This window comes from Eretmochelys imbricata, chromosome 10 (assembly GCF_965152235.1).
Source record: "Eretmochelys imbricata isolate rEreImb1 chromosome 10, rEreImb1.hap1, whole genome shotgun sequence".
In the NCBI taxonomy this organism is placed as follows: Eukaryota; Metazoa; Chordata; order Testudines; family Cheloniidae; genus Eretmochelys; species Eretmochelys imbricata.
In genome coordinates, this window is record NC_135581.1 from 77,517,179 (window position 1) to 77,661,357 (window position 144,179).

At 45.7% G+C, this 144,179-nt stretch overlaps 1 protein-coding gene across 2 annotated transcripts; it reads right to left on the reverse strand.

Annotated features, from left to right (window-relative positions):
• Positions 1-2,800: 2,800 nt before the first annotated feature.
• On the reverse strand, positions 2,801-121,386 carry PCSK6 (proprotein convertase subtilisin/kexin type 6). Of its 2 annotated transcripts, none has more exons than XM_077827977.1 (21): positions 121,225-121,386; positions 99,492-99,596; positions 82,669-82,779; positions 81,619-81,762; positions 79,434-79,510; positions 76,602-76,690; positions 65,387-65,559; positions 55,686-55,898; positions 49,963-50,063; positions 46,898-47,001; positions 41,506-41,623; positions 35,649-35,837; positions 31,380-31,516; positions 27,137-27,316; positions 19,248-19,350; positions 16,587-16,783; positions 13,240-13,327; positions 8,406-8,509; positions 5,904-6,033; positions 4,064-4,176; positions 2,801-2,898 (listed from the first exon to the last, which is right to left on the reverse strand). In XM_077827977.1, the coding sequence occupies exons 1-21, from the start codon at positions 121,384-121,386 to the stop codon at positions 2,801-2,803; spliced, it is 2,736 nt and encodes a 911-aa protein (XP_077684103.1). The 2 variants fall into 2 exon arrangements, with proteins under 2 accessions (XP_077684103.1, XP_077684102.1); XM_077827976.1 differs by having other exon boundaries at positions 2,801-2,928.
• Positions 121,387-144,179: the final 22,793 nt, after the last annotated feature.

Here is a 144,179-nt window from a genome sequence, read left to right on the forward strand (position 1 = left end):
ATTTACTTCAAAGCCTGCAGCCACATCGCCTTGTGCTGCAATCCCAACAGAGCTCACCAAGTAAGCAGGGCTGTCTGGGTTAGTGCCTGGCTGGGGAACTAAAGAACAGCCCGGTGCTGCAGGAAGTAGTGGTGGGCATTTGTTTCTCTCGAAATCAGTATTTAAACAATGCCCCAGCCTAGTTTTAGAGGGCACCACACTGCTGGAGAATACATCTTTCAGCATAAAAGCAAGGTCCTGAGCACCTGTGCTCATTAAAAATTTCCTAGAACTTGGGTAACTTTGTTTTGCCTACTTAAATTCTCCCGATGTGATAAGACGTTCTTCAGTTTCTGCCCTGACAGTCCTGTCCTTTTGCTATGTGTTGCTAGCTGCCATGCTATGTGTGGTTTGTATGCAGGTTTGCAAAGCAGTTTGGGAGCCTTCAGGATGAAAGGTGCTATGCGCAAATCATCTTTAGTAAGTACCTTGGATTTTTGCGTGATCTGAGCTTCCTCTGAAGGTACAAGCCATTGGTACTAGTTAATGAGAATGGGTGTGCCCCCTCTGCAGAAGAAATGCATCTCCAGCAGTAAGTACAGAATTCCTCCCCAGCAAAAAATCTCGACAACTGACTTTTGACCCTGATCCATCCAGCTTCTATGTCCAACAAAAGACTTCACAGAATCGTACTACACTTGATCTAACTCTGGCCTCAATGACCAAAATCTATTGACTTTGGCATCTTGGAAAGAGTACAGACTCACTCATCAGTGGATGTAAACAATTTATTAATTTAATGGTCAGTTCACAGAAGTTTCGCCTTTACGTGGTTGTTGATCCATTCAGTTTTATGAACAATGACATTTGGCCATCCCCTGTTCACCTGGCTGAGGTTTTATTGGACAGGCCCAGACAGGGTGAAAATAATTTGAATTAAAAAAAATTGATTCTTCCTGCTTCATAAAGAACTGATAAAATTTTTACTGTGAATTTCACTGGCAGAAGGTTTAACCTGTTAAAACTATTAACAATGAAAATCAGACCATGCAACATAAGAAACATCATCTACATATGTCTTATGAAAAGAACATCTTTGTAAGAAGTCTGGCAACAGAGGTCCCAGAGAAGGGGAAACACATGAATAAGACACAAAGGATCCCCCACTTCCCATAAAAATAACAATAATTAATAATCTGTGGAGAAAGACAGTATAAGTTATGACAAAAAAATCTCAGGACAACATAGCCAAATAAACTTTAAAACAAAACAACCACATGACATTCTATTTGGAGACAGAGTGAAGAGATTCTGATTTGTTTTAGAGAACTGAGCTGTATAGGGAAGGTGTTTCCTGACCGGATCATCGGCACAGGCCTGGGAAAAATGAGTGGGTGCTCTGCACCCATTGGCAGCCAAGCTCCCCGCCCCCGTCCCACTCCACCCCACCCCATCCCACCTCCTCTGCCTCTCCTGAGTGCCCCGTGTCTCCACTTATCTCCCAGTGCTTCCCGTCCAGCCTCCGCCAAAAGGCCTTTTGGCCACTCTGGGAGGGGGAGGGGAGGAGGCGGAGAAGATGCGGGGCCAGGGTGGGGATTTGGGGAAGGAGTTGGAATAGGGTCAGGGAGAGGGTGGAGTTGGGGCAGGGATTTGGGGGCAGGGGTTGGAATGGGGGCGGGGCAGGGTAGGGCCTCATGGAAGGGGTGGGCTCGGGGCAGGACCGGGGGCAGAGGGGGGTCGAGCACCCACCGACGGGAGCAGAAGTCAGCATCTATGGGCATTGGGATTTCTTAGAGAGAGGTGTTAAGCCCATTGCATTGTTGTCATAGAGAAGAGGCTTTGATGCAAAGTGCTGGAGGGTGAAAATATAGGAAAACCATCTCATTTAGTTAGGAGAGGAAGAACCTAACCTGTTTCAATGATCAGAATGGAGTTCATCAACAATTTAATCACTATTTCAGAAGAGAAATGGATTGAGTAAATAAGACTCCTGAGCCATGGGGATGGACCCTTATGTCTGGCTAGCCTCCCACTGAATCAATGGGGTTCTGTGTGGGGACATGAGTCTGCTTGCATGCAACAGCTGGCAGGTTGAGGGCCCCAATGGGCTAAATTCAAACATGGCATTAGCAGGTGCACTAGATTGTCCCTCTTACACCACCAACTCTGAATATGGTCCTCACGTCTCCAGTTATTGTCAAATTTATGGCCAGACAGAAACAGTTAACAACAGAAACCAACGAGTAACCTGAATACTTTGCTTTAGAGCTTTTATCCAGCGGATTATTCCATTCAGATTACACCATTCATCATTTTACATATGTAAAGAACAGAAAAACACTGTACTACTTTTATTTTTGTATCATGGATTTTTATCAGCCATGAGCTAGCATAAAAGAACAGAAAGTGTTTCACCATTAGTAGCTGCTTCTTCTCAGAGACACAGAAATCCTGGGTGCTTCCGAGTCCTGATCTCCTGCTATGCCCTTGGAATGGTTGAATCGGAAGGATTTTGACTAAGAAACAAGGTGAGGTGTCTTGATCACACATCAGTCCCCATTCATGAGAAGCATTTGAGAGTATTAATATTGCCATTTGTTTTGTATCTTTGGGGCCTTAATTACCAAGAATAAGATCCTACCTAGATTTAATGCTATTCATTATGTTGCTATAGAAACAAATTGACAGATAGTAAAGCTATCAAACTGATGTTAGGCAGCACCATGTAAACTCTCCCAAAGTTGAAAATAAACTTTTGTCCTAAAGGTTCGGCAAATTGGACTTGCAGGGTGGTGGAATTCCTGGATGCAGATACTGAACTTTATCCAGCCATGAGACATGTCTGACAGCATAACTGTACAAATAGCTTCATTTCACAGAGCTTCTTTGATTTCACAATCTCACAGAGACTCTTGAAAGCTGAGGGGCCACGTTCAGGACTAGGAGAATCTGAGAAAACAAATTAACATTTTAAATAAACAACCTCTCACAGGTAACAGGCAATGCAATTTGTTCCAGTGTTTGAGGAGAGAGCACTTTTGGGGGAGGTATCACCACCTGTTTGTAATAGAGAATGGAGACACTTTGTGATGAGTGGGCGAATTAGTTCAAGGATAAAATATAATGAAATGCAAACACGTGTGTCTATCTGAGCAATAAGCAAACATTTATCAGCCTTGCTGGGTAACCTGTGTTTCTATTGCAATCATTGTGGAAATACCACGATGGGAGAAATCATAGTGCTGTTTCAGGTCTGGAATTCTGTAACTTGATTTAAATTTGAGTAGGTCAATTGTACGTTCCATAAATATGAAATCCCAGCATCCAACATTCTCCCTGTTTCTGTTGTGAAGAGAGAATGAAGAATCAGGATCATTTTGTTGACTACAGCTAGGGGATTCTTGGGAATGTAGATAATTGGGAACGGTGCAGCTGAAGGATTTTTCCTTATGTCCCTATACATTTCTCTCATCTATTCTCTGGTTTGATTCCAAGACCAGTTCCACTTGAATTCTAGGAAGCTTTTTATTATTATTATCCGACAGCATTCTAGGCACCTTGCAGACCTATAGAAAGAGGAGGGTCCAGATCCTCTAAGATATTGAGATGCCTAACTTCCAGTGAAATCAATTGAGTCTAAGGATTTGGGCCCAGGTCCCTGTACAAAGAGTACTCAATCTATAGGCTCAATCGTCAGCTGCACCAGGGTGCATGGAGACCCGGGGGAGGGAAATGTATCTCTAAGCTGCCTTTCAGCCTTCCTGCATCCTGGGGCCAGTGTAAGTTAGAGCATCCCTGTGGTTGCACTAACTACTGCTAGCTGGAATAGTCCCCATGGGCTGTTCAACGGCTCTGAATAACCAGAGTACAGCATGCACTGGCCATGCCCTGACAGGACGCATTTACAGAGATGGGGGAGGAGGTAGGTGATGGAGAGCTGATTCTAATAACTTTATACCATTAGGGGAACCCCCAATGATAGGGGAATCCCCAGCTGCCCCTTTCGGGCAGCTTTAAGACACATCTGTGCAACTGCGGTATCAGCCTGGGGTCTATATTACATGTTTACACTCTCGTTACGTACCATCCATGCAGGTTACATTTGTGATGCAGGAGCTGATGCGCAGATTGAAACCTTCCTTACACTTGACGCAGTTATCCCTGGAGCCTTCACAGGCTGAGCAGTTATCATCACACCTGACAAAGAGACAAGTGCACAAATAATGTCTCTTGGCACCACAACCATTTGTGTAGAGATCCGACAGACCGTAGGGCAAATTCAGCCTCAGGGCACTGAAGAGATTGGATTTGAACCCACTTACATCTAGACTGAACCAGCCCCTTTCTCTCTGGAAAACTTGAGCCACGAGGGGCAGAACTTCTTACTGGACTGGAGACAGGACACAGGAGTCCAAATTTCACATTTGTTTCTGGTCCCAAGTTGCCATACTCTGATGGCCTAGGGGAACTGGGGTTGGGGGGTCCCAGCTATTTCCCTCCTCCTTCACCTTCTTAACAAAAAGATTAAAACAAAGCTAATTTTAATATTCACAGACAAAAAACATTATGCTGGAGAACACACATCAGGACTTTAAGGGTTAAAAACCTCACAGGAATGTTGTAATTACCTCAAGCCCATGACATTCAGATGTAAAACTTAAAAGAAACCCAGCCATGTTAAAGTACAGAAATGCAGTTAAGGGTTGTAACCAAGCTTAACTCTGCCCTGTAGAGATGCCATGATCAGTAACGCTTGTTTCGGGGACACTAGTCACATCCCCAGGGTTTCTAAATTAACGAGATGTACTCTCCAGTTTCACATTGTTTTTTGTCTGGGAATAGATAAGTGCAACATCTCTTCACTGAATCACTCTTTTACTCTGTTTTTTGAGGAAGAAAGGCAGCGTGGATCAACTACAGAGATTCAAGTGCTAAAGCGGAAGGTGATGATACAGAAAAAAAAGAAGCAAGGTCAGACATTTCTCCTTCTAAAGGAGACACGATTTACATGTGCCCATGAAACCTCCCAAAAGTATCAAACCCAGTCGGCAGGTTTCATCCTACCAGGAGAAATTAGAACATTTGGTTCTACTATTAAATAGTAACATTTATTCCTTACATATAATTAGGTGAAAATCAATGAGAGTTTCCACTTAAGTCAAGAAACTACTGTTTGAGAATGGACTAGAATCTGGTTTCTTACAGCACCTCTCCTGCACGAACCATCTCAGGGCTTTGCAAAGGAATGTGTTAAACACTGCTAGAGAACGGACTGTGAAGGCAAATGGAGCAGTTAGTTTATGCTCACTATACCTTCCAGCGCCAGCCCTTTTTTTCTGAATACCAGGGTTACCCTTTTCAAAGGGCACTAGAGAAGTACTAATTTTCACCCCAGCCCTAAGGGTTTAACATCTGCCTTGAAGGAGAGCGCAGCAACCCATGGCAGGGTCAGTGGTGCCTATGAGCCCCAGACTTGGTGTGGGTTTAGAACCCAGGGCCTCCTGGTCCTGAGGCAAGACCTACTATGATCATTTGTCATGTGTATTAGTGTAGCCCCTGGGAGCCCTAGTCATTGGCCAGGACCCCATTGGTGCCAGGCTCTGAACAAATGGAACAGACAGTCCCCAAGGAGTTTACTATCTAAGAATGCTCCACGCTGACACTTTTCACTAATCACCCATGTGAAAAATCAGCTCCAGTGAAGAATTTCCGAAAGCTCTGGGCTTCTTTGAACATTTTAGTCGGTCTAGTGAACAGCATCAAGTAGCCAGTTGTTTTCAGGGTTTTTATCTTCGTTCCCTGTGACACATGCTATCAGCAGCCCCACTCCGATTGCCGATGTATCCAATCAGCTATTAAGAATGGCTCCCTGTGCATTTCATGACGCTAACTTCAAAGGGAAAGGGCTCAAGAGGACACTGTACCTTGTGCAGACTTTATAAGGTAGACCTGGCACCGCCTCAGGGTAAAACCCCTGGCTGCAAGCAGGGACACATCGCCACTCGTGCAGGTGGAAATCTTTGGCACATTGTATGCATGCCTCTTTGCCTGGCCCTAGGGAGAACAAGGGAGACGTGAAATATTATCATCTGCTACAAAGACAATTACCGCATTGTGTTACGATGACTGTCGGACGGGAGCCAGGGACACTCAGGACTAGGATACATACTGCAGTCTGTTCTCTTCCAGAAGGCTGTGGCAGAATAAACAAGCTGCCTGAGACTATTGCTCCAGCTGGGCTCTGAATGGTTCCTCAGCTCATGCCCACATCCCAGGCCCAGCTAACCCAACAGCCTGGTGAGAAAGGACCTTCAAGAGATGCCGACAGGCATGGGTGTGCAGCAAAGTGTCACCGGACGTTTTTAGGAGCGCACACACACTGGCCAAGCCCTCAAGCGCCCACAACCTCCGATCTGTACTGACTTTCTGACAGAGTTTTTGATCCTGCTGTTAGATACCCCAGGCAGAGAGACTGAGACAAAGTACCAGCCCGGCATTGGCCCCTACACAGCCAGCCCTTCATACACATGGTTAACTTTCAGTTGGGAAGGCTTGAAGCCAGGAGAAGATGGCAGGAAAGGCAAGCAGGAAAATCTGTACTTAGGGAAGATCGCAAGGTTTGCAGTAACACCAGTAATACCAGTCTCTCCCTCTCTTCCTGCACCAGCATCCTCCTCTGGCTGCAGCCAGTTCCTGATGCTTTGAGGAAGGGAAAATCAATGTTCCACAACACACCTAAGCAAATGCTGTGTCCAGGAGGCAGCAAGGGGCGTCACCTCACCCTACTCCTCACAACCTCTTTGGGTTATGTCTATGCTGTTTTGTAAATTCAGGTCTATGGGTGTTTATGGAATGGGTGTTTCCAAGCCCGCACTTGAGCATCCACACTGCATCATAAACCTGGGTTTATGACTGCTGGGCCCAGGTCTCAGAGTTGTGGTGACATGTCCTACTGCACCATGCAGACCTTCTGACTGGGGTCTGCAGCTTGACCTGCGTCCACACTGCAGAAGGACAGGGCCTGGATTCAGGTTCTGACCCACCCCTCTAGCAGGGCCCAGGATCTGGATCCTGAGCATCTGGTGACCCGAGTCAGACTGATCGGTGTGCGGACGGAAGCGGAGCTTGGGCTCAAACCTGACACAGAGCCTGGGCTTAGTGTGCAGTGTAGACATAGATGGCTGGGCCAGGCTCCCAGGAAAGTCCTGCTCTTTTTTGTTGTGACCTCCCGGTGGTGCCATGTTGTAGTGCAGTCTCTATGCAGCCTCCTCCTCAGCGTTGCCAGCCTCTGCGGTTCTTTCCCAGTTTGGGCTACTTTTGAGTGGCCTCAGCAACCAAAAATCTTGAATCAGCAACAACGGGTGACTTTTTGGGGCAACAAGTTATCTTCTTGGGTAACTAGATACCCCAGACAGAGAGACAGAGACAAAGTACCAGTCTGGTGGTGTTCCCTACACACCAGCCCTTCGTGCACATGGAAAGGTTCAGAGCTATGAGAAGTTGACAGGAACATCAAGCCGGAAAATCTGCACTTTGGGAGATTTTACATAGAGCCCAGCTGCTCCCCCGTCCCTGTCTCTTTGCTGCCACCTGGTGGCCTTTCGAACAAGCAGCCTACAGACTGTAGGATGTACCCAACGGGGCAGGGAGCAGCCAACTGGGACGGGCTCGCAACCCAGAAGTGGCCCACGAGCGTGACTGGTGTCTGGTGCTACAGTGTTGCCGACCTCGGCCATTTCTTTTGACATGGCAAAAAAACGTGGGCTGTTTGAAGCAAATGGACATTCGGCGACGTTAGGGCTACTTTGCACATGCGCTCGCTCGGCAAACACTCGAGTTTTGAGGTTGCAGCGTTGCTCGGCTGACTCCCCTTCCGAGCTCCAGCCCTGCATCTCACTGCTACTTGCAGTGCTGGGGGTGGGGGAGGCATCTTCCACGCAGCGCCGCTTCCTTCATATCTCTGCTCCATCCTTCCCCCTGCTGAGAGCCTCTGTCTCTCGCTACCTTCCCCTCCCATGTAGGCACTCCACCCTCTCCCTTTTCCAGCGACAGCCCCGTGTCCAGCATTGGTCCTCCCTGCAGCAGCCTCACTCTGCTAGGCTGGGTGCAGGCCTGGCTTATAGAACGGTGGCAACAAATTCCTTCCAGATCCCTGCAGGTCAGCCAGTGCCCTGAAACCTGACTGTTGATTACCATTACTTTGGCCTTACCTCCTGCAAAACCACCAGCATTCTGAGCGTCTCTCTTTGAAGGCAAAGCTGCTTCAAAGCACCCCTTATGCTTTAAAGGGGCAAGGAGGACTGGAGTCCAGGAAACACAGATGCCGTTGCACCGCAGAGCGGAGGGCTCACGGCTTAGGCACGGAGGGCTGGGTTTAAGGCCGTTTGGAGGAACGGCTTGGGACCCCGTGCAGATGAAGAACGTACCAACACAGGTCTGGCAGCTCGTGTGGCACCTCTCACATTTCCGGGTCTCTTTGCTGAAATACATGCCCGGTTGACATTCCGGGAGACAGCCTGCTCCTAACGAGCTGTTGGAAAAGCAGGGGAGAAAGTTTTACCGAAACATACAAATACTCCCCCAAGCCCTAGTGATTTCACCATCGAGAGGTTTAATACAAGCCTCCGTGTAAGGACTGGGCAGCCTGGGACCCAACCCCCTCCTGCACTGAGGCAGCTTTGTACCCCCCTTCCCCAAAGCAAAGTGAACCCAGCAGATCCAGTCTCCCTAGGAATCCTTATGTGGCACAGAGCCATTGTAGTTGCCCCCACACCAGCCCCCCACTGCTCTGAAGCAGGGAACATGACCAGGGTTTTCCTGCACCCCTCTGTAATAGGCCCTCCTAGGGTAGCCTTCAGCCTACTTATGCCGAAAGATTGTCTTGCTGTAGAGTGGCCAGGATCAGAGGAGCGCAACTGTGGCCTATAGCTTAAAGCCCCCCCCGTACACTCCAACTTGCATTCCATGACTGCAGCCAAGGACTAGGCCCAGGAAGCCAGATTTTCTGTGCTGGCCAAGGTCTGCTCAGCACAGCAGAGAAGAGGGGTTGGTTTTCTGGTTCTATGACTGGCCCCAGAGGCTGCTCTAAGCTACACCAGCTGGCTTAAGAGACTGTCTGTCAGCTGGCCAGTCAAGTCTGGTTCACGGATACCAAGCTCAGGCCCCAATCACATCTTAGTGGGGGATGCCACAGGGATCCAATTGCTGGATTGGAATGTTAATAATTGATTTACAGCCCTTTTCAGGACATCACCCTAAACACACAATGTGAAGATTATTTTAATCTGTACTTCCCTGGCCCCTTCTTTCCCCCACCAAATATTGTGTTATTAGGATCAGCGTGATTTAGCGGATAGCACAATAGAGTAAGGATTGGAAAGGGTTTCTAGCCCAGCTTGGCCACTGACCTGTCGCATGACCCTGGGGCAGTCTTCAGGCTACTTATGCTTCACTTCAGCCCACCGGGCCTCTGCTTCCCTACCCTTTGTTTGTCTTCTTGTCTATTTATATTGTATGCTGTTCAGAGCAGAGCCTGCCTCTCGCTATGTGTTTGTGTACAGGGCCTAGCACAATGGGGCGCTGATCTCGGTGTGCTGCTGTAATACATGAATGCCCAAAACAATAATGAAGTTTAAAAACACGTGCAATACAATTGCACAGCACCACGACCTGCTGCCTTCTCTCCTAGCTGGGCAGAAGGCATCTGGAACTGAGCCAGCACTTGAAAAGACATTCAAGTCCTTCTAGGGACACTCCTTCCCCCCTCAAAAAAACCTCCTGCAGGATCTTTAATTAAATGTTCAAGAGGAAAGGGAGGGTTAAAAAAAAAAAAAAAAAAAAGAAAAAATGACATGGGCAGCTGGCCCAACTCTTCCAAAGGCCTGTAACACAGAACATGGTTAGATATTTGTAAGACAGAGAGATCATATCAAGGATTCTCTCTTTTAGAGGGTGTTTCTTCTTTACTACCAGGATGCCTGGCTTTTGAGGAACTAAGCTGTTTGTTTTTTATTCACTTAGTGAGCCACCGATTAGTGACTCATGCCAAAACAGCCAGCTCTTTGGGGCAGGGACTGTTTTTTTGTTCTGTGTCTGGACAGGCCTAGTGCAATGGGGTCCAGGTCCATGACTGAGGGTCCTGGCTGCTACAGTAATACAAATAAATCATGATTTTCTCAACATTGCTTGATTCTGAAGACTAGCAGGAATTCCCTTGCATTCGTGCAGCCTACATCCCAAGGGCCACATCGGGACTCCCGGCTCCTCACTGTGCTGAGCAGTTACACGCCTGAGCAGTCCCAGGGCACTGGCTGCTCGCTCATGTGAGTAGGAGGATCACAATCGGGCCTCGAACTTTGGAATGTATCTTCCAAGGATAAGGTGCCACAAGCCTTGCAGCTGCTCTCAGCTGAGCAGAACAGGGTCTTACCTACAAGGATGGATTGGATGGTGTTGTAGCATCCACAGTTACTACAGCTAGAACAGATTAAATCTCAACTTTATTACACTAGTATCTGGTGGCCATTATATGGACCCCAAAGCTACTGTGTTTTGAAACAGCACATGTGCACAGGATCTGGGTTCAGATCCTGCCAGCCACGTTCACAATATGTAGAAGACCAGCCCTTACTCTGCGATTACTCCTATTGGAATCAACAGGGCTGTGTGTGCAGTAGTCCATGGGAATAAGGGTGGTAGAATCTGGGATTTAGCTTTTCGTGTGTCCAGTGTATAAAGTGTGTTTTTAATCAGAGATGGGCCCAAGCCCAGAAATTCAGGCCCAGACCCCAAATCCAAGGAGTGCTGATCCAGACTGGGCCCATCTGTAGTTTAACACAAACCCCTTTGAACAAACGGCTTTGCTGCACTTACAAACCAGATGTGATTGACAGCTCAGCCGTGCTCTGAAAAACCATAAGCCCCCCCGTGGACCCTTCTCTAGGTTTCAGAAATAAGCAGAAACAGAAAGTTCTTATTGGAGATGTTCTGTTGGGCCCTTAGTGCTTTAATGTGACAGAGGAGATTTGGATTCCCAGCTTAAAAGGGTACTGGACAATAAAAGGTAGCTTTGTATGGCTTATACCTGGCAACCACTTCCACTTTCCCTTTTCTGAGGGAATGCAGAATCTTTTGGCACTAGCGATTTTTACTTCTGGGAAGCAGTGCTGTTAAAAAAGTCACTCCGGTCCAAGTACAGCCTGTTGACTCTATCAGACAGTTACGCATGCTCCAGCAGAGGAGAACCAAATTCATGACAGTGGCCACATGGGCTCAGCACTTCCAGTTTCAAACACTGTGACAAAACATCCCACTTTCACACTTTTACTTTTAAGGGGGAGAAGTTTTAACCAGGGGACTTGGGCTTCCCAAGGCTCTTCTGAAAATGAGCCCTCGCCCTCAATCCCCAGTAGCACTGAACTCCCACCCAGCACAGCTGGGGTAAGAAGAGACAAAGGTGGCTCTAAGCTGCCTTTCTACCTCCCTTCATTGTAGGGCTGAGCTCAGTGCAAGTTAGCACCGAAGGAGCCATCTTGATTTAACACCTGAGTGGTGGGGTGGAGTGTTTTTCCAGGAGCTGAGACTCCAGCTTGCCATGCATAAGGAGCGAGAGTTATGCCGGTACAACACCCCTTCACCTCCCTGGGGAGGCTGACTCTGGTGTAAGCGTGACTTTTTGCAGGTTAGCTTATGTCACTTGGGAAGGATTTAAGCTACCAAAATTAAACAAACAAACAAACAAACAAGTAAAGTCACTCATATTGGAATAAGAGTGCCCACATGAGTTTTTGGTGCCAGTGTAACTATATCTGTACAACTAGACTGCTATAGCTATATTGGTATAACTGGTAAAACTTTCCTGTTTAAATAAGGCCTAAATAAGGGACCTCTGTGTTTGCAGTATGCATTTTAAATGCACCCAAAATAGATATTTATAGGATCAACCCAATAACTCCTGTCACTAGGTAAACATCCCTTGTTTTGAAAAATCGACTGCACGGGACATGCTGAACGGGGAAGGTTCTGAAGGAGCTCCCTGAGGCTCTTGTGGAAACCGTACGTTGTATAATATTCAATGTAAACATTTGCTCTTTTTTTCCCTTTTAGATGTCCTCCCCACTGCATCCCCACCCCCACCCCAGCTTATAAACAAACAGCAGCAAAGGGGATTTAAATCAGACAGCATTAAGGGGATGAGAAAGAGCCAGAAGTGAGATGGCAGACACAGGAGCCCCATGCTGCAAGAAGCTGAGCATCCTCAGCTCCCAGTGATGTCCATGCTGGGACAGAGTGCTCGGCAGCTGGCGGGGTAGGCCCATCTATAGACTACAGGCCTGGCTCTGACTCCCATGGACCTTAACAGGGGCTGGACTAGGTGTAACGTGAGCATGATAGATAACATCATGGCCGTTAGCACACCGAGGCCAGGTCTACACGATAAAGTTTTCACAGCACAGCTATGTTGGTTAGAGGCGTGGAAGCACCACCCCACTAGCCAACAAAAAGCCCAGTGCAGACGCAGCTATGCTGACAGCAGAATGCTTCTGTCTACATAGCTGATGTCATCTGGGATGGCGGTGTTACTATGCTGACAGAAACACTCCTTCTGTTGGCATAAGCCGCGTCTAACACTAGGGGTCTTCACCAGCATAACTATATTGCGAAGCATCTTCAGAGTGTAGACACCGTCAAAGACGCAACTCAAAATGGTGGTCAGTGGTCAGCTAACAATCTGGGGCTGATTCTCCTCTCACTTAGACTGACTCCACTGACTGGTCTAAATCTGGGAATAAATACATGGCAGTCTAAAGACCATTGATCAAAAGCCCATTTAATTAACGGGAGGGTTTGTATGGACTTCTGTGGGCTTTGGATCAACCCTAAATGAGGGGGAAATGAGACTTTTCTTTACCAGTGACAACAACAATAATAATAAAAATAATAATAATACTTAGCAGTGCCATTTGAGGCCCACTCAGTGCTATCGATACGTGCAATATGGCACTTCTATACCACAGTGATGAATGCTATAGATAAATGGATGGAGTACATAGTGCTTTTCAGCTATGGGATGAGTTATGTTATATAATGACTGCTCCCTCCTTTGAATTTCCTGGCTTCTGGCAATTTGGATCAGTCGTAGTGTTACTGAAACATAGATATCTATTTTTTAAATTCCGCTTTTTGATTTTTCATAGTGTGCAGATTTCACATCAGTTTCTGGAGTTTAATATAGAGAGAAACATTTTGAAAGTATTTTACCTGAATCCATCCTTGCATAGAATACGTTTCTCTGGATCACTAGCACAGTTTTTACAGGTTTGATGACATTCGAGACAGAGCTTTTGACCTTTTAAAAAAAAAGAAAGTCAGTGTAAATAAAATCTGCCCAGAGAGATGCAAGCAGCAGTCTAGCCGCAATGCACAAGAAAGATCTTACGAGTTGAAAAGTCCTACAGTTCAGCAGCTATTTGCAGGCAACAACTTACAGAGGTAGAACAGGTTTCAGAGTAACAGCCATGTTAGTCTGTATTCGCAAAAAGAAAAGGAGTACTTGTGGCACCTTAGAGACTAACCAATTTATTTGAGCATGAGCTTTCGTGAGCTACAGCTCACTTCATCGGATGCATACCGTGGAAACTGCAGCAGATATTATATACACACAGAGATCATGAAACAATACCTCCTCCCACCCCACTGTCCTGCTGGTAATAGCTTATCTAAAGTGATCATCAAGTTGGGCCATTTCCAGCACAAATCCAGGTTCTCTCACCCTCCACCCCCCTACACACAAACTCACTCTCCTGCTGGTAAAAGCTCATCCAAAGTGACCACTCTCCCTACAATGTGCATGATAATCAAGGTGGGCCATTTCCAGCACAAATCCACATGGGGGTGGGGGGGTGAGAAAACCTGGATTTGTGCTGGAAATGGCCCACCTTGATTATCATGCACATTGTAGGGAGAGTTGTCACTTTGGATGGGCTATTACCAGCAGGAGAGTGAGTTTGTGTGTAGGGGGGTGGAGGGTGAGAAAACCTGGATTTGTGCTGGAAATGGCCCAACTTGATGATCACTTTAGATAAGCTATTACCAGCAGGACAGTGGGGTGGGAGGAGGTATTGTTTCATGATCTCTGTGTGTATATAATATCTGCTGCAGTTTCCACGGTATGCATCCGATGAAGTGAGCTGTAGCTCACGAAAGCTCATGCTCAAATAAATTGGTTAGTCTCTAAGGTGCCACAAGTACTCCTTTTCTTTTTGAGAGGTAGAACAGCATTTTCGAGATACACGTGAGCCCTTCCTATTAAAAGGACATACAGATGGGTGGTGGTCACACTATGTGGATAACTCACAGGGACACACACAGTAAATACTTACTTGATTAAGCCAAATCGGCTAGCAGTTTTATGATGTTTCTGATTCAAAATATTCTGCTTCTCATGGATATCAAATTATCCCCATACATTTCAATAGGCCAGAAGCTGCACACATTTGTGTGGGTTCTGACACATGCTATGGACCTGATCCAACTCTCATTAAAGTCAATGGGAGCCTTTAATGGGAGTTGGATTGGGCTCTATATTGTCCAAATCCTTACTCAGACAAAGCTCGCATTGACTTCAATGGGGTGTTTTGGGCTAATGGGGCCTCATGGATACATTAAATATAGACGGATGTCAATCCACTATGTGAGTAAAGTAAAGCAGCAGCATTCCTATTCTTGCCCACAGCTGGACTTACTAAAAGTGTTCACAGTGCTGTCAATGGCTACACATTACAGACACAATGGAACAAAAGGGAGCACCGGCAGGAAGGGCTGGGAGAGGAACAACATTCCAAGCGTTAGACTCAAAAATGTGACCTTTAATATTATGGGGAAATGGCATTTACAATGGGATATTGGAAAATGTCACTGTTTTAAATTATCCTCTTTTCTCTTTCCGTGGCTTGCATTGGTTACCTCCTTTTTTTCTCTGCCCCCCTCCATGGCAAGTGATCCAAAGCAAAACACCTTTGTGAGACAGGTGGAATAAATAATAATAATAATAATGCCTATTGAACTGCAGCAATGGCAATTAATAGTTACATTTCTATAGCTGGGGTTTCCGCCTTTGAAATCACAACTAAGGGTGGAATTTTCCAAAGGTATCTAAGTGAATTAGGCGATTAAGGTCTGGTTTAGGTCAATGCAAGACACTTCCATAGTTAGATTGATATAAGTTGCCTACACTTAAAGTTTGCTCCCATCAACATAACTGCCCCACTACTCCGACTTAATAACTTCACCTCCACAAGCCGCTTAGGGCTTGTCTACATTACCCGCTAGATCAATGGGCAGTGATCGATCCAGCGGGGGTCGATTTATCACATCTAGCCTAGACACGATAAAATCGACCGCCGAGTGCTTTCCCGTTGACTCTGGTACTCCACCAGGGTGAGAGGCGAAGGTGGAGTCAACGGGAGAGTGACAGTTGTCGACTTACTGCAGTGAAGACACCACGGTAAGTAGATTTAAGTACAGCGACTTCAGCTATGTTATTCACGTAGCTGAAGTTGCATAACTTAGCTCGATCCCCTCCCCCCCACCCCCCCAGTGTGGACCAGGCCTTAGAGTCAAGGTCAATGTAGTTAGAGGAACGCAGTGTCAGTGTAGACACTGTGTTGTTTATCTCGACTGTTACTGGTTTTCAGGAGCCTTCCCACAATGCCCCACACCGACAGTACAATTGATACAAGCGCTCCTGGTGAGGACATGCGCCGCCGACAGAAGGAGCAACGTGCAGACACACAAGCAATGTAATTTCTGCGGTGGCTGTATGCCCACGTGTGTTAGAGGAACTTAATTTTGTAGTGTAGACATGAGCTAACTCTCACTGACTTTCAACGGGAGTTAGGTGCTTAACTCATTCAACCTTCTACCCTAAGCTTGGCGCTGGGAGAATTCCTGAGTTCCAGTCCAGACTCAGCCTCTTATTGGCTATGTGGCCAGAACTGTTCATTAACAGTGCCTCAGGTTTTGGGGGCTGAATTCTGAGAGGTTGATTCTGCTGCTGAATCTGAGAGGTTTCTCATTATCCACAGCTCCCTCTGAAGTCTGCTGGAGTTGTGCAAATCAGGTCTTAAATATCTTGAGTCGGGCACCCCAAAATGAAAACATTAGTGGGCACATTTGAAAGTTATGACTCTGACCTTGGCATCATAGTTTTTCCACCTGTAAAACAGGGATTATAATACTGTCCTACCTCCCAGGGGCACTGTGAGGGTTAAGCTAGTTCATGCTTGTAAAGCATTGGGAGTTTATCACCGTGCGCCTATTAGTGAGGATGATCAATCCAATTTTTGAAGAGGCACTGTGCATTTTTTCTTTGCACTGTCTCACGTTACTGTAGCATTCTGGTTCTCATCACTAGTAGCAGCGAGAGTGCCATGTGAAACTTGACTACAGTAGAGATCTGCCTGTTAGATGGTGATTCAAAAGCTAGTCACATGAAGGCTCCATCCTGACATTTTAGATTTCTTAAATTCTTCCATTCGTGTTCATTTGGGACAAAACCCCACCCCCACATTCTCATGCTCCAGTCTGTGAATGGTTCACCTCCTTACTTTCATCAGCGTAAAACCCAGCTGGACAGAACACCACACATGCATGTGTTTCCTGATGGTGATAGAAACCACGTCGGCAAGATGTACACTGGTTTCGGCCCCTGCCCGTGCAAGTTTCACACCCCTTCTGGCATCTTCGGCATCTCCTGCTTGCGTTGTCCCCAAAATACCCCGAAGGGCACGAGCTCACACACACCCTGGAGAAGAATTAAACAAACCAGACGTATAATCAATGTCCGAGGGCTCACTTCTGCCAGATGCATCCAGTGAAGTCAACGAGAGTGGACGGCGCTCTACGCCTCACTGGATTGGCCCAACAATTGCACATGATAAAGAGATTACACTGTAAGGCAAAAAGGTACGGTGATAAATCCAGGGATTAGACAGTGAGCAAGGGGCTAACTTTCTATTCTACATAGGTTGTTATGATGCCTTCATCACCATGGTATCCGTGTGTCTTCTAGGAGCGCATTAAGCTATGTGACTAATATTGGTTACCTGTAGTTCATCATTCTCAGCTCAGCTTCACTTTCCTCCTGCACAGGTGTTCAGGCGAAGGCTTAGAAATAAAGGAGACGGAGGTAGAAGAAAGCCTTTGGGGAAGCATCTGGTATTATTGTCTCATTGTTTCCTTATGTTCTTCTGTTTATCTATCTTATACTTAGTTTGTCATTTCTTTGGGGCATGGATCATCTTTTGGTTCTTCGTACAGCACCTAGCACAACGGAACCCCGGTACGTGACTGGGGCTCCTAGGTGTTAAGGCAATATAAATCATATTAGGACTAAATTGAACCTCGGGTTAAAGGAGATTTTTGTTGCGCTTTTCTTTGAGCTTGAGGAAATCTCTTGCTAACTGCACCTATGTTCTCGTTTCTGCTGAGTCATTCTACCAAGTTACAGGTGTTTGGAAAAAAATACTATTAAACAGTGTCATAGTATGATCTTTGTGGAATTAGATATTCAGGTGGGATTGCTTTGTAAAATACAAGTTGCAATAACCAAGTCTGAACTGACAGTATGCAATCATTTCATGTGAGATGCAAATCAATCCAAGAGAAGATTTAGGTGTCAGGACTTCTAGGCGTTGTGGCAGGTTGATGTGTGCCGGCTTCCAAGTATAAATTAAACAGATGCACATTTAGACATCTGGAAAGCAAAGGAGTGTGGATCCCAGTTCCCAAAAGGTACAGTATTCTCAGCTCATTAAGTCTGGTGTTTAACAGTGCAAGTGCTTGGTTCTCATTTGGCATTTATTGTAAAGAAATGCTGCTTATGCAATTAACTCCAGCACTCGCCTGTCTGACTGTCTCAGTGGGATGGCGACTGCACACCAGTCATCCTACCAGACAGCTCCCCTCATCAGTATTTTTACTTGCAGAATTACTAGATCATTTCATCCTTTAAAACAATCTACTCCTATTTATTCTTTATTAATTAGCAAGGTGTAAACTGAATTTCAGTGGTTGGGAATGGTCTTTAAAACCACTCCCATACATAGCATGGGATTCAAAGTTTCCTACAGTTTCCCCAATGTTTAACGCACACTGACTTGATAACTAGTTCTATGGGCAAAAATTTCAACAGAGCCAAAGTGATTTAGGCGCCTACATCCCATTTTCAAAAGTAATGTAGGCCCTTCAGAGTCCAAGTCTCAAGGGACTTGGCACCTACATGCCTCTTGAAAATGGGACCAAGACTTCTGAGTCATCTAGGTCCTTTTGAAAATTACACCTTATGTCTTCCTTATGCCGTCCATCACCCAATTTAAAGCAGGAATCCCCGCGCTCGCCCTCTTTCTTAAAATACATTTTCACATGAATACTAGTGCTTATGAAAGGTGCCAGATCAGCAGTCCAGTGGAATGAAGTCCTCCATTTACCCGTAAGACGGGCATGACACAGGAAGGAAGTGACAGAGCTAAGAGCAGTTCATTCAAGCATGCATCCAAAGGATTTTATAATAATTAAATATAACCTGGCACATAAGCCCCCAAACAACAGTCAGATGGAAACAACTTTCGGTAACTACCAATCTGGCATTGGAACCGGTGACCTTTAATGATTTAATTTTCGAGGACACTCATCATGCAAGAAAACATTAACAATGCCCTAGAAGGCAGGGAAGTACCATTATCCCCCTTTTACAGGTGGGGTTTGGAGAGATTAAGTGACTTGCCCAAGGTCACCCATGGCATAAGCTGGAATAGGAGCCAGGTCTGCTGAGCCCTGGGGTGCTGCCGTAACCACAAGACCATCCTTCCTCCCCACTACAGGCAACAGGTTTGTCTTTCTATTAACAGATCTCAACCAGGCTTCTCTTTCAGATGATATTTCATTAAACTAGCGCATTCATCATACACTAACTTGCGAACAAAACAAAGGCCTGGTGGTTAAAACACTGAACGAGGATGCAGCAGATCAAAGTTCAGGTTCCTGCTTTACTACAAACTCCCTGTAAGACCTTGGGCAAGTGACTTCATGCCTGTGCCTTTATTTCCCCATCTGTAAAATGGGACCAATAATGCTCGTGCACTACCATCCTTTGTCTGTTTAGATTATGAGCTATTTGGAGCTGGGGGGGGGCTGTCTCTTATTAGTTGCACATTCAGCTCCTAGCACAAAGGGGCCACTTCTGTAATCCAAATAAATAACATCATTACCTGCCAGTTTTAACACTTCCAAGACTGTAATGGATGCAATTCAAGCACTGATCTGCATTAGGACCATCACAGCCTTTGTTGCCACATTCAGGATGACATGGACCTTAAAAAGAGAGAGAGATTTCTGCTGAAAGAATTTGCACAAGCTCTTCCAAGCACACCCTGCAAGTGTTTATGTCCCATCCCCATGTGTGTAAAGGTATAAGGTGCTGAGAAACTGTACTGATGGGGGCTAGCTCTGGAGAACGATAAAACAGGATAGATTTGGCCCTGCTACTTTGAGAATTTTAAAATTAACACAGAAGGGCCAGAAAGCCATTTCATTCTACTTGTTAACTGTCCCCCTAACATGTATGCAGAGGAGGGGGACAGAGAGAGTTACCATCCTAGCACTACACAGCATCTAACAGCTGAAGGACAAACCGCAGCAGTCAAATAAGACTTCGTGTCCATGTTCTATATGTAAAGAAAAAAATTTGCACAAACATACATATGTGTTTATGTTAGGATGCGCTTTGATTTTGTGTGTGTGTGTGGTGCTCTCCTAAACAACTACTGAGCTATTATATTATCTGGCTAGTAGAATAATATTTGGCTATCACAACAGTAACAGATCCATATTCATATGTTACTAATTCATATTTGTTATAGAGTGAAATAAAGTTCAGAGGGAATGATAAAAAAGAGGCGTGTCTCTAAATGTGCTGTATTCAGGTTGACGCTTCCGGCTAGGACAATTCTTTTGCAATAGCATCGTCCAATCAGATGTGAAGGTGGCAGTTGGAAGAAAACTATAGGTGCATATATGCCCCCAAAAGGGAAAGTGATACAGGAAATACAGCGACTGAAATCTCTCCAAAAGCAGTGACTATGAGCCTGAATGACTTTTGAAAACCTACCATGGCCATCTCATGTGATACTATTCTATCACCATCAGAGGAAAAGGACATCTGAGAAAACAGCTTTGTGGGGCATAACAAAAGTAACTGGAAAAGTATAATCGGGGGGGGAGGGGTGAGGGGGGGAGTTGACTATAGAGACAAGGGCAGAGAAGGGAGACAAGAGGCACCGGATACCAGGCTGTGTCTCTGACAGCTGTCTTGCCAACAGACTCATGTACACATGGGAAATTCTGCAGTGACTTCCCACCGTTGCTACCTCTAGTTTGACTCCACCCAAGTTACTAACACTGGGGGCCCTGGCGTAGCCAGGCCATTGGCTGCTGCCAGTATTTTAAGTACTGCGAGTGAAATGCTGGCCCCCCCTGAAGTCAATGGCAAAACTCCCATCGACTGTCATGGGGTCAGGATTTCACCTTGTGTCAACTAACACTGCTCAAAGCAGGTCTAATACATATATGTAATGCAACATCCCTGGGAGGGTTATCGGCAGTGGGGATTGAACCTTTGACCTCTGGAACTAAAAGCATGAGCCGCTACTGCCGGAGCTAAAAGATTTGCTTCTGTTGGTCAAGGCTATAGCAAGCTTACTAACCTCAACATAGTCCAGCCATCACTGAAGGGGACATATCACACTGGTCGCATAGTTCTATCACAGGGCTGGGCCTGTGTTCCAGCTTTGCAAACAACATTCTTTTCTCCTCATAATTTAGCATTTGCCCCTAGCCTTTCCCCATCCCTACAAAAATCTCAGCCTCTGGTGACAGTCCCGCCAGAGTTTTGTTTTGTTTTTAAAATAAAGAGTCTTACACACATCCCCCAAATCTACACCAGCACCAGCCTCACTTTTGTATTTCTCCCATCCTTTCCTGTTCCAGTTGTATTTTATGTGGGGCAGGGTCCTGTTTGGCTTTCTGTGGAATGTTTTTCTGAAGGGTTTAAAACCAACCCAATCTCCGTGTGCAAGGAAATAGCAGATCTTTCTCGTTCTCCTGACATCGGCACGACCAATTTGTGGTAGGGGCAATGAAACAGGTCATTTTTCAACTTTAAATTTTGTTCCTTTACACAGTCCCCCTTGTAGCATCCATTTCTTTACCGTCAGCGTGTGGGCTGGTGGATATGTCCAGGCTGCTCAGCCCTCTACGGCCCAGAGCAGCCCATCCCACTTTCCTCCCACCCCACTGTGTGCACCACAGCAGCACCAACAACCGCAAGGGAATTTAGACGCTTTCTTATCCAGCCTAACTCTGGTGCCCTTCCTCCCAGAAACAGGCTGGTTCTAGATGCTCAGAAAGCATGGCTCACCCCCCCCCCACCCGACCCTGTTTTCACACCAACCACCTGGTTAACTTGCCCAGCCTTCAACACAAAACATTGCAAGTGCAGCCCCGTGACAGACTGTAGCGTGCTCCTGAGATGCCATCCCCCTAGTTCACAGCAACCATGCTCACGTGCTGTTCTGCAGCTTAATGTTTTGTTTCTCTTCTCGGGTGAATCTTGAGAATGATGCTGGATTGGCCACTGGGTGACCGAAGGCTCGTGTTTACCCAGGGACCAGCAGAACCAGCATGGACAGCAACAGCCCACGTTGCCTCATGCTACTCAGAAAGGTGGAGGGCAGTTCTGTGTTTCTACTGCCCATTCTATTCTGGCCTCTACAGACACCAGCAAGAGCCCACACTATGGTGTGCCCGCAGAGACACCGTGAACAGGACTGAAGCCATCTAGGTCAATGATCTAGCAGATGGTAATAGCTTTTAGTTGCTGTGCCATCTTTGGCTGGATTTGAACTGGTGACCTAGAGGTCAGAGGTTCTATATCCCATTGTCTAGTCCTTGAACCTTATTTTATTATGAATATTTTATCTATGGACAATTGAACTACAAAGTCATATCCTCCTAAAACCTCTGCAACTCAAACACTAGGCAATGCCAGACTGCAGTACTCTGCTACCCCTGAGACTTTGTAATGATACACTGCAACAAAGGCGCTGGCCAGGAGATGGAAAGAATTGAACCAACTCAACTTTCATTTTAGAGACTTCTCCCACTGCTTCCACCAGGTCAACTCTCTTGAGATGTGCTGAAGCTGACCTCTGGAACTAGCAGCTTCACTTGGGCCAGAGGAAAACAGAGAAGTGGGAAATGGGAGGAGAGTAGAGGTGGGCGAATAACAATTTTTCAACTCACTGGCAATTCTGAAAAGAATTTGTAAAAAAACTGTTTGGGGTCAAAATGAAAATTTTCAAAATTTTCATTGAATCAAAATATTTTTTTTAAAAAAAATCAGTTTTGGGTTGAAGTGTTTTGTTTCAATCTTGAACATTTTGTCATGGTTTGGATTTTAAAAAAATAAAATTAAAGGAAATTTTTAAACAAAAGTGATTTTGAACCGAAAAATTACAATATTTTGAGGTTTTCAGAATTTGATTTGGTTTTCAATCAAAACTATTTGGCAAGATTTACACAAATTTGCAAAATGGTTTAGTGTCACCGAATCTGGATTGTTCTCTGAAAAAAAATGGTTTTGTGAGAAAAATTTTGCCTAGTGCTAGAGAAGAGTTGTCTTAGTCTTAACATTCATGAGCGCCTTAACCAGGTATCATGGTGTTCTAGTAACTCAAGATGGGCCTGAATCAATACGCTATAACTCATCCTCACCAAGCTCTGGAAACGTTTAGTTCTGAGGCACTTGGGCTACTAGGAACCAGAGATTAGAAGGGTGGGTGTGCAGATGGGGAAGTGGCTGGGAAATAAAGGAGAAAGGGTGTGGGAATGATCTGCTACCAAAATTAGCTGGCGAACACAGAGGTCTCCAGAGAGTTCAATTTCATTACAGATGCAGGTTGGTTAGATAGACCAAGGCAGGAGAGACTTGTGTCCTAAGAATTCGACTGCCCAGCTCATATAGAACCTTCCAGTCAAGCTTAAAAATAATCCATATTGTACAGATTTTCAAAAACTACCTATTTGCACCTCACCATAGTTTAGAAGACCACAGGAAAAAAAAACAGACTAGTGTGCAAATAATTTAAATTTTTTTGGAACAAGCTGGAAAAGACAGCTACAGCTGTGTTGGTGGTAGTGTTAATAGGAGGGGCAGGAGTCCATTCCAAAATTCTTTAAGCCAATCCTTCACTGACTCCTGAATTGTCAGTTTCATTGGTATACAGGAAGGTATTGCATAAATGAGAGGTATATGTTCAAAATGCAGCCCAATATTTATCTAGCAGCCATAATATTTATGAAGAATATTTGCCAAACCAAAACTAGGTGGCTTTTCTTGCTAATCGTTTAGGTGCAGTGTTCAAAGGCCCACAGAACAGATTACTATGCCATAAAATCCCGTTATAGCTTTCCTCCTGTGGGCACCTTGTGAATTCTCTATGTCACATGTGTTGCTAAAGGTGCTACATGTAATTATACAAGTTTATGCTGTAGAGAGAATTTATTTTCAGCCGCCCTTCTCTCTCTCTCTCTCATGTCCTCTAGTCATTCGTGGCACTAAAACAGTAATTACAAGGCAATTCTCACTTTGGCTGTAAGTTCCCATGGGCAGGGACTGTCTCTAGACAATACCATAATATAAAGAAGAAGGAGGACATAAAAGTCAGTGGGTGGAGATAGGTTGGGCCGATTCTCATTCATACTAGGCCCCTGTATACTGATCTGGCTGATGGAGCAGAGCCATAAAGTCATGCAAATGTACTTTGAGCTTCCTAGAAAGGAGCCGTCTGGCATGTCTACACATACAGCACAGCAGCTGCACCACTGCACTGCGTCTGGTGAAGACGCTTTATGCTGACGGGAGAGAGCTCTCCTGCCAGTGTAATAAAACTGCCTCCGCGAATGGCAGAAGCTCTGTCAGCAGGAGAAGCTCTCCCGCTGACATAGCACTGTGCATACGAGCAGTTATGTCACTCGGGGGGAGGTTTATTCACACCCTTGAGCAACGTAAATTATGCTGACATAAGCTGTAGTGTGGACAAAGCCTGAGTGTAAGGGTATGTCTCCACTGCAATTGGAGGTGTGACTGCAGCAGGGGTAGACATACCTGCATTAAGTTTACCTGCACTAGCATGGCTAAAACTAGCCGTGTACATGTGGGGGTGGAGGCTTCAGTGCAGATCATCAATACAAGCACATATCAGGGCCCTGGCATACTTGTATGGCCCGCACTGAAGCTCATGCCTCCCTGTCTGCATTGCAATTTGTCACCAAGCCAGTGCGGGACATGCCATGTCTGTGCTACAGTCCCCCTTCGGATTGAACTGCAGATACACCCTAAGTGAGAATCAAACCAGGACACATTTTTCATGAACCTCACTTAATAAACCAGGGCTTCTTATTACAGCCTTGCAGCATCTATACGGTTTCCTTGGGCAGCCCCTGTACCTGTTGACTTGGATAATCTTTACAGTGTGCCTCAGCAGTCTTGTGGTGATGCTTCACCCCACTGATGCGTTCTGTAAGTCCTGCTATCCTCTACCAAGACTACAGAAGAGAGGTTGCTGCCAGGGCTCTATCAGTGTTCTCCACAGGCTGGAATTTTCTAAGGGGCCAAAGGGAAGGGCCCAAACCCCAGAAAATTTCAATGGGAGATGTCTAACTCTCTTAAGATCTTTTGAGCAATCCCATCCTTAAAGAACAGCCAGCATCTGGGGCACTGGGATCAATTTCCATTGTAAAATATAAGACCCAATTCAGGCCTAGTGTTCTCAGCAGAATTTCTCCTATGAAGTCAGAGCTGCATTCGCATACACCCACTTACAATAAAATGAACAAGGCGGCAAACTCAAAGCCAATCAAAGGAAACTTTTTCACACAACACATAATTAGACTGTAGAGCTCAATGCCCCAGGAAGTCATTGGGTATGTCTATACTGCAAGGCAAGCCCGGGTTAGAAGAACTCGAGTTAGCAGACCTCAAGTTTGTTAACCTAGGGCTTGAGTATCTACTCTCATTTGTTACTCCAGGTTAGGAATTGTTGAACCCCAGGTCCCAACCTGGGGACCCAGCATCTACACTATATTATGAGGGTCAAAATCCACCCATATCCCAGAGTTCCCTGGCACCCTCCCAAAATGAGGCCACTTTAGCTCTTTGCTTGTGGTGCAGCATGGAACAACTTGACTGTCCACAAAACTTGACTGTCCAGAGGACAAAGGAAGTCAAACTGTGGGATACTTTTGGCAGACTCCCAGAGCATGAGTCAAGGGGGGCTGCACCTATTCTGCAAAGCAATAGGGCTTGAACCCTGGGTCCTGGCTTGACTTTGGCCTTGTCTATACTTCAGTGGAAATTCGATCTAAGCTATGCAATTTGAGTTACGTGAATAGCTCCACGCTATGCGATGCCAATGGGAGACACTCTCCCGTCAACTCCCCTTATTCCTCCCGATCCGGTGGAGTAGAGGAGTTGACGGGAGAGCGATCTGCAGTTGATTTAGCAGGTCTTCACTAGACCTGCTAAATCGACCGCCGATGCATCGATAGCCGGTCAATCCCATGGTAAGTGTAGACAAGCCCTTCGGGTTGGACCGTCTATTCCCATGGGGTTCCGAGACCCTGGGTCCAAGCCCTGAGTTAGTGTGATTTGTGTGTAGACAGAATGGGGGCCTGAGCCAGAGTTTGAATCCGCAGCTTACACTGCACTGTAGACATACCTACTGAGGCTAAAAATTTAGCAAGATTCAAACTGGCATTGGACCTTTATATGGATAACAAGATCATCCAGAGTTGTCACAATTAACGTTAATAAAAAATTGAGTAGGAGGCTTATGCCCAGAATAGAACAGTGGTAAGAGTGTCTGAGTTAGCAGTCAAAGAAAGGATAGCTTAATGCCACAGAGAGAAATTATATGAATCTGAATAAATTTGGACCCCATTTCTAGATACATTTGGATAAAACTGTTGCAATGGCTTGAAGAAAGCCAGACCTCCACTCCAGCTAACCCTTCTTCTACCCCCTCCAACCCTGTTCCCCATCTTCCTTCCTCTCCCGATTCATGCATTTCTTCTGCTACTTTATTACTGTTTCCCCAACCCTAACATGTTACGTCTACATAGGACTGTCTGGTTGTGTATTATCTGATCTTGCAGCTTTGACAAGTTGTAAAATTGCGTATCTCCATTGGTGATCCCATGAAGCGTGCAGGATTTGGAAACATATACAAGCTGTCAGTCATTTACTTTTTTGTCCTTTTCATTGTTTGATTGGTTTCTTTATGTAAATCAATAAAAAAATAATCAAACATTTTTGGGGAAGGGACAATAAACCTCATGCTTTAGGGTTTAGGCCAATCTCTATTAGGGAACGTCTACACTGCAAAAAAACAAAAACAAACAAAAAAACCACAAATAAAAAACACAACCACCACCAAAACAAAAATGCAGCAGCTAGCCTCAGAATCCAGGTCAACTGCCTCAGGCTCCTAGGGCTCGTGCTACCTGGTTAACAGCAGCAGTGTACATAGTTCCTGCTCAGGCTGGAGCCAGCGCTCTGAAACTCAGGAAGGGGGAAGGTCTCGGAGCCCATAGCATGAGCCCCAGTTATTCTGAGCTCCAGACTCACTGTCGCAGGGTTGGTTGTTTGGTTTTTTTGCACTATAGATGTATGCTTAGAGATCAGAATGAGACAATGTGAGGGGCAGATTATCCCACATCTGCTACTGTGGGGTCCTTACAACTGCCTCTGAATCAGCTGGTGCTGGCCACTGTCAGAGACAGGATACTAGACTAGCTGGACCTCCAGTCTGACACTTCTTATGTGCCCCAAAGCTGAATCTGGCCTACTGCTGGCAGAGGCCAGGGTGCGGAGGCAAGGTAGGATAAGGATTTACATTCTCTTTTTCTCTCCTCTTCTCCCAAAGGAAACAAACCATAGACATTTTGTGCTGTGTTTATATCTGCACCGGCAGGTCCTGATTTTTGTAGGGACGCAATATTCAGCTGCAAGTGAAACAGCACGGGGCTGCAGAGGTTTTACCTGTGTATTCTTCCTCCTCTTCCACCACCTCCATCTGACTCTGGAAAACTGCTGCTTTAGAGGGCTCCATTTTGGGCATTGAAATCTCCAGCATCCTTGATTGGGAGTGATGGGAACTGGTTGTGTTGTAAGGGTGTTCGGCTGTTCCATATAAAATGAGACTCCATTCCTTTAACTTCCCTGCAATAGATGCAACAGTGACAGTAGACTAACACATTACCTTTCCATAGCACCTTCCACTTCTCAAAGCCCCTTACAAACAAGGATCATTAAGTCTTCAGACTGCTGCTGTGAGGTGAGCATAAGTTCACAGCTGGTGAAACTGATGCACACAGAAGTAAAACAATTAGTCTAGGGACATACAGGAATGGAGTAGTGGGAACAGGACCAAAACCCAGGAGTTCTGACACCCAGCAGAACTGCCAGGAAACATCACACTTCTAAAATTTGTAAGGTATAAAAGCAGCCAAGAAAGCACAAGCAAGATCATTCAATACAAATCTTTATTAGACCACAGAGATTCTGGACTAAATTAAGGTAGCAGTTCAAGGCAGCCATGGAATTTTTAATGCGTTAACTCCTGTGTGATAAACTGCAGTTTCACTAGCTGCTTAATAACTGAACTATAGAAGCTATAATTGGAGATAAGGAGACTTATTTTTGTCAATATCTCCAAACACAGGTTAAAGATTTTTAGAGCTGTTTTCCACAGTCTTCTAAACAGAGGATTTTTTCCCCCCAAACATGATTGATTTTTAAGAACAGGACTAAGCAAGCAGCACCACTGGCTTGTAAACAAGACAGTCTGAAGGAACATCAGTAGATTATTCTGGGTTTGCTCAGGACAGTGGTAACTTGCATCAAATGGAAGATATACACTATAGAGCTGATTAAATGGAATAAATATGCTCAGGAGTGAATGAGAACAAGTTACAAGGCCTTAAGAAGCAGTAGAAAAGCAGCATCTCTAGAAGAAGTCTTTTCTACATGAGGAAATTATAACAATTTAATTTAGGGTTAGAGCTGGTGAAATTTTTCAGCCAAAACTTTTCAGGTGAAAAATGCAGACTTGGTGATACCAAAATGAGTCAAATTTGTGGCATTTTGGTAGGGAAAAAAACAGGAAGGGGGGGGAGAACAACAACTTATAATAAAGAGTTTGTGTCGGGTAGTTCAGGAACCAAATACGGCCACTGAAACAGTTGCCTCTAACACAATCAGAGCCAAATCAGTGGCAAGAGCTTGTGATCCACACATACCTGGCTTTCTAGTGAGGTGCACCAGAAGGCAGGTTTTGTCACCACTCCTGTCTCCAGGTTAGACTACTATGCCTAAAAGGAAGCCATCCACAGGGAGAAAGAGCAAGTACAGAAATGCCTCGTTTCTTGGCTCTGGGAGTTTTAACTACAGTTGGATGTCAGACCTCAAACTGTGCCTAAACATTAAATGCTCCCAGGCAAAAGGCTTCCTGGACTTCATGTATTAGTTATGGGAGCATGTGGATCGCTGGGGTTGGATGCTGGATATTAGACCAATGGGTGTTTTGTCTGAGGAAGAACCGAAGGACTTGGCCTCTCAGTTCCATTGCCACAGTTTCAAAACAGCTCGGCACCTAACAAGCCGCACTCTTCTGAAAAATCAGGCCACTAGCTTTAGTGTCTAAACTGGAGCTGAACTCCCTTGAAATTCTGAGCCCAAATGTGGGTGCTGAGCCTCTCTGCAAATTCTAGCCACAGCTGTTATATTTGCAAACCTGCCCCTAAAGACATTCACATCCATTTAAAAAAAAATATCTATGGTTCTCCCCATCAGTTATTGCTCCCCTCACCACAGTACCTCAGCACCTCACCATCTGTTACTGTATTCATCTTCACAACACCTTAGGGAAGTACTATTATGCCCGTTTTACAGATGGGGAATTGAGGCACAGAGAGACTAAGTGACTTACCTAAGGTGGACGAGGTAATTAAATCTCAGCTCCCCAGCTATTGCCCTAACTGCTGCTTATACCTTGCCACTTTATTCTCTTCTAGCTGTGGCTCTAATCTGATGGCTATTTTATTTGCTTTTTCTGCTAATGTCAATTTTTGGGGGAGCAAGTATCTGAAGCTCTTTGAAAATATCTTCCTTTTTCTGATATTTTTTGTATCTGTTTCAACACTTTTCAGTTTCTTGCCATGGTACAATTTAATATGTTCATTTTTATTCATTGAACAAATATTTTAAAATCCCATGTAATGCAGTGCCCTAATAATTAAGGCTAAGATTTAGTCACGGGTATTTTTGGTAAAAGTCATGGACAGGGCACAGGCAATAAATAAAAATTCACGGCCTGTGACCTGTCCATGAGTTTTACCAAAAATACCCCCGAGTAATTCTCTACTTCTGGGTCCCAGCTGCTCCGGGGGTCCCTGCTGGGGTGGGAGGCCCTGCTCCAGTGCCAGGGGTTGACTGCCCCCTGGCCACTGTTCCCAGGGAACACTCTCCGGATGGCCTCCGAGTGCCTCAGGCCTCTGCTCCAGCCACTCCAGGACCACAGCTCAGGTGTTTCCCGAGGCCTCCCTGACCAGCAGCCAGTGCTGCTGGCCCTGGGTCAGCCCCCAGGATCACTGCTCAGACGCTCCCCAGGGCCACCCCCAGGACCGCTGCTTGGGGCGGTCCCTGGGACCAGCCACTGCTCGTGCAGTCCCCAGGGCCAGCTGCACCAGCTGCTGCGAAAGTCCGAGGTCACAGAAAGTCACAGAATCTGTGACTTCTAACCTCCGTGAAAGAAGTGCAGCCTTACTAATAATTAATTGCTGCTCATCAGCACAGCTGCTGAAATATTATTCTCCAATTAGGTCAAAATTAACTTGACTTTACAAATTAATTACTAAATTATTTAAAAAAAACAAACAATCTAATTTAAGGTTTCAGAGTAGCAGCCGTGTTAGTCTGTAGCCGCAAAAAGAAAAGGAGTACTTGTGGCACCTTAGAGACCAACAAATTTGAGTGTAAGCTTTCGTGAGCTACAGCATGGAAAACTGCATGCATCCGATGAAGTGAGCTGTAGCTCATGAAAGTTTACGCTCAAATAAATTTGTTTGTCTAAAGTGCCACAGGTACTCCTTTTAATCTAATTTAAGCCTCCATTTCCCTCCTCCAGTTCTGTATTTATTACACACTTCATGTCATTATTTGCTGCCACAGAAGTCCCTTGACTATAGCCTGGTGGCTGTTTGTGGTCTGCCTCGATTCAGATTTCAGTGAAACACTCTCACCAGATTTACGCACTCTGGAACTGCATTTGTTGCTCCAATTGCTAATGCTGTGCACTACCTTGGAAGTAGCGTGGCCATTCACACGTTCCCAGAACTCCAGACATTAAATTAAGGCTTTTACATTTCTTTGTTTTGAACCATTATATTCTGATTTTATCACCTTCGTTCTTGGGGTCAGCAAATTCAGTTTCACAGTAATGTTAATTTTACAATTAATTCTTAGATTATCCTTTGATAGACAAGTTTGTCGACCCCTTCAGCATAAAGAATTTCATCAGATTTCATCACATCAAGTCCTACTAGACCTCGAGAGGACATCGAGTCCAGCCCCCTATGCTGCAGCAGGACCAAGTAAACCTAGACCATCCCTGATGGCATTTGTCCAACCTGTTCTTAAAAACCTCCAGTGATGGGGATTCCACAGCCTCCTGAGATAACCTGTTCCAGTACTGAACTATCCTGATAGTTAGAAAATATTCCCAATATGTAACTTAATTGTTCCTTGCTGCAAACTAAGGCGGTTACTTCTTGTTCTACCCTTGGTGGATGAACACAACTGATCACCAGATTTAGGTATAGATACAGCTATATGGACTAGGGGAAAACAGCTTTTCTAATGAAGGAGTCAGTAACCAGATGGCAGTTTGGGATTCTTCTAATGTCTACAAACACTCTGAAGTTCTCAAGATGAAGTTCATCCACACTTACAGCAGGGGGACCAGAATTTGGAAGGCCAAAATTATTACTCTGTTTAGGCACCTACATTTGAAACTGTGCTTTGTATTGCAACATTTTCCTTAAGAATTGTGGCAAAGTTCTATCCAACAAACCCAGCTGAAAGCACAATTCCAAGTAAGCACAGACATTTGCATCAAGTACGACACGGTCAGTGAAGGAGCATGACAACTGCACTCTATGCATTACACCAAATCAGTAGCTCAGATGCTACTGGTGACAATCTAGAAAGACAACACTGTGCTCACCTCGCCTCTCTGGGTTGCGCATGTGGGATGGCGTGTCATGGATCTTCAGAGTCCATTCCCCTTCTGCCTTCTCCCCCCAGCAGTGGACGGTCATGAATTCCCAGTTTTTAAATCCTTCGTTAGAGATATCAAACACTCTGCAATTGAGGAGTAGTGTCAATGCATTACTCAAGACAATTAAACAGGGAGCACTGCAAGGTGCTAAAAGATATGCACCCTAATGGCTTCTCACCGCAGTGTGGACAACCCAGGAGCAAACTGCAGAGTGCACGGACAGTGCTATGCTCTAACTTGGGGTGGGCAAACTGCGGCCCGCGGGACTGTCCTGCCTGGCCCCTGAGCTCCCAGTCAGGGAGGCTATCCCCCGGCCCCTCCCCCACTGGCCCCCCTCCCCCACAGTGACACCACCATGTGGGCAGCGCGGCTTGTGCCTGCCCACCTCCCAGGCTTTCAAATAAGCCGGTCCAGCTGCTCTAAGCGGCCTGGTAAGGGTAAGTGTGCAGGGGGCGGTTGGATGGGGCAGAGGTTCGGGGGAGGGGGGGGCAGTCAGGAGACAGGGAGCAGGGGGGCAGTCAGGGGACAAGGAGCGGGGGGGGGGTTCGGAAATGGGAGGGGGCGGATAGGGGGCTGGAGCCATGCTGTTTGGGGAGGCATAGTCTTCCCTACCCAGCCCTCCATACTGTTTCGCACCTCCGATGTGGCCCTCGGGCCAAAAAGTTTGCTCTCCCCTGCTCTAACTGCTCCGTGTGGACACGGCTAACGCAAACTAAAAGGTACCTAGTTCATGTTAACATTGTCCTCTTTCAAACAGCACTAAGTTACAGCAAGCTGGGTACCTTTTAGTTTGTGCCAGAAGCCTCAACGTGGAGCAGATAAAGTGCAACAGTTTAGTGCACTCCGCAATTCACAGCCCCGTAGTCTACACTGTGGCACAGTGTAGACATAGCTTAAGTCAGGGGTTCTCAAAGATTTTCATTAGAATGGGCTGCATCTTAACAGCGAGATGATCTTGTGTCCAACACCCATCCCATTGGTGATGGCACAGGCCACCTCCCCTCCCATCAGGACCGGTGTAACATCCCTGTGGCAACGGCAGCATTGCCTGCCATGGAGAATTAACATTAGGAAAGTATCTTTTAATGCAACTTAGCAGCTAGAATCAAACAGGAGAGCCAACGCTAAGAGACCAGCCAACAGCTTGGGAACAATTGTTCTAATCTCACGCTCGTACATGACTTACAATAAAAATTAACCCCAAAGGGCAGAACACAGCATTGTAAAAATAATCTACCCAGAGACTCTGCTGGTAAAATAGCACCTGGTTACAGAGAGAAATTAAGAGCCAAGGTTTGGAACATCGATTTTTTTGGTAATAATTCAACATCCACCACTGGGTCTGCTTCTGATTCAGGGTATTTACAGCAAGGCCTTGAGCACTGGACATGATCAGGCATCTTCTAGATACTATATAGGCCCTGATCCTGCACCAAGAGCCGTGAGGACACACCCCGCATGCGCACATGGAGTCCTACTGAAGTCATTCCCAAGCACATTGTTGGAACTATATTAAAAACCATACTGCAGACACAGTACAGAGTGCTCGATACGGCTGCGTTTCAATGTAGCAGTTTGCTCAGCGTGGGTGTGGCCAGGGCATCATATTGGAATCAAATTCATAGTGTATTTACCAAAAACTTAAAGACCAAATATTCATCATGCCAGACCCTCAGCCCTAGTAAGTCCCTAGTCATCTCCTATCTCCCACAAAGGGTGTTCCCAGGGAAAGGGAGTGTGGCCCATAGCTCTAAACCACAGCAGAGACTCCAGAGGTTATATAATCTGCCACAGAACCGGAGGGGAAGCAAAATACTCCTATGCACATTCCCTTTCTCAGCCTTGCCCAGCAGATTATGCAAAACATAGTTGACAAAACCACCACCCAAGGGTCTTGCATAACAAAATGTATCTTGCTCGCCGCACGAGTGTGGCTTCAATTTAGGAGACTACTCCATAGCATGGACATGCAATGAAGTCTTGTAACCACAGTACTCTGCTATTTAATCATTGCTGAGAAGTGGGGAGACGCTGCCGATTGTGTGAAGCCACCACTCCTGATCATAGTCAGCTCACGTCTCAGCTGCAAATCCTCCAGTAACATATTCCAACTGTAAATTGAACTATCTGTTCCAGGGAAGAGTGGACACTACAATGGACTAGGGGAAAGCAGCTTTTCTAATGAAGGAGTCAGTAACCAGATGGCAGTCTGGGGTTCTTCTAACGTCTACAAACACTCCGAAGTTCTCAAGATGAAGTTCATCCACACTTACAGCAGGGGGACCAGAATTTGGAAGGCCAAAACTATTACTCAGTTTAGGAATACAACACACACCAATTTTCCTACTTCACCTTCATCCCCACTTGTGAGATTTCTGGAACAGCCACTATCTTGTAAAATAAACTGCTTCACAGAACTTTTACAGCTTGCAAAGAAGAGCCACTAGGAATCAAAGCTATTATTTTGGGGGTTTTGTTTGGGGTTTGTTTGTTTTTTTCCCCATATATTAAAGATGTATGTATGTTTCATACTAGAACTGGAACATTTCTTTTGGCAAATAGTAAGTCCGCCAAAAATGCATTTTCCGTTTTGTTAATTTAGATCAAATTTGGCAAATGGTTTTAGGGGAAAAAAAACTGGGAAGTGTTGAAACATTTAATAGAATCATAGAAATGTAGGGCTGGAACGGACCTCAAGAAATCCTCAAGTCCAGCCCCCTGCACTAAGGCAGGACCAAGTAAACTTAGACAATCCCTGTCCTTAAAAACTTCCAATGATGGGGATTCCAAATTCCTTTGAAAGCCTAGTCCAGAGCTTAACTACCCTTATGGTTAGAAAGTTTCCTAATATCCCTTACTGTAGATAAATCCATTACTTCTTGTCCTGCCTTCAGCAGGCATAGAAAATAATAGATCACCATCCCATTATAACAGATATTTAACATATCTGAAGACTTCTCAGGTTCCCCTTCAGTCTTCTTTTCTCAAGACTAAACACATCCAGTTTGTGTTTGAGTTTTTTTTTTAAACCTTTCCTCAAGGGTCAGGTTTTCTAAATCTTTTATAGTTTTTGTTGCTCTTCTCCAGACTCTCTCCACTCTACATCATTCCTAAAGTGTGGGACTGAGAACTGGACACAGCACTCCAGATGAGGCCCCACCAGTACCAAGTAGGGACAATTACTTTCCATATCTTACATATGACACCCCCATTAATGCATCCAGAATGATAATAGCCTCTTTCGCTACCGCACTGTGATTTTGGCTTATATTCAATTTGTGGTCCATTATAACCCCCAGGTCCTTTTCAACAGTATTACTGTCTAGCCAGTTATTCTCCATTTTGTAGCTATGCAGTTGATTTGTTTTTTCTTCCAAAGGGTAGTACTTTACACTTGTCTTTACTGAATTTCATCTTGTTGATTTCAGACCATTTCTCCATTTTGTCATTCTGTTATAAGCATACTCTCCACTCCATTATCCACGTCATTAATGAAAATACTGAATAATACTGGACCCAGAACAAACCCCTGCAGGACTCCGCCAGATACGTCCTCCCAGTGCAAAAGCAAACCATTGATGGCTACTCTTTGACTACTGCCTTTTAAACAGGTATGCACCCCCATCTTATATTAATTTCATCTAGATCACATTTGCCAAAAGCCTTTCTAAAAATCAAAATATATCATGACTAAACTTCCCCATAGCCACTGGGCCAATAACCCTGCCAAAGGAGGAAATTGGGTTGATTTGGCATGATTTGTTTTTGACAAATCCATTTTGCTCTTGCTTATTACCCGGTTATCCTTTAGGTGCTCACCAATTGACTGTATAATAATCAGTAGCAGTGTTTTCTGGGTATTGAGGTTAGGCTGACGGGTCTATAATTCCCCAGATCTTCTTTGTTTCCCTTTTTAAAGATAGATGCCATGCCTCATTTTGACATTTTCAACCCTTTTCAGCCCTTTGTTTCAAAGTCACAGTTCATTAAGCCTGCCACTGAATTCCCCTTCTGGCCTGACATTTTTCAGGAGAGTTCTGTGCAGATTCACCATGTCCCAGTCAAGCATGGGGGGCTGGAGGGGTGAGGAAGAGGGAAAAGTTGCCCCTTCTTTTAAAATGACAGTGCAAAACATGATGGTAGCCAGTCCCAGGCTAACCTGGCCCTGTGCCTGCTGCTGCAACTGCATGGCCATATAGATTCAGCGGTTCTCACCTTCTTGCCAAGAGCTGAGACTCCGTCCCCGAAGGAGAAGTTAAGTTAATCTGCAGGTCCCCGCGCCGAGGGTGCTCAATGCTGACTCGCACAATGACATGCTCCAGGTACACCACGCGCTGGTCGTAGTGGTTGGCACAGGCGTTGGTCACGGTGGTTGTGCGCACCGTCTGGTCGGCATGGATGTCCCTAGAGGAAAAGCAAGGGCAGTTTGCAATGGAAAGGAGAGCAATGTGCCATCACTGGGGGAACTGAGTTACACAAAGAATAGGACAATGGCCACGCAGATGGAATCTGCTGACTAATTGATTTGGCCCTGCTGCATGTTACGAGGCCAGTTCTCGCTGACCCTTCTTGTTGGCCACAGCGTTCAGTTCTCCAAGAGGTGCCCCCCACAGGCTGTGCTCTGGGGAGGTCTGTGGGCACAAAAGTAATTGACAGCCCTGCAAACAGCCATTACTCCCATGTCAGTGCTGGAGAAGTCTCCCCCAGGGTCAGCTCCAGGAGTGAACAGCAGATGGATGGAACCACCAACTCCACTTCTGCCAGCAGCACATGGAGATGCCCAAAGAAGTGGGCTCTGCGGTGAAAAATGGGTTCATGGCCCCTGCAGAGGCTCCCCAGATCCTGCCTCCCAGACAGCAGAAGTGAATGAATCACACTGCGGCAGGGTCTCCTGTGCCCAGACACAAAGGGAGCAGAATTTGACCCCCCACAGTGTGCTAGTAGATTATGGAACAATCTTTGAAGTACTCCAATGAGTTCCTTCCTTTGATCAAACTTTTCTGGCTACTGTGTAGAATCTACAGCACTTGCTCATTCTGAAAACACATGCCGTGGAGGAGCTGATCAAACAAGAATAACAGTCCCCCAACTGCTCTTAAAACCCTGCTTTCCAAACCTAGCCCGGCTGGCTTGATGTTTGCTCATATCAGCTGCTGGATCCTTCACAACTGAAATTTTCAAATTTCAGCGACCACATTCTTAACTGCACAAACAATCGCCACCCACCAAAGGATTAATTCCCAGTGAATTTCTCAGCCGTGTTATTAATGTATAATTTATTAGAGGGAGCATTTTCTCAATTATTCCCCAAGTTTCCTCTGGGGATACTGCCAAGCATATGCTTTGGATTCTTGCAGGGATTACATAGCATGCCTTTATTTTTCCTTGGTCATAAAAAACAAACGAACAATCTAAATAATTATAAACAGTGATGTAATTCCCTGGGAGGGTTTCTAAGTATTTGAAAACATTATTTGCATGCACCAGGAACACACTTCAAGATGCTCCTCTCTCTTCATGACTTAAAAGCTTCAAAAATTCATAGTCTTGGCTGCTTTAGTGGCTTTGTCAGCTAGTCCTTCTGGTCCAAAGTGACCATAATATGGAGATTTTAACATGGTATTTTACACTTAGGTTATTATATAGTAGTTGTTTTACTGTAGCGCCTAGTCATGGACCAGCACCAGGGCTAGGTGCTGTACAAACACAGAACAAAAAGAGGGTCCCTGCCCCCAAAGAGTTTCCCATCTAAGTATAAGACAAGAGTTAAGACAAAGTTGCACCAGGGCCTGGTGCAGAACATCCCAGCTTTTCTCCAGGCACTCCTTACATCACCCATCTACCAGAGCCCTTAGGGTGGCTTTATATCCAGCCCAAAACTGAATTTGATGGCAGGCAGATGAAATCTGTTGCTGTGTAGGTGTCTAACACCCAGGTGAAACAGAACCCACCACAGCAGCATCTGGGGGAAAGTTCTGGAATGATGTGCAGCCAACTGCAGTTCCACATTATGTTGTGCCTGACTAGCTATAAACTGTTCCTGTGCAAGATTGGGGAAAAAAAGCATTAAGCCAGACTAATTTCCAATCATCTTCAGGGTTCAGAAAAAGTTCATTGGAGTTAGTAATCAGAAACACTGGACACCACCATGAGGCCAAAACATCTTACTCCTTCCAGACAGACTTCACAAATTACTTAATGCAGCACGAAAATGGCCTAAAGATCTAGCAAGCCAGGTCTTTTGGGGACATCACCAGCAAGAGGAATGCTGTGTTTAAACCTCAGGGACTGGGCTGCAGCATCTGAATTCAGTTACACCTGGCTTCAGGTAGGTAACTCGTATGAAACTCCCACCGGCTATTAAGACACAGAACCTGGTTCATCACCAGGTCACTACAATATTTACACCGGTGATACTTTACTCCCTGTGTGTGTGTGCGTGTGCACAACACAGATATTTATATCACACACACACACACCCCCCCCCGTGGGTGGATTGGTAGGTAGATGGATGGAAACCTCCTCATATTATGTTGCCAACTCTCATGATTTTGTCATGAGAGTCATGATAGTTATTGCTTGCCTTAAAGTCCCAACTCCTGGAGTCAAGTGGGTACATGATGATTTCAGCCTTTATTCTTAACGAAAAAGTAAGTTTTCTAGCCCTCATGTGTGGAGAAAGCTTCAAAGTGTGACCCCAGTGCGCCCAAAGGCTCAAAAAGCAGAAGGCAAATAAAAAGAACCCCCCGCCCCTGCCATCTAGTCTTTTTACACAATCTCAGGATTTTAAGGCCAATCTCGGGATTTTTGGTGAGCCTGACTCATGATTTGAGCATTTGGGGTTGACAATATGGCATTCACAGACATGGTCAACAAGGGAGAGTGTCCTGACAAATTAAAGCTAAGCCAGGCTAAACCACTCTTTGTAGCTTTGCTTATTCTCCCCCCCGCCCCCCATCTCTTTCCACATACTCATGCTAAACAAGGAGCCAGAGGGGCTGCTTAATGAAATAAGAATCTGGGTGCATTTCCTTCACTTGCCAGCCTCAATTGCATTTCCCCTGTTCATGTCTGGAAACCACAACAAACTGGTTTTGTTTACTCATTGTTTCCTATTATTTCACAACAAACAGTAACAAATCGATGCTATCTGCATCACAACACATTGTCCTACCTATAACACTAGTCTGCTGAAGGGCTCAGTGGTAACCAAATGGTTTTGAACGGTCCTCAAAGATCTATGAGTTATGGATCACAAACTTTTTATTAATTAGTATTATTATTAGGGCCACATTCCTCCTTGGTTTAAAAAGAGGGTCTGTATCAGAAACTGTTTTATGAACTTCTTTGGCTACAAATTCATAACTGCTTTGCAGTCTCTATTTGCTCCAATAAAATAATGACCTTTTGATTAGCAAATATCACTTGTTCTGGAAAGGAGGATGTGTCTTACCAGGAATTTTGATTCTTTAAGAGCCAGATCGACTAATCTGGCCCAACAGCCTATTCTGCTCATGGTCATCAATTCCCACAATGAGAAACACATTTACATGCCTGTTTCCATTTAGGCTGAAACTTTAATGCCTGGGCTGACAGATCTACTGCACCAGAGAAGAGAAGAAGGAATTTCTCCCTAAAGGGCCTGATCCAAAATCCATTGAATGGGAGTCTATTGATTTCAACAGAGACTTTGAAGGCCTAAAGAAAGGGGGGGAAAAAGGTCTACAAAAGACCTGTAATTGCACCTGAGTAGCCATGAACTGGCCTTGAAGACTGTAGAGCACCGAACTGGCCTGCCTTTGACTTTGAAGTCTTTCCACTGTTTATAAAAAACTCTGAAGTAGCGAACACCAGGAAAGCCAGCCCAGATGCATTCTGGAACATATGCCGGAGTTTAACAAAAGTTATTGGGTTCAGTACAGGAGTCACAAGATGAAATTCTATGCTCTGGGTTATGCAGGAGGTCAGACTAGAACATAGTGTCCATTCTGGCCTTTAAATCTATAAAAAAGACATCTCGCACAGATGGCCAGCACAAATTGTATGAGAAGTGCTGCTCTAAATGAGGCCCAGTTCTTGGTGTCCCCATCTTAGCACAGCAGAAAAGATTTCGGATATGATCAAGACAGCTTTTGTTCCCAGTTTTAGTACAGAGGAATTGGAGGGTTTTCCGGATGGTCCTTCATTTCAGGACATTGCCTGCAACGTGGATTGTTCCAGAATCATTCCCCTTGTGTCCAGGTACCCTAATGGAAGATCCCTGGTACTTCAGAGGTCACTCCATCTGGGATACCCCTTCATAGCAGTTTCTCCCTGGGATGGGGAGACATGGCAAATCATAATAAAAACTATATGCAAAACCAGACAGTTTGCATGCATCAACTGCGGGGCTTCTGTTTGGAAGAGAGGAATTTGAGTCAAGCTGCTAGAGGATGGTCTCATTAATAGCATCCATTTCAAACAAATTCAAATCAAAGTACCTTCAGACATTTACACAATGAACTAGGCTCAGAACTGGCATGTACCTAGTGTATCTTATCTCCTGCGTCTTGCCATCAGCCTATACGCTGCGTCTGAAGCAGCACTAAGATGAATTGCTGCAAAAGCTTCTAACCAACCAGTTATAGGGATTTAAGAAACAAAAAAACTACCCTGTCCCCTTGCTACAGCACTTCTGACAGAGCTTCAAATCCCTGCTTATTTGGTGCAAATCAGAAGAGAGACAAGGCCACTGGAATTCTCAGGACCTTTGTTCACTAACACAAACCTGGCTTCGTTTTCTAAATAAGGGGATACCCTTAGTTTTTGCACAACTGGACCAAATTGCCAGGCTCAGGTGACTGCTGTCCCAGCCACAGACTTGCTTGCCTCTCTTTCTTCCCTTGAGGTCAGCAACTTCCTCACTTCCCTACCCACAAGCCATCCTTAAGGGCCTGCCCCTGCAAACACGCCCCGGAGTAGCATTTGCTCCCCTTTGTAAGCCCTGTAGGGAATGTTGGCAGGTTTGGGCACTAACATAGGGGCATCTACAGAGTTCAGAAAAAGCACTAAATACCACGAGACTCTCCATAAGACTTCCAGAGTGGACAATGCTGTGTTTAGAAAAGCAAGTGGCAGAATAAAGCAGAAAGTCATTGTCTTCTTTGGTCTCTTCTGAACAGAGTGAGAATCACAGCTTCCATTTAAGAAGGAAGATACACACCTAATCCTTGGGGCTGCAGAGAAAAGCTTGAAAACTTGATCCCTACAGGTTCTGAAATCAAAAGAACCCAGTGTGCAATATTTGTTCAAAATATCAGGAGATTATTATTATTTGCCTTCTGGTTTCTGAGCCTTGACAGTGCCCTTGCTCCACATTTCCAAGCCTCTCTTTGCAACCACGAGGGCTAGAAACTTACTTTTAAAACAAAGAAACAAAGAAACAAAAAAACAAAAAAAAAACAAAAAAACCCTGATGTTCTCACTCCTTCACATGCCTCCAGGAGCTGGGGTTTTCAGAACCAACACCAACTATCACAAGACTCATGAAAAATTTATGAGAGTTGGCCACCATGAATACTTCAAACACCATGCAGATAGCAGGGGGCACTCCCCCACGTCAAACCAGAGTTCAAACTCAACTCCAAGGGCATGGTTATTCACCCCCCCGGCACACATACACTAGGCAGGCCATTCATCCGGTTTTAAGCTGGACAGGTCTGCTTTTCTAAGCGTTGTTCCCCATCCAGCACGGAGACAAAAATCAGACATGGTGTTGTCTGGTATTGGACAGCGTGTGTGCAAAGGGGCATGAAGCACCACACTCTTAAAAATGGCTTCCCCCGGGCGGCGTGACCTTGCCCACACAATGTGGGCGAGATCTAGCCAGCAGGGACGTGGTCCTGCCACAGAGTCTAATTTACCTCCATGCATGGCGCTGGGATAGCTGAGCGCATCCACAGGCAAGTATTAGTAACTGTAACAGAAAGTGATTATTTATGATGGAGGTTACGCATTGTCTGCCCAAGCTAGAATATTTATGCCATCACATAGTCCTGGTGCTGGGGGGGGAAGTCTACAAGAGACCACTCACCTGGGTATCCTATCTGAGCTTCCAATGCAGATGTGCTGGGTGGGTGCTTTTTTCCATTTCTTAGCTTCCATTACAATAGCTTCTGCATTAACCAGACCATATCCATATAGATGGCTAACTGAAAAGACAGAAGACTCAGAAATCTACTTGCTTAAAGATATTAACAGAGTTTAAAAGCCACTTATGTGTGTTGGGGGGGAAATGTTTAACCTTGGCTCTTGATTTCTTAGAGGGGGAAAAATACTAAACATGCAAAAAAAAGATCCAAATTTCACCTTTTCCTGTAGCACAGGCTCTATGGGCTTAGGGAAACTCTTCTCATTAGAATCCCATCACCATCTTGAAGACTCTGTCAAACTTTCTGTGGTACTCCTCACTGTCTACCCAGCTCAAAAGATACAGGAGGAAGCAGTCTTCTGACTATTTCCCTCAACCCACCCAGCAATATTATTAACCTATCCAACTATACTCTTAGCCCAGCAGATGCAGCTGTCCTATCTTGGGGCCTCTCCTTCTGCCCCTCCACCCCCACAACCATGATACAGTTCTGTGGTGACCTAGAATCTTATTTTTGACGTCTCCGACTCAAGGAATATTTCCAACATACCTCTGAACAACATACTAATCCACAGAGACCTCCCTACCAACACTACAAAAAGAAGGATTCTAGGTGGACTCCTCCTGAAGGTCGAGACAGCAGACTGGACTTCTACATAGAGTGCTTCCGCCGACGTGCACGGGCTGAAATTGTGGAAAAGCAGCATCGCTTGCCCCATAACCTCAGCCGTGTGGAACACAATGCCATCCACAGCCTCAGAAACAACTCTGACATCATAATCAAAAAGGCTGACAAAGGAGGTGCTGTTGTCATCATGAATAGGTCGGAATACGAACAAGAGGCTGCTCGGCAGCTCTCCAACACCACTTTCTACAAGCCATTACCCTCTGATCCCACTGAGAGTTACCAAAAGCAACTACAGCATTTGCTCAAGAAACTCCCTGAAAAAGCACAAGATCAAATCCGCATAGACACACCCCTGGAACCCTGACCTGGGATATTCTATCTACTACCCAAGATCCATAAATCTGGAAATCCTGGGCGCCCCATCATCTCAGGCATTGGCACCCTGACAGCAGGATTGTCTGGCTTTGTAGACTCCCTCCTCAGGCCCTACGCTACCAGCACTCCCAGCTACCTTCGAGACACCACTGACTTCCTGAGGAAACTACAATCCATCGGTGATCTTCCTGATAACACCATCCTGGCCCCTATGGATGTAGAAGCCCTCTACACCAACGTTCCACACAAAGATGGACTACAAGCCGTCAAGAACACTATCCCCGATAATGTCACGGCTAACCTGGTGGCTGAACTTTGTGACTTTGTCCTTACCCATAACTATTTTACATTTGGGGACAATGTATACTTTCAATCAGCGGCACTGCTATGGGTACCCACATGGCCCCACAGTATGCCAACATTTTTATGGCTGACTTAGAACAACGCTTCGTCAGCTCTCGTCCCCTAACGCCCCTACTCTACTTGCGCTATATTGATGACATCATCATCTGGACCCATGGAAAAAGAAGCCCTTGAGGAATCCCACCATCAACCTCAGCCTGGTCCAGTCCACACAAGAGATCCACTTCCTGGACACTACAGTGCTAATAAACAATGGTCACATAAACACCACCCTATACCGGAAACCTACTGACCGCTATTCCTACCTACATGCCTCCAGCTTTCACCCTGACCACACCACACGATCCATTGTCTACAGCCAAGCTCCTCGATACAACCGCATTTGCTCCAACCCCTCAGACAGAGACAAACACCTACAAGATCTCTATCAAGCATTCTTACAACTACAATACCCACCTGCGGAAGTGAAGAAACAGATTGATAGAGCCAGAAGAGTTCCCAGAAGTCACCTACTACAGGACAGGCCTAACAAAGAAAATAACAGAACGCCACTAGCCGTCACCTTCAGCCCCCAACTAAAACCCCTCCAATGCATTATTAAGGATCTACAACCTATCCTGAAGGATGACCTAACACTCTCACAAATCTTGGGAGACAGCCAGTCCTTGTCCACAGACAGCCCCCCAACCTGAAGCAAATACTCACCAACAACCACATACCACACAACAGAACCACTAACCCAGGAAGCTATCCTTGCAACAAAGCCCGTTGCCAACTGTGCCCACATATCTATTCAGGGACACCATCACAGGGCCTAATAACATCAGCCACACTATCAGAGGCTTGTTCACGTGCACATCCACCAATGTGATATATGCCATCATGTGCCAGCAATGCCCCTCTACCATGTACATTGGTCAAACTGGACAGTCTCTACGTAAAAGAATAAATGGACACAAATCAGATGTCAAGAATTATAACATTCACAAACCAGTCGGAGAACACTTTAATCTCTCTGGTCACGCGATTACAGACATGAAAGTTGAGATATTACAACAAAAAAACTTCAAATCCAGACTTCAGCAAGAGACTGCTGAATTGGAATTCATTTGCAAATTGGATACAATTAACTTAGGCTTGAACAGAGACTGGGAATGGCTAAGTCATTATGCAAGGTAACCTATTTCCCCTTGTTTTTTCCTACCCCTGCCCCCCCCAGACGTTCTTGTTAAACCCTGGATTTGTGCTGGAAATGGCCCACCTTGATCATCATACACATTGTAAGGAGAGTGATCACTTTAGATAAGTTATTACCAGCAGGAGAGTGGGGGGGGGAGGGGAGAGGTATTTTTTCATGCTTTGTGTGTATAGAAAGATCTTCTACACTTTCCACAGTATGCATCCGATGAAGTGAGCTGTAGCTCATGAAAGCTTATGCTCAAATAAATTGGTGAGTCTCTAAGGTGCCACAAGTACTCCTTTTCTTAAAGTGGGCACTGGGGGCCTGGTACTACAGGCTTTCCCATGATCTTGTTACACCAGAGGAAACAGATATATCTAGTGGTGGAGGTCACTACAAAAATCTATCCAGGTATTTATAAAGTACCTGTCACTGTGGTGGCTGTGTATCTCAAACATTAATGAATGTCTGTCTTGATCCCCACAACACCTCTGTGAGGTAGGGAAATACTAATAACCCCAGGCACAAGGAAATTAAGCGATTGGCTGCAAGTTACACACCTAAACGGTGGCAGATCCGTGAATCGAATGCTGTCAGACGCCTCACCTGCTCAACCCTTCTTCCAAATGGTCTTTCTTCAGTGGTTCTACAGCACAACATTTAATAAGGGCCTAGACAGAGTTTTCTTTTAATCTTTGTTTTCAGCTGTGACGCCCTATTTGACCAGGCAAAAGCTGAAGGTATCAAGTTTTTGGACTGAGTTGGCACGATGGTCTACCGAGAGATATTCATTCTCCAAACTGTATTTTCACTTTATTTCGCATCCCACAGCACACACCAGCCACTGTTTGACACAAAAGCCAGCAGATGCTCAAGTGGTACAGCCCAGGAATATCCGTTGATAAACAAGCTTTTTCAGAGATTATCAAACTGCAAAATATCCACTAACATTGACAATTGTCCTGCCAACCAGTGGTGAGAACAACAAAGCCAGCTGCTCAAAATGGCGGAGGGAGCCCTTCCAATGCAAACACTCTGGTGAATACTGATTTGTACTGGCACTTGTGAGGTCTATTTTTTATGGGAACATTCTTCCAAGTAAAAAACTTCTGTATTCAAACATTGCTGGCCTTTATCGTACCTTTGCAAAAGTGAATTCACAGGGTTTTTGTTGCAAGAAATCTTTTGCTGCTTTTGGCTAGCGCTAAGTAAGAGATGCTCAGTGCACTTCCGTGGGTTCCAACTATTATTATTTATTTAGAACTGTGGAAGCTCTCAGGAGGTGCCAGTCAGAATCAGGGCCTGTGGTGAAAGGTGTAGAACCAACCATCAGGAGATTACACTCTAAGAAGGCTCCTAAAATCCTTTCATACATAAAGAATCTCAGCATGAAGTGAAGTGGCAGCAGCAAACACAAATTACCAGCACAAAGAACAGTCCCATTCTAGGTACCGTGTCTATGAGTCGTACTACTGAGAGGTTAAGCAGCAGACTTCACCCTGCTTTTCTCTGGGCCAGGTTCAACAACAATTCCACTCACCTCCTACACTGCAGAGTTTTAAGAAAAAGTCGTTGTTGAAGTTGGACAGAATGTAGATTGGATCCAACTCTAATCCTCCCTCTTAGAGGTGGCTACAGTTAATCATACTATGCCCGTGTCATGAAGCCATGGATTATGCTACAGCCATTATCCTGAGTGAGTAATGAAACTCAGAGGACTGTAAGTGTGCTAGATACATTTTCCATCATTAGTTGACATGGCTATTTTAGAAACAGCACCAAATCCTTTCCTGATGTGCTTTAGACTCCCACTGGCATTAACTGGAATTACACCAGTATTTTGAGAGCAGAGGAGAACTGCAATGCCTCTCAGTGTGTACTATACATAGATACAGTGTTTCTGAGGTCACTATGTTCTTGTTAGTGTGTGTCACACACATACCCAAAATTGATTTTCCATTTGATAGAGCCGTGCCCCACAATGCCTCAAGAGGGTAAAGTATGAACAACACTAGGTTATCCCAAAGATTTCTACTGAGAGTGCACTGACAGTGACATAAATGACACTGCTATGCACCTTATTCTCCATACATAGATTTCTGCACTGCTTTCTCCCTATCCACTTTACTCCTGGGGGAATTCTGCACCAAAAAATTCAAAAGTCTGCACACAATATTTTAAAATTCTGCAAATGTTATTTGTCAAAATAATGCTATATAATTACACCAGTTTCAATTATTTTGGTAGTTTATTTCAAAATACTTGTCAGCAACTATGTCTAACAATACAGACAACAAAAAAAGATTCCCTGAGGACAAGAGAGTTAAAGAAACCCCTTCGACAACTCAGTTCCTGTTTCTCTGCCTCCTCCTTCCCAGAGCCCAGCCATGGGGTCGGACACCCACGCCCTCTCTCCCCAGAGCCCAGCCATGGAGCACCCACGAGCCCAGACACCAGCAACTCCTCTCCCGCAAGCCCAGCTGCATGATTTCACAGCTTCCTTCAGGGTGTGCCAGGAACTGGAACTGCTGGGAACCCTCTAGCTCTGTCCCTTTTCCCCCCAGCAGTGTCTTTTATTTGCAAGCTGGGGAGCTGGGCTCTGCTGGGTCCAGCAGCCCCTAGTGGCAGACAGCAGCTCTACAGCACCAATTCTGTGGGGAAAAAGGAAATTCTGCACAGAACATTAATTCTGTGCAAATTCTGTTTTGAGTAATGGTGCAGAAGTCTCCCGGGAGTACCATTTGCAGCAAATGATGCTCAATCCAGTCCACATACACTGTCTGCCTCACCTTTGCGTCCTGCTCCATTTATTTTCCAGTCATTTGCTTTCAGATGTAGTGGCCTGGATGTTTTAACAATCAGATGCTGAACATCTCTCCAGGTCAGTGAGGGGCTAAAATAATAACAATGTAAAGAAAAAAATTACAGGGAAGCCTTCAGGGCCTGTGTAGTAACTTTCAATCAGCTGAACATTGTCAGGTACATTCAGATTTGACTGTTCTGTAGTGCAAACCCATGGCTGCATGGAGGAGAATGCAGCAGCTACATCTCACCTTTCCTGGTAAAGGAAAAGACAACATCATTCAGTGATAGATGTAAGAGGGTTTTCCTTCCATTTAAATTAAAATACAGTGCAAATTGGTTATTTAAATGTTAGCATTATGTGTAGAGATTTAAAGGAACTTTTGTTTTCCATCCCTCTAGACTGGGATAGATATTAAAAGTTATTTAAGTTCTAGCAAAGCTGCAACGGGATCAGATAAGCAGGGCTAAATACTGGACCTGGATGGAACGGGTAATCTGATGGCCAACATTTGCAGTGATTCATTCCAGGCTAGGTGTATTGAAATCTCATGCTTCAGAACATAAACTGATTGCCACATGGCGGTCAGGAAGGAATTCTACAGTGCAGAATAGTGTACATTTTGGGTATGGTTTCCCCATCTTCCTCCAAAATGGCAGGCATCGGTCACTGCTCCAAGCAGTTTACTTGACCAGATGGGCCAATAGTCTGAGTTGCAATAGCAAACTTTACATTCCTATAAATATCACATCCTGTGGGAAATAAACTGAGCTTCTCATTTAGGGTAACAATCAAAGTAGGCTATAAATGAGACTTAGATAGTATTTAGGCATTGTGCTGACCCTGTGAATTGGGGTGAATTTCACTCACTGTCTAACTCTTTATAAGCATCACTGATTAGAGATATTTTGTGAACACTTTTCATGCTTTTCCCTTTCAGATGCTACTTAAGCATATTGAGCTTGATTTATAATTCTATCCACAGCATTTAACAAAAGAAATTCAATTTATTTCTTCTTGTAATGGACCGTCTGAGTGCTTGCATCTCTTATGTGCCATCCTCTGGTACTTAATGCTGAATTTTATTCACCAGCAAACCCATTCAAAAATTACATCGAACTCTCTTCATTTGGAATGAAAATGGCATCTCTAAAATGGGTTCCTCTGTCATGGGTTCCTCAATTTAAAATAGAGCCAAAGTATCTTAAAGCCAGGGGCAGGGGAACAAGGACAAAAGTGGTCAGCTATGCCAGCATTTTAGTGCCTTCACTGAACCGCATCACATCAACCTAAGAAATTATGGGTCTCTATGACTGTAGACTCCCAGCTGCCTACAATAGATTAATGGCTGCGGGAGCTGGAATCACAGCATGGATGCCAGCAGCCTGGGTTGTTGTTTTTTTCCTAAGACTAATAAGTTGTATCAAACGCATCAAACACGCTTGTTATAGGAAAGAGAAAACAACGGCCTGAGACATGTATAGATGCCAAGGCTGCATTTAGAGGGAAAGTGACGCCTTTTAAAACGCTAATATAACCCACACACCTCCTGGCTGTGGTGTTCTGTCCCACTTAGTGGCAATTGAGACCACCTAGAGATTAAGGAGTCTGCTACAGCCTTAGCTAACAGCCATGTGGTTTTAGCTCATACAGCAGAGGCTCATGTACTAAGCTCCACAGGTCCCAGGTTCAATCCAGATGACCAGGGTCTGTTGGTGTTATACTCAAAACTTACTGTGTTTTGTTTGGGATTGATCCCAAAATACTGAATTCCATAGGAGCTTTTCCCCCATGCATCAGTGGGAGCAGGATCAGGTCCTTTAACTGCAGTCTCAGAGAATTGGTCTGATAATGTCCCCTGTATGTAGCAGCTGCATTAAGAGCTAAATGCCACTTTCCAAGGAATCAGAGTAGCAGCCGTGTTAGTCTGTATCCGCAAAAAGAAAAGGAGGACTTGTGGCACCTTAGAGACTAACAAATTTATTTGAGCATAAGCTGTCGTGAGGCATCCAATGAAGTGAGCTGTAGCTCACAAAAGCTTACGCTCAAATAAATTCGTTAGTCTCTAAGGTGCCACAAGTACTCCTTTTCTTTTTCCAACAAATGCACCTCACATCCATCCTGAAAGTGTATCTAGTGCAGAATGAGGCTATCCCAGTTGCTAAATGGTATTTCCCACTGGGAGCACATTGCTCCTGATCTGCACTGGATACTGCTGAACTTTAAGTCTTTATTTGGATCTACCCACCCTTCACTGTCTGAGTCCTGGCTATTTCACAGACCCTCCTCTCCGGTCATGTGATACAGTAGAAACTGTTGGATTCAACAGCTCCCTGGTATAAAAAGGGAGGTTGGTGGCAGGGCACACCCAGTGAGGGGGTCTCAGGATTACACTCCCCCATTCTGGTCCGCTACAACCTGGGTTTTGTGATCTTCAGGTTACATCATGAAGTTTATCTGTACATTGCAGGAGGGGATGGAGGGAAAAGTAAAAGAGATTTAAATGGAAAGGAGGGGCTGAGGTTGGGGAGAGATTTCAGTTTTCCAACCATAGCTCTTTAAAAAGGTAGAGTCGGTCAAAATGTTTTACACTAAAAGCCTTTTCTTTGGTTGAAAAGTGACCGCCCCCACCTCCAAATGAAATGTTTTGTGAAAAACTGACACCATTACAGAAATGTTCCATTTCACATGAAACTTTCTGCAACATTTTTAACCACAATTTTTATGGAAACCATTTTTGAAATAGTTATCAAAAATTTTTGTTCACTGAAAACTGTTGTCTTATTGAAAGCCAGGGGTTCGGTAAAAGAAATGTGCTAAGAACTAGTTCAGTAAAAGTGTTATTTAAAAGTATTGCAGGAAATTTTCCTGCAAATTAGAAAATGGACCCACATAAAACCTAGCAAAATGGAAACAATTTCACAATTTTTCATGAAATCATTTTCCCATTTCAGCCAGCTCTAGTAAAAAGCCTGAATTTTTTCTCTGGCTCCAATTACATAAACATTCAATACAGAAAGTGGCCAACAAGGAAGTCAAGAGTTAACTTACTTTGCTTCTAAAGCCAAAGCAATGATGCCTGTGACAATGGGTGCAGATACGGAGGTTCCAGTATGACCTTCTGTGCAACCGTGTCTTAAATCTGTGGTAACCTAATGACAAAATTATTGCAGCTAGTCATTGTGCTATGAGCAGATTTCTATACAGTTTGATCACAAAACAGTCCAAGGTCCCTGTCACAGACAGAAGAGCTAACAATCTAAGAAGCTGAGAGACAAGTGGAAGCACAAGCTAACTTACTTAGTCCTGCCATGAGTGCAGGCGACTGGACTAGGTGACCTCTTGAGGTCCCTTCCAGTCCTAGGAGTCAAACAATGAGGTGATAAACAGTATAAGCAGCAGCAGTCACAGCACACTAACTGCCTACCCACTATCAAGTTTTTTGTGGGCATTGTAGTGAAGCGGCAACTCACTGGGGCGGCGCCTCCTGCTGGGCGTCTTGGGAACTAGCTCTTCCAGCCCAGAGCGCCCTCTGCAGGCTGGTGTCTCACCTGCCGCTGGCCCCCATGTCCCTCCCGGACCCTGGTGCCCCTCTTTACCTCAGGGTGCTATCCCCTGGCAGTGCCCCCACACTCTGGGTCTCCCCTTCCAGGAGAACCCCTCAACCCTGTATCCCCACCTTGCCTCAGTGGCTACTGCCAGTCACCATCTAGCCCCCACATACTGGGGCAGACTGCAGTCTGTAAACCACTCATCATCAGCAAGGGGGGTTGGACCAGCTGCCTCTGCCTAACCCCAGGCTATCCCCTACCTTTCCTGGCCTTTAGCGAGGCCTGCAGCCTGGGGGTTTCCCAAGCTGGAGCTCCTCTGGCCTTCCCCCCCAGCCTTGCTCCACTCTAGGTACCCTGCTCAGCTGCCAGGTCCTCCTCTCTCAGAGGAGAGGGAGTCTCTACCTGAGCTCCCGGCTCACAGCCCTTTTATAGGGCCTGCTGTGGCCTGATTGGGGCATGGCCCCAGCTGTGGCTGCCTTCCCAATAAGCCCAGTCCTTTCTCTCAGCCCCCACCCTCTCCAAGGGCTGGCTTTTAACCCCTTCTGAGCCGGAGTGGGGGGACTGCCACACTACAGGCATCACCACAAAGAAGGGTTTGAAGGAGCACTGTGAGATGTGTCTGGGGATGTATACAAGGAGCTTCTTCTGGGACAGTGAGGGAGCATGAGGGGAAGCATGAAAAATGCTTGCTGGAAAAATCTGACAAAATGAAGGCCCCACTTCAGGAAAGCACCCCAATTCGGGACAGCACTTAGACTTTAAACGTGTGCACAAGTCCCATTGATATCAATATGCACAGGGCATTTAAGATTTAAGCATGCTTTTTTTGAATCAGGGCCCCAGACAGCTGTACAGCGAAAATGGACATATGATAAACAAATGTGTTTTAGACATTCCCAGCTTAAGTTTTTCTTTAGCTACTTGGCAGTACAATGACAATGTAATTTGAGACAGGGGGAAAAACTTTTGTCAAGGATCATGAATTTGGAGACAGCTGCCTATGGAAAATGAGTATCCACGCTGCCCGGTGACATGTTGTGAGGAGGGACATTGTCATCACCGTTACTGCAATAATAAACCCAAGCTTTTCCCTTTCAGTCACCACTGGGCTCCAGGGGAACAGTAGCTCACTTTGACTGCTGGCCAGAGTGACAGGGCTGGCAAATCTGCATGACAGTCACCACCAGCACTTACAAACATGCCATCTGATCTGGTCCATAGAGAAGCTGATCCTTGCAAACATTCAGTTAGCAGCACCTTTACTTTTAGCCCAGAAAATTCAAGTCCAGCATCAGGGCTTGAGCTATTAATCTAATACATCCCTCGGAGAGTGCTGCATCATTAGATGGGCTGGTCTTCAGATGAGAAGTTAAATCAAGACCTGTTCCCACACTGTTAAAAATCCCATGATTTTAAAGCCAATCTCATGATTTTTGGGACCTGTCTCATCAATGATGTGACTGCCCAGGTGAAAGTTAAAGCAAAAAATACCTCTGGTGCCCTGGCCAACATTCCCTATTTTCACAAAGCAGTCCCAGTGTCTCAACCTGTTTGATAGTAGAAAGTAAAACTTGCTGCATTGCCCAGAACTATCTAACTCCCTGCTTTGTAAAGCATGCGGAGATATCAGAAGTATGAAAAGTGGCAAACTTTGATATCAATCTATTCTTCAGAAGAAATGTGTGTCAAATTTCCGAAGTGGTTGCTCTCCATAGTAATCATATTTGCAAACCGTTGCAGTGGTTTTTTGCTGCATGAGGATCCTTTAGATTAAGGGGGAGGCTGTGGCTAGAACGCTGTATAACACAGTTTTGATGTTCTGTGTCTAGCCTGCCTTTCAGTGGAACCACCTCTTCTGAACACCTGAGGATAGTTTGTCCTAGTGGTCTGCAAATCCTCAACCCAATTCACTAGCTCATTAGCTTGGCAAGGTGATGAGTAGAGCAGGTCAAAAACGGGAAATCCTGATACATCTACATTTTTGCTTTCGTCCCAAATCTGGAGGGAAAAGTTGAAACACCGAAAATACTCATGGAATAAAAAGTTCTGAAAAATGTCTATTTGGAAACTGCAAAACATTTTATTTTGGCATTTTCCCATCAGGATGAAACACTTCAATATTCCCAAATTGCAAAGTTTCATTTCAGTTGGTTGGACTGACCTGAAACGAAACATTTCAAGTCAGTTCAGCATTAAACTGCGTCTCCCTGTGGTGCTGCATTGCCTTCTGGTAGTTTTAGTTCAGGGACATGATGCCTTTTCTCCTGTGGGCTGGGCTCCCCGGTCAGACTACACCCATGATGCATCAGGCAGCTCAATCAGAACGGAGACTGCACTGCATGGGAGATGTAGTCCAGTCTGGGAGCCTGGACCATAAGAGAGAATGGAAACATCAGACACCCAAACTACAGCTCCTATAAGGAAACCCAGCACCATAAGACTATGCACCTTAATGTGAAACTTGTTCAACAAATATTTTGTTTTGGTTTTCCTAATGGAAAAATCAAAAAAATTGAAATTTGCCCCACAGAAAATTTGTATTTTGCAGCAACTGCAATGTCCATCGAAACATCATTTTGATGGACGATTCCGGACTAGCTCTAGCGATGAGAGGTGATGACAGGTAATATTGGAATTGCCTGAGTTTTGGGTTATGCACAGAGAATATTATAGCCCAGTATCTTGCTATTAAGAGACTACATACATTTTTTTGATGGGCAAACTTGAAAGGCTGTGAAAAAAATACCCAAGCTGTTCACAGAATGGTTCATTGAAACTCAGTGATGGTTTTCCACTATTTCTCTGAGGAAACATTATTATGATGTTATCAAGGGAAGAAATTAGGAAGGAGGACAGGGCAGGTTTTTATTCAATGGGGTTGTTGCCAAATGTATTCGTCAGAGCTAAGAGCCCTTTTTCACACATTAGTGTGACTAATCAAGAAAAAATACAAGTCAATACTTGCAGAGCCTAAGCAACTTCACTGAACACCAGTCTTGTACACTGCATTGTAAATCATGTTCCAACATGCACTGGTTCAGCCAGTTGCTCTTTTGAATTACAACACCTTCCTGCTTCTCACAGCGCACAATTCGAGACCTCAAAACAGAGGTGGGCAAACTACATCCGGCCCGCGGGACCGCCCTGCCTGGCCCTTGAGCTCCTGGCTGGGGAGGCTAGCCCCCGGCCCTTCCCCCATGATACCCCCTCCCCTGCAACCTCAGCTTGCCACGCTGCCAGCGCTCTGGCCCGCCACTCCTGCCGAGCAGCGTGGCTGTGAGCTCCTGCCGCTCTGAGCAGCATGGAAAGGGGGCGGGGAGTGGGGTTGGATAGGCATGGGAGTCCTGGGGGGCCCGTCAGGGGGCGGGGGTGTGGATAGGGGTCGGGGCAAGGGGACAGGGAGCAGCGGGGGTTGGATAGTGGGTGGGGTCTTGGGGGGTGGTTAGGGGCAGGGGGTCCCGGAAGGGGGCAATCTGGAGACAAGGAGCAGGGGGGGTTGGATGGGTCGGGAGTTCTGAGGGGGGCAGTCAGGGGGTGGGAAGTGGAAGGGGTGGATGGGGGCGGGGGCGAGGCTGTTTGGGGAGGCACAGCCTTCCCTGCCCGGCCCTCCATATAGTTTCGCAACGCGGATGTGGCCCTTGGGCCAAAAAGTTTGCCCACCCCTGCCTCAAAAGCATGTCCCAGTAGAGCATGATCTAACAGAAGAGGAACAAATATATCAAATGATCACCTGAATAAACCCTTCTGCCTGACTTCCCCTGTTGGTTTTGCAGAGTGCAGAGCATAAACTCTGCTTATACAGATAAATGTAAAAATAAGTTCAGACATAATTTATACAGACCCACTTCCTAACAGAAAATAATGCAAATCAAGAGTTGTAGATTTGCGACTATAAAACTAGGCCTTTCACCTCTATCAAAATAATAGAGGGCTTTCTGTTTAAATAGCATGGCCATTTTAATTTCACAGCGTTTACAGAATGTACTTTAGTAAGGCTTTAAAAATCACATTTAAGATTGGAAATGATCTTCTCTTCACTCCAGACACACGAACACGTTTTGTTTTAAGTCAGCATTAAATTCCTGCTCATGGAGCACAGATATTACCGCACACCCCGTTTCCATGTAATACACATAGTAGCTAAGGGGAAGGAATTCTATCCAAATTTTGCCCGTAATGAAGTTCCGGGGGTGGGAGAGTGGGAAGGGAGGGAGGAAATAAAACAGCTCTTAAGTTTTTACACCTGCTGACAAATGTGGGCACATGCATTTCTTTAAACTTCTAGAACTCTATTGTGGTACATATCTGGCCCTTATTCCTGTAGTACCTCAGCACCTCACAATCTTTAATGTATGTATCCTCACAACATCCCTTTGAGGTAGGGCAGTGCTGTTATTCCCTCTTTACAGATAGGGAAGTGGGGCCCCAGAGAGACTAAGTAACTTGCTTAACCGTGTATTGCAGATCAGGGACTTGAACACAACTCTCCCAAGTCCTAGGAAAGTGGCCTAACCATGTTTCCTCTCTAGTGCCTATTTCAGGCTAAAATTATAGGAACTCAGATCTTTAACTAAAAGAATCCTAAGCTTTCATTTCAAAGGGTAGTAAAGGACACTAGTTGCATATTCCTATACTTTTGGAAGCTTGGAACATTTTATTGCTTTTCACTCAGATTAAAAAAATAAAAGGGTCCCGATTCTCTTTGCACATCAGACATATCTTGATGTTGTTCTATTGACATCAGTGGAGTTCACTGGTGTAAATCCAGAGAAAATGAGAGCAGAATCTGGCCCTACAGTTACAAAATTAAGGCCCTGACCCTGCAAACATGCACATGCTCAACTTTAAGTGCACAAGAAGCCCCACTGACTCCAGAGAGAAGTGCAGGCCTGAATGTTTGCAGGATCAGGTAAAAAGTTTTAAAAAAAATCTAAACCAAAACCGAATGTAAATCCCAAAGAGAAAGTCTACTGAAGTAAGGACTTCTTCAGTACTTACTTCAAATAGTGACATACTTGAATAGAACACCTTCCATCTCGCAGGATCTCACAGTGCTTTGTAAACTAGAATCACTTCACGCCCCTACTGAAATGCAGTCACCTCTGGGGTGAAACACAGCAACAGAACCACATAACATTTCCCGGCAGTTTTTAGGAGGAGAAGTGTGAAATGGCAGATAGGTAGAATTCAATTAACCATCTTGGAGCCGGGTATACAACTTACAATTTTTTGTTCATAAAATGCCCCGCTGCTGTAGGTTGTGGCGAGAGTAGACGCACATTCCTCTAAATACCAGGGCTTGAGCCCACTGTCCGTGCTGCTGCTGATGGAGATGGTGTAGATGCTGTTGGTGTAGCCATCACAAGAGCAGTAATCGCCTTCTCTGCCACCATTTCCCGAGGCCCAGACGAAAATGGAGCCCAAACCCTTACGACCCTAAACATTCAAACAAAAACATCTATCAGGAAACACACCATCCCCAAGAATAAACCTCAAACACCTCCTCTGGACAGAATCCACAACCATCCTGGATCCCCTCCCCCCACTCCATGGTCAAACAATCCTTTAAAAAAAATGACCATTCTAAAAAAGAACCCTACTGTACTCAGTGACTATTTACACACGTCGCTTTTAAAGTGACTGGCATTCTTAAAGGCAATAACTATCCAAAAGGGTGGCAAAGCAGAAAAGCCTTGGATGAAGGGGCTTTATGGACTTCTACAAAATGATCAAAGAGCAAACATATTGGAGTTCCGAGGATCTCCTCCCTCAGCCAGGCTGAAAAATGAGGGCCACGCAGACGCCCGCCACAGTGGTGCTTTCGGGCAGCTGGCACCTCCAGCAATAGGGCTGAAAGCTGTAGGCCAGCTGCAGCTACTTCCTTCACACACCAGAGCAAAGCAAAGACCTGCTGTGACTCCCCTGCATGGTACACGTGCAACTCCAGTGGTCTGCAGGATGAACCAAAAGGAGAACTCATGAAGAATCAGGGTGGCTCCATTCCCTTTACTTCATTACTCCTGGTGGGAAAAACAGAAAGGGAGGAAAGGTGCCTGAAGTGTATCTTTCAGGCTAACAGAGCCAACTTGTTTTACTGCCCTTTCCTCTAACTTTAGCTTACAGCCCACACTGGGCAAAGCAGTCACAATTAGCTCACTTGGCTGCTGCAGGTGCAGAGCCCAAGAGTCTGAATTCTGTCCAGATTTTAATTCTGCTGGGTGAGAAAGTGGGATTGGAGTGCCCCAAAGAGATACGGGCTCTCTGAGTCCAAGGCCTCCCCCAAGCCAAAGGAAATTGTGATGAGAGGAGAGGAAGAAATTCAGAAGCAGTGGCGCCATCAGACCACTCAAAACTCTAATAGCAGGAGACTCCTTCCTCAGCCAATGGTGAAAATCCACTAGCCTCTTGGTTAAGAACAGAGGGGTGACGTGTTAGAGGAGGATCTTTCTTTAGGTTACGTTTAGACAGTAATGCCATCGTGGCATGGACTCTAGATCATATTCAGCTCTCGTTTGCCCCAGTGCTAATCAGGGATGACGTCGATGGCATTAGGCTAGTGAACAAAATAGCGAGAGCTGTGTTTTGACACTAAAAAGCAACAAGCTCCCCCCACTGCTACCCCTGCCCACCAGAAGAACAATTTCCAAGGATCAGAGAGGGTGCGAGGTGCAATACAATGGTGACAAAGCTGGTTCAGCACCATCGCTGAGCACAGCCCAGCTCAAACATGGACATCAGCCGGGAATCGTGTTAAACGTTAGCAGATCTGGAGGTCTCTCATGTTACCAGTTCCATCAGTGGGGAGGTTTTGTGGGGACACTACGCTGGGGTACGTAAGCCCTTATCTTGTCCTTTAAGGTAGGTCATGCTAATGAATGAACCATGTGTATTTTTGGCAATACCTGGAGGTCAGGGCAGCCTTTCAGTACTGGCCCGTCTATAGTTAAGGGCTCTCTGCTGGAGGATAAAGAGAAGGTCAGTGAAGCTACAGAAGTGGGCAGAAAAGCTAGAGCTGTTCCTAACACTACTATTGGAAAACCATAATGTTGGTTGATTGGCATACACGGACATACACATTGACGTAGACTTTAGTACCTTTTAAAATAAGCTGTGCTTTCTTCTGATGTGAATACTTTGCTTTTCTATCCCACTTTCCACAACTTAAAAGCTTAGGGGAGACTGAATTAAGCGCACTTAGCTAGACAGACAGTCAATTCACAAACAGTAACGAAAGGGCTAGAGGAATGTCACGGGGATGATACCCAGCTGTCTTGGGTTCTCCCCTTATCGGGGAAGAGAGTTGGCATGTGTCAGGGAGATATTGTGGAACTAACCCAGGCAAGTCTCTGCCTACATATTGCAGAGAAATCCTTTCCTGCTTCTCCCTCCCCATCACAAGACAGCAAGCTTCCTCTAGCAGAATCAGCTCCAAGGGTGTATTTTATTCTGAGACTTCAAGGCAGAGGGATGGTTTATTACTTATTTCAGAGTAACAGCCATGTTAGTCTGTATTCGCAAAAAGAAAAGGAGTACTTGTGGCACCTTAGAGACTAACCAATTTATTTGAGCATGAGCTTTCGTGAGCTACAGCTCACTTCATCGGATGCATACCGTGGAAACTGCAGCAGACTCAGTTTCCACGGTATGCATCCGATGAAGTGAGCTAGCTATTACCAGCAGGACAGTGGGGTGGGAGGAGGTATTGTTTTATGATCTCTGTGTGTATATAAAGTCTGCTGCAGTTTCCACGGTATGCATCCGATGAAGTGAGCTATAGCTCATGAAAGCTAATGCTCAAATAAATTGGTTAGTCTCTAAGGTGCCACAAGTACTCCTTTTCTTTTTATTACTTATCTTGCTCTACTGCTGGGCTGATAATCTCTTTGTTGACCCTGCCTCTGGATACAAAGGGTAAATTGGGTTGCTTTCCCCGCTGTGTTTAGGTTTTCATTATCTTGCCTGCCTCACAGCTACAAAAGGAGGTTACTTCCACAGGAAAGATTAACAGAGTTGTCAGGAGGTCGGCAGGGAAAAGTACAGCTTGATAGCCAAATTGTTCTGCTGTCCTCTACCAACAGATAATTCTACCTCCATATGAAGTGTATTGAACCTTTGGTCAACCACTACTGGTACCTCAACGTGCCACTTTCTAGGGTTTTCTGGATCTATTAAAACTTGACCTCCTAATTCTGGTTTTTGGCGGAGTGTATAATGCAGTCAGCTCAAATGTGCTGGCTCTGTGTCCACAGGCCCTAGCAGGATTTCCATGAAGAAATAGATGTGCTTTGTATGTTTGGGTAGTGCAACATTTTGTAACCTGACACTCTTTAAAGCTGGATTTAGCAAAAAGGCGATATGAGGTGATTGTCTATTAAAAGATAAGATCCATCAATCTACTAACAGAAAAAAGCTGGACATCTCAGGGTACAGTCTAAGATTTTCGTAAGCACTGTTCAGATGATCTAGAAATCAGTCACCAGTTGTGAAAGGTACACAAAAGGGGAGTTTTATCACTGATTTTGTAGTTGATAAGGATGCCAGGAACTGACGTTTTTCCTCCTGTCCTTTGTGAATTACAGTGCCATAGCTAGAACAGCGCACGTTCAAGTGTTAATCATGATTTCCAAAGCATGGGCCTCCTAACTAGAGCTGCGTGAAACTTTTTGAATGAAAAATGCAGTCAGCAACCCCAAAACATTTTGTGAATTTGTGTTGGTTTCACCAAATTGTTTGTGCTTAAAAAAATAATAAATCAAAGCACGTCAAAAATTTTGTTTCCATATTTTTTAAATGAAACATTTCAATTTTTGGATTCAAAATGGTTTTCCTGTTTAGAAACTTCCTCCAAATTTATTTTAAAACATTTAAAAACGCACAGAAAAATCCCTCAAATTGAAACAAAACATTGCATTTTGACAGACGCCAATTTTTATTTTTAACTTTTCAATTCGCAAAATATTTGAATTTTGGTTCAACCCAAAATAATCTTCCCCCAATTTTTCAGAATTACCAGCCAACCAAAAAATTCATTATTCACAGAGTTCTCTGCCTCACACTCACATCAGAATATGCTGAGAACAGAGGGTACAGTCCGATCCTTAATCTTCTGTACATAGAACCAAATTCTGTCCTGGCTTAAACCCCATGCAATAATAACTCTAACAGGGCGTAAACTAGCCCTTAAAGCCCAGTGGGGTTATATTAAGTCAGCAGCAGGCGTACGATAAATTTTCCTTCTGCCTGAGGAATAATAACAGAAGACTCACCTCTTCTCCCTAGCGTTAACTGCGAGGAGGGAGAGGAGATAACAGAATGACTATTTCTGCTGTCTTTTCTAGCCATTATTGAGATAAAGTCTAAGCCTGTAACCCTTCTGAATTGGAAGCCAAGAAATGCTCCTCTCATTAGCTCAGAAACACCTAACTGCCAAGACTTCTGCAAGCAGGCTTAAAACACCCACAATCTCCGTATGAAACCACTGCTAAACCAACGGCATGCTGGCAACTATTGCATGGGTTTCATAGTGCAATAAGAATTGGATCCAAACCCCACTGAAATCAATGAAAGTCTTTCCATTGACTTCAGTGGGTTTTGGCCAAGACCCTAATTGAGCCAAAACGGGCCTGCGTTAACGTGCACTAGGGAACTTTAAGTGTGTGCCAGCAGGGCCCACACGGGCCATTGGTGCCGGACATGCTAACGCAGACTAGAATTTACACCTCTCCAGTGTGGACTAATGCACCCTGTAGACAAGCCCTCAGTAGATTATCAGTCTGAAGTAAATTGTGCTGGATTCTTCCTGACTCAGTTTGATGTGGTTTTGACACCAGCAGGCCTGCCTTCCCTTTTTAATGAGACCAATTAGAGCACAGGAGAAAATTCCCCCATTAGCTCAGAAATTAATAAGGTGTGGCTTAGAGAGCAAGCAACAAGCAGCTGAATTACACTGGCACAGGCCCATTGCTAAGAGATAATGGCTGCATTAATATTTCTATTAAAATTCAGTTGTCAAGATTTATAACTCAGCTGCAGCAGCATGCTTGGGCTAAAGGTTACAGCTAACCAGCCAATTAAGGGCGTTCTTCAGTAATTTAAAAAGATAGGCTTGGCAATTAGAATTTCTGCACGTAGGGGAAAAAGGGTTTCCTGCTCTCAGGTGCTTTGTGGCACTTGGAATTGGTTGTGAATACATAACAACGGCCTGGATTGTCCCCAAGGGGTCCCAGGAGAGTTTTCATCCTGCTAAGCTAGAAGCAAGAGAGAGGGGCAGGGAGTACTGCCCCCTGGGAAACCTCTTTCTCCTGCTGACTCCCTGCAGCTTTGAGGGGCAGGGCCATGAGGTTGGCCGTGCTCCCAGGATTCGTCCCCTGCCCCTGTGCACTCACTGGACCTCCCAATAGAAATTCAGACAGCGGCAGGGAAAATCCAGTCAATGGTAGCTTTTGCAGGAACGGTGATGTGTGGGAAAGCAAAGGAGCCAACAGAGGCAGGTTTGGTGAGTGCCTTCACGAATACACCAGATCTGCAGGGTTGAGAGGCCTCATCCACCCCTCCTCCATCAGCCCCCTCAAATCATTGATTCCTAGCGTTTAATGCCATTACAGTCATCTAGCCTGGCCCCCTGAATGACAGGCCAGAGAATCCCACCCAGCCATTTCTGCAACAAGCCCATAACTTCTGGTTGAGCTGCAGCATCTCCTTTAGAAAGGCATCCAGACTTGAGTTAGCGATGAAGCGGCCACCCCGCTCCGCAGTAAGTTGCTCTAGTGGTTAATTCCCCTCCCTGTTATTTCCAGCCTCAATTTGTTTCCCATCCCCCTGAAGGGACAATCTGCAGGGAATTCTGAGAGGTGGTTCTCAGTTCTCCCCCCTCTCTGAGGGGGTCTCTGCAGAAAGAGGTAACATGGTTCAAATCTGGACCACAAACTTTTGTAAGGGTCTAACCATGTCTCCTCCAGTGAGTTGAAGGCTTTTGATGTAAATGAAAGCAGCAAGCGCCGTCATTTGGGAAATGCTTGTTGAAGCCATTTCCTGACCATTGGCAGCACGCATGTGTGTGCGGGAGCTGCAGGGATCCAAATGGCAGGGTGTCCCGATCAGCTGCAGCAGCCTCCTCTATTGCACATCTTCCATACGGGAAGAAAAGAGTCTAAAGGGCAGCCTGTTTCCCTGATTCTATGTATTGACATTGCAAGAATTCACACACACGTCAATGAATCCCTCTGCAGACTGACTGCCCCAAACAGGAAATTAACATTGTCTGGGGCACGGTCAGAGTCCTTTCTGCAAAAGTCCTTGTTTTAGTAATGATACTTTGCAATTATGCATCACTTTCACCCCAAAATTGCAACGAGATTTACAAAGCTAGGGAGCAGTTATCCTGATTGTACAGATGGGAAGCCAAGGCAGAGAGAGATGACAAAATTTGCTCTGGGTCACGGAGTGACTCAGCGACACAGCTGGCAACGGAACCCCAGCTGTCCTGACTCTCTGACCTATGCGCTAAACCCTGGAAGCTGCAGCTTCCTTTTCTGTAAACGTCTGATACATAGGTCATAGAAAGGTTATTTGAAGACAGAACTTCGGTCCTTCAGCTTTGCGTGTCTCCATTTTGATGGGCTTAATGGCTCTCAACAGGAGAGTTCAGCTCTGGTTAAGGGGAGTTCTCCTGAATTAACATTGCTTCAGTTCAGCGACGTTTCAATTTAGGTTTCGAAATGCATGTTTCTTGGGCTCGAGGTCACACTGGGTGCATTGTTACAAAGGATAAAACAAACACTGCGATGCCAAATGTAGTATTCCACGCCCTAGGAGATGCCGGCCGTCTGTTTCACTACAGCAACGTCTAATCCCTCACAGCGGTGCTGAATTGGCCAGCAGGCTAAACTACTTTATCATGACAACCCCTTAGCGAGGGTTTATGCCAAAATGGGATATTCCCCACATTTCACTCCCCCCCAAAATTTAAAGTTGCTAAAAGAAAAATGAGGAGAATATGCCAAAGTAAGGCTTGAGAAAGAGGCCTGGCTTGTCCTCAAAGTCCCAAGAGATTTCTCAAGACCAGGTTTAGATAACTTCAATTTAAGGTTCCCCAGGGAGCCTCTTTTCCTCCACATAGACTTAAGGGACCAAACAGCTCGCTTCAGTCTTTCAAGAAAGCTGTGACAAGTACGACTAGTCCCATCCAAAACATCCCTGCCACTTCCCACCTCTTCCCCTTCAGTGGACAGTACCAGAAATGGCACAAACCTTGGATACAGAGCATTTTCACCTAGCATGGAGCAGGTGAAGAGGGGTAGATTTCTGAAGGGTACCAAGAAAGGTCTTTTGCCAGGCGTAGTTGATTGTCATAAGAAATGCTGCAATAGTGCCTCCTCCAGAAACTCAACACGGAAGGAGCTGGTTTTCCATACAGCACCCTCCCAGAAGATGGGGGTTAATCTATCCAAGTATGCTGTAATCCGCAAACCTCGCCTTTGAAGGTTCTGCCTGCAACTCTGCTCTCATTCTCTTACTCCTCGCCCTTGGATCTTGTGCATGACCCACACCTGATTATAAAGTCCTCAGAGCAGGATCTGGGTCTGCCAGTGGGTTTGTACTCCTACAGGATAAATCATAATGTCCTTAACATTTCCAAAGTCTGGGGAGGTGCCTGCGTCCAAACCAAAGGCCAGGATCCGTCACTCCTTCAAACTACTGCTATGTATTAATGGGTCCTGATCAGTGGTAACGTCCCAGAAAAGAGAAACCATCCCTGTAGCCAGTTCAAATCAAGAAGGCCACTCAGTGCAGAGCAGCTGTTCAAAAAGCTCTCAGACATCAGGCTGTATCAGCAACAGGAGAGAGAATAAGGAAATAGAATGACATTGCTTTCTTCTACTTCTCAGATCCTTCAACCACAATCATCATTTTTTTCCAGTGTTGGGCACGTTATTTGGCCTGGTCTGTAGCCCTGGCACTATCTTCCATAGTGCATGGTTCCTCCAGGAGCCAGCAGACCAAAAGACGTGCCATGGTTTGTATTTTACTGTAGTCACATGTCGGGTCAGTGGAGTGGCCCCACGTCCACATACTGACTTTTGATCTACCCGCTCTTGTTCAGAAGGGATTTAAACATCTCCAAGTCAACCCCTGACACTGTATAAACCAAGCTTATGACCGGACCTTAATAGTGAATTGACTTGGGCCATGTCAGCTCCAGGGAGATGCAGCAGAACATTCCAGAAAAGGGTCAAGAGAGGGATTTGTGTTTGGGGAAGGAGTATTTGTAAAAGGAGAATGGAGGCAGAGATGGACAACTGGAAGCTTCTGTTTATTCTCTGTCATAACACGAATGCCAGAGGTCACTCACTGAAATTAAATGGGAACAAATTTAAGACGGATAAAGAGAAATACTTTATGCAACATGGAAATAACCTATCAAACTTACTGAGACAGGATATTAGGAGCTTAGTGAGACTAAAATAAGAGTGAGATCATCACACGAACAGGGTCTGCATTATACTAGCCTGGACAGTATTACAGGCATGAGCAATCCTCATGCTTCAGGGTATGTGTACTAACTGGGGTCAGACAGTAACTTCCCCTCCTGCTTCACTGGTGCACATAATTTGGTGCCCTGGAGCAAACCTGCAGGTCTAAAGCCTAGCACCTCTCTGACACTTCCAAAGCAGAGGGGAGGGAGACGGGAAGCAAAGTGTGCACCTCTCATAGCACAGCAGCCATATTGAGCACCAGGCAAGCAGCACAAGCAGGCTTGGAAACAATGAGTCCTTCCTGTTCCTTACTGGCTAGCAGGGCTGGTTGTCAGATAGAATGCCACAGTAGGAAATAAAGTGAGGGGGGAAGTGAGAGCGTGGGGGCAGTGGACTCTCTTTGTTGTAGCACCGAGGAGATAAATCCCCCTCCCTGCAGCCCCCAGTCCCTGGGAGAATAAATCTAATTAATAATAAAAAATGAGCTCCCTTCAAATACTTTTGATTTATTAAGCCAACATAGCTTCCAGTCCAGGATTTCAAATTAGACCTGAGTCTGGTATGAGCTCTGGGCCATCTGTTCTCTCAGGGATTTCCCTGACACGGGGAAGTGCTAGTTTAGGCTGGTGTTGATCAGTGCCCTGGGGAAAGCCTTTTATTTTATTTTTAATGCCAGACATGTGCCTGGAACGTCTATGCTGAGTAGATTTTATCAAGCCTCCCGAAGAGCTTTCCATGCATTGCTTTGCTGAGCGTGGAGTGGGGTTAGAATCACTCCTATTTATTTCAGAGTAGCAGCCGTGTTAGTCTGTATTCGCAAAAAGAAAAGGAGTACTTGTGGCACCTTAGAGACTAACCAATTTATCTGAGCATGAGCTTTTGTGAGCTACAGCTTACAGCATCTGATGAAGTGAGCTGTAGCTCACGAAAGTTCATGCTCAAATAAATTGGTTAGTCTCTAAGGTGCCACAAGTCCTCCTTTTCTTTTTCCTATTTATTTGTCACCAAGTCCAATGAGCCCAAGTCAAGAACGTGAATGCCTCCATAATTTGCAGATCCGGGAGGGAAAGGGCAAAAGGGGCTCCAAGTCAGGATCTTGCAGCTAACAGCCATTTCTCGTTTCTAGGGATGCCAGATGCTGAGATAGTGTTCTGAAGTCACCTGGGCCTTGCCTACACTAGGAAAAATTGAATCATCCCCAGTGCAGCTCCCTATATGGTAGCCACAGCGTCAGAGGTGGTATAGACAAGGCCTGGACATGGTCACCACTCTCTCAAGACGATTCTCTTGACCTTAACTTTCTTTCCCTTGTTTAACCTTCTACACCCTGCTCCACACTAGTCTTAGCCCCAACACACACACACACACCACACACGAATTTAAAGTTCATATGAAGCAAAAAGGGCGGGGGGGGAAAACAGTGTCTCCAATGCACTCAATTATCCACACCTTTTTAATGCCATACTCAAAAGCCTGTTTGGCCAATTCACCAGGTCCATCAACTGTCTTCCCATCATCATCTGGCCCCCAGCTTGCGCTGTAAATGTCAATGTAATCGGGTCTGATGCCAAGCGACTTTGCTTCAACAACATCTGTTACATCTCCATCTAACATACGAACGCCTAAAAGCACAAAAACATTAGACATTAGGGCTGAATGGCTTTTATGAAAGTGCAAGGATTGCAATCAAAGGCCTTTGTTAGAGGCTGCCGAGAACTGAAAGGCTTGTAATGTCTTGAACAGCTGAAAACAATGTCAGTGTGGGTACGCTAATGAGCTCTGCTGCGTGAAGTTCTTATGCTATTTTGGAAACCTTTCCCCCTCTCACTTTTCTCTCACTGTGTTGCTGATTTGATGGAAAGGAATTAAAAAGATACGTCATTTGGAGCGCTCTGGGTGTTCCGCTGCAAGAGCAGGATTCAGAAAGCAGCGTGGTCCAGAGTGAATCTAAACATTTCCCCAGAGTTCCTCTCTCTCCAAGTAGCAGCACTCACAAAGTCACACTAGTAGAGTCCCACATCTGCTGGAGAGAATATGCCTTTAAAATTCTTTCAGTCATAAAATTTCTCTGTTAACAACTCCCCTCCCCTTATAATTACAGTTAATCAAATCATTCTGACGCCTGGAAGACATTCATTAGCCTGTTTACTGAATACTCACCCAAAAGCCCCGTCTGAGAATGCAGTTAGTTCATGCACTTTTATCGAGCAATAGTTACACCAAGCCCCTAAATGACACAGTGTGCCAGCTTTTGATCAGGGACAAGCTAACGGCTTCCCAAAGAAAAAGTGCTGAAAGCATTTGCTAAAAAGTAAACGAGACAATTTCTAGGGCAGACAAATCGCTCACTGAGCAGTAGGCTCGCATGAGCAACGTGATATGGGTGACTGTATGGGAGACTGTCAGGCTTCACAGTAAACGTAAGTAAAGGGTGGGCATCCTTGGGAACTTCAGAAGCCCCAGGATGAGATTTTCAAAGCCAACTCGGGATTCGGACACACAATTAGAGCTGGGAATTTTTAGATGAAATGTTTCTGGTTGGAAAACACTGATTTGTTGAAACGGAAAATGTTTGCAGAAACAGGAGTTTTAACGAAAGTTTTGTCAGGATGGCTTCTCAGGTCCAGGATGAAATTTCTGGTCAGAGAAAGAGGGAGACGGCAGAATAGGCAGCAGCCCCATAATGGGATATAGAGGGCCCAGGTTCCAGTTCTTGCTCTGCTCTGGGCTATTGGCTGTTCTTGGGTGGGTGGGTGGGTGGAGGACTCTCTCTTTCATGAACAATTTCAAAAGGTCTCCGTTTCGTACCAGTGTGGAATCCAAACAAATTCCTGCTGCCTTGAAACGTTTCATGACCTAGAAGACCTCTTGTCTTCCAGCTAGCCACACACACAGCTGGGAGCTGTCTCGCTAAACTCCTCTGGTGGCTTTGAAAATGTCAACCCATGTTCATATCTCCTGGAAGAGATGGCGAGAATTTTATTTGTAACTGAATAAAGATTCATCAGTCCCTTGAAATCAAGATGAAAAAGTCAGAGAGGGGAGAAAATCCAAACACAATATCCAAAACGCAGTAGGACAAGCAGACCATTTGCAGTCCAACCTCACAGCAGCTCCACCAGCCATCTGCAAAGTGCCAGCAAAGTTGCCCAAGAGATATGGTGAGGGGGCAAAACCTGATCACTGGAAAAGAAGCCTTCTAAAGCTTGACATCAAGATGCTCTAACTGCCATGCTGAAGAGGAGGAAAAGTGGTAGGTGTGATCGCACATTTCACTTCAGCTCAGCCTCTTTATCATCATTTTTCTTGACGTCTTCCTCACACCAATACATAAGGGACCTAGGTTTTGGAACAGTGAATCACTGACTGCAAAGACTAATTCAATTACAGAAGTGACAGAGCTGGGAGGGCTTATTGGGTGAAGCCGCTTTCCCAGCCATGTGAAGCATTCCCATCAATCTCAAGAGAGGATGCTTGTCTGGCTCGTCTCTGCAGCACGAGGCAACTTGATGGCAAATGCCCAATGGGAAGACAGAACAAAAAAGGGGAATGGAGCCAATTTAAGAAGATGTGGCAAAGGTATAACATTGTCACTGAATCATTGATGTTAAAGACTCATAAGACTGTGCTGCATTTCACTGGGAAGCTCCAAACCAGGAAGTGGTAGTAGACGAATTCAGTTTATCGGGAAACCAAAGAGATGCTGTGAAACAAATTCAGCCCTGGTGTAAATACAGCATTGTAGGCACAACCCCAAGAATTCAAAAATCATGAATCAGGCCCCCAAAATCATAAGATTGTTTTTTAAAGCTCATGATTTTTAAGCCAAACAATAGACTTGGGTTTTGTTATTTGCAGTCTGGCTTTAAAGCCTTTAGGTTGCACTCACTTCACATTTTCCATCTCCTCTGTGCAGCCAGCAGGGCTAGAAACTTACTTTTAAAAACCAGGAGCTGAGATTCTTGCAGATTCACTTGATTCCAGCAGCTGGGTATTTACCAAACATTCCAAATGTCAGGAGACTTTCGATCAAATCACGACGCTGCGAGGGGACACACCCATCTCCCCTGGGCTGCAATGGGAACTCTTTCCCCGGTCTGATTGGGGATGTGCTCCTGTAGGGCAGGAACTGAGCTGAGAAGCCTGCTTTCGTGGCGATAGGTGTTTGTAACTAACACCACTGGAGTGTGACAGTTCCCTGCCTGGGGAACACAGCAGTGGATCAGCTTCCTGGATTTAGATAGCAGCAATGGCTCTCAAATTTATTTTTTACCACCAGGCCCCACTTTGATCAATGTGAGTGAGTTCAGACCCTGCCTTCCCATGCGCTAGAGACAATGTTCACATACATCGCCTGTTAATGGAACACTAGGCTAAGGAACTGTATACAGGTTGCCTTTGGCTTGACAAATCCCCATGGCGATGGAAGAGGCTGTGTCTGATCACAGAGGTTATCCAGTGGGGAAAGCCTGACCCAAGGTGAAACTGGAGTGAGCTGTGAACCACGCTATGGGAACAAAAAGAGAAGGAGGACTTGTGGCACCTTAGAGACTAACAAGTTTATTTGAGCATAAGCTTTTGTGAGCTACAGCTCACTTCATGGGAACAGAGGCTCCAAGGAGGCTGGGTGGGACAAGGGTTCCTGGGGAACAGGCTTCAGAGGGGAGTCCCTGTCCCTTCCCCACCTCTCTGCTAATGAGACCCTGGGGCAACTGGTTGTCCTCAACCTGGAAAGCAGAGGAGAGGAGTCTCCTTCCCTCAGTGCCAATGCCACGGCATCCAGCCACAGTCAGGAGTGACTGCAGGGGGGCCGTGCTCAGCTCCTGCGGCCCTGCTGGGTGTGTAGGAGAGACGCCGCAGTCGGAGCTGGAACAGGCCCAGGGAACTCGAAAGCCGGTCTCTCTCTCACCGGCAGAAGTTGGTCCAATAACAGATATTACCTCACCCATCTTGTCTCTTTGGTGATTTTAATGGCTGTTTGCACTGAGGTGAGACATGGATTTTCATAAATTCATAAATTCCAAGGCCAGAAGGATCCCTTGGGATCATGTAGTCTGACCTCATTTTGTGTCAAGACTTAATGTTTTAAACGCCTTACACTAGGTTTTGATAATAAAACACCCCAAGGAGGGACATTATTGAGGCAAGAGAGCCTGGCATGGAGAGTCTTTGGGGTACCTGAGAGGAGGAAAACTGGGGCAGGGCACTCAGAGCCCCCCATGGTAAGAGGGGGCACTCAGAAGGCAGCCACCCTGGTGCACATCAACAGAGTGAACAAAAGCAGCTCAGAGCCGTCCGTTTCCTTGATGCTCAGTTAGTCTAGTTTTGTAACTCTGTTAAGTGGTCTCATGTCTGAAAGGTAGCATTGGATCATTTTAGTGCCTACTGGAGCCAGCCAACCAGACGCCTGTTTATAAAAATGCACTTCCCTTTCCACATTTATTTTTCTTAAACCAAACAAATGCAGACAGCTTTAATTACCATTGCAGCCGTGCTCTGGACTACAGGCAATTCAAATATATTTTTTCTAATGCCGTCTGCTGCCAGCAGGGAACAATCTTCAAAATACAAAGCAAAGGCGCAAAGACATTTACCAAAGCTTCCTTTGTTTGTAAAGTGAACTAACAAAACTGAAGAGAACACTAACAAGTAACCCCTGGGCAGGGCTATGTTTTATAACAGCATTTTAAATTTCCTAAATAGCATGGGCAAGTGACAAGGAACTGGTTTTTGGCATGTGCCACACAGGCACTTATTATTCAGACAGAACATGTTTTTTTCAGTTAGCTGGTCACTATCACAGCTTAATCTATCCTGGATTGAGAGATGTGAGGGGAAATAGTGTTTTCACATCACTGTTACTTTATCTTGCACATTATTCATTTTTAAGAGAAAACCTTTTGTAGCATCATAATTCAAAGCACTCAGCCCGTCACGTGGTGGGAGGAAAAGCTAGCTTTCAATCTCCAGGTCTGACCCTGCAAGGAGCCAAGCGCTATCAACTCCAGTGAAGTCAGCTGGAGTTGGGGTTGCCTGGCACCTTGCAGAATTGGGACCAACCTCAGCTCGTGAATGGATGACCCTGCTTCAGAGCGACATGTCCAGCACTACATGTAAGAGGAGAAGAGCTGGAGTAAGCAGCAGCTTTGGGACAATATAAGCCATTCGCTGGACTACGTGCATTAGGTGTAAGGCAGGTCAGGCAGAGATGCTCCTCACATCCACATCACGTCTACCTCGCCTTTTGGTTCAGATCTTGTAATTTAATATCTGACAAGTCCTGTAAGGGGTGAAGGTGAAGCTACATCCCAGGCCTGACGGGGACTCTCCGCCCATCTGGACTGTCTATGAACCAATGAAGGATTTGCCTTTAGTGAGTCTGCAGCAAAAAGATGGGCATGTGTATGAGGACTGGGACTAAGGAGATCTGAACTGAACTTCCTGTCTCAGATCCTATGTGACCTGGGACAAGTCACAATCTCTCTGTGCTTCAGTCCCCCCATCTGAAATGGGGCTAATACTTGCATGCCTCAGACAGGTGTTGAGACATTTGCAAGGCACAATGGCAATGGTACTGTCCATACCTACATACATGGCCTTAAAAATAAGATGTATAAATTCTCCCTTTACTTTGTTCCCAGTTGTGCACTTGTATAGAGTGAAAATATCCCCTCAGTCTCATCACATAGCAGATCCAACATAGCTAGCAGAGCTAGCAATCAAACCCAGATTTATATAATACTGCAGCAGGATCTATAGGTTATAGAGTTTGGAAGAAGGAAACCAAAGTTAAATAAAAGATGGGTGGGAGGGGGAAATAAATCAGCTATTTCCCACAGAATAAGCAATAAAAGTTTCAGAATGCAGGCTGTAAAGAAGAGAAGGAAAAAAGAAGGTATGCCAGGATCACTGTTTGTTTATTGAGCAGTAATGTATTTTGCCTACAGCAAATGGCAATGCAAGAGCATTGAAGAACATCAAGTAAAATTAGATTGTAGCTTTTTGAGTGTGACAAATAGGCCTCCCCAACAAGTTTTGCTCATTAATCGCGAGTTTCTTTTAGTAATCCATCTAGAATCACTTTTGCTAAAGCGACAGCATGTTCTGTTCCACAATCAGTAACTCTATAGGGTTCGGTTTCAAAAAATTGACCCAAACCTACAACCTCAAGCGGTCTGTCAGTTTTATTGTCTTGGTCGACAAAGCATTCCTGGTCTCCCCAACACGCACACACATGGAGGCGTTCATTAAAGAAGTCAAATTCAAAAGGGAGCAATGCATTTTTTATAAAGCTGGCAAGTAATTCCTGCCTCCGGGGTTATTAAGGAGTGTGCGCTTGAAATATATCAGGTGTATTTTAGGGCCTGATCCTGCAGGAGGCACAGTACTTTAACTCCAGCTGCAGTCGCTGGAAGTGAAAGGCCCTGCTTCCACCAGGCCATCAGCATCCTCATTTTGCTACAGCCTTGATTTATACCGATGGCATTAGCTTCTTTCAGTGCTGCCTGCTTCACAAAACAGGGAATTGTCACAAGGGCCTTTGACCAGTACAGAGTGCCAGGGGATGTGATGTGCCACACTTGCATGGAGAGCGAACATTTCAAAACAGGGTCTGCGTTCGTTCCCCTGCATTGGGATCACAGAGAAATCAGATGTGCCATGCACACGGACGCACGTGCGTGAATACACCCATGCAGAGAACGAGGCGGACTCTCTAAAGTGAAAAAGAGAGAGATACCCCCGTTCTGGGGGGTGCCTAGTGGTTGATTTATTAGAAGCACTCACTCATGGAATCATGGAAACGGGACTTATCTCTCACCAGCGAAAGCCAAACACCCACCAGAGACAAACCAATCCTCTACAAACTCCAGTGGCATGGGAGCCACTCCAGAGCAGGGCCAAGTGGGTACAATAAGGCCTCTAGTTATTTAAACGAAAGTCTCCAGGATTCCCTAGCTTAGGTCTCAAATAGTGGAAATGAGGTATGGAATTTGTGTACGGCTTCTGGAGTGGAGGGTAAGCTGGTGGCAGGATACGGCAGGGAAATACGGTATCTGTTAACAAGGTTTCTTCTTCAACAATTATTTTTTCTTCTGCTAGGTTGATGTCACAGGAGGAAATGAAAAATCCCAGCCTGGGGTTTAGCCCAGGCCCAGAAGCTTGGGGCAATCTCCTCGCTGTCTCCCAACCAGCACTCCAGCGGCGTTTTCCATGAGCACCTGGGCTAGTGGTGGAAGAAGCTAAGTGATCTTCACACCGCAGAGAGAAGCACATGAGTAGAACTGTCCGGCTATCTCCCGCAGCGAGTGCAATCACAGCTGTATTGCTCCCATGCTGCAGCTTCTTTCCCCCAGCCAAACACAGAGGCCAGGGCTACAGCAGAAACTTTTGCTAGTAATGTTGTCACATTTCTATACTGGCAAAAGCCCTAGTGTCAACTCAGTTATACTGGCATAAACGTGCTGCTGCTGGTGTAGCTTATTTGGCTCGGGGAACTGGTCTAAGCACTGGATAAGCTGTGTCTGCACTAGGGGTTTGCGGTTATAGCTGTAGCAGGATAACTACACTAGAAAACCTTTTCGAGTGTAGACCTGGCCTTAGTCACCGGTATTTACACTTCCTCCCTTGTCAAGTTCCATAACCATGTTGGTATCAATGCATCCTGGGAAAGCATTGACTGCTATCCCGGGAAAGCATTGACTGCTATCCCATACTGCCTCAGCTCTTGCTGCTGGCACAGTGGCTTGTGGGCATTTTTCAAGATTCGCCTTCCCCATACAGCCACCAAGAATTTCTTACACAGATGCCAGGGTCCCTCTGCTCTCCTGAGGCATTGTGGGGAATCTTCCCCCGATGGACTCCTGCTGAGCTGTTGTGACCTCTGCCTCAGAGGGTTTTATGTCAGACACCTCAGAGAGCTAACAGGGAAGAGATGCTGGCAGGAGACAGGACAGTCCAAGGGGGAGCCTTGAAGGAGGTGGATGTATCAGAAGAGGCTTAATTCCTTTCTCCATATCTAAGCTGAAGCAGAGGAGAGAGACTGGGTCAGGACCACGTCTACCTACAGGTGCCCAGGTCTAAAGCCTTCCTCCCATTAATACAAGTACTAAGCTGACTCCTCTAATGCTCAGAGGGTAACAGAGCAAGGGCCACATCTGCCCTCTGCAAGGTGTCAAATAAGGCTCCTAAAATGAGGCTGATGGAGAGGCTTATGTCCCCCTCCTTGAACTCTGACTCTGCAGGTTCTATCTGGGTCAATGAGGGGACAGATCAGGCTGGGGGGAGTGGGACGGGGCAGGACCTTTCGGCAACTGATTTACAAATGATTTTTCCTGTAGATTTGGTCTGCAGCTGCACACAAGGTAGCCTGTAATACATGACAATTCCAGCCTTCATTCTACCCCATTTGCAAAGTCAGCCCCACAGATTCACTGACACTACATGTCATTGACCCTGTAACTACACAACTCCAAGCTGATTAGATTAGTGTTTGGGGTAAGTTAATCCTTTAAAATGCTCTAAATCTGAATGGTTCATAGATATGCTAATGCAAATGAACTTCGTGATTCTCATTAGCATCATGAATCCAATTTACTGATAATGATTTGTTTACTTCATTACTGTTTGTTATTTGTATTACAGCAGTGCCAGGGTCAGAGGGCGGGAGGCCCATTGTGCCGGGGTTTGTACAAACATGTAGTTTAAAAATAAGACATTTTCAGTTATTTATTTAATATATTTCGTTAAATGGAAACAGGTTCCTGGGGGGAGGGGAGGACAGGAACATCTCAATGTATGTAATTAACTAGCGACATTTGCTGTTGCTCTGCAGTTGGCTCGGAGTAGGAAAATGTGTTGAAGAGACACAGGTAGCTGGATCAGACTGTTCAAACACTGGGCCAGCAATTTTACCCACAGTGCAAATAGGCAAGCTAGCCTGACCGCTAGGGCACCTGGAGATCCTATATCCAACATGCTGAGTGTTCAGGAGAGTAGAACACGGAGTATCAAAAACCTGACGCGCTCTCTCTGCATCAGAAGCACCCGTTTCCAGCCCAGGTTGCGTGGGCAAAGAATGAGAGAGCAACTCTAATCAACACAGGGCAGTTGCGGAGCTGGGCTCCTACTGCAAACCATGCTAACAGCTCAAATCTCCATCTGCCGGAAAGGGCGGCCCCCCTCCTGTGTGGGTTCTTGGTCTCCAAGGGTGGGACAGAAAGGGCCTGAACTCTGGGTGCTTGGACCCACCTGCAGCAAGAGATGCATCTCTCAAAGTGACCAGCCTCCAATATTACCAACCTCCGCATCGACAGCATCAGCAGCAATCGTTTCATCCCTGTGCTCCCCCACCCCCCGTTTCTAAAGAACAATGTGCTTGTCTCCGCATACCAGCAGGGGGAGGGGGGCAAAGAAGGGATGCAGAAGAGAAGAGCCGTTTCCTGTAAGGGAGATTTGAGAAGGATGGTGTTGGAAAGGGAACATGTGTGGTTGACACAAGGTGAACCGGACCTCTGTCTAGCTCCGGAAAGTGCATGGTCTCCTGCTGACTTAGGGTTCTCTGTAATCAAGGAACCACAGATGTCCCACCACCACTTCGGCCCCATTGCACATTGGGCCAAAGGTAACTGCCTATGCGGCCTCTGTCTAAAGAGATAGGGGAGGCGGGCACACGAGGGAAAGAGAAAGAACCCAGAATGAGGGTGTAGAGAATAGGAAAGAAAGGAGGACAATGGAGGTAAACAGGAAGCAAAAGGGGTAGGAAAGTCAGGGATGGGGAAAGAAACCCAGCAGGAATAAAGACAGGTTTCAGAGTAGCAGCTGTGTTAGCTTATGCTGAAATAAATTCGTTAGTCTCTAAGGTGCCACAAGTCCTCCTTTACTTCTAACAGGAATAAAGGAGCGGTTCCCCTCTTCTACTCACACCCTGCCCTACGTTTCCTTTGGCAGCATCCCGAAAATCCTCTCACAGCCAGTGCAGACCCATTCCCATGTTCCCAGCATCCTTCTCAGAGGCAGCATTCCCGCTCAGTCACTGAGGAAGCACTGCCGCCCGCTAGCAGCGTTGCCAACTCCTGAACAGCTGGAAGACAGTGCAATGCTGGCAAGGCACTCCCCTGCCAATCTGCATCCAGGCCTCTCCCCGGCGTGCAATTCCAGCAGCTGAGTGGAGGGCAGCGAAGTGGGATCGCACAGCTGTGAGAAAACCACATGCAATTCCCTGCTCCACAAGTTGCACTGACATCATGGAAAGTGGCAAGCGGCTTGCACACAGCAGCTGCTGAGAACAGTATTTTATAGCAGCCTTGCCAGTAAAATCTATTGCTACCAAGGCAAATTACGAAGAGCCCAGAGACTGAACCATGCAGCGAGACAGACTTTGCCATTCCAAGTCCTGGATTTCCAGGATTTAGATGCAAGAAGAAGTGAAAACATTGCCAGGAATTTTCAGACAGACAGTCAAGGGTCTGACCTGATTGAATACATTCCCAAAAGCCTATGCAAGCTTTGTTTGTTCCATTTAAGACCGGTTCCGTAAAAGACGCAATCCTATATAAATCACCTATTGGCTCAATTTTATATTTAAATATGGAAAAAAATCCAGGAGGATCATACAGGGAAAAAGCATGCAGCTGCTCCTGCAAACTCCAAAACTGGTCCTTTACCAAACGAAGACCTAACCCTGTTCCTTTGACTTCCCCTGTCAGTTCCAGTTGGAAGGCAAACATCCAAGCAGCCATGGTTCCCAGATTAGCCCTTCTAAATGATTACAAGTGGAGTGTTAATCTCTGATGTGAATATTGAGCTGAACTGGGGTGTTGCAGCTTCCCTAATTGAAGCTGGTGCAGCTGACTACCAATGAGAAGGGGCCACCGGTACAGTTGGCTGTAGGACGACAATTCTGTTTGGCAGCAAAGTCTGAAGTTTCGAAATTTGTTTTTGTTCCATGCTGGAACAAATCCAAAACCTTTGGAAAGTTTCTGGGGACAGGAGTCATATCCTAGTGCCCAGTTTTGGATTGGGGTGTGTGCTCCCATTCATCCTGCAGACTAGGGCACCGCCTGGAATGTAGCCGACCCAGGTTCAAATCCTTGCTCTGCGTGATCCAGACCAGAGCTTTTTGTCCCAGATCACTCAAGATGAGGTAGGGCGGGCATTTGAACTGGGACTTTCACATGCCAGGCCAATGCCCTAATTGCCAGGCTACAGAGTGTGAGAAAATCTCTTGCTCAAAAAAACAAAAAACAAAGAACCCCTTCCCAATGAAACCGACACATCTTGGGGAAGGCGTTCCAACCAGCTGTAGCCACCTGTGGATTTGTACTAACTGAGGATCTACAGGATGCAGAGGGCACATTGTCAGCAATGTCCTCAAGAGCTGAAATCAGCAGGTTCCCAACCTCTTCTCAAAAATATGGCTTCGCTATCTGGGGGGGGGGCGGGGGGGCACCTCAGGGTCATTCTCAATCAAGGACAATAATGATTCAAGACTTTAGCAGATCCAAACCAGGTCACTGCTCCAGAGTTTCGCTGTCCCCCGTCAATCTCAGTTCAAGAAATCACAGCCCACCAGTCCAGGCGGGCAGAACTATAGGTCCAGGAAATAAAAGTGTATAAGTAGCAAACCACACACAGTGAGAGAGCCATAGCATAGTGTCAGCCTTACCTCCTATTCTTGCATTGTACGCGATGCCCACGATACAATTAGAGTTGTTTGCTTTAGCTGCAACTTGTCCAGCACAGCGGGTGCCATGTCTGAAAAGAGAATTGAAATTCAGGATACATTTCCATGTAAATAATTGACAGCAGAGTCAAACACAGACTTGGACCAAGCGTGTGTATGTATTGTATGTGACACTCAGCACCATGACGCCATAGCTAGCAGTCACATTGCTGCTTAAGCTATTTGCAATGTTGTATCCCATCATTTCTCCCTCTCGGATTCTACAGTGATGTCACAATGCTCCATCTGCGACATCCCGATCCCTCGGGTGAGCTCATAAACATGGGCTTAAGACTTCCGCAGCAGACAAAACTGACTTGAGCGCGAGGAAGCTTTTTTTTCAAAAACACAATAACGGCCAGGGGAATAGAGGAAATTAGTGGCCAAGTAAATTGCTTTTTTGTATTAATGTTTCCTTTTCAAATGTGCCGCCATGTGGAAGTCCCACTTTAATTTAGGTTCAAAAAGTGTGATATCGTTTTGACATCTAATCCGCTAAATTGGAAAAGTGCTTAGAGGCTTGGCATCATTAAGGGAATTCACAGACGGTGACCCTTAAAAATAGTTTTTGGTTAGTCCTTTTAGACTAGAGGACACATTTCCAGTCAGCTCTTCAAGGATTCTGCCACACGACTCCTGTTAGCAGCAGCAGAAGTCACACAAACATTAAAGCCCTGAACATCATGTTGAACATTCACCCCCCTCTCTGTTCACAAATTGGCCTTTAGAAGATTCCCCTGTATGAGGCCTATTGTGCGCAGGGTGGAGAATAGACTCATTCATCTTAAATGGTAGAGCTGTTCATTTTCTAAAGACATTTTGGGACACAGGGCATGAAGAGTCTATTGGCGTTGCATTTGTTTGATTGATAGAAAGTTACTTCACAACTGATTGTTACCACATGAAGAGAGCTACGCTGTATGATCCCAGATATGTATACACCACTATTAGGAGGCCAGAAGTAAATTAAAATAAGGGGTTGGGGTGGGGAGGTGGAGTTGAGCTGACAGACCATGGACAATTGCTGTAAAAGTGTGTGATTTTATATAAATCAGTGCTGTCACCCTGTCTCAAAAAGGATATTGCAGAACTGGAAGAGATTTAGAAAGGGGACAAATAAGAGAGGGACTTGATAAAAATATATAAAATAATGAATGGTCTAGAGAAGGTAAGCTTCTGTTCTCCTGATCTCAAAATGCAAGAACAAGGCGGCAGTCAATAAAAAGGTGGCAAATTCAAAACCGATAAAATGAAATACTTTTTCACACAACTCACAATTAGACTGTGGAACTCATTGCCACAGGAAGTTGCTGAGGCCAAGATTCTGACAGGATTCAGAAAGAGTTTGGACATTTACATGGCTATCAAGAATTTTCAGACTCATCCTAATTAACAATAAGAATTTTGGAGGGGATATTAAATCTCATGCTTTAGGGTTTAAGCAAATCTTTATTAGAGATCCGTGTGAAGACAGATGATCCAATATTTCCCTATTAGAGAGTTCTAACACCCTCCTCAGAAACAGGACGCTGGACCAGATGGCCCAGGGGCCTGATCCAGTCTGGCACATCCCATGTTCTTAAGAAGTGGGCAAGGAAGCACAGTGTGTTGTTATCTGAAGATGGTGGGTGACATTAAACTGATGCCTACATGTCATATGTCTTCCCCCCCCAGAAGAGGGAACTGCTCCAGTTCACCTGTGCCTCATTCACAGCCCTGGTGGGGCCTGATAGGAGACAGGTGTTTCCTTATAAAGAGACAGAGAGGAACAAGAAACAGAGAGAGGAAGCTCAGGAAACTGCAGAGAGTGAGAAAGGCTCCTGCAAGGAAGGCCCTGACACCAGGGGAGTTTGGACGCCGGAGCCAGAAGGCTGAGCTCCAGCCAGGTAAAGCCAGGGAGTGGTGGCTGAATCAGAGGAGGGTCTGAGACTCCTTGGGAAGGAGGAGATGGGTTGGGCCCAGTTTAAAACTGAGGTAAACTACCAGGGGAGAGACACCATTGAGTTCTGTTTGTGACAGACTTTGTTGCCAGCCAGAGTGGAAGGTTACCTGGTGAAGGGCAAATCAAAGGGACCAGGGAGAAGAACAGCACAAGCCCCAGAAGGAGGGCGGTGGGGTTCCCTTCATCAGGAAGGAAAGGTTTGGGCCTAGGGGGCTACTGGAGACCATGTGCAAGATGAAATAAGCTGGACCCCACTCAAGTAATTCTACTTTTAAATATTCACAGCTTACTAAAATGACTTACAAAGCGTCACGGTTGTGTAACATTCATCATGTACGTGCCGGATGGTAGTGCACATACTGGTTTAATGGGCAAAGCACAGGACTGGGAGCCAGGAGCTTGAAGCTGGCATATCATGGAATACCAGGGTTGGAAGGGACCTCAGGAGGTCACCTAGTCCAACCCCCTGCTCAAAGCAGGACCAATCCCCAATTTTTGTCCCAGATCCCAAATGGCCCCCTCAAGGATTGAACTCACAACCCTGGGTTTAGCAGGCCAAAGCTCAAACCACTAGCTATCCCCCCCCGCATAGTTCTAATCCCTCCCCTCCTGAGTTCCAATCCTAGCTCCGACAAGTACCTTTGCAGGAGTCACGCTCTCTTGCCTCACTTTCCCCATCTATGAAATCCCAATACTACTAATGCTTCCTGTACTATTAACCCACCCTTCTGGGAGGAAGCAACTGTAAAAATTAGGTGTTTAAATGTCTGGGAAGTTCTTGGAAAGTACCACACAATTTAAGGGCTAGGAGCATGATAAGGAATGCAACATACTTATTCTCGTTGCTGGCATCGTAGCGTGGGCTTGGATCACAGTCATTGTCATTGACATCATAGCTCGCCTGAGGATCCTAAAAACATTTCACTTTCGTTAGTGAGCGTGACTAGCCAGAGCACAGACCAGACCTAAAGTCCACTTATTGAAACACTGAATTAACACAGCAAGTGTAACAGGAAGAGATCACCCAAGCACACCCCAGCAAGGCATGGCTCCCCTTGGAATTTACACTTAGTAAGTGATCATAACATTAATTTGGGAAGACTTTGCTTCTCCCCTCCAAAGCAGCAATGTAAATGGAGCTGCACTCATTGCTGGGATCGGATAGACAGACACCTTATCATTCAGCGGTAGTTCACGCATAACCGGGATGCCAGGCTCATTTATTGCTGAGTGCCCTTTCCCTAAGGTTATAATCTTGGTCTCACCACTGACAAGAAAGTGGTTCAATATTTTCTGCTTTTCCAATTACGCCTTTCAGGGAGGCTATAAAGTGTTCACTCTACAAATGAAATGAAATGCTTAAATGAAAAACCTGTGAGATGCAACATTAGCACTAATAGAGCACTCCAGGGGCTGGGGCTGGGGAGATGGCCTATGCAATAACCTGGCACTTCTAAATTTAATTCTCAAGTATTTGCTTAAGACTAACAAAGGCTACTGGCATTCATTATTCAATCCAGCATACTCCTCAGGCTGGTAACCAGAGCTTGCAAGCCCGAAGGAGAAAAAGCTTAAAAGGGTTCACTGAAATTTACAAGGAACTTCTTTTTCCTTAGTGTGTAATTGCTTGCGAGCCAATGGAACATGCCTGTGTGTTTGCTGGGTGTGGGCCCTTCTTTATATTAACTTATTTAGAAGTGTTTAGAAAGCACCTGTCCAGGCTCTTTTACAGCTATTAGAAACAAATGACAAGCTTTGCACTGTGAGCTAAAACCTGCAGTCCATCATTTCTCACTCATGGGAGTTTGCCTGATATGGAATGAGGGAAAATAGAGTAAGGACCCAGGATCTGACACTAAAAATCATTAACTCTTAGGGCACACCTAAAACGAAGACATTTAAACCTATTAAAGCAGCGAAAAGAAGAGAATCCTGGGCACAGAAGACTCAGATTGTCAGAAATGGTCCCTGTCAGTATCTTGCAGCCCTGTAGGAATGCTGCACCGTGTGCTGTTTTATGTATTAGAACATTGTCAACTGTTGCAGGAGAAACATCAGCCAGTGAACTCTTGGCTTGACAGGTAAAAAGTGTTTCAGTTCCTGTTTATAACCGAGAGAGGCATTCCACTCCCACACCCACATCATCCAAATACTGAGCTGGCAGTGAGTCAGCAGGGACTGGCATGTCAGAGTCTTCAGCGTAAAATGAGGCTCAGGTGAGAACCAGGAGAATTGTACTAAGTTTATTGCCTCCATCCAGTATGTGTCATGATCAGGCTAGAGAGGTAGGTGATACAGTCCATGTTGCCAAACTGGAATGTGATTTGGGTGTTTGGCAATCAGGATCTTTCAGGTAAAAAGTCAGCCTCAATCAGGTACTAAACTTCCCAGGACCAGGAAACAGATTAGCTATGGAAAGTCTTATGTCTTGCTTGAGAAGGGGAGGGATAGCTCAGTGGTTTGAGCATTGGCCTGCTAAACCCATGGTTGTGAGTTCAATTCTTGAGGGGGCCATTTAGGGATCTTGGGCAAAAACTGGGGATTGGTCCTGCTTATGGCAGGCGGTTGGACTAGATGACCTCCTGAGATCCCTTCCAACCCTGATATTCTATTATCTATTTTCAAACTCTGGCTGAGCAAAGCCATTTACATTATCTTTGTCTTTGGCCACAGGATGCCTGATTTTACTCTACAGGAGACTGACGGTGGTGGGATATTTGTAAACCTTCATCTCCTAGACAGCTGGCTAATCCCCAACGGGAATGGAGTTTCCAAACATGTTTGTTTCAAATCTGAAGTTTTGATTTTTTTCAAATCTTTGTGTATTCTGTTGATGGCTGGTCTTTAAAAATAAAAGCATAATTTAAGTTCTTCAGAAACAAATTCACTGGGGGAAAAAAGTCTCTGCTCCCGTTTTCCTTGAAGAACTATCCCATTTCCCCATCATATTTTCCATTTGACATGCCAGTCCAAAAGGTTACAGAGAAGTGGCAAACTTTTTTTTTTTTTTTTACTTACATAGTTTTGTATGAGATCGGGATGGCTTGTCTCTATGCCATCATCAAGAATGGTCACCACCACATTTTTGCCAGTATATCCTCTCTGCCAGGCTGCTGGAATATTCATTTCTGACCTGCAGTGATTGTTTTTATCTCCACAGTGCTGAGGGCAGAAATAGCAAAGGGCAGATTATAAAACTGATCCAACCCAATGTGCTAATGAGTTCAAAGCATCACCCAATTCTGCTGAAGAATGATACTGTGCAAACAAATCAACTAATCTGAAAATACATTTACATTCCACAGTTTACCAAGCTATTTGCAAGGTTTTTTTTTAAATTTACATATTAGATCAAGAAATCCCCAAACAAGTTAATGAGGGGAACTGAAATCTTAATATTCTTTGGTTCTTCCACTTTAGGGATGGATCTTCAACTTTATATTCATACAAAGTAACATTTCTATCAAGCGACTTTATTTTAAATGACTTTCCCTGCCAAACACAAATCAATGAACCAAAATAAAATGATGTTACTGCATACAGGTAGTTTCAGACCTTTTATGCTTAGAATTGTGTACCTGTGATAAAATGATCATGATGAAAGACAGCTAATTACAACAAACAAGAATACTCAGCTCTTCTATAGCACTTTCCATCAGCAGATCTCAAAGCACTTTACAAAGGAAGTCAGTATATCATCCTCCTCCTCCCAAGGTTACAGATGGGGAAACTGAGGCACAGGGAGGGGAAATAACTTGCCGACTGTCACCCAGCAGGTCAGTGGCAGAGCCAGAAAGAGAACCCAGGTCACCCGAGTCCCAGTCCAATGCTCAATCACTAGGCCACACTGCCTCTAAAATGGCATTTTTCTGCATCCTGGGAAATATTAATACAGCTACAAAGCACTTTCACTGACACAAACACAGAAGTCAATGGGCTACACTACCAACGAGGTTAAGTGAAGGGTAATGAAACTTTCCATTTTTTAAAAAAGTAATTTTGCTGTAAAATAACTCTACCATAGAAAAGTACCTGGCTAGCAAAAAGAAGACTACTGAAGATACTCACCATATACCACATTTTAGACCACATTGGGTCATTGAAGTGAATCAAAGGAGGGTCACTTCGAACATGTCTCTTAACTCGTCGTTTCACTTCCTGTTGCTGTAGCCACTTCACCTACAGAGATTTTAAATTACTGAATATGCAAATAAAGATATAACAAAAACATTGGCCACTCAAATATTGCATATATAGTATCAATGAAAAATCCCAAGCAAACAAAACAACTTTTTAAACTGAGAAGCCTTTAACATTATATTCCTGACTCATTTCTAACCAGTCAGTGGATGGTTTTCCTCACCATGGAAAATCTAGAGCAAATTTAGATTTTGCATAGGGCTATGATCTATTCATGCAAGAAAACAAACTAAATCTGAAATGGAAGAAGTCAAATCTACCTCATCTTCTTTGTAGACTGCTTTATCACATTTGTAAGTTTTAAAGTACTATGGATGGAATGTGTAACGAGATAGCCTAATTAGATGTTCTGGATACAAGCAGGGCCCGTCCTGCAAGCCATTACTGATGTGGATGAGAGTTTGCAGGACTGGACCCACAATGGACGAATACTTGCGTGTGTCAACAGAATATATACAATGCCAAAGCACAGCTAACAAACAAAACAACAGTGGCAGTGCAGACTCCCACAAATACCATCAGAGCCGTGCACTTCCTGGCTTTCCCACTTCAAGTGCCCAGATTCTTTTGAAGGCAAAGCCTTATGAAACCAAACGATTTGTCATTCGCTAGCAGAACCCTTTGCCCAGGCTCTCAGAAAATGGGTTTGTGGTTTCATTTTTTAATTTGGAGGGGAAATATTAGCAGCAGGTCACAGGCTGAGCTTGTGACTTTGCGGGGTTCAGGTCCCTGCTCGGACCTTGCCTGGTTTGTTTTCCTCTCGAGAGCAGGTGATTGGGAACAGACCTGAAATCTGAGGAGGCAGGACTCTGTGCTGGAGGCTCTATTGTAACGGAGGAAGGACTGGTGCGGACAGTGGCTTTCTTCTGGGGAAATCAGGGTCTGCCTCTGCTTGGGGGAACCCAAGGGGAAGGGTTAAGACTTTGGGAATAGAATGCCTTGGTGAGAAGGGGCCCAGAAAGAACTCCTGCCTGCAAAAGAAGCTTGAGAATTTCCCATACAAGGGCTGAACCATCGCTTCAGTATTAACAAAGGAGAACCCAGGACGGACGGGTTTGTGTTGGTTTTTAGTGGGATGCATGTGTGACATTATCTAGCAAGGGGAAGGGCAGTGTGAAGGCCCCAGCACTCAGAGATAAGCTGCACCAGCATGCAGGCATATGCCCCTGAGAGACTGGTAGGACAGTGCGCTGCTCCGTGGGTCAGACGTAAAGGTTGGGTCCCTAAAACAGTATTACCTATGGGCTGAGTCAGCAAAGGATTGAAGCGTGAGCTTAAGCCCTATTGTAGTCAAAACACTTGGTTAAGTGCTTAGTTGAAGGATGACTAGTAAATTCTTCATTAGGAAAGTACTTAGATGATTTGCTGAAGAGGGGCTTATTTTTCTTTCTTGCTGGTGATATTTCATCTGTTCTGCAGAACTGGTTGTGACACTGGCAGATCAGGTGCCAGCTCATGTCAAAGCCCCAGGCCAATTCACTTGTGCATTATATAGATCAAGATGATTGTTAAATGTGTAAGAGAGTATTAGGTGTTTAAACGTCACAAAAACTAATGGGATGTTACTTGCATTGTTTTCACTTATCTACATCCCATTATAAAGTAGAAGCAAACATTTACATTGTGATACCCCTGTAACCAACTAACCCATCAAAGGAGAAAGAAGTCTTGTAGAATGCAAATGAAGAACCCTAACAGAAAAGAGCTAATTTCAAAGCAAGTGATCTTTGCATCTTTGACCTCCAATCGTCAACACAAACGGTATTTCTCACTCTCCATCATCAGAGGAAAAGCCCATTTAGGTAGTAACACTGTTGGCTTGTTTTCTGTGAGAAGAAGCTATAAGTATGGATTCAAGGAAAGATCCTTCGTCTCTGAACTGTTCGGATTCTTACAGGGAAGTGCACCAGATGCAAGGCAGAGATCCTCCGAGACAATCATAGTACCCTGAAAAGACTTTTGGGAAACTGGCAGTTTAGTACATCACTGCCACCCTTTGGAATCACAAACTGTGATTCACCTGTGCATGTATTTTACTTGCTTTAACCTCTCATTTCCTTTTCTTAGCTAATAAACCCTTAGTTAGTAGAACTGGCTACCAGCATGGTCTTTGGTGTAAGATCTAGGGTACCAGTTGATCTGGGGTAAGTGACTGGTCTCTTGGGACTGGAAGCAACCTAAATATGACGCGAGTTTTGGTGTAAGTAACCATTTTATCACAAAGTCCCGTTTGTCTGGGTGGCAAGATAGACTGGAGAGTCAAAGGAGACTGACTCCATAGCAAGACTGGTACAGTGATCTAGGAGTCCACACTTCTTACTGGCTTGGTGAAATCTAATTAATTATAGAACACACCACTAGCTTGAGGTGTCTGCCCTCTTTTCTGACAGTCTGCCCTGATGTAGGCACTCCTGGTCCTGAGCCACTCCAGACAGTGTGACACTGGCAAAGAAATAAGTATATATATAAAAAACACCCCACAAAAAGTTCAAATAGATTTCAAGCCACTTTGGGAGAGATACGGGCTACTCTCAGGTCAACAGCAAAACTCTCATTGACTTCAGTGGGACTGGAATTTCATACTCTGTTCTTTAAAATGGATTTGAGGAAACCTGGGAGCTGTTCCTATAACTAACTAGAATAATCTTCAGGCTTCTTGCCCTCAGGTTCATTTACGAGTTGCAGGACTGGAATATATGGTCCCAAAGACTTAATGCTGTCCAACATTTGTCAATTTTAAACAAGGTTCAGGGTTTGGTATACAGAGATCTCAGCCTGCATTGTACCATGGCAAACACACCATTAAGAATCCCTTTAACCTTTGAATAAAGATACAGAAAAAGAAGGAAAAACAGTTCAAGTATTTGAAATGTCAAGTATTAAGTAAGGCTTTCATACGAACAACAGCCCTTGTTCCCTTTAACTCAAGAGAGACATTAGAAGGGATGGTGGGGGGGAACTTGTTTGACCATCTTTTAGGTGGTATCAAAAATAGTAATACGTGTCGTATTGGGGGAAAAACAGAAGAAGTTAGCTGAGATGGGCAGGAGCTGTTAAAGTCTGTTCCCATTTCTTAAAAAAGACACACGAGAGAGGAGTGAAAAGAACAGCAAAGATAGAAAATGCAGCTTCTGACGCTGGTGTGGACCTTCACTTGCCACCTCACTGCTGGAAAAATAGGCCCAGAACACAATCTTATTAACCACTCTAAGACCTGGCAAACTTGTACCAGCATCGGGCTGTGTAGGGCACTGCTTTTAGTTGTGCTTTTGGTCACAGGCTCACAAAGTGTTACAAAATATCTAGTCTTGGCCAGCTAACCCAGACTTTTATCCGACAGAAGACAAAGGAGGACAGAAATGAGAAGAAATAAAATGGGGGAAGGAGGACACTTGGGGATGAGGGTAGATGGCAGAGTCTCACATCCCACATGGTGGTTGGGAATTAGTCAGACGGCGGAGGTAGTGATGTCATCTAGGTTCCTCTCTTTGGCCCAATCTGGTCTGAACATCTTTTGGGATCTCTAGTGGCATTATGGTGGATTCTGGAGTCCTAGGAGATACTGGAGGTAGCAGCCATATTGGTAGAGCTCACTCCTTCCCCTCCTTTCAGTCAGCAATCGTTGCCCTCTTCCATTCATGTCCTCCAATTTTCCTCAAAAAGTCTTTTAAGGACCCCAAAAGGGATTGATGGGTGGACTAGCCCATCCCCTCATTATTTTGTCCACCAGTTAGGCCTTATTTCCAACACACTAATTTTGGTTCACTGATTTCCCACACTTTTCTTGTTTACCAGACATGATCTGAACGCAATCCTTGAGTTATATCAGTCAGCCTTTTTGTTTGTACAGATTCAGTCTCCCTTTTGCACCTTTTCCCATCAGCCTTTGTTGGTCTAGGCTATTGTGGCATTTTATGAACTTTCACTCACTTTTCACAGTGGAGCTCACAGTTGTGATAACTGGGCCTACAGATTTACCCTAACAGTCCTAAAACAGCAGGGACATTGATTCTGCTGCTCTTCTTTCATCTGCTAGCATTAAAATCATGTTGGCTTCATCTAAGCGCACCACATGCTCTCATAACACTTATTTAGTACTTCTTAAAATGCAGCTTTATCCAACATCCACATTCAGACCATTCACATTAATAATCAAGCCACTGAATTCCCTCATCAAGATCTCTATCAACAGACCCTTAGTGTTGAAGGGGAGTGTTTTTGCATGCTCATATGAGCATGTGTTTCCATGTAAACCATGCGCACTGGCCCCAAAGCCACACATATATATCCTGAAAAATAAGTCCCACAAGCTTGCCTCACTAGAGTCTTTGCTGATGAATTAAAAAGGGAGGGTTTGTTTGCACGCCGTTATGGTTTTAAGCCACATTTTCTCCAGACTCCATGCCCTGATGGAAGTCACCTTTCATCTTCCATAAACTGCAATTAATAAGCTAAACATGAAGGAGGTCATTGGTTGAGCAGGCTCAAAAGTGCTAGAATATTTTTTCCCTGAGCACTCTGCCATCTACCTAAAGTGATCAGCTCTCTGCTTCCAAGCTGAAAAGGCATTTTTTATCCTTACAAAGACGACTTCTCAGCAGAAGATCTAAGTTAATGTTCCAGGTCTACTACTGTGACATTTGTTGGGGTTTTGGTGGTGTGTGACATTCCGCAAGATCACATGTAAAGCCATTTTAGAAAGGGCAAGGTTTGTCAAATGCCACGTTTAACATGCAAGGAACTTCTTAGCTACCATATAAGGTGACTGTTTTAAATACGTGTCATGCATTCCCTCTTTATTTCTTCTTTTCATCCTTCTCCTGCTCTCTCATGCAAACACAGTGGTGTATACTTGCCCCCCAGAATAATCTTTTTCTTTTGTTCATAGAGAAAAATGAAACTTACACCCATTGAAATCAAACTGAATGCTTTGAAATACACACTTTATTTCTTGCTTCAACACAAGTAAATGTACCAGTATTTTGACATGTGGTGGGAGTTAGATGACTACAGCGGATAGAAGTTTTTAGTTCAAAATATTTTCTGATGAAAGACAGCTTTTCATCAAAATGGAAATTTGTGTGGGAATCTCTCTGATGACTTTTTAAGGTTTTCATTGAAAAACCAAAACCCTAAAAATGATATTAATTATTTTTCAGCTGAAAACTGAGAAGTTTTGGCTAGTTGGGCAAAATAATTCAGTTAAATCAAAAAATTTTGCCTGACCAGCTAAAATTTTTATAACTTTGCTTGCCAAAAAGCAAACTTTTTTTGGTAAATTTCCAGTTGTCCAGAACAATAATATCTGGGGTTTTGGTTTGATTTGTTTTTAAACAAAATTACAAAACATTTTATAAAAAAAATGAAAACAATTCTCATTTTCATTGAAATTTTTTCACGGGGGAAAACAACAACTTCCATACAAGCTCTGTAGAAGACACTAGACTCTTCATTAACACAGTGTCCCAACATTTACTGTGCGTTTTAAAGTATTTCATGTATAACTATTGGAAGTAAAAATCTATATTCAGAGTGACTGTTTTGTTGGATGTGACCAGTGCTAAAAGATGATACTGGCAAGTTAAGCCTCCTAATTTTGTGCTGTATGATCTAAAAACGGAGCGTGCCTGTCAGAGTGCTATACTTGTTTGGTCACATTATGAACGAGAGTTCATAGATCTATAAACTTATTTCAGCATTTCCAGTAGCCAGGGTTATTAGCCATGTACATTGAGATACAATAGTTTATTTCCTGCCTTTCCAAGTGTCACTGATTTACACTAGTTTGCCAAATGTCAGTACAATGCCAAAAGCCCTTACGGCACTGTCACATAGCACATCACTCACCGCTGGACTGGCGCCTCCTTCTGGTTGTTCTGGGGATTAGCTCAAGGCCAACCCCCCCGACCAGGGTCTGCACTCCATCACTCCTTCTCCGCAGTCCACCTGCAACCCCTCTCACAGTATCAGGAACCACAGCGCCCTCTTCATGGCTCAGCCCTCCAGCCATGTCACTATCCACATTCCCCTCTTCCAGGGGAGTTTTGCTCCTGGTCCTGCCACTACTCCGGGTCCCAGCCCAGGAACCCTGCAGATCGCAGCCTCCTGCTGCAACTCTACTATTAGTGCATTTCCCTGGGCCACTTCCCGGCAGCCACAGCAGCCCATCTGAAGCACCTTCTTTTCCCCCTGGTTCCTGTCTGCACTGCTCTGTTCAAGGTGCTACAGGGTTGCAATCTACTCCAGAAACAGTTCTCCCTCCTTAAACTCTAGGCAGCTACTGACTCTGCTCTGCCCTGAGGCTCTTTTTATATGGTCCTGCTGGGCCCTGATTGGCCATGCCTTCTATTGGCTGCTTTTCACACAGCTTCCCTAGAGCTCTGTTAACCCCTTATTGGGGAGTGTGGGGCAGACGCCCCATCACAGGCATTTGTCGGTTAAGTAGGTTGTCATTTAGTCTCACTTCTCTTACCTAGAACCTGATAATTTCCTACAAGAAAACCAGCCGCCTCATCTCCACTTCTCAGGAAAGATTTAATAGCAGAGCTTAGAGGCCGGTCTCCTCACTAAGGGAAGATCTTACTGCTTGCGGTAGAGTTACTCTTACAGTACATTTACCGTACTCAGAGGGATGTGATCGGAGTACAGGGCTGCAAGTCAGGAATTACCTGGCTGAATTCTGGTTCCAGCCCCAGCTGTGCAGCAGCTAACTCACCGGACAGTTCATTGCACAGATTCTGCCACTCTCCGATCCCAAAGACACAAGCTCCTTATACCTGTTTTTTAAAAATAAAGCTTCGCCACAGGAAACAAGTTATAGATTACTACATTTTTCAGAGCCCTAAATGATCTGTCACTACCCCAAGTTTTTAAAAGTCCCACTCCAGCCCCCAGATTTCCTAGCTGGGTCTGTATTCTCTATCAGTTGTTTCCAGGAGATGCTCCACCTGCAAACAGGTTGTAGTGGGAACTTCTCCATTTGGGAGGAAAATATCCCAGGCTGCCTCCCTTGGCCTGAATTCTGGCAATAAGTGCCTGTTGCCTGTTCTGTGTTGCAGCATTCTGATCTGGCGTTTTCCCCCCTTAGTCTTGGCACTTTCAGTATCAGGTCTCGGTCTCTTGCACCTGAGAGCATAGCTATAATTGCACCACAAGACCCCTCGCTGGTAGCCCAGTTGCACACAGAACTGTCACAACACTACCTTTTTAAAAGGGACTTTGACGTCTAACCGTAAAGTGGATGCCAACATTTCCTCCTCCTTGCCCCCAAATAAATGGACCGGTGCCTCCCTTTCCCACTGAATAGCTAGCAACTCTGATGGATTTTGCACAGCTCTGATTCTTTAGTAGCTCAGTCTTTTGCTGCACCCCTGTACTTCTACTAACCACTCATAATTCTAGGCCAGCTTCCTATATATGCTGTATCTGGTGCCTTCCCCAAGGCTTTAGCGTTTTCCCACAAAAGTTGCTCCAGTTTAACCAAAGGCCTGTTTTTTTAACTGGCTGAGTTAACTGGTTGTTAATGGACACCCTTCATTCAATTTAAAACCCAGTTTGTATCATTTAGGCTGATTCCTTGTTGATTTAATCTAAATTGATATAAACTGGTTTAACAAGGAGTAGCATCATTTAAACTGATTTAAGAATTGATTTTAGTTAAATTGTTGAGTCAAGCCCTAACACCACAGATCACAAACAAACCAGGAATCCGCCATATTGCCATCTGCTTCAATAGTAGTTTGTGTCATTTGACTAGATGAGGAGAGACTGAGATTGGCATAGTTCAGAGTTGTGGTCTTTGGTTAAATTTACATTCACAGAACCATAGAATATCAGAGTTGGAAGGAGGTCATCTAGTCCAACCCCCTGCCCAAAGCAGGGCCAATCCCCAGCTAAATCATCCCAGCCAGGATTTTAAGCCTGACCTTAAAAACCTCTAAGGAAGGAGATTCCACTACCTCCCTAGGTAACTCATTCCAGTGCTTCACCACCCTCCTAGTGAAAAAGTTTTTCCTAATATCCAAACTAAACCTCCCCCACTGCAACTTGAGACCATTACTCCTTGTTCTGTCATTGCTGTCATATAAATACCTATTAATGGGGGGGGGAAGGTTTCCCCCAAATGAGAACTGACCTTTAAAGAAAAGGACATTAAATAAAGGCTGAATGGAATTTTGACAACAACATTCTAAAGTCCCGGTTCTATGATGCAATCAGGTTCTGCTCCATTCTGCTCTAGCTGTTTGTGCAAATTCTGACTCACAACACCGGGGGCCACTGCACGCAGAACAAAGGGAGGCTAGAACAATAGATCAGCAGACTGGACTTCCTGCAGGGAACCTGTAGTGTAGTGACAGACCATCACCATGGCCAATCCCAAAGGGAGACCTGGCCTCCTTGCCAATCGAGCCCCACCCGAACTGATCTCAAGGCAGGTGCTTAAAGCTGTCTGAGTGGATGTTTAGTCTATGTCCATCTCTGGTGATTGTACTATGCCACTGAAGCTTTTGGTGACCACGTGATCGCTGACCGTGTAGCAGCATTCCTTGGTAAAGGTACTTCCGAATACTTTGGTCTTCCATCCCGATAATCCATCTGTACCAATAAAGCCACCAAACCCAAACCAGAGCTACTAATATCCTCATTGCTGAGTTTGTCCTGCCACTTAATATGGAGTGGTGACAAAGACAACAAGTGGCAGATGCCACAGACCCAAACCATTCACAGTCATGGAGCTGCTAAAAAAAAAAAAATACAAAAAACCCCCAGGAACAGGCTTTTCTACATTAAAAAAAACAAAACAATCACATTCAGATTGTATGTATTTTTAATAAATATTAATTTAGCCATTTAAGGTATTTTTTACAAAATCTGCATGTGGGATGCAAAATTTCCTGCACTGCAAAAAAACAAATAATGTATTTGAATGGATATTCAGTGTTTAACACACAGTTCCAGGACAAACCAGATGGCCATAACATGTTTTCATCATAAACTCGGTGTGGGGGGAGGGGGGCGGGAGGTGGGAATAAAGTGTTATTGCTTTTCACATGGTGTATGCCTGCGGGCTCTAGACCTGGCCTGCTGTCCTCCTCTGCTGCTGTATTTCCATTTTAAATAGGTCTTATTATTGAAGTTTCAGTCTCCAAACATTCATTGTGCTTGGCCCACAGATGACAGCAAGCTCTAATCTGTTGGTGTGTGCAAGAGACAGCCTCCCTCGCATTACAAGTGATGCCCTTCCCCATCTATTTAGTGTCCATGCTGACAGGCCAAGTCCAGCTCTTCCATACACAAGCCAAGGCCAGAAGTGAGAAGCCCTACATCTTTCACATCAGAGTTTCCTCCACATTATCTCCTACGGCAGGGGGCGTGGTGTTGAAGTGTCCTTCAAATGTCCTTCGAGAGTCTACATTAACCCAGAAGTGCTGTTTGTAGCACCTGTGTAACTCCCATAAGGCTAAAGAAGGCTAAGAGCCAAGTTACTACACTCTCAAGCTTGTGGAATAGTTTTAGAATTAAACTCAATGATACTGTGTCAAACCATACTTTGTCCCAGTCATAAAGCCTAGTACTTCAGAACATTTTCCTCAATTAAAAAAAGTCCTTAAGAAATGTTTTAGAAGCAGCAGCCAACTCTGTATGTTTCTTATTCCATCAGCTCAAATCGTTCTGTGCTTTTAATCTGCCAACACTCTGAGCCAATAAAAGTGGACCTAAGATTGATTTATTAAGGGTTAATGGTCAGATTGACCACCACAAAGAACTTCACTTACTGAAAGCAGATACTGTAGATTCCCATGGAGGTGGAAGTGAATATGATCCAGTTATTTAACAGAGTGACTTTGCAGACCAAGATTAATTTGACTTTTACATCCAGTAGCTGTAGCCTGTACAAATCCCAGACTAAAATTTGACTGCAGCCAGACAAGTTTGCTTGGAGATGGCCAGTACTAGGAATTAGAACAATGGAAACTAGGAATTAAAATCACAGTTTAAAGTTCCAGTCCCCTAAATTATACACCTATAACTTTCCTTGAATTAATCTCATCTTTTGAAACCCTGAGAGTCAAAAGGAGGACAAGGCACCTTTGGAATTGTGTGCGCGCAAGAGACAGCATGCATGGAATGGGGTATCTTTAACTCACCACTCAGGGAAGGTTAGCGTGGGTGAGAATTTCCCTAGAGTGTAAAAAAAGAGGGGGGAAATGCAGCCAAAATTCCAAAGGGAGAGTAGATGAGGAAATAGGAGTAGGGTACTGCAGCAAGAAGAGAACTGCAGTATCAACCTTCAAGGCTGATGGCCAGAGGAGTGCACAGCACACAAATATTATGTTAAAGTCTGTGCTCGCTATGAAAGGCCTGATTTACAGAGGGTGGGTGCTCAGTGCTGTGTGTAAAATCAGGCCCCTTTAAAGACCTGAGCGCTCAAAAATTAAGGGTTAACAATCGCTAGTCACCTTTGAAAATCTTGGCCTGTTTCTCGATCCTGTTTCAGGGCACAGAGCCGCCCTACACTACAACTCCACTTCCATGGTTGCAATGCAATTCCATTTTGTAGTATAGATGGACGCATCCAAGGGTTTCACATGCTGAGAATCCTGTCTACACTAACAAGGAAATGTCAGCAGCTAAATGAAAGGGTTAGTAAGTTCTTTTTCCTTTACAGCTCTGTTTAAGGTGACCAGATGTCCCGATTTTATATGGACAGTCCCGATCTTTGGGTCTTTTTCTTATATAGGCTCCTATTACCCCCCACCCCCATCCTGATTTTTCACACTTGCTATCTGGTCACCCTAGCTCTGTTGGTAAGTCAGCCACAGACTCTCTCTCTGGGGAGACATCTAGACCAGTGGTTCTCAGACTGAGTCGGGACCGCAAAGCGGGTCACGACCCCATTTTAACGGGGTCACCCCAGGGCTGGCTTAGACTTGCTGGGACCCAGGGCTGAAGCCTGAGTCTCACCACTCAGAGCCAAAGCCGAAACCTGAAAGCTTCAACCTTCAGGGGTGGGGCTCAGATTAAAGGCCCCCTGCTTGGGTCTGAAGCCCTTGGGCTTCAGCTTCCCCCTCCCCACAAGGGCAGTGGAGCTCAGGTTTGGCTCCCCCACCCAGGTCAGCAGGGCTCGGGTGGGCTCAAGCTTCAGTCCCCGCTCCAGGGGTCCTGTAGTAATTTTTGTTGTCAGAAGGGGGTCACAGTGCAATGGAATTTCAGAACCCCGATCTCGACTAAGGAATGAGCTGGAGGGGCAGATAGGGTGGGAATTTTTTAAAGGAACTAAAACTGTATGTCATCTGCCTGTTTATATTTATCTTGTCTATTTAGGTTGGAAGCTCTTAGGGGCGGGGGCTGTCTTTTACCATGCGTCTGTACAGTGCCTAGCACAATGTGGCCCCAATCCTGACTGGGGCCAGTAGATGCCTAGTTTTGTTTTGTTTTTTTAAAACAGCAGCATTACAAAATGGAGCAGGGCTGTAACCAAGTCAGGGCCAGCTATATCTAACTATCACAGGCACAGCTGTAGCAGAGCAGGATTTGAAATAGTTTTAGCTTGAGTTAATCCCAGCTTGAGCTAAGCATACAAATTTTATATATTAAGTGAGTCCGTGACACTCATCAGACCCCGTTACTCAAATATGATTGAGTTGTGTCCACACAGTTTCTCCCCTTCCGACCCCAACCCCCACCATAAAATCATGTCTGTCTACCCACTCCTACTGCACAACCTAAATGGGTTTGTAGCCGTGCATTCTGGGCAGCTATCCCATAATGCCTCATCGGGCGATAGCGTGCCCAAAGGACATGGATACGGAGCAGCACCTGCAGAAGAATGCATTCAGATGCCCTACCAATTTCCTACAGACAGCTGAGAGGAGAAAGAAACACTGGCCAACTCTGTTACAGCACACGTCTACACTACAAAAGAGCGCTACAATCTAGTTACCAGAAAGCACTTATCTGCCAGCCTAGGCCAATAGGAAGGGTGACCCAGGCTCAGCTGGCACACTTACCAGCCATATGTTAACTCTGCTCTGTGTTGGCCCAAAGCATGGCCCTTAACTGGTTACAAACCTCATTAAAAGTTGGGAGTGCAGGCAGGTCTAAGTCAGCTAGTGTGGACTGGGCCAAGTGTGTTAACAACGGATACTGACCTACTTCGTAAAGCGCTTGAGTATTATTGGCACTACCCACACCCCAGCGATAGGCTTCAGGGACCATTTTGACACAAAACTCAACAAGGGTGTGTTTACTGAAGGAAAGTCCCAGCTACAGGGGAAACAGACCCATAGCTTAACTGGCTGTCAGCAGCAGATACCCCTGAACGAGTACCAAACACAGTAACTGCTGGTATGGATGGGACAAAGCCTGTGTTCAGTGTTAGTCAATAAACTGCAGTAATGGGCCAATTTCCTACGGTAGCAGAGGCCTAAAACAACTCTGACCAACCCTTTAGCTTGGCTGCTTCAGGCCTTGTCTTCTCTGTGAAATAAAAAAGGTGATTTAACTCAAGTCAGGTAACTTGGTACAATCCTAGTAATGGGAAGGCAGTTTGAAGTTCTCACATGAGTTAAAGCCTTTACCTTGAGTGACCTAACTTGAGTTAAGAGCTCACCTGTTTCCTGACATGACAACAAGGCCTCAGGCAGACACGTGATCTCCATTAATGCTTAGCCAATAAGGGTGAGGAAAGCCAGACTCAGACAACGACCCAGAACTGCCCTAAAGAAACATATTTGGGCTAAGATTTCAGTGAAGAAAGCCATAGCTCCAGGGAGTTACTTTGGTGAGGGAAGCCCCGCCTTTCCTTCCGGTTACATCATTTGTAATAACGATGAGAGGATTTTGAATTCCAACAACCATAAAAGCATATTTATCCAACAGAGAATGTCTAGCGTCTACACTAGCATCTTCCCGTCAAACCCCACACCAATGGTAGCAGTGGTAGGAATACAACTGGAGACCAACTGCTAGCCTACGTCGGCCCTCCCACTGTGGCTGACTAAAGAAGGGAGCCGCAACGGTGATAGCATAACACGGGGGAGGGTTGCATGGGTCTAGGGAGGACATTGAGCTGGGAGTCGGGAGACCAGAGCTCTGCTCCGGACCTTCACTCAGCTGTTCCTGTTTCCCCTCCTACTCTTTTTTGTCTTAAGGGACTGTCTCCTACTATGCCATAGCAAAGTGCCTAATACAATGGAGCCCCAGCCCCAGCAGGGACCTCAAGATGCTACTGATGCAAATAAATAATGGTGTAAACAAAACAGCTGAGTGGAAGACAGAAAACAGATCAAGCATCTGCAGATGACTGAACTCTTTTGTTCTTTAGGACTTGTGTTTGTTTCCATCTTTGCTATTCCATTCAAGCTGTTGCAAATTTTTTGTTTGTTTCCGCATGCCTTGCAGTAATACAACTTCACAATATTTACCATTTTATGATTACTAATTATGCCCCATTCAAACTGCCAACCCACTTCCAAATGATTTGCAAATGGATGGGAGGAAAAAAAACCCCCCACCAAATTGATGGATCTTGAATTCAAGGTAATAACAAATCCTTGTAAACCTACTCTAATTTAACTGACTATTAATCAGTAGAGCTAGGTAAAGTAAATATTAATAGACTAAAATCTAATTGATTTGGTTTGTACTAAACTAAGCTAATTTAGAATTAAATTCATAATATGTTCAGATGCCTGTATACATTCCCCAGGGCTATAAAGTTTAATTAGAACACTTGGAAACAATCAGCCAATTGTATCTTATTTCCAGCTATTGCTGGAATGTTCAGGTGGTTTATTTTTCCTTTCTGTTGGCAACACTGTTTGTGACAACAGTCTATGTTCGAATGTTACCAATAGCGTGTTGGAGGTTGTTTATATGTTTAACTGTGAACCCCTTTTAATAGCAGTTTAACTCGTAATTGGGGGTCCTCCATGTGGGTCTTACAAGGAAATAACAACCAACAATGTAATTTTTTGTCCTGAGTCCATAGGAAAGTCTTAATAATAATGTAATACTTTGTCCATTGATATCTTTTACTTGAGGGTCTCAGAGAGTTTTGCATAACTTAATGAAGCCTTTCAATGTGCTAATGAAGTAGGTAAGCTTTGTATCTATTTTACATATGTATAAACTGAGGCACAGAGAGGTTAAGTGACTTGCCCAAGGCTGTAGGGCAAATCAAATCAGTGGCACAGCTGGGAAAAGAGCCCAAGAGTCCCACTTCTCTCTCCTCTATACAACGCAAAACGACATTCCCTCCCAAACCTTGCCTACAGGCCCTAAGAAGTAGCATCTCACCTCCAGCAGGCAGGCAGTCTTTGCCACAGATACTCAACCTTTACAGGAAGGCCCAGTATACATCATGGATACCTGTCTTTCTATAAAGATATATACTTTGATAACTGCTTCTAATTCTAACACTGAAAGACTGTCCAGCTTACTAAGATGAGGCTCAGTGCATATATACAAATTAATGATATAAATAAGATTAATAAAATGTACACATTTAACAGGTTTTCCCCTCTAAATGCAAGAGTAAAAATAGGTCATTTACACCAATCTGCCCTACCTTAGGCCAGATGTTCAGTCAGTTTATATGGGCATAGCTCCATTGAAGTAAAAGGAGTTGTCCCTGTTTACACTAGATGAGAATCTGTCCCTCTGCTGTATAAAGCAGCATAGCTTCAGTCCCAGAGGGCCTGCTCCAAAACCCATTGAAGTCAGTAGGAAAACTCCCACTGACTTCAATGCACTGTGGATCAGGACCCGAGTGATAACTCTTGCTTTTCACACTGGGTTTTGCCTGATGTCAGGTTTAAAAAAAAAAAACACATACCATTAAGCACCAAATGGGACCTGCCATAGCTCCCTTTAGCTTATTGAAACAGAATACACTCTCTCTAGGAGCAGTCTTCTCATTCTGTGCTCAGTGCTGCTAGAGTCCAGTGAGACAAAGTTCCCACAAACTTCTGTCAACCCCAATACATACAGGAATCTTTGCTGGAGTATCAGATTTTTTTAAGAATGGCAGTCTATTAAGAGTAACCGTGTTTATTTCGGCTTTTAATACAAAATTTTTTTAAAAACCCATGAATTCTCTTTACATTTATGCACAGGCAAATGCAAGGTTTATAAAAGTTGGTAAGAGAAAAGAATAGCATCAGGAAGTAAAAAATAATGTAACATTCCAACTACATCCCACGCACTGCCATAGATTTAATTTGTTCTGAATTTTTATTTTCTTGAACACTGACTTCTCGCAATTCAACGGTGATAAAAATCTCTTAGGCTGCTCTAGAAAGAGTAATGTATGCTTGTAGCCAAAGATTTCATACATAGCAACCATTAAGACTGCAAATGTTATGACAACTAAGTCAACACCACCAGCATACCATGCAATTTCTGTATTGGAAAGTTTCCTTAACCATTTTTAATATTTTTTTCCCTGAAGGCAGATGTTAATATTTAGTTACTTTTAAGTATTTTCAATCACTGATAAACATAACTGGCATGTCAAATGATTCACCAATTACAGAGCATGTGGTATCAAGTAACATGCTCGATTTACAATACTTCTGTAATCACGCTCAGTTGTATGCTGCAAATAAAGAAACCAGGCTCTTTAAGGCAAATCATTCAAATACAAGCTTCACATCGGAGCATACCAAAGATCTTTATCATAGAGCACCAAATCGTCCCAAGGCCACTCATTGTGCTAGATATACCATCGTACAGTTACATTTAACTAGGATGAGAAATATGAAACAGCGTTTAGGCCTGGTGGCAGAACTCCCTCCCGCCCTCAGCAGAATCAGGCTTTTATAGAACGCTGCTTTTGTTTGCATGTATAGTGGAGGGATTAAAGAGAAAATTTGAAAGAGATGGATACCAAGAGGGTGATCGTTGAGAGTGTAGAGCATTTGCAATGTATTTAGCATGGAGCAAAGACCAAACACAAGGATAGTTTTGCAAAAGTTCACGTTACTTCCACAAGTGTCTTATGGCACTAAATACCAATCTGTACAGTGCGTCCTCAAGGCTGCAGGCCATGTGCCATTGAACCCCTCCTGATTCAGAGAGCATAGTCATATGATGTTCTGGCAAGATGTCCACGGGTTTAAAGGTTCTTTCATAAGACCATCTGAAGTTTTTCATAATAAAAAACCCTACAAGTACATAATGCAGAGCGTAGCCATTTGTATTGAAACACACCCAACTGACCTAAGAAATATACAGACGAGGGTTTACACAATGTCACATGCTCCAGCAGGTGGATACGAATGGGTGGAGAAGAGGGGCACAGACAAGAGATGACACATCTGGGCGGACTTGGGGCTGTACCATCTCCACCATCTGGTTTTAGACACAAAGGGGGATGCTCCTTATCCCAAGCCAGCCCATGCCTCTATACACAAACAGTACACAGTCAAGGGCCTGGACTTGGGATATTTTCTGGGGGGAGGGAAAGGAGTCATAAGGCATCCTTACCTCTCTGCAGAAGCTTGCCCAACAAGGGACTCCCTATGAGAATACCAACAGGCCATGCTGCTGCTGTGCTTGGGGCCTTGTACACCGCCCCTCCACCACCCATGGGGTGAGAAGGGGAGCAGAGGGGAAGGAGGATGCAGGAGTCATTGTCCATGGCAGCTTGGCTCCTAAGGGGGCAGTGTTGCCGATTGGGGCCATACCTTGGGATCCATCCGGAGGAAGTTGTGCCGGCCTCGACTGCTGAGCGTCGAGCGCCTTATCGTCCTGCTGTGGTGAAAGTGGTAATAGTTCTCCAAATTCCCAATCTGTGCAAAAACAAACAAACAAACAAAAAAAACCCATGCACAGTAAGTCAGTGAAGGAGAAATCTTCCACCCACGCACAGCTTGAGATGCTCAGCTTTTCTTCTGACCTCCCATACCCAACAATCCCTGGCAGCCAGAGGGGCTGATTTTTGGACTCCCCCCACCTAGCTGCAAAGAGAACCGTATCACCTGGCTGAGAATCTGCACTGATCTATGAAGCAACTGAGCACGCTCCTGCTCCCAGTGCAGTCTCGGGCCCTTGAGGAAGCCACATTGTCACTTTGCCATTGGTTTCTGTGGTAGCAGCATTGGGCCTATAATTAAGGATTCCGGGAGCTCAAAAATGGCAGCAACCCTAGCATGTCTTTAAAGAAAGACACCTGACTCTCCCCAGAAAACAATGGCAGAGGACACAACAAAGCAAAGCAAATAGATGAGAGCACTGCACCAAAGCCATGAATACTGCATCAGCCATCTATCCACTGAGCAAAATAACAGTTCACGCAGTCCTGACTTTACTGTAGAGAGCTACTGGCGGTCAGCAAGGAAGCCAGATGTGTTCTGCTATGGAAGGGTACAGGAGTTCCTGTAAAGCAGTAAGGAACCAGCTGCCAGGGCAGGAATGAGCCTTCAAAGGCAGCTGCTATGCCAAAGCCAGAAAAACTTGTCAAACTCACCACAAAGCCGCAGCGCATATGGTGACAATAAGGGAAAAAGCTTGCTCAGGAGCACATCACAATGACTGCAAATGCTGTGCAATAGCCTGCTGCTTTGGAGTCTCTTTAAGCAGGCTAAGTGATAGAGAGAGGAGCCAATCCTGGGGTGGTGGGCAGAGCCGACCAGAACAACAACATGCACACCCCCTCAGAGAAGGCAGGGGCCAGAGAATCCAGCGTTGAAATGCTTACGGAAGACAGAGAGAGGAGCATGGGCTGTAGGGCAAAGTCAAAAGTAGGCATACGGGGGTGGGGATGTCATCAAGCAGAGAACAGGCAGGGACTGTTGTCCAAAAAACAGATGCAGCCCCATGGGCAGTGACAGCTTCCCTGCACCAGTCAGCCAACAGCTCTGTTCTGAAGGGACAGCTTCCAGGGGCTTCCTTGGCCTCTCCACTGGGATTGCCACAAGGGCACTCCGCAGTGCTAACAGTTTGTGTGTGATGTGACAGAGACCTTCGGCCGGCTGCACAGAGGGCACTGAAGGGCTATCCAGCAATGCAGCGATGCTCATTTCCCAACAGACCCCTGGCCTACGACTATGAGGTGAGCCTCGCCTTGATTCATTCCAGCTCAGTACTGGTACATCGGTGGGTTGAAGTGTTTAGATCTAAGTGGTGCAGAGGCCTGGTGCTGGTTCTCAGCATGGGGGTGAACTTCACTTGGTGGGATTTTCAGAGGCCCATAGTTCAGTCCACTGGAAGCCAGTTTTTTAGCCAATCGCTAAAACAAACAAGTTTGTTTACATTTACGGGAGATGATTTTGCCCGCTTCTTATTTACAGTGTCACCTGAAAGTGAGAACAGGCGTTCTCATGGCACTATTGTAGCTGGTGTTGGGAGGTATTTACGGGTCAGATATGCTAAACAGTTGTATGCTTCTTCATGCTTTGACTTGTAGATTGCACTCTTTTTAACAGTGCGAAGATTTGTAATAAAAATAATGATATAAAGTGAGCACTGGGCACTTTATATTCTGCATTGTAATTGAAATTAATATATCTGAAAAATGTAGAAAAACATCCAAAATATTTATAATAAATTTAAATTGATATTATTAACAGTATGATTAAAACTGTAATTAATCGTGATTAATTTTTTTTAATAATTTGACAGCCCTACTTCTTGTCCTACCTTCACATGACATGGAGAACAATTTCGTTGCGCTCTCTTTAACATCCTTTAACATATCTGAAGACTTATCAGGTTTCCCCAGCCCACCCTTTGTCTTCAATTTTTAAGCCCACACATGTCCAGTTTTTTTTTCTTAACCTTTCTTCATAGGAGAGGTTTTCTAAAGCTCTTATTTTGGTTCCTCTCCTCTGGACTCTCTACTTTCTGTCCCCATCTTTCTTCAAGCTTGGTACCCAGAACTGGACACAGTGCCCAGCTGAGACCTCCCCGGTGCTGAGTAGAGCAAGACAGTTACCTTCTGTGTCTTACATATGGCACTCCTGTTAACACACGCCAGAGTGACATTAGCATAGTGCCTTTGAAGGACAGTAATTGTATTGTCTAGATCACATACATCCCCTAGAAAGGAGCATACACAGAACACATGGTCAAACGCTCATGTCAGAAGATGCTCAGACAAAACACATTTACTTTTGTAGGAGCTCTGTGTGTGGGATTTTGATCCAAAGGAAACATTGGTTTATAATGGACTCCTCCCCATAGAGGGGAGACTCCTAGGAAAACAGGAGCATGTTTAGAAATGAGTAGTGATCTGGGGATCTTTCAATTTTTGGATGTTTAAATTCATGCACCTCGAAGAGGCCTGATTTTCAGTGGGCAGGTGCTCTGCATTTTCCTGAAAATCAGTCCCCTATAAGGTATCTCCTTCAGGCACCTAAAATTTGAGCCCCTCCCCTGCTCCCAAATGGCTAGTCATTTTTTTAAAGTCTTGTCCTAGAGTTATAAAGGTAAAAGGAATAACCTAGAGGAACCAATGCCAAGACTTCTTCCCTTCAAGCCCTCGTCATTATCTTTTCCTGTTGTCATCTTTTAAAGAAGTCCAACGCCCCTCCCACCCCCACGTGCCTCCAATGTAAAGGGAAGAGAGATTTCCAGCACAAGTGGGACTGGACCCTACAAATCCCATCCTTGGTGATACACAACAATCCTGTTAAACCTCATGGGCAATAACTTCTCAAGAAAAAACAGATCAAATGTATACATCAGGGAAGACAGAGTCCGCTGAAGTCATTTCTCCCACCACCGAAGAACTCTCTCTCTCTCTCCACCCCATCCACAAACACCTTAGCATTAGTGGAATTGTTGCTGGCCTCCACCGGTAACTCACCTTGGCAGGAGAAGAGGCAGATTTCCACCCCCGCTCCATTCTTGTTTTAAAAACTTTAAACACCTTCCATGACAAACAAAGACAGGGCTGGGCTGTAAGCCATATGCAATAAGAATGGAGCTGGATGAGCGGAGGACAGAGAGGCATACAACTGCACCTTGTTAAAATAAAATTTAGCCTGGAAGTCTTTAAATTAAATTACCACCCCCTTTTAAAAATTAACAGCAGTCATGCATATCGGCAGAGCCTCCAGGGAAAGCTGGCTTGGAAAGTGCCTGCACTGGACTAGGGTGGCAGTCCTGGAGGCCTCAGGGTCCTGCCACACCCATCCCAGGAAAGGAACAGTAGAGAAGTCCTCCAAGCAGCCAGTCAGAGAGACTGCAGGTGAAGCAGCCAATCAGGGCCCGGAAGGACCATATAAAAGGAGCTGCAAACCTAGAGACAGTCACTTGCTTGCTGGAGCTAGAGGAGCGCAGTGGTGCTCCTGGTTGGCTAAAGGGAACTGCAGCACCCTGGACAGCTCAGTGCCAGCAGGGACTGGGGGAGCAAGGAAGAGCTCCTGGCTGGCTGCTGGGTCTGAACTTAGATGAGCCCTGAGATAAGGGTGAAGCTTTGGCAAAGGGTGGGACCATGGGGAAGTAGGCCAGGGATTGAAAGCAGTGTAGTTAAAGGGACACGGTGGCACATGGCTGCTATTCCTAGGGTTCCCGGGCTGAGACTGGGAGTAGTGGGCTGGCCTGGGTCCTCCCATAGGCCACCGGGGATGTGGCCTACTCTCGGACAGTGATAAACCCCGAAAAAGGGGAACTGAACTGTTAAGAGGCCCAGCTAGAGAGCTGGGGCCAGAACATACCAAGAGGGTGAAACCATTGCCTCCACAGAGGAAGCCCCGGTGGTACAGCCCAATACCAGGGCCAGGGCAGTTTAAAGACTGCAGACAAACCTGACCACAATGGGTGCTCACAAGAGATGGGTGACACGCCATTACAGGCGGACTGAATACCGATCCCAGATTCTAATCCTGACACTGCTTTTCTGGCTATGGGCCAGTTACATACGTGCTTAACATATTATTAGACTGCAAGTAGTCCCACCGAAATCAGAGTGGGTTAGGCCCATTTAAGTCAGTGGCACTAACTCACATGCCTACAGTTAGATACAGGATTAAGCACTTTACTGCTGCATCACTGACTTGCAGCATGAACTTGGACCACTGACATCAACTGGCCCCCTAAGGCCAGGTCTACAATAGAAACTTTTGCCGGTACATTTAGGGAGAGGATTTATTTTGTTGGCAACATTTCTATACCAGCAAAAGCCCTAGTATAGATGTTGTTGAACTGACAAAGGTGTTTTTACCAGTATGGCTTATATTGCTCAGGGAGACAGAATAAGCTACAGGGTATATACCCTGCAATTCAATGTCCGTGGTTGGCCTGAACCAACTGGCTTGGGGTCAGGCTGCAGGGCTGTTTAATTGTTGTGTAGACGTTCGGGCTCAGCCGACCGTCCAGAGCTCTGGGACCCTGCCCTCCCCACAGGGTCTTAAAGCCTAAGCCCGAATGTCTACAGCAGAGTTAAACAGTCCTTTACCCCAAGTCAGCTGACAGCCATGTAATTTTAATGGTAGTGCAGACATACCCATACTGGCCAAAGCATTTTTTGGCTGGTATAAGCAGAATCCACACTAAGAGGGTGCCAGCAAACCCTTTCTAGTTTCAACCTGGCCTAAACTACCCCATCGTTAAACAATAACTCTAATCACTGTCCCCCCCAACTTTCCTACCTACCAGAGGTCTGCTCACAGCACATGCCTAGGCAGAGTCCTTAGCTGCAGCGCTGGGGAGCCAGATCCCCTCCTCCATCACCCACCCCGCCCTCTTCTCTGCCTCCACCAATTAGCAGCTGAGAGGGTACAGAGGAGGGACAATCCTCCTAAATAGTAGTGCGTCAGTGAGCAGAGCCTCTGGGGATGGGCCAGGCCAGGAAGGGATTGGTTGAGGAGGGAGCACAGGGTCCCTGGTGGTGGTGGGAGTACAGGCTACCCCGCAGTGGAGGTGGATAGAGGGGGGAGCACAGGGTTCCCGGTGGGGCCCCTCCGAGGGGAGAGTGAGCTCTTCCTGCCCAAAAGGGGTCACATTTTTATTCCTGAGCAGGCCCCTGGACAGAGAAGTCCAAGACTGTCCAAAGTGATCCGAGATGGTTAGCAATGCTAATACACTGGAGGTCTTATCACAGGAGAATTTAAATTAGTCCCAGATGTACCCTCAGAAGTGTAACAGAATTTCCCCCCCATGCAACTAGGCTGCTTTCTCCTCAGCAAGTTGAAGTCCTCAACGCTTTTGAATGCTGCAGCAAGAACATCCGCTAAATGGGGAGTGTCGCTTCTAGTCACTCAGCAGAGGGTCTCTAGTTAAATGCAGACACTAAACTGGATTCTGATTTCACTCTCCCGCCCTTTAAAAATCAAGAGCATCTTCAGTTATGTCAACGGTGCTCCACCAGAGTGGAGCTGGAGTGAGTCATAGAATATCAGGGTTGGAAGGGATCTCAGGAGGTCATCTAGTCCAACCCCCTGCTCAAAGCAGGACCAACTCCCAGCTAAATCATCCCAGCCAGGGCTTTGTCAAGCCTGACCTGACAAGTCAGATCAGAATCAAGCCCAAATTATTTTGATGATGTTGCGACAGGTAATTAGCATCATGTTTTAACGATGCCTTCCCCTTGGCTGCAAAACAGAAATTATGAGGTAAAAATTAGTTCAACAGCTGTGGAGTGTTCATGTCAGAGGAGCTTTGCCTTACCAAGGTCCTCAGCGGGATTTTTCGGTCTGTGAGGAGCCTCTGTCCTGCAGTCACACAATGAGGGACTCACGTTGTGTTCAGTGCTGGCAGCTGTAAAGTTTGCTAAAACAGTCACTATAAGAGAGGTAAACTGCTAAACCTTGCGACTCTAGTCTGGGGAAGCATAGGATATAAATAAACAAAGAGAAACCAAGGCTATGTTTAGCCAGTAGTCAAGGGCTGCAACAATTATTTTTTTTAAGTCCAAAAAGGATTTATAAAGTATGTTACATTAAAACTCCCACTCGTTAATAAATACGAGTAAGGGCAGGGAAATAAGTCAGAATACAAAGCCGTGTAGCTGAATTCAGCTAACTCACCCTGTCCAGGCTATCTTGGCCCACACTGCTCTGTAGTTGAGTTGACAACTCTTCCTAAGGTATCTGTTTTTCCTTACTAGAAACTTCTTCCTCAGCAATTCCATCAGCCTGTGCTTCTGTTGGATTTGCTATTTGCTTGCTTGTTGGTCAATTCAACATTAGCCTTGGCCCCTCCGTCTACTCCCTATAACTGGGCTGCTCCAGATTTATCCATCGCAGGATATTTGGCAGGTCAGTTTAACAACATTTCAAGACATCTGAAATGTTGCTTTCCCACTCAGAATTAGTTTCCCCACCTCCACCACTTCCACACCGCCCTCTCCAACATTTGGGCTCAGTCTTTTCATCTTCTTCCTGAAGTTATTTGCACAAGTGTGACAGGCTGGACTCGTCTGTTCACCCTTTGACAAGACTAGGATAAATTTCATACAGGGTCTTGTGAAACTCAATTTGCTGAATATTATTGTCCTGGTCAAAGGTGTGGTAACAGTAAAGATATAAGAGTCTATTGAATGGCAGTACTAAGTTTAGAAAGGCAGGCACAGACCAGTTCCTCAGAAACAAAAGGCAAACGGATGCCTCACCTGCGTGTCAACATAATCCAATAGGCTCTCACCTGGGTAAGTGGGCATTCTTTGGCAGGAAGAAGGGTAAGCAAGAAATTTAATTTACACGTTGGCAAAGACACAGCTGGAGGTTCCCATCCCATAGATGTCCTGTCACCTGAACCCCAGCGGGAGATGACCCTCAAGGAGGGAAGAAAGGTGTAAGAATAGAGAACAAATCCCACAAATCACCTCTCCCCCCTCCTCTGTACTCATGGCAGCAACAACAGCCTTTGAAAGGCCAAGGAAGCATCACTGAACTGGGGGAGGGGGTCCTGGCTGAAGGATCCAGCCAGACTGCTCTCAGAATGTGTTGAGGAAAAACGTTTTTTTACTTTAAGTGCCCTCAATTTGTTAAGTTGGCATTAGTTTGCATTTTATTTTTTATTTCTCTGTAACCAGTTCTGACTTTTATGCCTCATTACTTGTAATCACTTAAAATCTTTCTTTCTGTAGTTAATAAATGTGTTTTATCTAACAAGTGTGTTTGGATTGAAGTGTTTGGGAACCCCCACCCCACGTGAGATAACAGGGTTTGTGCATATCATTTTCTATTCCTGAAATGATGGCCTTTCTATGAACTTGCATTGTCCAGAAGAGCACTGGGCAGTGCAAGCTGCACATATTCAGGGCAAGTCTGGGCCTGGAGAGTTTGCTGGTGTTTTCCTGCAGCGTCATTCAGGAGTGGCTAGCTAACAACACTCACTCTGTATAGCTGGGAGTGAGTTACAGGCTGGAGACTGTGTGAATGACCAGGAGTGGTTGTTCTCACAGTGAAGCACTGTTAAAGACACCCCAGGTTAGAGAACTGAGGGGACACAGCTGTCCAATGGTCCAGACTGTACCCAGGGTAATGTCACAACGAGCTTTGGTGGAAGATTGTTCCAATTGGCTTACAGAAGTTACGGTTTTTAGAGAAGCTACAGACTCTAGCAGAATGACCACAGACCTGGGGGGCCAGGAATTCCTGGGTTCTAATTCCAGCTCAGTCACTGGTTGTTTAGTTTGCACTTCTCCATCTCTAAAATGCAGAGTGCTTACCTGATTCACAGGCCTGTTTTGGGGATACATTTAGGGTCTTGCTTTCCAAACTTGGCCTCTAATTTTGAGTGCCCAACTTAGGGCCTGGCTTTCAGAGGGGCAGAACGTCTCATTGACTTCAATTAGAGTGGGAAAATCAGGCCCCAAGTGTCTAAAGCTGGGGACTCAAAATCCAAGGCAGCCAAAATTCTAAACACTTAGCCCTAAGTGTTTGGAAAGTATAAAAGACACTCTGGGTTATAGGCTGCCTGGCCCTTGTGAGGGTGCCCAGTAAGGTGGAGAGAGCATGAGACACCCCCCTCCTCTCTCCTCATCATGCCCATGTCAATACCATTCAGAGTTGCAGACCCTGCTTACCCCTTCAGGCTCCTCCATCACTACTCCCCAAGAGGTTCCCGGTGCCCAAGAAGGAGCAGGGAGGAAGTGGAGCCACGTGGCCAGCCAGCTCTGGCACTGCCCTCCCACGTGCCAGCTGCCAGAGCTGGCCAGCCACATGTGATGGGGAGCTTCCTCCTCACTCCCTATTTCCCCCCGCCCCCACTGCAGATACTTAGAATCATAGAATATCAGGGTTGGAAGGGACCTCAGGTGGTCATCTAGTCCAACCCCCTGCTCAAAAGCAGGACCAATCCCCAATTAAATCATCCCAGCCAGGGCTTTGTCAAGCCTGACCTTAAAAACTTCTAAGGAAGGAGATTCCACCACCTCCCTACGCAACGCATTCCAGTGTTTCACCACCCTCCTAGTGAAAAAGTTTTTCCTAATATCCAACCTAAACCTCCCCCACTGCAACTTGAGACCATTACTCCTTGTCATGTCCTCTTCCACCACTGAGAATAGTCTAGAACCATCCTCTCTGGAACCACCTCTCAGGTAGTTGAAAGCAGCTATCAAATCCCCACTCATTCTTCTCTTCTGCAGACTAAACAATCCCAGTTCCCTCAGCCTCTCCTCATAACTCATGTGTTCCAGACCCCTAATCATTTTTGTTGCCCTTTGCTGGACTCTTTCCAATTTATCCACATCCTTCTTGTGGTGTGGGGCCCAAAACTGGACACAGTACTCCAGATGAGGCCTCACCAATGTCGAATAGAGGGGAACGATCACGTCCCTCCATCTGCTCGCTATGCCCCTATTTATACATCCCAAAATGCCATTGGCCTTCTTGGCAACAAGGGCACACTGCTGGCTCATATCCAGCTTGTCGTCCACTGTCACCCCTAGGTCCTTTCCCCCAGAACTGCTGCCTAGCCATTCGGTCCCTAGTCTGTAGCTGTGCATTGGGTTCTTCCGTCCTAAGTGCAGGACCCTGCACTTGTCCTTGTTGAACCTCATCAGATTTCTTTTGGCCCAATCCTCCAATTTGTCTAGGTCCCTCTGTATCCTCTCCCTGCCCTCCAGCGTATCTACCACTCCTCCCAGTTTAGTGTCATCTGCAAACTTGCTGTGGGTGCAATCCACACCCTCCTCCAGATCATTTATGAAGATATTGAACAAAACTGGCCCCAGGACTGACCCCTGGGGCACTCCACTTGACACCAGCTGCCAACTAGACATGGAGCCATTGATCACTACTACTTCAGCCAGCCAACGGGCTGGAGCAGAACTCTGCGCCCTCAGGGCCCCAGGAAGGGATTGATGGAGGAGCAGAGAGACGCTGCCACATCCCAGTGTTACCATATAGGAGCTGCATTCCCCTCCCAGCGCATCCCTCCCACCTAATCTTGTCTCCCTCATACAGCAAGGCTGCATCAGAAAAGCTTTTACAGGGTTTGCCCCAATTAAAGTGACAGAATATTGTAGGTCTTAAAACCCTGAGCAGTTTCCAGTCCATTGGTCCTCATGAACCAGGTTGCTCCTGGGCTCTGGACAAACCACTAGCAAGACCTGGGCTAGGTGCACCAAAACACAAAGGGATATTTATTTGGCTGTCACTCCCTACAGGCAGGGCACCATCGTACCCAGCCGCAACAAGCCAGGCACTGGTAGCAAGTCGCAACGGTAGTTCCACGTCAGACCTACCGTTCTTCAGGGAGGCTCCACCAGGCAGCAAGCCCCAGCCTCAGCCTCACTCTCAGGCTGTGATCTAGACTAGAGGGCTGCTGTCCTTCCCAATCAGCTTCCTACTGGGAGAAGCTCTCTCCGTTTAACCCCTTCCTCGAAGCCTGACACCTATTGCAGGTGTAACCGATTGAGCTCACAGTTAACTCTAACCTGGCTTTCCTGGATGGGGAAGCTCGTGGCCCCCCTGCTGTACCTGGACCATCCCCCATTCCAAAGTAGGGCTGTCACCTGTCTGGGTTTTACCCAGACAGTCGATTTCTGGCTTCTGTGTCCAGATGCCATTGAGGGTGGCCAGGTGCCTGGTTTTTAATCAGGAAGTCCGGTCATAAAGGGGACCTGGCAACCCTAAATGGCACCTGAACCAAAAATCGGGTGACTGCAGGGCAAAGGGAGGCACCAGGCCCTTAACTCACACCAGCCCCTGCTCAGCCGGGGCTGCTCCTACCTGGATGCAGGCTCCTTGAGATGATCCAGCGAGCGAGGTGGGAGAGGAGGGAGCAATGAGGATGGTGCCTTGGGGGAAGCAGTGGGGAAGGGGCAGGGGTCTGGTTACCAGCAATTAGAAAGGCGGCAACCCTATTCCAAAGGCTTCCTACAGAACAAGGACAATTCAAAGTCAGGAGTTCTGGGTGGGTTTCTTTGGCGCTTGGGTATTGTCAAGGGTTTTCCAGCACTAGTGACTGTCTAGAGGTGCCGGGACCGAGTCCAGTTCGCAGCCTCAGCAGCAGTAGGGTTTTTCCTGTGGTGTAAAAAAAAATCATGGTATGAAAGGTGGTTTCAGACTAGGAAACTACTGCTGCCAGCCTTCGGGGGGCTGGGGAGAGGTTCTGGGTCAAAGTACTTCCTCTTGCAACATACCTCAGAGCTCCAAACTGGAGAAACTGTTCCCTTTCCTCCTAACCCCACTTTCCCTCAGTCCTCTTCAGACACCTTCTGTCTCAACCGCTCCCACGGCTCTCAAGAACGTCTTCCTTCCCACATCACTGGGGTGCTGGGGATCAGATCGAGGAGAAAAATCATTTTTTCTGCTTTTGAAAAAACTCGCTGCTTTGCTGATTGGCAGTGGCAGAGGATTGGCGCTTCCTTAAGCTTCATTTAAGAGAAGGGGGATATGGCATTGCTGAGAAGTTTTCACTTAAGAAAGTGCTGTAGGTGTGGGGTTAGGGTGGATGGCCCAGTTTCACAAAGGTATTTACGCTCCTAACGTCCATTGATTTCAATGGGTCAGGAATCAAGGCCTGGAGCAGAGCCAGCTGGCCTGGAGTAGCTGCCTGATTGTCTACGCAGCCTGATGGCTGGAAAGTGTCAACAGACCAGCTCTTGAGCCCAACAGCAGTAGTTTGGTAGCGGCTCAAAGCATTTGCCCATGGCTGTGATAGCTCTTGACTTAGCCCCAGCCTTGCCACACTCTAGCTAACCTGGTCCAGAATCTCAGCTCCAATCACTAACCTCAGCTCTGACTCTCGGCTCCAGTTTCAGAGTTTCGCCTCCAGCTATGGCACCTGACAGCTGATTCTGTCTGACCCTGTGAACCACAGCGATCTCCCCACTTGATTCAGGAGGAAAGGACAACTTGTGGCTAAGGCACTGACAACTGTGGTCATTAGATGGATATGTTAATATAGAGAATTCAGATGTTTTTGTGACTGAAGCAGCTAGGTCGCTTCCTTTCCTTGAAGGAGCACAGGGAAGGCCAGCTGGTAAGAAGACGACCAGGAGGCAGGAACCTTTGGAGCACAAAAATAAGGGGACATCAAATGAAATGACAGAGGTGACCTGGTAAAAACAGATTAAAGGGAAATACTCTTGCTGTGCAACATGTAACTAGCCTGTGGAACTCAATGCCACAGGATGTCACTGAGGCCATGAACTTAGCAGGATTCAAAAACAAATTGGACATTAATTATGTTAACTTAGGGTATTCTTGATATCCATATAAACACGAACAAAAATGTTGAAAGGGATATTAAACTTCATGCTTCAGGGCTTAAGCCAGTCTAACTATTAACACCCAGAACAAGACTTAATAGGGTGGTAAATCATCCCCCCCCCGCCCCATCTGCAGGGTCTTTTCACCTTCCTCTGAATCATCTGGTGCTGGCCACTCCTGAGGACAAGATACTGGATTAGATGGGTCTCGGGTCTGATCCAGTCTGGCAAATGCTACTTTTCTGTGTGACATCTCCAGAGTCCATTCCTAGGCTGAAGATTAGATCCAGCATGTCTCCGATTGAGTGGATGGGACTGGAGACGACTGGTGTGAAACCCATGGTATTCATGCAGGCAAGGAGTTTGGTATTTTCTATACAAATGTCATAGTCACCAAGAACCTGGGAGATTCCAGCACTACGCTGGACAGCAGATCCAATTTGTTCCTGTATGAACCCTACAGAGAATTTGTTTGGAAATCTGCAGAACACTCAGAGTCCTAGCTTCCTTTTGTCCGTAGCCTCACAAACCATCAATGGTTTCTGGGATGAGGAGTCTTCAAAATCTGAGGTTGGAGGGGGACATGATCTCTATCCTACTTTGTCTTCGCTTTGCCATGTTCTGGAATCTTTCTTTCTTTGTGTTACTGAGTAGTCTGTTGGAAGTAGCTCAGCTACAACAGGGTTGTTGGCAGTGTTAAACCAGATTTTGGTGATGCAGGCAAGGTTGGGTAGTTCATCCAAAAATCAAAATATGGATGGTACAGATCTTGTTGACTGTTGACCTTGCATCCATCTGGAACAGATTGAGGCAGTTGACTTTTGCTGGCCTGGTTGTTGGCATTCTGAATGAGGCATTTTGAAATTCTCCAGCAAAGGGAATGAAGCCCTGATGCCAGGGCAGTCCGCCTGGCTGGCTACCTCAAACCTATGGACCTTGGAAGCCCTGGGGTTCCCATCAGCCGACCAGGTGGGGAGCAGGCAGGAAACAAGGCAAGTTTCCATCAGAATGCTGCCTGAGTTCTGTCGGAACTTTGACGAAATTGAACCATCTCAGTGGAATGTTTCAATTGTTGCAGAGTCAGGAAATTCTGAGGAAATTTTGGAATTTTTCTGACCAGCTTGATAAGCTATGCTTGAGACATAGTAGCCCCTTCAACACCTACATGGACACACTCAGATGATGAAGTTATATTCCTCACAAAAAACAGCAGGTAACCGTTAATCAGTACATCAATCAAAGATCTGGGCGTTTTTAGAGTCACTGCTGATTAAAATCTGTGGATGACAGAAAGATTGGCAGCAGTAAATGATGATGAGGACAAGACAGTCATATAGAGTGATCTGGATCACTCGGTAAGCTGGACTCATTCAAACAAAATGCATTCAGATGTATTAAAATACAGTCATACATAAAGGAACAGGGAGTGCAGGCCTTATCTACAGAATGGGGGACTTTTACCCTGGGGGGCAGGGACTCTGGACAGGATTTAGGAGTAGAGCTGGTCTGAATTTTTTCCTCCTTGTAGAAATTTGATAACTTTTTGTCAAAAGTTTGCATGGAAATTTTCAAGTTCTGGGTGAAATTCCAGAAGTTTTAGGATGAAATATTTAAATGAAAGAACAAAACTTCCCACAGAAAGTAAACACTTTTCATAAAATATTTTTTCCAACAAACATCCTATTTTTCATTTAAAAAAATAGTTTTACTGGAAACTTTTCTGCCAGCTCTATTTTGGGGTCATAGAAGACAAATAACTCAGTGTGATCTCCCAGTGCAATCCTGCAGCAAAATGGACCAATGCAGACCTTGGATGTTTAAACAAGGGAGTTACGAGAAGGAACAGGGGGGTGATTTTTCCCTCTGTATACAGCTGTGGTGAGAGTGACACTAGAATCCTGTGCCCACATTTTACAAAGGATGTTGAAAAATTGCAGAGATGATGTGAGTGAGGGAGAAAGTGCCTTACAGTGAAAGTCTTAAAGATCCCAATCTGTTTAGCTTATCCAAAGAAAATTGAGAGGTGACTTGACTGCAGTGCACAATACCTGCCCAGGAAGTTAATAAGGGCTCTTCCATTGAATGAAGAAAAGCAGACTAAGAGCCAAGATCTGAAGCTTAAAGCCAGACAAATTCAAGTTAGAAATACGGCACAAATGTTTACCGCACTCCCAAGGGAAGTGATGGAGTCTCCATCTCTGGAGGTCTTCAGATCAAGACTGGGTACCTTTTTAGAAGATAAACTTTACTCAAACACACGTTGTTGCTCAATGCAGAGGTAACTGGGTAAAATTCTATGGCCTGTGTTATAGAGGAGGTCAGATTAGATGATCAAATGATTTAATTTAATGATTTAATTTAACATAATTGTATAATCCATACAGGTATAGATGTAATTACAAACCAATTACTGGGATTTAGTTTCCCCTCCCCATCTGAACTATTTATCTTAAACGGTTATAAAAAAAGAGGCTAAAGCAGTGGTGGGTTGAGAAACTCAGCAGCCTGGCGCCTAGGAATTTGCACATTCAATGAGGTGGTGTTGGTACAGCCATTTTAAAAGAGTATCCAAAAGATTCCATAAATGCAGTATCTTCAAAAATGTCTAGGTCACAAGAAAACATTAACTCAGAATGAGACCAGGAAACTACAGTTTACATAATTATAATATATAGCAAACGGAAGAGGAGACCAACCAATACTAAAAATGCTGACACCTCGTTAGCACCAGTATCAAAGGACAATCAGAGTTGCCACAAAACAAGGAGCTGTGAAGCCCCTCTATGTGGTACGCAAAGAGAGAAAATATTGCCTCTCTCATGGTTGTCGTGCATAGGTTACCAAACCGTCATGGAAATTTATCAGCCTCCGTGCAAAAATTGACTTGTCTACTATTAGCATGATGATGACATTTTACTTGCTCATTTAAAAAAAAAAAGTCACTCACCCCAGTAAGAATGTTATACAGCTGCACTAATCTAGGCATAAGGTTATTCTAGGATAATGTATTTACCTCAGGAGCTCTGTTCCCAAAGCCTGGGAATGCTGTGTCTGGCCACATAGATCACTAGACTCTCACAGGAATTTCAGGAGCATGCTTAAGTTTACTACTTCCCACAGTTATTGATCTTGATTCTTCTGACATCATATTTCTGCCAGGGCTGTGGCTCCATCAGCATGGGAGGTGCTCATTTAAGCATGGGGTCGATTTTAATTTTCTGAATTGATTAGCAATTTGGAGCTGTGGCAGAAGTTTGAGTGGAGTTTATGTTTATTTTGAGCCAACCTGGGTTTGTACTTGAAGTAAAATGGGAAGTACAGGTTCATGCTAATGGAGGTAAATGAAGCCCTGATGTAAAGTCTCAGGTCAGTGCTGCCCGGCTCAGCTTGTTTCTGACCTACTCACGGCAGACAGAAACAACGCGGAAGTGCTTCTTTCCTTGCCAGACCATCATTATTACAGAAAGGATATTGATGGCTTGGTTTCCATGGAAACATGTGTCTGCCAACTCCATCCTATGAAGTGTGAACAGCTAGAAGCTGAAGGAGTTATATTCATCCCCGTTTTAGTGAAAGTGGATTAAGGATCTTATGCATCCTGCCAGGTCTGCAAAATACTCCAGTAGGTATGGATGGTGTTAGAATCCAAGATTGTCATAAAAACCCCTTCATAAGATATGCAGACTACGAATAGTAATTTCTGAAGTGACAATGAACTAACATTCCTTAGATGACTTAGAAAGCCAAGTATTGCAGTCTTTAGAGTCTTGGCTTCATAGATCATATTCTTCTTAAAAGCACTGTCTGGTATTTTTAAGTTCTCCCTCTCCTAGCCAAAATGTAACAACGGATTCTGATCGCACCCAGGACAGAATGTGGAGTAATTAACATTATTACACTGGTGTAAATGAGAGTTGCTTGATTTATCTTTCTCCATTTGGTCATATTTCTGCATCGTAAGCTCTTTTCTGCCCGTCCTTATTACCCACTGGCATATGGCTTGCACTCAGTCTTTTCCCATGCCCCTAGCTCAGCAAGCTGCTCATCCCAGGTCATGCCTCATTCATCTGACATTGTCCTGCCCACTTCTCCTCCCCACCCCTGTACTCATTCCCCCAAAATCTGCCCTGCTTTTACCACCCCACTTAAGGCCCCAGTTTGCCACCCTTGCTCCCAGCAAGCAGCATTTTGTGAGTAGCCCCAATGACTGCAGGAGGACAGACTATTTGCAAAGGAAGGTACTAGCACAGCATGATAAAGGTGACAGAACAGGGATCTTCTTTTACATACATTTGATTGCATTATGTAATCTGAATTAATATTTACTATATACAGTGGGAGGAAGGGGAAATAAACTAGAACCAACCAGACTCTGCTTATCCTGAACAAGCCAAGCTCCAGGACTCTTGTCACATCTCGATCTCCAGCGCCATTTCTCTCTTTTTGCCTCTTAACTGTCAAATGGCTTAATCCTGGGGCATACTGCTTGCTACAGAAGGCATGCTCCTGAAATCAATGGGGCTTTTCATAGTAGTAAGCACTATTGCTGGTATTTCCATGATTGGACCCCCTGATTGGGAAGTCTTTGGGTCAGGGGCTGTCTGAAAAACACTTTGCAAATCTACAAGACTGCATAAACAAAAACAACCCAGAGGAGAAGTGTTCTCAGTGGCATTTTAATCCCCATGTTTTATTGCAAAACTAAGGTAAGATACAGCCACCCAAAACTTAATTCCAGTTGTGCAACTGTCGGCAGCTATTATTGTAACCGCAGTCATTTAAAAACAGATTCAAAAGCACTTACAGCATTAAGACGTTTCCATAGAGTTGGCTCTGAGCCAGGCTCCTTTTTTGGGCTTCAAACCAAGAAGGTCAGTGCAAAACAGAGAACGTATAGAAAATCTAGTACATAAGTACGTCCCAAAAGTAAATCCACAACAACTAGCTATGCTCTATAGCCAAAACGAAACAATCCTGTCTCTAAACAATGCCTGTTTGCCATCTATTGAGGGGAATACATTTCTTTGCTCATCCAGTACACAGTGGATGGCACAATCTAGCTTCTCTCTCTCGTATACTGTGTAGAAGAGTTCCAGTAACTGCTACCCTGGAGCAGCTAATATATTCTTGAAGCTCTGCTCCCAGGGATGAACAGAATCCTGCTAGTGTAGGTCAGGGCTGAGGAGTGTCACAAGAGTTAAAAATGAACAAGGTGTTTGATTGGTTATTTTAAGTTTTCCTTTCTTTAATTTAAATTATTTGTTTCATTTAAAACAAAAATCAAATTAGGGTTTCAGACCCATCTATGAACATCATTTTCCATACAAAATTTCCCCCTAAACTGCCATGCCAACTGTTGTGACAGTCAAGTCCCATTCATTTGGGGGAAGAGACAGTAGTTATGAGAACTACATTCAAAGCCCGAAAGCAGTTTTTATATACAACCTCTAGGATTTTGTCATTTCAGAATTTCAAATGCCTAAATGACCGTGATGCAATGCTTCCAGCAGAATCTTGTCCTAGAGAAAGGTTAATCTGTGTTTTAGACAGAGTAGCACCTGGGTTCTAATTACACCTCCCATGAACGGATGAGCACCCAGCAAGCTCACTGAAGTCTGGACCTCACAGAATTAGGCCCTTGGAAGGTTGGGTTTGCCCATTTCTGGCGTTGATTGAATATATTGGTATAAACTGTAAGTCCTGCCTGGTTTGGGGACAAAAAGCATACATTAAAAAACCTCACGCATATATCAAAACTCCAAATAAAGGCAATTGACTAAGTCGCACTCCCAACAATGCACACTGGATATTGCTGTATCACATATTGTCTGCTCCCTTAATTCTGCAAACAATGTTACGTGAAGCATGACTCACAGGGTAAATTTGTACTGCAGGGATCGGCAACCTTTGGCACACGGCCCGTCAGGGAAATCCACTGGTGGGCCAGGCCGGTTTGTTTACCTGCAGCGTTCGCAAGTTTGGCCGATCGCAGCTCCCACTGGCCGCAGTTAGCCGTTCCAGGCCAATGGGGGCTGCAGGAAGTGGCGGCCAGAACATCCCTCGGCCTGCACCACTTCCCGCAGCCCCCACTGGCCTGGAACGGTGAACCACAGCCAGTGGGAGCTGCGATCGGCTGAACCTGCAGGTCAACAAACTGTCCCGGCCCGCCAGCGGATTTCCTGGATGGGCTGCATGCCAAAGGTTGCTGATCCCTGTTGTATTGCATGTGGGCTCCTTCTGTTAAACAAGAGGGAAGCTCATCTGAAAATTAGACATTCAGAATTTCAGATGACTTTAATTTGGGATGCTAAAAACTAGAGATGAGCCTTTCCCCTGCTAGGAATGCAATCGTTAAGAAAAGAAGTGTACGGTTGCCTTGTGTGGGATGAGACAGACAGTGTCAGGTTTGGTGCCCTCTTAATCTTTAGAGTGTCCCTTTACCTGTGGAAACGCAGGATGAAATCCTGGCTCCATTCAAGTCAATGACAGAACTCTCTTTGACTTCAAGTGGGCCAGGTTTCAACTCCAGAGTTCATCGCAAACCCCAGCTGAGAATCAAAACTTAGATCCATTCTCCATCCCCACGCCTAAACCCCAACCAATGCAAGGCTAAACTGATACCCCCCTCCTTAATGCAGTCCCTCTGAGTCTACTTGTATTACTGCACACTTTTACATAAGGTCACTCTCCACTGGCACGCTAAACACTACACGTTACCAAGAAAATGTTGTCATCCAGATGAGCTCAGTATGAAGATCTGGATTGCTTGGAAAGTTGGCCACACGCAAACAATATGCATTTTAATACTGCCAAATGTAGAGTCAAACATATAGAAACAACGAATGTACCCCATGCTTCTGGGGACTAAGCAGTGACTTTGAGAAGGACTCGTGCTCATGCTGAATAATCCGCTGAACATGGGCTCCGAATGCGACGCTGTGCCCAAACGGGCCATCACGAGCCTTGAACGTATAAAATAGGAGGTTACATTGCCTCTGTATTTGGCACTGGTGCAACTGCTGCTGGACTCCTGTGTCCAGTTCTGGTGTCCACATTTCAAGAAGAGTGTTGAAAAATTGGAGAGGGTTCAGAGAAGAGCGACGAGAATAATTAAAGCATTGGAAAACCTGCCTTAAAGTGAAAGACCTATGGAGCTTAATCTGTTTCATTTATCAAAGAGAAGGTTAAGGAGTGACTTGATCACAGTCTGAGTACCTACATGGGAAACAGGAATTCAACAGCAAAGGGCTCTTCAATCTGGTTTATAACAGAAGAAGACCCAATCGCTGGGACTTGAAGCTAGACATACTTGGAGTGGAAATAAAGAGCAAATTTTTTTTTTTTTTTAAACAGTGAAGGTAATTAACCAATGGAACACTTTACCAAGGATTGTCCCTCACTGACAATTATTAAATCAAGCTCTAGTTCAAACGGGAATTAATTCAGGAAGTCCGACAGCTTGTGTTATACAGAAGGTCAGACTAGATGATCACAATGATCCCTTCTGGCTTGGGGCACCTCATCTGCATGATATTTCAGCCTAAAAACACAGGTTATGGGGCCACACACAGGAGTTGTCGGATTTAGGCAGAGCCTTTAGGGCAACACAAAAGCACCACAGATCTCTGATGAGGATACTGCAGGAATCTTGATCTGGTAGTTTGTGTTTGTACTTCAGCGTTAGTTATTGAAGTATAAAATATGGGACATGTTGAATTGGATTATAATTTATAGTGTAGTTCAAGAAATACTTTTAGCACCCAGACACATTGCATTGCCACCTGGACAGGGAGAAGCACTGAACTGGGAACACATTGAACAGGCAGACTGTAAGCAACAAAGGAAAGCACTAAACTCAGGATGGAACCCTGAGGAACATTTTTCACATGCGGACCGTTTAAAGAAGAAGATTTACAAAGTTTTGAGAGAAAAAGTTCTGTGAGGAAAGTAAAATTTAAGCCACAGACGTGCTTCGAGGGACTTAATGGCAAAATTTGATAATGTTCTGCTAGATTTTAGATAAACTTTTGACTTGGCTGGCTGTAGTTTAAATCCACAAATATAAGTTCAAGTGATCTAAATTACTTTTACAGAACAGCACACATTACCAGTATCAAGATAGGAGTTATAATGCAAAGAAAATTCCATTTAGATTAAGTAGCACCACACTTTACTGGTTTCTGCATGGATAATGACACAACTGCATTTAAACACTGCATGGTACTATGGTTTGAATTACAAAACGAGTTTATCTGTAACTTATTTGATCCTTTATGAAATCCTGAATGAATTTGCATACATTCTTTAATCACAGCTTTCTCTTTTTAATCTCACCAGGAGACTATACATTACAATCTCATGATCACTCACTGTGTGCACTACAAACCTCATCCATTCCTAATTGCAAGGGGGCTTTGTTCATTCTGGATTTCGCCATCTCTCATAAACCCCTAAAGCTCTTCAGCGCTTACCTGGACAAAACTACATGGGTGGTGTTTTCCTCTAGCCCCCCTGATTATTTTCAAGCTTTCTTCTCACAAGAATATTTTCTTGCATATTCTGTTCTGGACTTGAAATGTACAAGTCCCATCTGGAGAAAGGCTGGGTGTTTTCCATAGATTTGCTACGCATGTTAAACTATTAATTCCAGTCTTACCGCTACCTACACCAAGCAACCACTATTATAGAAAAAACAAAAAAACCACTTACTCATGAGATCACTTCAGAGTTGCTACTAAAAGTATTACAAGTTAGTTCAAGCCATTACAAACCGTTAACAGAGCTGGCAAACTCCAAGTTCTCCCCTAAACCGTAAAATAGTCCTGTCGAGTCCAGCACTTCTTCACTCTTCCCAAACCAAAACACAAAACTCAATCCAGTTCAAGCATCAAGTGGGCATGACAAATACACGCGGCTTCATAACCCTGTTTAAATTGATAAGCGCACGTTTGGCGCTGCAAAAATTAAATATTGATTCCTTTCCACTTTGCTGCCTCCCCCGGATTTAGCTAACTAATTGCCCATTTTGAACATCTGTTTTCACCTCTCAACTAGCACACATTTTTAACCACTAACGTTAAATAAAGCGAGGCGTTGCTCGGTATTAATCATAGGGAAACGCTCGAGCCGCCAGCCTGCCCAGAGGAAAAGGCGTCCAGCAGTCCTGAACTTGGGAACAGTCGCTTACAAGAAAGGAGTCGCTGATCTGCAGAGATGGTGCGAGCAACACCAGAGAGAGACTGGGCTCAGGGGGCCTGATCCTGCCCCCTCCCCCCCGCCAAGAAATCAATGGCAAAACTTCAGTGGGGCCAGGACCTTTGAGCGTCCAACCTGATGGGAACCTCTGCTGCCTTCGGCACTTGCTCTCGCCCCTTAGAGCTAGCAGGGCTTTTAAACTTCTAGGTGCCCGCTCGGGGCGAAGCCTTTGCCGGCAGTGGGAGAAGGGGCTGGCCGGCCTTACGTCCCAACACGCCACTTGTTTAAAAACCCCGCAGCCTTTCAACAGCTTCCCTGCCCGGGGACCTGCCCGGGCTCCGCCTGCGGGCTGGGCACCCAAGCCCCTGCGCGCTGCGCACCGGACCCGAGCTCGCCCCGTTCCCAGGGCGCACGGGGACGCTGCGCCCCGGAGCTCCGCAGACAGAAAGTCGGAAGCGCCCCGCGCTCGGGCACAGCCAGCGACCGGCACCTGGAGCCGGTGCCCGCGGGCAGGGCACAGGGGCCGGAGCCGCCCCCGGCCGCTGGGGACAAGCCGCCCGCCCTCTCTCCCCAGCCACCCAAAGTTGGCCGCAAAGGGGGTGCCGGGCGCTTACCTGTCCCAGGTTCACGTAGCCGTAGGCGGAGGCCAGCCTGGCTGCCTCGCCCGGCCCGCCCAGCACCTGCACTGCCCAGTGGTTGGTGTAGACAGGCCGGGAGGGCTCAGCCAGGCAGGCGGGCAGGGCGAGGAGCAGCAGCCAAGCCGCGGAGGGGCGCATGATCGGGCGGCGGGCAGCGGCCCCGGCTCCGGCTGGCGCGCCGCGGGGAGACGCTCCGGCTAGCCCGGCTGCCGGTGCCGTACCGTGGCTGGGCGGCGGGGGGAGCTTTGGCTTTTAAAGCGGCCTCGGCTGGGGGGTGGCTGCTGCGGGGAGGGGGCGGGGGCTGCTCTGCCCGCCTGCGGAAGGGCTCCGGCCCGGGGCGCCCCGCGGGGAGCCCCTCGCGCTGGTAGAAGGGGCCCCCGGGCAGGGAGCCATCACCTGTCTTATGCTTCCTGCCTGCCGCCCCCGCCCGCCCCCATACACCCAGGGATGAGTTACCTGCCTGCCCAGGGTGTGGCCTCACCTCCCCACACCTACCGGCCCCATACTCTGCACCTAGAGATCCTGGGGGGGATCAACCCGCCCACCCCCAAACTCTGTCCCGAATAACCCTTTGGGTCCAAAGCAACAGAGTCATAACTCGCCCAGCACCACTGGGGCAGGTGGCCCTGTCCATGGAAGTAACAGGAGCAGATCATTGCCCCTGGGAGCAGCCCATCCAAGCTCCAACTACCTACTGTCCTTAGGCTCTGCAGCAGGCCAGGGATTCATCCGCTCCAAGGCCAGAAAGGACCATCTCATCCAGTGGTTTTCAACCTTTTTTTTTTTTTTCCATTTGCACACACCCCCAAAATTTCAAATGGAGGTGCAGACCCCTTTGGAAATGCTTAGACATAGTCCGCGCCCCCCACGGGTCCACAGACCACAAGTGGGAAACAGCTGATATAGTCCAGCTTCCTGTATCAACCAGGCTGGAGAACTTCCCCAAAATAACTCCTAGAGCAGATCCTTTAGAAAAACAGCCAGTCTTGATGCAAAAATTGTCCGTGATGGAGAGTCCACCAGGTCCACAGGTTAATTACTTTCACTGTTAAAAATATATCCCTTATTTCCTGCCTGAATTTGTCTTGCGACCAACTTCCAGCCATTGGATCCCAATGGCACCCATGTGTAAAAGGCTGTAAGCATTGCGGGCAGGAACTGTCTCTTTTAGTGTCGGTGGACAGAGTCTAGCACAATGGAGGCCTGATGCCCTGTAGGCCTTTCAGGTGCTACCAACATAGGAATAGTAATAAAACAAGGGGGTGACTGGAAAACTTTGGCCCTCGATAGATAAGGGGTAAGAAATGACAGCTGGTCATGGTGTGGGATGTAGAAAAGACAATAGACAGTGCAGGGAAAGACAAACTTGCCCTTGGGAGAGCATTATTGACAAGGACTTGGGATGATTTATTTTCTGTTTCATGAGGGTTTTTTAATTGGCTGTGTGTTGTTTTAAAAGTAATAAAGGGCCAGCAAGCCCCAGGGCAGAGATTAGTGATGGGAAGGGGGTTTGGAGCAGAGATCTGAAGTTGGGCTAGACAGGGTGGTTAGAGCATGTGGAAACAAAGGGGATAGTCTAGGTATTCCCTTCACTCCCCCCATTTAATTCCTGTCATAGGATACCAGATAACTTGTCTGTAATTTTTTTTTAAGTAGTCAGTTTTTTCTGTATTCAGGAGATGAAAGCCATATTAAAGGAAGTATTTTTTCCACACAACGCACAGACAACCTGTGGAACTCCTTGCCAGAGGATGTTGTGAAGGCCAAGACTGTAACAGGCTGGCTGTTCTTATGTCTATAAAAAGAACTGGCTCTAGCAGAGTTGCTGAAAGATGCTCTTACCCAGCTCGGTTTGCTAATGCAACAGTTACAGATGGAAATAAAATAAAAGAATAAAAAAGATCCATCAGCTGTGTGAAGTGAGGTGGGTGTTATGTGGGCAACACAGCCAGAGACCCCATGGGGCCTGCTAGGGCCTCAGCCATTGCTAATCAGGTTACCATGGGAGGTGCTCAGACATTGTGGTGACGGGGGGGCAGGATAAAACCCTAAGAGATAGAGCCTAGTGGGCTCAAGCCTCAGAGAGTACGGAGTGAATGCAGACCAGACAGAGAGTTGCTTCTCCCACTGAAGTCAATGGGAGTTTTGCTGCTGACTGGAATGGAAGCAGGGTTGGTTCATCATGAACACAGGACATTGGCTTTGGAGCAGGCCCGTAGAGAGGAGGACGCCTCTGTGGACATGTCTCCATTGCAGCCGGGGGGTGGGGGCGATTCCCAGGGCAGGTAGCTCAGCTCCAGCTAGCATACTAAAAATAGCAGTGTGGACAGTGCAGCATGAGCAGCAGCTCCAGCTAGCTACCTGGGCTGGGGTGCAGCTTTCACTCAGACTAGTAACCACACACTTGCTGTGTAGACACAGGCTAAACCACTGGAGTGCTGATCGTCCTCCAGTGCCTTCCCAGGATTCCCCCGCGTATCCAGAAGGACAGAAAAGTTTTCCCACAGTTCATTGGGAAAGAATCATAGGGTACATCTACACTGCTGGGAAAAAAACCCCAAACACCCAACAGTGGTGAGGCTCAGAGCCTTGGTCTGTAGACTCAGGCTTGGGGGGCTCACATGATACGGCACTAAAAATAGCCAATAGATGTTCCCGCTTGGGTGGGAGCTTAGGCTCTGAGACCCACCCCATCACGGGGCTTCTGAACCCAAGTGGGAACTTCTACACAGTGTATTTAGTGCCATTAACATGAGCCCTCTGAGTTTGCAGATCCAGGCTCTGAGACTCACTAGCATGGGGGAGGGGAGGGGCGTGGGTGTGTTTTTTGCAGTGGTGACATACCCACAGAATGGCTCAGCCTCCTCCAGCACAAATAACCATGGGCTGTACCCCCAGAAGTCCTAGCGACATGCATTGGTGAGTGTAGCCCCAGTGAGGACACTGTAACCTGGGTAGGCTTTTGCAGTGTGGCTGCTCACACCCAGGCTAACCCAGTGCCCAGACCCAGGAGCCAATCACCCAGGTCTTCGCTGCAGAGAAGACAGCCTCTCATAGTTTCCACAGAATTCCAAGGAATAGGTGGAAGTAGAAGAGGAGGAATAGAAGAGGCTTGGAGCAAAGGGAAATGGAAGAGTTGTCTTGCATGTAGGTGGTCAGGTAGGGTTGTCCTTGTGTACAAATTGAGTGGACTGAGCCATTAAGGACTGATTGCATTTTGACGAGTAAATACTTGACTTACAATCTGAATTCTTCCTTCCACTCCCCCCCACAATATGTTTGAATGACATTATATATATATATATATACACACACAAACACATGGCTATTTATTGGGTGGGTTGAAGCTGCATTTGGTCTTGTTTCCCTTAGCTGGACTGATAACCCTACCTGCTGTATCTTCAGTTTGTTTGGGATACCACAGGTCATCCTAGATGGGTTGTCATGGCAAGTTGGCAAATGAGCTGAGGCTCCAAGGTAGATGTTTTCTGGTGGCTCTGGGTGATTCCAGCAGAACAGACTCACACAAGGAACAGTGCTGGCATCAACTGTATTTAAAGTATTCGCAGGTGAACTCCTAAACACCATCTGCAGATGGTTCATGTATGGCAATGATGGGTGCCTGGCCTCAAGGGCCCATGACTTCCAAAATCCTGAAGAGGGCCTGAATAGTAAGATGGCTACCATAGGTAACCGTTGCAAGAAATGGGGATTGCAACCAAGTACATCAAAGACTGGGTCAATTTGCTTCCACTTACATGATGCTCAGAGCCAACTGGAGCTTAACACCTTTTTGAATGGCCAGTGGTTGGCATAAGGGCCAAAGTCAGTCAGGGTCAGCCTAGATCGCACACACACATTCACTAACGTAGCTCAAAAGATCAAGAGTAGAAACTGTTTCCTGAACAAACTGGTAGGGTTCACCTGGAGGTGCAATGTGCAAACGCTGCATCATTCGGGGTTCACTCTATGCTACTCAGCTGGCGAATACCGTGCCCCAGTTTGGACAAACTTTGCCCATACTAGGCCAGTAGACACACAGCTTAGTCATATCATGATAATTATCACAGGTTCATGGAAGCCAACAAAACTTGCATGGTTACCAGTCCCAGCCAATATTCCTCCGTTTAACATCTGGACTCAGAATACAGCCAACAAACTGATCTCCAAGATACAGCAAATGCCAAACTCGCTGCTGTTCAGGGCTATCTGGGATGCACCCTGCCACTAACTGAATAGCAACAACCCTATCGGAACACAGTGAACAGTGCTGCCCACTGACTGAGGCAGCAAGCCCAGAGGTGCCGGGGCTATGAACTGCCAAGCCTAGAGGTGCCGGGGCTCAGCCCTGGAACAATTTATGCACTGCTCAAAGACCATTTCGCTGTGTTTTGTTCTGTTTCTAAACCCAGCCTTGCTTGTCTTGCACACACGCCAGCGCTATATAGACGTACCATAGCAACAACAACAAAATCTCCCCAAACTTATATAAATTTCCTTCTTCCTTTTCTGGGGAAAAAACATTTAAAAAATATTGTTGCCAGTAATTATATATTATAATTATGTAGATTGGTCAATGTAGGATGGGATTTTCAAAGTCACAGAGGGGATCTGGATTCATTCATTCATCTTAATGGGAATTTGGTGTCCAAATCTCTCAGGCAGCTTTGAAAATTTTGAGCCCTAGCACTTGTCTGGGATAGCACACACCAAATGACACTATTACTTTGGGTCTATAGTGCAATAGACATGTCTGGAATTTTACACAGAGAATGAGGGCACATTCCCTGCCCCAAAGAAATCACCCAAAGAAGGTGTGTGTATATGACATGATGCAAGGAGCAATGAAGAGTTTCCTTCTACTTGAGGATGGGGGGAAAGGGTGAACATAGGAAAGTCAGCCCTGACTATGCAATAAATCTGATCTCTGAAGGGAGAGAGGAAAACAAAGGTCCTAATGCCAATCTCATCACAACGTAAATTACATCCGACCACTCAGTGGTGAGCCAATCCAGACACAATGCTAGTTAATAGGGAAGCTGCATGAGCTCAGCGTTAAGATTCAATCGCAATGTAAATTTATGGCGAGCCAGTTCTCCTACAAACACTGGGCCAAATTTATTCCTGGTGCAACCTCACCGAAGGGTTAGCTGGAATGAATCTGACCCTTTGTCAGTAAGCAAATCCAATCAGTGGTGTCAGACTGATAAAAGCAGAAACACTAAGAGCAAGCCAGGCTGATCCAATTAGAAGTCTATGAGAAATTGTGATTCAACAGGACTTACGAGCTGAGTTCAGTGTAGCTGAATGCCTTGCTCTGTTGGAATGCCCTAAGAAGAGCCATTTCTGTATATGCTGTAATTATGCCTCTGTGGTAGATCCCTCTTGGATGGGAGGGTGAGTGGTTCTGTCGACAGAAACAGACATGCCCATGAATGCAACTGGCTTGCAGGGGAGGAGTGAGAGAATGCATGGGGACAGTTTGCCAAGAGAGAAGGGCTCATTAATTATGAAGAGCTGTTGACATGGAACATTGGGGTTTCTAGTGGTTAGAGCAAGAGACTGGGAGGCACGATTTGTGTGCTCCATTCCTAACTGTGCTGCCGACTCAAATACGTGGGCAAGTTTTTAACTGCACCGTGCCTCAGTTTACCCACCAGCGGCATGCATATACTGCTGCCCCAGGAGGGTATCTTCAGCCTTGTATTCATGTTCAGGAAGAAGCACCTGGAGTCCTGGGCTGAGAGGTGCTTAGTGCAATTGGCTACTCATAAAACAGCCCATTTCCAGTTGCAATTGCTATCTTGTTGCAGTGGAAGGGACCTTGTCCACCCCCGCCCCCCAAAGTGACTGTGTTAGCTGCTAGTTGCCCTGGGGCACATTTCCCTTGAAGGGAAGTCAGGGGATACTTTGACGCTCTGTGGCCTCCCTCCAATGGGATTTAAAATAGCATAGCATTGGCCCAGGCCTCCGGGGATTCAATCAAATCACTTACTTCCAGGCACACATTCAGGTGCCCACAAGCTCAGCCATTACCTAAGAATACACTTTTAGATATAACGAAAATCAAGAGGAATTTAAAATGGAATATGTTATGCTGGCACTGGGGAGAAGACAATTTACTAACCCATGCGAAGGAGTGAGTTTAATGACTCAGTCTGCCGGCTGTAAATTATCAGCCATTGTCTCACTGGTGGAAATAAATACTCTTGTCAATCACGGTGTGTTTCTCCCATACGGAGCGCTAGGCAAGCAGGTATAGAACAAACACTGGTATTACCATAATGAATAATAATGCTCTCCCCTTCTACAGCATCTTCCAGCAGAGGATCTCAGAGCTTTGTAGCAATGTTAATGAATTAAGCCTCACCTCGCTCTCTGGGAGGTGAGAATGAGATGTTCATTACCTGTACATTTCCATTCTTCCTACAACCCAAGGGGAAATAATACATAGCTCCAAAATAATTAATCCTTACAACACCCCGTGAAGTATATGGAAATCAGAGGGGCAAATTCATCCCTCATGTAATTTCACTCGCATCATTGTTCTACAGATGGAGAAAGGGAGACGCAGAGAATGAAGCCAGGAGTTGCTGGCTCCCAATTTTGTGCTTAGGCCATTAGCCCATACTGGTTCCCTAAACATTTTCATAAAATTCATAGCTGACAAAGCTAGAAGGGACCAAGGTGTTCATCTGGTCCGATCTCTTGTATGACCCAGGCCATAGGACGTTACTGAGGCTCTGTCTACACTACACAGTTTTTAGTGACGTCGTGCGGTTTGTCGGCTCCCCTGCCAACAAAAAACTTCCACCCCCAACGAGTGGGGTTAGCGGCAAAATTTTTGTCTGGGGCGGGGCAGGGAGCCTAACACCTCTGAAAGACAAATGTTTTGTTGTTCAATTGTCAGTGTAGACATAGCCTGGATTAATCCCTGCTTGACCTAGAGCACTTCTGTTAGAAAAACCTCCAATTTTGATTTTAAAATGGCCAGTGATGGAGAATCCACCTCAACCCTTGGTAAACTGTTCCTGTGGTTCATTACCTTCATGGTTAAAAATGTGTGCCTCATTTCTAGTCTAAATGTATCTCACTTCAGCTTCCAGCCATTGGTCTTGTTATACCTTTGTCTGCTAAATTGAAGAGTCTTCTATTATCAGTTTCCCCCCAGCCCCCATGTAGGTACTTATAGACTGATCAAGTTACCCCTTAACCTTCTCTTTGATAAGCTAAATAGATTGAGCTCCTCAAGGCTTTTGCTAGAAGGCAGGTTTTCCAATCCTTCAATCATTCTCCTGTCTCTTCTCTGAACCCTCTTTAATTTTTCAGCATCCTTCTTGCATAGATGCTGGTGCTGGGGATGCTGCTACACCCCCTGGCTTGAAGTTGTTTCCATCATATACAAGGAGCACAGTTTGGTTCAGTGGCTCTCAGCACGCCCACGATACAAATTGTTCCAGCACCTCTATCTTCTTGAATTGTGGACACCAGAACTGGACCCCGGATTCCAGCAGCGGTCGCACCAGTACAAAACATAGAGGTGAGATAACCTCTCTGCTCCTACTTGAATATAAACTCCTGTTTATACATCCAAGGATCACGTGAGCCCTAGAGGGAACATTTCTTTGGTAAAGGGGATCTGATGTTAACGTTCAGGCACAGAGATTCACCTGAACAGATTTTGTCCCTTTTACCGAACGTTCAAAATCTATGACAATTGGTTTTGTGAAATGATACGGTCTGCGAGGGGCAGCAGAAACCATCAAACTCATTGGAATAAGTACCTGTGCCTCAACACTATTATAGACCATTGGGTTTTGCATCATGCCATAAACAAGCAACTAGGGGGGAGATATATCCCTCCCCTCATAGTTAAAATCAGTTCGCATCTAGATCTATTGTTCCTTGGATGGTACTACCTTGTGAATACCACCGTCTCAGAAGGTCTCAGTCTGATGATGGATTGCAATAATACCTCATCACAGTGACCTGTTGCACCACTGATATATTGCACCAAAAAAAACATCAGGGTGCGGTTATTTTATTGATGCCTTTGTGGAATATATTGGCTGAGTGAGACCCTCTGATGATGTATTGTGCAAGAGATGGTTGCTTGGTCCTAGGAACAGAATGTAATAGTTCCTGGCTAGGAGCCAGCTTGCACACTGCATATAAGGGATGAATATAAATGCTCAGATGGGCAGAACTCTCACTGAAATCAATGGGAGTCTTGCCAGAAGTAAGATCTGCGGGACTAGAAACTTGATACATTTTAGTGGCAGAGGGCCAGACCCAGAGAGGTGCTGAACTCCCCCTGAAATCAGTGGAAGCTGGTGCTTCTCAGTTTAAGTCCATGGCATAGGATACCCCGTTTGCATCTCTGTTTTGTTTAAACTCATGGTCCTCAAAAGAATCCCTGCAAAAATCACCAAGTGTTGATGGATTAGAGATGGGGCCAAACCAAAACACCATGTCCCATGGCCTTTGGCTATGGATCGGAGCTTCGTGGCTAGCCTTTATCTCTGCGATGTGCTGAATCCAAAGCCTGGATGTGAATGCCCCCAAACTCCTGGAGACTGTAGAATCCAAACTTTGTGAATGAGGCCCATCTCTTTGTAAGAGTATGTCTACACACACAGGGTGTGACAGCAGCTCGTGGACACATGCCCCAAGTTAGCGTTAATCTAGCTAGCGCAGATACCAAAAGCAGCAAAGCTGTGGCAGCCCAGGCTTTGATGTGGGCTGTACACTCCAGCCCAGGACCCTGGCGGTTTCCTTGGGTGGCCAGTGCATCGCAGAGTACCAGAGCTAGCTAGATTAAAGCTAACTCAGGTCTACCTACCCATGCTGCAATCACAGACACTGCCAACTGCAAAATAGACATACTCTAAACTGTACTGTGCCATTAAAAGCACAACATCACTGCCCCTCTAAATAGGAGACGGTCAAGTCACTGTTATCATCAGGAGCGAGGGGGACCCACAACAGCTGGACCCAGCAGGACCCTCCTCTCCTAGAACAACTTCTTGGAATTTAAGGAGAGAACCACCATGAAGCTAATCTGGCCTTTGGCCACCCTCATTCTTAATGTAATCACCTTAACAGAAACCCCCAGGGTAAATCTATGGGCTACATTCTGCTCTCATTTACTCCAGTAAAAAGAAAAGGAGTACTAGTGGCACCTTAGAGACTAACCAATTTATTTGAGCATAAACTTTCGTGAGCTACAGCTCACTCCATCGGATGAAGTGTTAATCTGGAGTCACACCATTGACTTCAAAGGCATTATTAGGAATTTACACTAGGGTAACTGAGAACTGTATTTGGCCCTGTGTCACTATCGTTATTTTACCTTAGACCATTTAATGAGCTTTTGGTAACTCTAGAATATAACAGTTTATTATTTAAATTACAATTTTTTGCCCAAACTTGAGAACAGCAAAGAATAAGCTGAAAGGCCTTGGATTTTAACAAACGATTGGGGGGAAAGATGCATTCATTTGGCTGCAAGAAAAACATGCATTTTGTGATAAACTCCGCCAGGCAAACACTCGTATTCTTAGCTGAAAACTGGGGGCCAGATTCTGATCTCCAACACTTTGGAGTTACTCTGGATTTACATTAGTGTAAATGAGATCAGAATCTGGCCTAAGTATTTTTAATGGTCCATTATATTCTTACTGAACTGGATCCAGCCCCCAATGTAGGCCCAAGACGCAATAATGAAATGAACATTTATCATGGCAACAACTTCATTTTAACTCCCTCTCTATGAATGTTTCAAAGCTGCAGACATACTGCACGATGCAAACGTGCTCGATGAAATCAGAGACTAAACGGCTAGAGGGTAAACAGCAGCCACTTCAAATACACTATCAAAAAAGGAAATACTAAAGGAGCAGAGTTCAAAGCCCCGGAGAGTCCAGATTTAAAGATCCTGTAAGGCTGTGAAAAAGCCCACATGCAATATTTGTCCGCTAAATATGTTTAAAATGTCATCACAACAATAATATTTAAGAAGCAGGGCCGGCTCCAGACACCAGCGAACCAAGCAGGTGCCTGGGGTGGCAAATGTAAAGGGGCGGCAGGAAGTCGGGCTCTGGGGCGGCAATCCGCCCTCGGTGGCGGCGGGAATTCAGCGGCCGCTCCATCACAGTGCGCTTCGCGCTCGGCGGCAATTCGGCGGTGGGGACACGACTCTTCTTCGGTCGCCGGTGGCAATTCGGCGGCCGCACCATCACTCCGCCTCCGTGTTGGGCGGCAAGGTTTTTTGTTTTGTTTTTTTTGCCACTTGGGGCAGCAAAAGTGCTGGAGCCGGCCCTGTTAAGAAGAACATGTGCTATTAAGTTTAATATCTGTTGATTGGTTCAAAATATATGTAGTACCTTAGTTTTGTTGGGAGGATAAAGCTTGACATTATGAAACAAAATGTAATTTATAAAAAAAAAAATATTTCTTTGCAAACTGATCCTTTCTGGAAAATATTTTTGACAACCCAGAAAGGAAAAATGTGAGAAAAGCAATTATAATACAAATAAAGCCACAACCACCTGCTGGTTTTTGTACAAATAATTCCATTTCCTCCTCCTTATCTTCCTACTGTATTTTCCACTGCATGCATCTGATGAAGTGGGTTTTAGCCCATGAAAGCTTATGCCCAAATAAATGTTAGTCTCTAAGGTGCCACAGGTACTCCCCATTCTTTTTGCTTATTTAGGAAAGCGTTCCTAGCTCAGGACTGCACTTAAAACCGTAACAGGTAAGGATCAATATAAAATAAATGTAACATACCCACTTAGGCACAAAGAATGATCCAATTGCAAGATTGGATCCAATATGTTTAGGGGGAAACCGTATACCGTTAGAGTTGGAATCAGTATTCCAAAAGATATTGCAAAGTCAGGAACCTGCATACAAAATGGGGAAATAAATGATTTTCCTCCAAAAATGTTTGTCGCCCTCTGCCCCTTATTTAAAAATAATTGTTAAAGACACCTGCAAAAGAAATGGAAGGGGAGGGATTGTGCTTTCTTTTTCTAAGGGTCTGTGTATGAGGAGAGGAGCAGAGCTAGGTGGAAAATGGCTTTCCCATCCTGGGAAAACTTTAGAGATTTCAAAAAAATGTTCCAGTCCTGAATCGGGAGGAAAAAATTACAATTTCAAAGTCTTAGAGAAACAATCATGGGGGAAAAATATTGGTCAGGTCAATTAAAACAGTTTGTTTCGATTCAATGTTGACCTTTTAAAGGTTTTAACATTTTATTTACCATAAAATCTCAAACTGAAAAGTTGGTGTGAACCGCAAACCAGAATTTCTTGGGGAGAAAATGTTGAAATGTCCCATTTAAACGATTTTAAAACTTTTTCCAAAAAAACCAAACCCCAGTTTTTAAACAGAAAATGTGTTGCACAGCCACCCCTCTCCCACCACAAGTTCGGTTTCAACAAATCGGCGTTTTTTGATGAGAAAACATTTCGTCGGAAAAAATCCCTGACTGGTTCGAAAAGGGTGGGATTCTTGCTGGTTTTTACGCTACAATTCAGCTCTTGTTTGCCACAGGCCAGATTTTCCAGAAAAGGAATTGTAAGTTATGCTCCTCAGTCCATATTTAGGCACCTAAAGTAGCCTGAGTTTCGGAAAGGAGCACCCATGATGATCAATGAACTGAAAATCAGGCTTCTTGTTTAGGTGCCTTAGTATGGATTTAGGCTCCAATCCTGCAAGTGACAGTGCAGGAGCAGACAACTGTCCCCACATTATGCCCTATTAATGTCAATAACATTACACTAGTATAGATAAGAGGAGAATTAGGTCCCCATGACTCCAACCACTGCACACCAATGCTCTGTTTTTTCTCCGGTGGATCAGTCATTCTCTACCTTACTAACCATTGCACATGCAAGGAGCAGTTTTCGTGGAGCAAGGGTAAAACCTTTTTCATTTAGATTGTACAGCCCAGACGTCAGCAGTGATGTGAACGTATGAAAGCATAAAGAAAGAAAAAGGCCTCCCCAAAAGAGGAATGTAAAAGAAGACAGGGCCAAGTTGGGATAATAAATCATTTAAAATCCATACAAAGCTGCTTTGGTGTTTGGGTGTCGGTTTCTTTTCCCTAGCCGCAGTCTGGATTCCCTTCCCTACGTAGGGGAAAGTGAGACCGTGCAAATGTACCTTTGCTAGCTCAGGTTCAATAAGTTAAACAAATACAAGCTGGCTTGTAAATACGCAGCCTTGCAATGCCTGCAGTTAGGCAAATACAAACAGATCCAAAAGGTAAAAGGTAACTTCTTGTTTTTTATACAAATACGTAATGCTGTCCGCGGCTCTGGTGCCAATAAGACATTTTGAAGCAAATGGGAAACTCTTGAAAGCCATTCTGGGCTGGATCCTGGTCTTGGTCACTCCAGTGTAAATGGAATTGAACTTCACCGAGTGCAGCTTTCTGCTGGATAGGGCGCTCTCTTCGCTGTGGCTGATGTCGTCTACTCTTGTCTCCATTCGTTCTTTGCTGCTCTCAGCACTGGCATGAGCACCAGGCTTTGGTTTACTCTTGGGTGCCTGCCTCCCACGCAGAAGTGCTCCATGGGTCAATGCTGCTGCCATTGTGGGGATTAGGACACTGAATTCTGCCTCTTAAGGCAAGATTCCAAAAAACCTGGAGTCCATGCTCCAGGGTCAGAGGGTCCATCCCTGAGGAACAAGGGTCAAGTGCTCCTTGATGGAAGGGGTGCATCAAGTGCAAGTACCTAAACCAACTGCATGGAGGCTTGGGGTTCCTCATTGCCTGGCATCTTGTGTTGTCATTTACACCTGTGCCAGGTAGATGGCAAAAGCTACCAAGTCAGAGTGGAAGCATTTGACACCCACTCTCTGCAGGTGCATAGAAGCGCATAAAGTAGTGGGGTATCAGACCCGGTGAGCTTTACTCTTCTTGTCCCAGTCCTGCATAGCCCCTCCACATGGAACTGGAGAGAGGGCTCAAAGCCCGAGCTGCTGCCCAACCTCTCACTGAAGTGATTAACTCAGCTCTGCAGAATTGGTGTAGTGGGTGGTACTTGGAAAGAAATTTGGGCTGGATGGAGGGGAGGGTGCATTGAGCCTGCCATCCGTCCTCTCCCTCTCGTTCCTCCTCTCCTTCCCAATCCCTCCCCACACCGGGAATGCAGAATGCTGATGATGGCACTTCCCGAGTGCTGAGTGGGGCCTGGTTGCATGTGGCTTTCACCACGCCCACCATCACAAAGGGGCAGCAGTAAGGAATGTCAGACAGCGGGCTCACTTCCAGCCACACCCTATCCTCACCAGTCCTGAGCAGGCCCATTGCCTCAGGCTGCCTCTGCTCAGCCACACGCGGCCCACAGTGCCAGGAGGAGGTAAGGTCACCGCTTGGCCCTTGGTCTCTCTTTAAGGAGGCCCAGAAGCAGCAGGCGCACTATCCCTGCAGTACCCTAGTAATGGCCGTACTCCTCCCTTCTGCAACTCTCGTCACCTTTACAAACATTAACCAGCTCATCTTCAGCAAGAAGGCTCTGCCGGCTGAGCGCCTGGTGGGCGTTAGGGGCCTAACGTGGTGAGGCATTTTGGAAAAATCGCACTAGGTGCCTAGCTACACTTTTAGGTGCCTAAATACCTTTGAAAACCTTGCATTAAGTGACTATCCCAAGGCCACAAAGGGAGTCAGTGTCCAGTGTGGGCTCAGGAGTTCCTGGCTCCCAGTCCTGTGCACAGGCCCCTCTGCCCAGTCACTCCCAGCAGTGCAGGGCAGGTTTAATGCATGAATCAAGGCCATTCATGGCCAGAGCTCCCTTCCAGCAGGGCATTTTCATAAAGGGTTACTCTGAAGTGCAAAGGTCATGTACCAGGTTTCCTGTCCAAGGGAGGAAACAGCTTGGTCTGGCTGCTACTGCTGCATCCTTTACCAACACAACAAGCCCAAATGAAAGGTTAGGACTTGCAAAGTGCTGAGCGCGCTCATTGACCGCCTGGCCCACCGCGCATTCTGTAGTGCGTGACAAATACCCCAGAGGAGGGACATGAGTAGATCATTTGTGCAGTAGAATGGAGGGTTCAGCTGTTAGCACGACTAAAAGCTTGTTCCCACATTACGCTGCACCAGTTTAACTTAAATCAGTTTAAAAAACCAATGTAGTTAAACCAATGCAATCCCCTGCATGGTCACTCCTCCATTTGAAACTGGTTCTAGCAGCTTAGCTTGCACCTATACATGGAAAGTTGCAAGCTACCTTGATGTAAGCCACGTTGAAGTGAATTTGAGAGCATCCACACAGAAAGTCACACCAAATTTAACTAAAATCAGAGAAAAAATCCCCACACCTTTCGTTAAATAGGTACAATTTAGTGTGGAGATTGGGCCTACCACTTTCTGTTGCCCTTGGGCTTGTCTGGACCAGGGAAATTTGGACCAGTGTAACTACAGCAGTGTGGTTACAACCGTGTTAGTCTGTAGGCTTTGTCTTCACTAATGAGTTACCTCGCGTTATAGCTCGAGTGGGAATTAACTCAGCTCCCAGCCACACGCACACAAACTCTTACTTGTGTGTGGTGGCGGGGGCCGGGGGAGGGGGGTACTAACACAAATTGGCTGACACAACTGGAGGTACAGGCCAGACCTCGAGTGAGCTCACCTCATCAGCGAGGATGCACGTTAGTGCTTCCATGTGACAATCGAGGGTGAATAGTTCTCCAATGCCTTCCCATAATTCCCCTACGGGCCCCCACCCAGGGGCTTTTTCTTGCCATCTATCTCTTTAGAGTTGGGTGGGGGATGGTTTTCCTGTCTGTTGTGGTCCCTCGCTCTCCAGTGGGGAGGGAGGCCACTCTGCCTCGCTGTATTGGGCCGTAACCCTCGGGTCCGGGTCGCACTGGCGAGGCCGAGCCGTAAGTAGTTTATTGTTCTGTGCGCGTCTAACAGAGGCAGACAAGCAATAATGGCCTGGTCCCCCCTGGGTTGGGGCAGAGTCCTGAGCAGTCTTTAGCTCTCAGCCCCGCAGCTGGGACTGGCAGTACTTGACAATCTGGAGCTCTAGCCCTTTGGAGCCGAGCAGAGAGCAGGCCGCCTAAGCCTCCTGGCCAAGACAGAGAGCAAACACACGGTCTAGGGGCTCAGGTAGGGGTGAGCACCAACCAAGTCTAGCGTCCAAGCTTGACGGACGGTAGATTCACACAGGCCTCCTGGCCTAGGGTGGGGTGTCGGCCGCCCCAAGGGTGGGGTGGCAGCAGGATAGGGGGACGCGGGCCCACCCAACTCCACCGCGTCCCAGCCCGGGGCCCTAACAGTGGTGGAGTGGTCCACCACCGGGTCAGCAGGGATCCAGCTGCAACACGCTGACCTAGAATCAGTCAGCAAGGTAGCTGGCCAGTTGTCGGCTGCTCCTGGACTACTTCCTACTGCCCCGGGGTTTGGTACCTCTATAATCTGCAGGTCCTCTGGCTTCTTGGGGTACACAGTGGCAGGCAGTCCCGGCGGCAGCTCCTCTTCAGGCCCAGTCTCCTCCAGGGGAGGGTGCTGCAGAGCACAGGTTCCTCCCCTGGGTGTCACACCGGAGCGGAGGCGTCCGTCTCCTTCCCTGGCTCCTGCTCAACTGAGATGCCAAGCCCTCCCTTTATACTTCCTGTCCCGCCCTGGTACTTCTGGCAAGGGGAGCAGTGTGGGTTCGGCTCCGCCAGCCAGGGGAAATGTAGTGATCCCTCACTTTCCAGTCCGGAGGGAGGCCACTCTGCCTCGCTACACTGTCCCACAAGGGAGACTTAAATATATTTCAAGAATCTTAAAGAATCCAAAGCAGTTGTCAGGATCTGGCCCTACATGCACAGTGAACAGGGAGATTCAGAGGGAAGTGAATTCACCGACTCAGAAAACAGAGAGCACTGTACACAACTCTGAAAAATAAGCATTAATGGTCAAAAACTCTTGCAGAACCAAAGCCAATAATCTTCTGATTCGGCCCACTGTTAGTTTACGACGGTGCACCAAGGCAATGAAAAAGGATGCGACTTTGATCCCATTTTGATTGCTTCCATTCTGTAGAGCTATAAATCAGGAAGACAAGTCAATAGTTTTACATTTCTATTCGTGCCTCTCAAACCACTTCTTTTATTCCAGCTTTTATTGACTTGTGTATTTTGTTAAATACTTACCATTCATGCACAAAACTTGAATTTTTGGTCAGAATTAAATTTAGTAATAAAAAATATCTCACATGCCCATGGCATCCCTGGACCTCCAACTGCTTTTCACAGATTAGTAAATAATGCTATTCTCCATTTTACAGATGGGGAAATGGAGACAGAGAGCAGTTAACGGCGACATTTTCAAACTGGGATGCTAATGTAGGATAAGCAAGTTGGGAAAAGGTGGTAAGAGAACCAGGTTTACACTCTCATAACATATGCAACACCAGCTCATCTGTGGCATGGCGAGTTGCAATATTATTATTATTATTCCTTATTCATTGCATGACGATAGTTCCTAGAGGCCTCAGCTAAGATCAGGCCCCTATTGCGCTGGGTACGGTACCAAAAAATATAATGTGAGCCTGTCCCTGCCTCTGCCCAAAAGATCTTAAAATCTAAATATACAAAAGGGTGGGATGGGAAACTGAGGTCCTCTGACTCCTTGTCAAGTGACCTAGCCACAGGATGATGTTAGAGGAGTGGTAGATACGCTGGAGGGCAGGGATAGGATACAGAGGGACCTGGACAAATTGGAGGATTGGGCCAAAAGAAATCTGATGCGTTGCCTAGGGAGGTGGTGGAATCTCCTTCCTTAGAAGTTTTTAAGGTCAGGCTTGACAAAGCCCTGGTGGGATGATTTAATTGGGTATGGGTCCTGCCTTTGAGCAGGGGGTTGGACTAGATGACCTCCTGAGGTCCCTTCCAACCCTGATATTCTATGATTCTATGATTCTATGATGAGGTTCAATAAGGATAAGTGCAGGGTCCTGCACTTAGGATGGAAGAACCCAATGCACAGCTACAGACTAGGGACTGAATGGCTAGGCAGCAGTTCTGCGGAAAAGGACCTAGGGGTGACAGTGGACGAGAAGCTGGATATGAGTCAGCAGTGTGCCCTTGTTGCCAAGAAGGCCAATGGCATTTTGGGATGTATAAGTAGGGGCATAGCGAGCAGATCGAGGGACGTGATCGTTCCCCTCTATTCGACATTGGTGAGGCCTCATCTGGAGTACTGTGTCCAGTTTTGGGCCCCACACTACAAGAAGGATGTGGATAAATTGGAAAGAGTCCAGCGAAGGGCAACAAAAATGATTAGGGGTCTGGAACACATGAGTTATGAGGAGAGGCTGAGGGAACTGGGATTGTTTAGTCTGCAGAAGAGAAGAATGAGGGGGGATTTGATAGCTGCTTTCAATTACCTGAGAGGTGGTTCCAGAGAGGATGGTTCTAGACTATTCTCAGTGGTAGAAGAGGACAGGACAAGGAGTAATGGTCTCAAGTTGCAGTGGGGGAGGTTTAGGTTGGATATTAGGAAAAACTTTTTCACTAGGAGGGTGGTGAAACACTGGAATGCATTGCCTAGGGAGGTGGTGGAATCTCCTTCCTTAGAAGTTTTTAAGGTCAGGCTTGACAAAGCCCTGGCTGGGATGATTTAACTGGGGATTGGTCCTGCTTTTGAGCAGGGGGTTGGACTAGATGACCTCCTGAGGTCCCTTCCAACCCTGATATTCTATGGTTCTATGATTCTATTAAGCTGCTGCAATTTGTCAGAGGCTTTGGTTATTTTCACCACCCCTATTTCCTGCTGCAGCAAGGATCAAGCAGAACTATGTTTGCAAACCCATAGGTTTGCTAAGGTTTACAAAAGTCCTTCCAGAGTTGGTCAATATCAAGTTACAGTAGGGGCCGCTGTTAAGTCTATGCACTATGCATCCTCAAAAGAATGAAAACAATATCCGTGAGTTGTGTCTGCCGACAGTTGATTCAGACTCCTGACCCCAGTTATCCTTCCCAGAAAGCAGTTTGATAACCACTTTGCCCAAATGAAAGGAGACTCGGGATAAATGTTTAGAGATGCTGCCAGGTTGTGCTTGGAGGGGCCGAGGTAGTTGTAGAGCAAGCCAATTTCAACCCAGCAATGTTCACAGGTTGAGAAGAGTTAAGATAAGCCCCGTGAGAAAATAGATACTTTTAATGGCACTGCTGAGGCCTTAAGAACAATCAGTTTTGCACCTGCATCTAGTGGCGGGTTTTTAATATTTAGGTATTAATTTATTAGGGTTGGGGGGGAGAGGGGGATGGTGGAAATTTCTTGCTTGATCCAGAAATTTTGTCCAGTTCTGTCTTTTTTTTAATTGCACCCAGCAGCTGCCAGACTCAGGTGAAGTTGACTGAGTGCCGCACAGTCAGATGTGAAGGAAGGATGGTCATGTGGCTGTGGGACTGGACTAGACTTGGACCCAGGGATTCGATTCCCAATTTGCCATAGACTGATTGCATAACCTGGGTCAAGTCACATAGGGTAAGATGGTCATGAGTGACATTGATGGGACTAGCTCCTAGTGTTTAGGTCACCTTTGGAAATGGCACTTCAGGCTTCTAAGTCACCTACAGACATCTAGACGGCAGTGCCGAGGCATGATTGCAGCTTGAGCTGACATACTTGAGCTAGTTTTCATCTAGCTAGCTCAAGGCCTAGAACAGTGGAGTTCCAGGAATCCAGGGGCATTTGTGCAGCCTGCATCAAAGTGCACTCTGCCGCGGCTTAACTGCTCCGAGCTGGCAGTACAGACATACTCTTAGGCACTTTTAAAGGGCCACGGACTCAAATTTTCATTCATGACCATTGAGTGCAGGTGCCTCGGGTCTTGGTCACCCAACTTGAGACACCTCGGAGCTGATTTCTCTCGGAGGTTGATTGCCTGCAGCTCCCATTGGCTTCAGTTGGTGCCGTGGGCCCTCAGCATCCCTGAAAAGGAGGCCAAAGGTATCTCCAGAGAGGTACTGAACAACTGGGGCACCAGCACTCAATGGGCACTCTTGAAAACTTCAGCCTTAATGGCTCTGTGCCTCAGTTTCCCAGCTGGGGATAATGGTCCAAATTCACAAAAGGTATTTAGGCACCCAAGTCTCGGTTTTAGGTTCCAACAGGACCCACAAACCTCCCACCTGGCTGCCAGCTAACCCTGTAGGTGCCTAAACTCACTCTGTGCCTCAAATTTCAGGGTAAAATTTGCCTAAGTTTCTGCCTCTGGGCATGGGCACTGCTGCCTCACCCTAAGCAACCTGGGCACCTATCTCCTGCCTAAGGCCTGGTGCGATGCACATACCAGGGGAAGATAGGCATTTGCCCAGCTGTCCTGCCTGCCTGGTCTGATCTGGCAGGAATGCTCAGAGGCCATCTACCAGCTCAGGTCCCATTCAAAGGGGAGGGTTAGTGCATTTACCTAGGATGGGAGAGGCCCCGGTTCAACTCCCATCTCTGCCTGCTGGGGAGAAGTGATTTGAATAGGATCCTCCAGAGCTCTAACCACTGAGCCATCTGATGGGGGGCTCCCTCAGTCTCTTCTGCTGAAGCTGTTCCATTGTGGATAAATACGTAACTAGCCATTAGAGCTGGAGCACTGGATCCTGGGCCTTCCACCTACGCGAATTACTGGACTAGAGAGTCATTCTCTTTCTCTCTGGCCCAGTGACTCTAAAGCGTTAGTCCACCAAGGAACAGCTTCAGCAGGAGAGACCGAGGGAGCCCACATCAGAGTATCGCACAGCCCAGTGGATAGAGCACACTCTTGAGGGGTGGGAGACCCCTGTTCACATCCTTGCTCTCTGCTGCTTGAGGAGGGAGTTGAACCTGGTTCTTCCACATCCCAGACAGTGCTCTAACCACTGAGTGCAAAGTTATAAGGTGGGCATGTTCCCACCCCCCGTTGTGTGCGGTGAGGCAAGTGCCTCACTCCTTCTTCTATGAAATGTGCAACCGAGCCAATGATACTTTCCTACCTTGGCAGGGGTATTGCACAATCAATCCATTACTGCTCACATAGCACGGTGATGGGGACCATACACATACTTAGGCTGGAGACTTCTGTTCATACAGCATATTTGGGGAGCTGGTAGGATTTTCTAAATGCTGCATTCCTCCTCTCTGAAAATAAGATTCCATTTTGATCATCAGAAACGGGTATTCTATACAGCAGGCAAAACAAAAACAAAAAACAAAATAAGCCCAAACTATAATCAAAACAATATTCCTGTAAAGACACTAGTAATAAGAACAATAATTTTTTAAAAAGCCGAGTATGGATTAAGACCTGTAAAAATATCCAAAAGATGGATTTGCAAGTTCTGAAACAATTTGCAAGGCTTTGAAGCTCAAGGTGTAAAAGTCACCCCGGGACTACACAGTGCAACACAGACACTCCTAACAGAGGGAAAAAAATGAGATTAAAAAAAAAATCTATCTGGTCTTGAGTTACAATCACGGAACAACCAAATCGAGAGGTTCATTGGTCTTGAATAGCGTTTGGCTCTCATGTAACTTTAAAATCACTACATTAAAAGTAAAACAAGGGCTATGTGGGATTTTAAAACCATTAAATCAGCCAGAGAGCGAAGCCTTCTAGGAACACAGAGTACTAGCTGCCATTCTAGTCAGTGCAAGGGTCCAGGTCGTCTGCTATCTTGTGGCCAATGGTGGCTGCTCCAGAGGAGGGTGAAATTCTCTGGGTTCCCGCTGGGAATCAGCTCATGCCCTGCAGCATGAGGATGGAAGAGCCTTGTGGTTTTACCCACAATGATCTCATGACAGATGCTGTTCTTATTCCAATTGCAGGGCTAATCCTTTCATTTTAGTCCAAGTGTTTCTCTTCTCTTGCATATGCTGAGACAGGGAGTACAGGTCAGCGCTCCTGTTCATGAACAGTATGTACTCTCCCAGACTGCTAAGGCCTTCACTTCTACTGGCAAAATTCTGGCACTGTCAGAAAGCCCACACCCAAGCAGGAAATACAAGGCAGACATGTTCTGGCCTCCACCCCAGAGGGGTGTTCTGGAGCAGGGCTTAGGGCTCCAAGGGGATGTGGTGCAATGAATCAATATGCTCCAGACAGCAGAGATAATTGCAATATGAACACACGTACCCCAGAATCCTGGCCCTTCAGCTCCAAAACGCACTGCTCTGTCACCTGAGCTAACGGAGAACCCCCCTAGACAAGAGTCGTAGGAAAATCTCCTCTCCCCTGAGTGGAAAACAGTAGGCCGGTGGTTTTCAGCCTGTGGTCCATGGACCTCTGGGTATCCGCAGACTATGTCGAAGATTTCCAAAGGAGGCCGTGCCTCCACTTGAAATTTTTTAGGGGTCCGTAAATAAAAAAAGGTCGAAAACCACTGCACCAGGCAATGTCCCACACCCCCCGTCCCCTGCCCATTGCAGCCACAGCAATAGCACCTACGCACGCAGCTCATTGTTCTGGGTGTTATCTACACCCAAAAATTCTATTGCTTTAACTATCCCCGTATATTTAGAGTGATAGACCCGTGAGGGCAGATGCAGCTATACAAGGATAGCTTATTCCCACACACAAAGGGGAATAAACTATACCAGAATAAGGAACCTTTAAACCATTACAGCTGTGTCCACACTAGGGTTGTAGCAATACAACTCCATTGGTAAAAATCACCTCACACTGAGGTTGTTATCCTGATACAAAATTCATATGTAGACCAAGCCAAAACAGGAATACTCTACAGGGTGTCTGTGGCCACACCCAGTCTGAATACACCATATGGTTAAGCATATTTCATACTACAGATCCATAGCAGGAAATGCATCATATGGCAATCAGACACCAATAGGGAGTGTGAAATAAAACCTAGGGTAAGATGTAACCCCACCCACTGGGACAGTAGGTCTCATAACCAGTGAATTATATACATGTAGATTAAAAACTTTATAACCCTTTCCCAGCCCTGGCAAGCAAAGACATTTCAAATGTCTGAAGAATGCATGCACACAATTCCCTTTGACTCCAGGAGCCATTAGTTATGCCCGCCTTAAGGTTTAAAACAGACCGTCCTTGCTTGATGCTTAAACGGTACTGGATGCTGTCTTAGCACTGATCTTCCATATTGTATCATAGTTACTGTGACCGGAATCCAGGTGTACCGGTAAGAAGTGGCTGCCAGTACTGGTGCCCGTACGCAGCCAACGTTAAAGCAACCATACCAGCAGGGTCGCTGATGGTGGGGGTAAAAGGGGCAGCTGCCCCGGGGCCTGGGGAGGAGCAGTGGCCAGAGCCCCAGACCCTTTTAAACCACCACCGGCACCCTGGGCGGCGCAGGCCAGGCAGCGCGGATGGGCTGCGTGGGGAGGCTGACCCCCCCAGCCCCGCCTCTTCCATCCGAGGCCCCACCCTTCTGGGGGGCCCGAAGCCGGGCCCCATACCAGTAAATTGTCTGTGTTACTTTCACCCCTGCCGGAATCCCAGGGCAGCCAGTTGAGGTCACTCAATTAGGGTGAACTGCAAAGAACGGGGCAGACAATCCTCAAAGCTGGTGGATATTCCAACGCTTAGATTTACCAAGCCAGCACAAAACGGCTTCTTTATTACCTCACTGGTTACTCAGAAGCCAACAACACAGGTTCCTGAAAGTGACCCAGCCTCAGGCCTCCACGTAGGCACTCAAGTCAGATCTGACGAGGATTAATGAAAATTTTATTCATCATACAAAAAAGGTTCCACCAGTCCCAAGGATCAGACACATTACCGCCCAGGTTAATGAATGTTCCACATCTTACCCAAATACACGCTTACAACCAATTCTTATTAACTAAACTAAAATTTATTAAAAAAGAAAAGAGAGAGAGTATAGGTTAAAAGATCAATATACATACAGACAATCTCGAGCTTCAAATTCATAGCAGATATGGAGAGCTTTGTAGCTGCAAAGAGTT

What these genes read in the sequence shown, in the direction of transcription:
- PCSK6 (XM_077827976.1), bottom strand. Translation starts at nt 121,386, where the DNA reads ATGCGCCCCTCCGCGGCTTGGCTGCTGCTCCTCGCCCTGCCCGCCTGC. An exon ending in AGCTCAGATAGGATACCCAG is followed by an intron (nt 35,838 to 41,505) that starts GTGAGTGGTCTC and finishes CTTTTCCTCTAG; the next exon opens with GGACATCCATGCCGACCAGA. An exon ending in TCTCAGCTCTTGGCAAGAAG is followed by an intron (nt 31,517 to 35,648) that starts GTGAGAACCGCT and finishes CCTCAATTGCAG; the next exon opens with AGTGTTTGATATCTCTAACG.